Here is a 121,896-nt window from a genome sequence, read left to right on the forward strand (position 1 = left end):
GCCTCCCCTCTCACTAGTCTCACAGGAAAAGACAGAAAGTTTGAATGGACGGCTCAGTGTCAACAAGCTTTCGAAGCTCTCAAAATAGCCTTAACCTCTTCTCCTGTTCTTGCCTATCCTGACCATTCTAAAACTTTTCTTCTTACAACTGATGCATCTGGTGAAGCAATCAGTTATGTGCTTGGTCAACGTGATCATCACAACAGAGAACAAGTCATTGCTTATGGAGGACGTTCACTAAATCAACATGAACGTAAGTATACCGTCTCAGAACGAGAAGGCTTAGCTATTGTAGAAGGTATTAGGCATTACCATGTTTACTTAGCTGGTAAACATTTCAAAATCTATACTGACCATGTTTCTTTAAAATGGCTCAAAGATGTCAAACAAGAGTCAACAGGTAGACTAGCTCGTTGGTCTATACTTTTACAAGGATATGACTATGAAATCCTTTACAAGAAAGGTAAGCACAATGAAGTTGCAGATGCTCTGTCACGTCGTACCTATTCCAACTCTGACTCTGTTCCTATAGAAGATTCTATTCCTAGTGCTAATGTATTTTCTGTAGAAGAAAGGAACACCAACTCATCAGTAGAGCACAGTGAGTCCACACCTATCTTTCAGGTAACCTTTGAGTATTCTCCTGACTCATCTTCTAGAGAAGTTCCCCCAGCCACTGTCACAGAGATTACAGATCCTGTACCTTTGAATGATTTACCAAACCTGCAATCTCAATGTCCTGATTTTTCCTTTATCTATCAATATCTCCTATCAGGCATTCTTCCATCTGACAAAGTCAGTGCTGATAAGGTACTCTATCATTCTAATCAGTATGTCTTGCTTGACAATACTCTGTACCATCTCTACTATCCTCGCTCTACACATTGTAATCAACCTCCTATACGACAAGTAGCAATACCTCGTGTATTGAGAGATGACGTCTTAAAGTCATATCATGATAGTCTAGCAGGCGGAGCTCATCTTGGCCTTGATCGCACATACCATGCGATACAGCTGAAATATTTTTGGCCGCGAATGTACCAAAATGTCGCAGACTATATCAGAACATGCGACACATGTCAACGCATTAAGAAACCAACAAACCTGAAGCATGCTCCCTTAACACCTATGCCAACAGAGGATACATTTTCTCGCCTACACATGGATATCTTAGGTCCAATCACCACCAGTAAAGAAGGATACAAATACATTCTGTTAGTAGTAGATTCTTTCAGCAAATGGCCAGAAGCATTTCCACTAAAGACTCAAGATTCCAAGGAAATTGCCCGAGTGTTGTTCACAGAGATTTTCTGTAGATACGGAAGTCCCCGAGTGATTGTAAGTGATAGAGGACAAAATTTCCTCAGTAAGCTAGTCACAGCTGTCTGTGAACTCTTTCAGGTAACTAGACACTACACTAGTTCATACCACCCACAGACAAACTCTACTTGTGAGAGAATGAATAGTACTCTTGCACAATGTCTAAGAGCTTATGTTGATAAAAATCAACAAAACTGGCCCGAAATCTTGCCAAGCATAATGATGGCATTTCGCATGAGTCCATCTACTCAATCATCTGAACATTCTCCATATCAACTCTTGTATGGTAAGGAAATGAACATACCTTTCGATACATCTCTAATTCCTAAGGATGGTCTAAACAAAGATGCAAAGACACACGTTGATTATCTCATGTCTCATCTGAAATATGTAAAAGACATAGCCAAGGAGAACATCGCACAGGCCAAAGCAAAACAAAAGCAACGTCACGATCAAAAGTCAGCTGAGCCCCAGTTTGCTCTCAATGACCTTGTCATGCTGCATTCGACAAAGGTACCACAAGGTTTATCTCCCAAACTGCATGATCCTTGGGATGGTCCATTCTACATTACTGACAAAGGACCAAATCATACTTTCAAGTTACGACGGTGTTCAACACATAAAGAACTGAAATCACTTATTCATGCCAATCGCTTAAAGATCTATGTGAATCCAAATTCTAGACAGGATTTAAATCCAGCACCCCCACCAAACCAGGTGCCCCCCCTCCAAATCCAGCACCCCCACCAAATCAGGTGCCCCCTCCAAATCCAGCACCCCCATTAAATCAGGTGCCCCCTGCAAATCCAGCACCCCTACCAAATCAGGTGCCCCCTCCAAATCCAGCACCCCCACCAAATCAGGTGCCATCTCAGAGTCAAGCACTTCCTTTACATCCAAATCAATCTAATGTTCCTCAGCAACAGGACAAATCTCCTGCTTTTTCTCAATCATCTCAAGGAAGACAACAATTACAGGCTACTCCTGATACACAATCATCTACACAGGATGACAGAACCTATCCCATCGAAAAACTCATATGCTATAGAGTTCGCAATGGTATTAAAGAATTTCGTGTCAAATGGGTAGGTTATCCTAACAAAACATGGGAGCCTGTACATTATCTTCCTGATTGGCTCGTTCGGGAATTTCACATTGCAAAAACACAAAGTGGGAAAGCTCGTAAACGGAAACAGTCCAATTTGACTTGTTTTACATAGCTATAAAATACAACAGTATTAGGATATTACCATTTTCAACCTTACTTAACTTTATACTCTTCTTCTACTTTTAGTGTATGATGTGCTAAGACTTTAATAGTTTTCTAAACTGTTACTGTAGTGCTTCGAGGATTGATCACCCTCCACCAGCATACAATATGCTTATGCTCTTTTACTCTCCTCTTCCATAGGTCTGAATGGTACTAACCTGATCTGGTATTTTGCTGTGATGATGCTGTTCTTCTCCTGTGTGCAAAGTGAAACCCAAACTCCAATTCAGCGACTAAATTATGGCATTCTATTTGAACCTACAGCAAAGGTTTATTTGGGACAAGAGTACTGGTCCCATACCTTCAAGATGCCAATGCCCAAAAGGATGTATTTACCAGAGATCCCTCCATGTCGACGACAAACGTGCAAAATGGCCGACACTGTCATCAAATCTTTGAACAATTTACGCATGCAATGCATGTCGAGTATCAACGCAACAGTGATGCAAATTCATCATCTCGTTCCTCATTCATACTTCCAAAACACACTTGCATTAAGTTCTAGAAGATCCAAATGTGGTCTTTTCGACTTTATTGGACAAATTTCCAAGTCTTTGTTTGGTACTGCAACATCAAATGATGTTGAGAACCTTAAACGTCACATGCAAGTATTAAACAACAACAACGTCAAACTTGCCAAGGCAATGGCTCAAGAAGCTCATCAACTTACATCTTTCATGTCTACAGTGAATGATCGCCTGGATAATGTTGTGAAAGCTGTACAAATCAATCATGATCAGACAATTACTCTGTCAAATCAGTTTGCAGCTTCTCTTGATGGTATTGAACATGAATTTGTTTTATTAGAGAATATGATGCTTAGCCAAATTAATGTCACTACGGTACTAAACAAGCATTTAGAACATGCTCAATTAGCTATTCATGATCTTGTTAAAGGAAAGTTATCTCCCTTTCTCTTTTCTCCACATGACCTTAAGTCAGCCCTAAAACAAGTTCAAAGTATTATGACAAGAAAAATTCCAGGATTTCGTATTATTCACAATGATCCCATACACTATTACTCTTATGGTAACTTTGTATTTTCCAGACATGATTCATTTTTGTATGTCATGCTTAAGATACCAATTTCATCATTCACTCATCCACTACCTTTGTATAAAGTGTACTCAGTGCCTGTATCCATCAATTCTACATCAACACATGCTACTCAACTTTTGGATACACCAGACTATTTCTTACACACAAGTGATAATCAGCATTTTGCATATATGTCAGCTGATCAATTACAAAATTGTTTTGGTAGTGATATTATTTATTGTCCCTTCCACATTGCACTATCTTCAGTAGCAAAACACACATGTTTGTCATCAATTTTCTACAATCAAAAAGAAATTGTCAAGGATACTTGCGATTTCAGATTTATTCAGAACACATTATCTCCATCTATCAGAGAGTTAGCTCCTTCCACCTTACTCATGTATAAAATTTCTATGCTAGCTCTTGATTGCCCAACTGGTCAGAAAATTATCAAAGGTTGTGATTTTTGTGTGGTAAATGTACCTTGTAGATGTACTGTTACTTCAGATTTTTATTTGTACCAACAAGAATAGGACTATGTAAAAATTATAGTAATGATATTTCTGTCATACATCCAGTAAACCTTGCTTTGTTGCAAGAATTTTTTCCAACATCAGAATATTCGTCTATTTTTGGAGATACTGCTTATCCAGATTTTGTTAAAGTCAAAGTGCCAGATTTCAAAATTTATAATAATTCATTTTCTGAAACATTAGCGAAAGATCAACAACATCACCTAAGTCTTAAGAAAATGGTTAAGAAAGCTCGTAAAGGTGAAACAATTTTTACATCTTTATCGGAATCAATGTTAGAAGGTCAAATACCCTACACAACAGGAACCTGGCCTGACACAAGTGGTGTTATTGCATTAATTGGGACTGTTACATCAATTATAGCTATTATTTTAGTTGTGGTACTATATTCTAAATTAAGGAAACTGTCAGCTGCTTTGCTATTGATGCAAAAACTATCCTCAACTCGTGCACTCACACTTCCCCCTAACGTTCCCAGCTTTCACTTCCAACAGCTTGTTGAATCTCCCACCTCTCCCTCTCTTACTGACCATGTGTATAACTCACTAATGACTCCATGGCCCTATGTTACACTCTCATTCTTAACTACTGTTTTTATTCTTTTTGCTATATACTTCCTCTGGAGAAAGTTCCGCTCCGATAACAAAACTACTGTATGTCTTGAAATAACAACAGCTTCGGACTGCGAGTTAGTTCGGGTCACTTCTCTTCCCCTCTGTCCACAAAACTGGACCATACTACCACCTACTGACATCAGTAACATCCAGGTGCATGGTAACCTGTTACCTGTACTAACAGTATCCTGGGATAATTTCTCTTTCTCCAATAACTACACTCAATCCTGTATGTACATACCTAACACAATGCGTATTTCCCTTTTGCAAGCACGTGCCATTAGGAAACTACTTAAGCAGCCATATGCTGCTTATCTTGTTTTGACTCATCATGGATATTTCCAACTATTGCAATAATAGTTATCAAATGCAAGGACATTGTAATACGTACATTCTGACATGACTTCTTACAAAGCATTGTATTTCTGTGTTTTTCAAGTGTCACTTGATGTAAACAAGCCTTGTATAGGCAGTGTTATACCACATGTACATGTAATATTTTGAAACTTCGTCTGATATGCTTATCAGAATGTGGTATTGCCTTATTTTTTTTTATTGTACAGTACAACAGTTATCTCCCTTTCATGAGATGATTATTCTTTTGCAACTGTTGCTTACCATTTTTGTTTCCTTAACATGTTCAATCTTTGGGGACAAAGATTTTTTTCAACCAATAGGGATATTTCATAAGGAAAATCTGCGATTTTCTATAAAACTTATATTTAATTAAAAATCAAATTATATTCATTTAAAACTTTGTTTTTGAAATAAAACACAAAATGTTATTTAGCAAATCAATGTTACAAATTAGAATTCTATTTTTCTCTGTAATTTGCTAACGATTACATCGTATTAGTGTCAGCTTAAGGAATCCTGTGAAATTTCCATTTAGCTAAGTTCTCAAGTAAATAACTCAAATCTGTCTCTATAGACATAAGGATTTACCTGGTACCTGAGAACATCTCAAATAGGATGTGTAAGCTGGCTAATTGTATAGAGTAACCTTTTTCTTAATGTATCTTTTGTACGCGTCACTTTGTGGCTTTTAACCATGACAAACAAGTTATTGTTTACGGCCGTTGAGAACGGACTGTCCACGCTACGTATTATGTAATAAGCCAGTACGCTGGTCAATTAAGCTAAAGGTGTTAAACCCACGCGGTCTTATGATAACTGACCAATCAGATTCTCACCTGACGAAGATAGCAAGTTTGTATATACGCGTCCCTGGCCGAAATACTTCACTTCTTACCAGGACGCCAAATAAATTACATCAAACTTAAGAAGCTGTCTTGCTGTATTTTCAGGTGAGCATTTTATATTTTTTATATGTACATTCCTTATGATTTAAACTTTGGTACAATTTTCTATGTAATCTCTTTTATTATTATTTGATTGTTCTAGTTGTGTGTTACAGATACTGTATTTAATGTACTGTATATAAATCTTTCTTTATTTTTCTTGTCGAATAATTAATTTTACTATACTTGATTGTAAATCATAGCATTTGATATTGTTAAACAATTTCTCAGTTAGAAATTGTTCAAGATATAAATAATAGGCTTAGCATTAGTTTAAATTGATATTCAGTATTATTCAAAAATACATATTCCAAATTATTAATGTGCTTCAGTGAATTACTGTCGCGCGCCCTCAGAGTTATCTATTAGTACTAGTGGAATTGTCTCCCTTGCATTTCCGACTCGAAATTGAAACTGATCAACAATGTTGTATTGTGACCAAAAATCACCAATCAAACAATTTACAATGCATGTCACCTTCATCGACATGTTAATTATTATACAGGTAATGATTAATTTATTCCAAATTTGATCCTTATGCGCAAAGCTGTTCTGATTGCTATAAAATGTTATAAATTAACCTTTCGCACCTTGATTCGCATCAAGCATGTTTTTCATAATACAGATTTACTCTAGACCATTTTGATATTATAGTCTATAGGAAATAGTGCATTTCTATATTCCAAAGAGTAAGCATTTATTCTGATTCCTGTAAATACTTTTATTGTATTGAATGATAAATTTTTCATATCTTTTTATTATGATTTTATATGACGTTTCAACTCACTTTCCATTTATACTGTGACCGGAAGTGGTCCTTATTATGTCAACATTTGATCATGAGTGTGTAAACAAACATGGCTGCCCCCATGACAAACATGGTTGGCCCATGCAATATTATTTTGTTATTGTTGTGTATTTGTATTTCTATATGTGTCATTATTTGTCTGTTGTTTCCATATAATTTAATAGTCTAGTATTACCTTTCACATGCCAAGTACAGTTCTACCATTTAACTCTGTATCACTTAATTCTATGTGATAAAGCTAATTTTCCCCCCTGAGAATTTATTTGTATATTTACATATCTTAAAGTTCTGTCTTATAATGATTCAGCTAATTATTCCCCATTCTAATGTACATTTCTTTAATTGTGTAACCTCAATTCTTAACTTTAATTGTAAAGTTTCATACATTCTCTTTGTACATCATTGATCTCTATTGTAGTTCATTTCTCTGTAAATGGTACTCATTGTATTAGTAGGATATCTGCTATCCCAATACACTAATATGTTAGAGATCTTGTGTAAATGTGTATTGTGTCATTTATATTGTACTTGTGAATGTTGTGACTTCTTACCAGGACGCCAAATAAATTACATCAAACTTAAGAAGCTGTCTTGCTGTATTTTCAGATCAAAAAGCAACATAATATATGACTGAAATATTTCAGGTCAATAAATCACCTTACTAAATTGAAGTTATATTGTATATTTCATTAAAATTAATGAAATTCAGAGAGGAGGTTTTAATATAGATTTAACACCATCTAAGAATTGGAATACGATATGTACACGTTCTTGTTATGAATACATTGTACGAATTCTCACATACCTTGTACAGTAGCATAGTAAGTATGTCCATTTTGTAATTGTAGTCCATGAATCGTAACATGCTCGACGACACCAACATTCGTTAGCTGTATAATGTCTTGTCCGAACGGGTGGCTTCCTGTAAGTAACGATAGAAATAGTGCAATTGTATGACTCAAGAGGTAAAAAAAGTCAGATTTATATTGACTTTGTTTCATAGAAGGTATAAGTTATATATATAAGCTGGCAATTTCTCTTTTAATTTCTTTTTTTTCGTCTGTTTTTTTTCCTCGCTAAACCTATCTTTCATCTGTGAAACATCTGGTATTGAAAACATTTTGAGATTATACGTCAAAGTTAACTATATTTTTATAAATCTTTAAAAACTAACCTATCGACACCCAGTAGGACTTAATGCCAGTAAAATGAGGCGTGAACCCGAACTCCTCTACGTCAATGAATGGCTTCCAGTTTATTGACATATCATAAATTGATGTCTGAAAAATAAAAAATGATATGTTACAATTTAGGGGACGTCAAGACGTTTATGTTGTACTTTTACATATGAACTGTATTCAGTGGGCAATTATGCGAGATTGAATGCCAACTGGACAGCGGCAAATAATGAAGCATAATTATTTTGAATTCGCATTAGAACTCTCGCGAAATTTGTGAATTTCAAGTGGTGAACAGAAATCCGTATACTTACTTAGCAAAATAATTGTTCTTTATTTAATAAAACAGAATAAAAGGTAAAGGGTGTCTACCTGATAGTGAATGTGTATCTCCTGTCCAATCCAAACCTGCCCAGCCTGAGGTGGAGTTACATCAACAGTTACCCCATCGCTACAATCTGTTGTCTGGTTTAATGACAGCTCCCAGATTTCTTGGTCTTTTGTAGCAGACTCTGCATGTATACATATCATGTATCTTTTGCCGTGTTGAAGTTGTCCTTCTGAGAAAGGCACGTTGACGAATTTATTACCTGTAAATACAAACATTACGTATCTTGATATCATTTGAACTACCAAAAGGATTAAATAAACAAGTGAATGAATGCGCAGTATCTGCTTTCTAAATTGTTTTAATAGACTTATATACCCAAATATGACCACTTTTTAGGAGTGATTAGCACAGGAACATATGAACTTAAGGTTTGGTGCCCAAATGGGTTCTTCAGCGTCCTTTTTGAAATGTTATCCCTTATTTGAACCAAAAACATGAAATCCTTATCTATTAATGTATTTAATGATTTTTGTGTTATATATACATAGGATAAAATCATATTTAAATTAATCCTTATAAATCAATCTACTTTGATAATCTCTGCAAAATTCTAAGCTTTTTGATTGACGCTATGTACCAGTGGTCTGAATTTAATCCAATGAAAAGCAAGATTGAATGATTTTCGCAAAAACGTATCGTTAAAACCCACGTGTTGTATTGCACTTGATAGTGTTTGGATGAGAACAGAGGTCTGTGAGATGTTCTGTATAGGTATCCGTGAATCCTTTGATGTGTGCCATGTCTGTGACAATAAGAACCGCCCACGTGTACTCGTCATACATCAGACGAGGCCATACCGCCGACAGCAGGTTCGTGTATGGCGTATAATCGCGATCCTCCTCTGTCCATGCTGCGTTCTCAGATAGGTGTATTTCGCGGCCCGTGTCTTCAACTGGAGACCCGTCTGTATGAGAAAGGAGGTTAACGATGTGTATAAAATTTAGAGCCATTTAAAGTCATTTAAGGACGAACTGTGTAAGAGAAAGCTGCTAATACCGTAATTGATTTATTACGAGTTGTTGTGATAATGACGTCACAGTTATCTGTTACTTGAACCACTTAGCCAGTGCGTCTCCAAAATTATAGAAACTTATTAATGATGTTGAAGAATAGTATATGCAACGCTCTTGAAACATACAATGAAAACACTTTGTGATGAAGCTACAGAGGAAGGTTTTGGAAGTACTAGAAAAACATGTCTTTGAACAAATATCATTTAATACCTTCGTCATAAAATGGTAATCCAACGGCGTCTAATACGGTGGCTGATATGATATAATCAAATCGTGGTTCCGTACAACCAGAAACGTCAGCTGATACCGTTCCACTAATGTTGACCTTAGTGTACCCCATCACAATGACCCGGATGCAGGTTGTAGCCACGTAGACGTCAGTAGGTGGCAATGCGATTATAACCTATAAGGAAAGGGTAGATGTACCTTAATAATATTTGTTTTGCTCCGTCATAAATATCGTAGAATTGTAAGAAAGGTGTGCATGATAATATGATGGCTTCATAACTACATAGAATGTATCAGAATTGGTGACGACGGATATTGTCATTGTAGACTCTTATTTTCTCGAAAAAGAAATGACGTATTATGAAATTATTCTTGATTTGATAAGAGCGCATTACTAAAAAGGAAACTGTTTGAATGTATTCTTACTTTTTCTCATCTCATTTTTTATTGTTTAGATAAATGTCAGAATACAACAGATAACAGTTGGTTTCATATACTCACGTGCGTTGTGTTCATTTCAAATGTATCGTTCCACGATGACAACAATGAGTTATCATGTGACCCATCTGCCAACGCCCAGCTATATTTGTACACTATGTCACGTGCCTGAGTGTATTCCTCAATATCGGGGTCATAGAAACGCTCGAATGTTGCGACCTTTGCAAAACACAGACACACAATTTCTTTATATGCAACCTTTTGGACATTGATCCCTATAGATGCCATGCCAAAGGCATCGGGTTGTAATTCTAGTCCAATTATGAAAAAATCTAAAGAATTGTTTTTTGAGGTCTTCCCAAAACCGCGTCACTTTAAGATTTTATTAAAATTTGATTTAATTTGATAAGAATTATCCAAAATGAGTTATTTTTGCTCACTAAGACAATGTCTCGTAACTTACTACATTACATAATTATTAAAGTGTGTTTATACAAAGGTTTTAAGACATCATTAACGGTTCAGAATGTTTAATCAGGAAAACATTCTTGGAAATTCAGAAGCAGAAGCGCCCGTACTTAATAAGATGTATCCCTGTCAAAGTAAAATATAACAAATGCAATGAACACTTCGACGACATCTGAAACCTCGAGTGTAATGTGTAAGTTAATGATCATTCGACTATATTATACTTCTTACCGTGTTGTTGCCCTTGACGCCAACAGAGACAGGACTTGTGACAGGTGGACTTGGAATAACAGTGACACCGGAACTGTATCGGGACTGGTAACAGATTTCTCCTGCACAGAACCTGACGGCAGACCGGTATCTCCTGCCGGGCTGTAGTAACAAGGACCAAGCTCTGGTACTGAATAGTGTATCGGTGGGGACGAAGTCCAGGAACTGATACCATATATCTGGAAAGAGAATTGTATATGTTGCCTCATTGCAAGATCTTGAAGATCTTGAGAGACGACTTCATTTGGAATGTTTTCTTTTCTCAATTTCTGTCATAAATTGAGTGCTCTCCCGTGAGATATGTTCTGGATTCTGTCCCCTGGCCAGAACACACATTAGTCTATAAAAGTGGTAGTTTTTTTAATCATGTTTACCTCAAAAGGAGTAGGACGGACGGATTAGCCCATTGTTATTTTTAACTGGATAAAATGTGTGAGTTGATGGTGCAAGTTTGTTCTGTGTCTCGGTTAGGACATTTTATGAGAGATGATATTATAAAAAGGACAAGAGACCTACACAAACATGCTGAACAGTTTTTAGAACGTTAATACAACCAACCAACGTCGGCGATGTCTACGATACAACTACATGTGTGTATGTGAATGCTTATTTGATAATATATCATCCTGCTTGCATCGGGTAGTAAATATGTATGTTTTGTTAATAACTTTTGTCAATTCGTCGAACATTATTCTGACCTGGTTCTACCTTTACTTTTCTTTTTTTTTCTTTTTGCATTTCAATAAATTGTTAAAAGTAACTCTATTTTCTCTTAAATTCAACTGAAAAATTGATATTAAAGCTCAGGATTTACGATGGTATGTATTTGGGCATTGATGATTCAAAAACGATATCGCTAATAACATGTACAAATATTAAGGTATACATACCAAAGAAGGGCGAACGTTCCTCCACAGACCATGTCGCCCTTGTGATGAAGGCTGTCAGATTATCAGGAATGGTCCAGTGGGCGTCTATATTGAAAGTAGACGACTGGTAGTCCAGATCACACAGACGTCCATCCTATAAAAAGTATTATTAGTTTTGCATTAAAACGCGTTTATTTATGCATTGTTGTAACTATTTCGTTTTGAATTCATCGGGGTAGGAATGCAATTTTATTGTATAGATACTTTTTCTGACTACTTGATAAAATAAAATATGTTAAATGTACGATTCCAGTGATTTCGCAAGGGTTTATTTTTTCCAAATTAATACGCAACTTCGATGTCTCTATTGTGACATTCTCGGATTTTTACTTCATAGACGTATACAGAAAAGAGAATAGGCCAATCAGAAAGTCGGATTTAGTATAAAAAACAAGGAAAAAGTAATAATATAAAATTAAAGGTTTCGTATGTTTATATTCAAAGTTAATGTCACAGTCAAGTACCACTGAAGAATGAACAGCAAATGATTTTAAGCCAAATTACTGACCTTTACCCGGCTACTGTTCGACATTTGCTGGTGTTCACCTGTATAATATATGTTTGTTTATTTAAACATCCACATAACGTATTATTTCCTTTAAAAATGATAAATATTTGAAAAAAAATAGTTCCTTCCATACAAAACTCATGCTGACAGTAACTAATTGAGGACACTATTGAATTAATTCTAAAATTGTCAATGTTTGGTTAAGTAGATAATGAAGCTAACCTTCGTCCAGACAGCTTGAACCGTCCATGATTTGAATGTTAGGCTCAAATATTGATGACACTATAGTAACTCCATCTGACGCCATAGTGACACTTCCGGCGGATGAGTTGGCCTCGACCGTGACGTAGTAAGTCTACAATCAGAATCATACATTATATCATGTAACTTATCAATCAAACACTATACCGTTACGACCACAATTAAAGTTTAAAATGCATTCAATTTGGATTTGCATTTTCGAGGTCAAATCATTTTAAAACTATCAAAACACATTAAATGGTTATATTGATCAATTGCATTAAAATGTGTTTACATCAGATGAATTCAAAGCAAAAGATAAGGTCACTCGGTAAAATGTTTAATTCGTAATATGTAACGACATTTTCTTTACATCATGCTAAAAACAAAACAAAGAATAGACATTCATTGTAATAGGTATGCTTACACTACTACGTTTTTTTTTATAATGGAAGGATAATTATGATAGATTTTATCATCTCGGAATGGTAATGAATGAAACCGAGGTAACCAATCTCGAATTTTCATCGACACATAACTTCTCCACAGTCTAATTAAAATCATAATTGAAATTCCGCTCCACTTCGATGCTCCAATACAAGATCTAAAATTATCCAGTTCGGGGTCACCTCAGCATGATCCCTATGGTAAGCCAATCACTGTGTAGCCTACGAAATATTCGGTGTGATTCATTCGGAATTATAAACGTCTAGCAGTATGTCCCGAAATGTTCCAATTCAAAGCAAGGGGTCATGTTAAGCGGAATTACAAGAATAACTTTGATAACATTGAATTTCTACATTGATACCTCCAATTGTTCCATCTGTAATCCTTCTATTAGGTATGTGGTCTCGTATCCTACATACAGAGGTCCGAACATATCCGAGGAGTTCTTTGTGGTACCGGCAGATACTGTGTACGTAACGTTAAGGTGAGAGGGAGAAAAGCCCTTCCATTTCACACGCAGGTTAGATATGTCATTCTGGAAGTCAATGTCTTGAATGTCCTATGAAACGGAAACACTGTATCATTTATTTCAATTTAAAAAAATCAAAATGTCATATAAATAATCAGGAATATCTAAAAGAGATGTAAAAAGAAAAAAAAACCCAACAATCTCTCAATTTTGACGAAAATAAATAAACAGTGTATTCATCACGACTGATTTTATAAAATAGATGTGACAGAAGGAGTTGTAACTTTAAATTAATGACAAATTAGTAAGAATGTTACCTTCCACATTTCATTAGGTGAAGTGGCCTGAAATGGTCAATGATAAAATAAAAACATTACATAGATTGCAATGTATATGGGTTGAAAAAACAAAAACGTCTATTACATAATTGACAAAAGAAGAACATTGACGTATTTTATGCCAATAAATAGATGTACGTCATATATAGATTGTATCAAAATATTTGCAACTCACATGAATTAAGTATTATGGTAAAAGAAAGAGAATCGTCGATGTATCACCAAAGATGTCGATGAAACATATTGCGTTCAAGGGTCTCTGTGTGAATGAAAATTAAAAATCTGTGGCCGTACCCCAGCAATGAGTTTGTGTTGTTTGTATGGAATAGGGTCTTGAAAAAATGCGTTCGAGGGTCCTGTGCAAATGAAAATTATATCATGCCTTTCCTCGCTTTATATAATTTACTTTAAGTAACGATGAAACCTGCAATTTAGTTTCTTCATTTATGATATATGAGGCTAATCATTATTTGGAATTACCTCAACAGAAATTTCCAACACGCTGCCAGGTGTTGGTAACATGACGTCATGTGTGTACGGTTCCGACGAGGCAGTAGAATATAATCCAGCTGTATTCTGGACCTTTAACGTGACGTAATAAGTATGGTGACCATGGAGATCCCAGGCTAGTTTAGATATATCTACAGCAGTACAGGTAGGCGGATAATGATCAAAGAAGCAGGTAGACCCTTCTCGTATGTCCTCATATCCCTGTATATCGGTGGTGAAACTCGAGTGACCTTTCAATAAAAAACCAAAACATTATATTAGCAGACAGATAATGTATACGTCAAACGTGATTAAATACGTCTATGCTCGTTTTATCATTATTGTTTTAAAATATTATTTCTTAATTGATTTTTCATTCACGTGCGTATTATTTTCGAGCTACCTGGCACGTCAAAATAATAATATTTAATGCAAAGACATAAGTCTAAACAGAACTGCAATATTCCGTTTTTGTAGCGGATTCTAAACAAGTAGTTCTTTCTCTTTGTTTCAAGGACACAACAATGTATGGCTAAATAACACTTCATATCAAACTATCAAGTCTTTTGTACGTAGATTTTGAATGAAAGCGATATTCTACTTATTTTATGATATTTTAAATCGTTAATTCAAAACTATCATTACCTATGGCATATTGATAATTGAGGTTGTAAGGCTCCTCCGTGTCAGTTACAGCATCAGTAGCCCACCACGTGACCAGATAACCCGCGTTGTATTCCAGGGTAATCGGGCCTGTTATATCAGGTGGTGTTGTGTCGATTATCATTGGACCGATGCTCTAGAAATAATCAGAAAGACATATATTGTTTTCACATTTCGCGATCATTTCAATTGTAATCAAAACGAAAAATTGTAATTCCATTCAATACTTCAGTTAAATCATTTTTAAATATGGTCGCAGCACATATGAAATCATTTTAAGAATTAAAATATTTGTGTATATACTATTATTTGTATTAATTAAACGTTTACCTTGACCTACGTTATATATGGAAAATAAGTTACAAACAAATTAAAATTGTATAAACTTTTTATTTATGAATAATGCTCCTTTACGCACATATTCGTTATTACAACCTATATTCCAATTAACATTTTTTATTGACATCTAAAAAGTGAGTTCTCCTAACTTGATGAAGCAACATATACTTACTTGTAAGACATGAGCGTTCGCCTTGCTGGTAGTTCTGACTAGTACATAAAACATGACTCCTTCTACAAGATCCGGATGTCTGATACGGCTATGTGTATGATGATTGGTGGAGATAAAGGAGTATAAGTCTGGTACAGGGTTAGTTTGTATTGTGGAGAGACCAATCTCGTAATCAAACACAACACTATCATTAGACGAAATAGTCCAGGATATGTCAAGCTGTAATATAATAATTAATAAAATTGATTATAAATTGGAGTAAGTCGCCCCTGAAATGCAAAACAATAAAAATTAATATAACAGATAATGTATGAGTATAGTTATAAAAAATGACGATATTGAACATATAATTTTCTGTATTCTGTTTACCGTATGAAAACGTTACTAAGTGAGCATTTCAATATATGAAGACATTTTGATGGCAGATAAAAGTTGAGAAAGAGAGAAAACATTTTAGTTGTAGCATAACCTCCAATTGTAAATATTCATTCAGAGAAATAGTATAAAATAAAGTACACACATTGTTAGTCCGCCCTAGGACGGTAGTTGTTGAATTAGGCGCTGGAAGAGAGGCTAAGCAATCTCCATTGGAACTTAATACATTGGTACCATTCTGGTATCGGTTGATCGGTACCAACGATATGTCATCTATCAGTGTTGCCCTGTCCCTGAGAAAAAAACCAGTCATGATACAGCAAAATGATAATGATCAAAGTATTCTTTATTAAGAAAATATTATATAATGTTTCTATTCTTTTGTGCCCCTTTTTGCTTATATTGCATTGTCTAAAACTGTTTTAAAATGAATAAAAACAAAAGAAAAAAAAGTCTTGTCCATGCAAATAAAAAAGATTCCATAAAAAAATGGCCCTATAGTAATACTTCCATCGGAGTTTTTGTATTCATTATTCATGAGCAGGTTTCAGCTTTTCTATTTTATTTCAATGTGAGTCATTATTTCACCATTATTATGTAAACCCTACCTGCAGTCCGTTGTAGGATCCATGACCTGATTACGTGTCCTGTTCCTATTAAGAATCCACACCTGGTCTTCACTGTCCCTAACAACACCACCTTTGACCTTTCCTCCCTTGACAACAACCTCAACAACATTCGGCACTGTCGTTACTATGGTGATACCGTCAGAACAGACCGGTTCGGACTTTTCCATGGCTCGATTGTAGGCTACCACTGTCACATGATATGTTCCCTCTGTTGTTACATTGATCAACGCCGAGGTACCATAGGTCTCATGTATCTTAAATTTATGTAATAATTAATTAGTTAACAACGCAAATTCTGCATGTTTCTTCAAAATCCATAACATACAAGGTCATGTAATATTATTAGATCTATCGATTCATGATCAGTGGATAACTACGTAGATATATCACCTAGTTACTCGGAAGAGCAGACAACTTTTAGATAAAATTATTATAAATTATCAAAAAGGTTTGATCATAGATATAGTAAAACTACTATCATGTACTCTGTTACATCTACAAGGGTTAAACATTATTCAACGTTTGTTTTGGACATTCCTTTTCCTTTTAAGGATAATAATTTGTAAATGAAAGAAAAGGATTTTACTTTAATTGAAATATTAATAGTATGTAAATGTTTTTTCCATACCATTTCTCCTCGGCCGTTCGCCTGGAATTTGTTTCCCTGAATACACTCCTGATCTACGCCATATTGATACATCAAAACACCACTCTCTTTATCAAAGAATCCGTCCCAGTAAGTATGGAAGACCAGATCCTGTTGGAAATCCACTTCCGGTTGACCCCGCTGACCTTCCATAACATATCCAATATGTGGAGGTGTGGTATCAATAGTTATCTATAACAAATTAAAAAGTAGCCAATGATATTCGGTATTTTACAATCCGATAAAATTGAAATGGAAATACAATAGTTGAGTATACATAAGTTACCCATACGCTACCTAAATAGGAACGCAACCCAAAATTGAACATTTTTTGGCTATTTTCTTTCCTGTTGCTTAGTATCCCTATTTAAACATAAACTATATGAAATTGTGAAAGACCCCAGAAACGACGTCGTGTGACAACCCTTAAAACACCAAATATTAAAAAAAAAAAACCAAAACCAAGAAAATAATTTCTGAATGAAATATTTTGAAAGTTATGTGACTTAAATGAATGGAAAAGGTTTGAATTTTCTTTAAATGAATTCAAGCATGTTTTATCATGTGAAGACATTTATTAATCAAACCATATTTAGGTGGTATTTCATTTTCGGTACTCGTATATATGCACTTCTGACAAGTAAACGAATCATGAAATTAAAACAAAAGGCATTTATTTATGTTAAGAAAAAAATGGATTCAAGCACACGTAATATTTTTTATTTATTATCCTTATCATCAAAAAGTGTTCAAATTTGGGTAGGGTCACGTTACAATATCGGAAAGGTAACATCTTTCTGATGAATGTTTTTTCTTTATCTTTTTTGTAACCCATTTCTCAACTCAAATTGAGACGGATTTTATCTAGTGTTATTTGGAAGAGTTCTAAATCAGATAATGTGACGTTTTCCTTTCAGAAAATTTGGTAAATATGATGTATGGTACGTGTTTTTTATGTTTTGTGCTTATCAAATATAACAATTCAATATCAGTTTGCTTGTATTAAACAACTTTTTTTTATATAATATATAGTGACAGTATACGAACGCGTAACCTAATGAAATATTTACCTTAAAAGAGAGAGTACTATTGACTAATGCGTTGTTGGTTGCCGTCACTTCAAACACGTAGTCATGGTTATGGACTCCCCTCTCCTTGCCCGTGTAAACCCCACCTTTTGTAGGATCCCCCACCAGTTGTGGCTTGACATGGTAGTGTTGGTGGTAACATCCGGAGTAACGCGTACAGTAACAGTTAGCTCCCCTTGGGTAGGACGCATACTGACTCTCACAATCAGTCAGATTCTATATTCCAAATTAGATAATAATAATCAAAATGATATAATATGGAAAACATCTAGTAAATATTAATAATCTTTCAAATAATAACTTTATTAAATGATGAGCAAATTTTAGTGAAAGAATATGCATACCATTGTTTTAGGGCAATATCAAGTTAGCACCGTATTCGGGATTCGAATAACGAATCCGGTACCAGCACCTTATTCGGGATTCAAAAATGAACAAATAAATAACAATTTCGAGACAATAAAAAACAGATCGAAACATGATTTCACAACCACAAAAAAATTGTTTTGAGTTTGAATAACGAATCCGGTGCCAGCAAAGAAGACCAATATCCATTCTTCGAATGTCATATTTTCAACCATGTTATGAGATCGACAACAAGATGGTTTATCTCGAATATGCAATCATTCACGTGGACACGTTATCAATGCGAATTGTTTATAAAAACAATGAAAAGAAACAAAATTGACCACCTCTGAGTTTCCTTGTGCTATCAACCAGTCCATTCCATGTTGTACCTCCTCTCCTGTGAAGTTATCAAACAGCCGCCATTGTACCGAGTGCATCCCGCTGTGGTAGTCATACACCAGCCACTCTACACTGTTTAAAGGTAGGATTAAGTGATATAATTGACAATAAATGCTGAAAAGTGTATGGTAATATGATATACATATATGTAAATTATATATAACGAACGAAAAAAATGTATCAAGTATCAAAACCTGAGATATACGAATGATAAGACAGCCTAAAAGCAAGTAATGCTGTAACTAAATAATCAGCAGTTGATAAAAATAACACCAGAGTCCGTAAAAAGAATAATAAAAATAGATATACAATGTATATAATGATCGATTCAAAAGAAATGACTAGGTGATATAAACACTAAAATGTTACTTTATACAAGGATTTTCTTCAAATCTGTATATTTAAGTGGTAAGCGATAAGAATATGGTGTCATCTGTCTGATTCTGAACTTTTGTAACTTCCGTGGTATCCTTACGTCATTTCCGTCAGCTCCTCCAATGAGTGGACGCTGATGTTGAGACGGTTCCCTCGTGTTAGCCACAGATCCTCTATAAGAGGAGGAGACACGTCCTGTATGATGTAAATATCATCCTGCCAGTATGTCCCAATGACGTCATAGGCCCTGACCATAATGTTCAGCTTGTCGCCATCTTCCATCGAAATATTGACCTGCGCCCCTTCCTCGTACAATTCAGACGTATTGGTGAAGTTATTTAAGTTGACACCGGTGTACATTTCATGTTCAGTGGCGATTTCGAATCGCACGATACCTGAAAGGATAGCGAAACGATGTTCTATGTTTAATGTCATGGGCGTTTTCATTGCAATTTGCTTTCTATTCTTGGAAACAAATAGAAAGTATAACCACCATACATAATAATGTAGTGGATAAAACGCCAAACGTTGTAAAGATGATGAAAAAATATTCGATAGTGATATAAGCAAATATCAAGTAACAAAATGCAAAATATTGACCATACATATTTAAAAAAACAAACAAAACAACGTGCCTCTGACGTTATCGGTGAAATTAATATTCCTATGACCTTCATGGTCATCAAGGTCTTCCTCGACTCCAACATGTGGTTCCACAGAACGCAGCCAATGAGCGGCGTCATGGCGGGAATTTACAAATCGTCCGACCCACGTGACATTTATATTCTGTGTTTCTATAGTTAGCCATGTGTAGTTAGTTGTAACCGACGCTGTTGCTACATATGTGTCGGCCTGTGGCATGACATTGACTCTGGACTGGTCATCAAATAGCGACAGACGCCTCATACTGCGATGGTTACCTCCCTTGTCAAATGCAGAGAAGATAATCGAGAACATTCCCGGATGTGGATAAAGAAAGTGATCCTGTAAATAGAAAAGTGAAACTGGTTTGTAAAGAAAGAAATGAGAAAGTTGACGTTATACTAAATGGCTCAGTTATAAAATCAGTAAATTTGTGAGTAACGCGCCCAGAGATCCCCCATTACAAATTTATTCCAATACTGCTTTTTTCAAAATAAAACAAACCATTTCAGATTAATCGATACTGTTAATGTTCTTATAAAACAGTTATTGCATAGAAATAATGATAACATTAAAACACCCGAGGATTGGACTCAATGTCATGCTAATTACATTCTCCTTCGGTATAGTCTTTAATAGTGGGGAAATGTTAATTGTCATTGTCATCAAATTGCGAAATCACCTTCCCTCAAAGAGTGTATATTGCCAAAGGTAGTTAATAAAACCATGGAAATTATGTTTTGGTTTTTAACTTGAATATTAGTTCTAAACACTGATTCATTAAAGTTTTTAAAAGAAATATAGGTCTGATACCCACACTATATGTGTCTTGGGATAATATGCTACTGCTGTAGACAACAGCGCCCTCTGTAAGGTTTGTACCGTCCGACTGTAGAACAAACACCTCGTAATGATAGTGACCGATCCCTGCCAGCTCGTCATACCAGCCAAACCAGGAAAACGTTGCATTTATCTAACACAATAAATAGAAAAATGGGAAAATGTCTTAATTTAAATCATTATTTTCCTTCACAGATATTCCATCAGTGTCTATAAAGATAATGGTATTTATGACAACAAAGGGATAAATCATCAGTTTTGCTTGTTAAAGCATGTCTTCAATTGTGTTCTAGGTTGCATGATAGTTCAATATAAATCGCCATCGTCAAACGTATTCACTATCCTGTATATGATTTCAATTTTACCTCCTCCTGTTGACTAAATCTGTTAAGTGTTTTGGACTAATTTTTTTCTCTATGTGTCACCAGATATTCCTCACTTGATTTCAACATTTCAACAATGGTGAGACTACGAATCTTACGGCTTCGTGAAATAGAAATAAAAAAGTCAGCATAATGACATACTACTCACGTTTGACGTAATGTCTGGTACAGAAAGGGTGTCGAGGTCATCTTCATTGCAGAGGTTAGAGGGTAAGGGGTCAAGGTGGCAGTGTCGTGGAATAACAAAGTCAAACCGGACGGTATATGTATTACTAAAAGTTCTGCCCACAAGGTTATATCGTTTTGTGACATTATGGTCTCTATCAACATACTGTACGTATCCGCCATTTGTTGTAGAGAGGTCAAAGGTTACACTGAAATAAGGAAGAAAACACTTTATATTTACTAAACTTTAAACAGTCAGGTTTACATTTCATGATTGCTGCTACATTTGCTACTTTTTAGATGGTGTATCATAACAAAAACGGTTTCAGAAATATGCTTGGCTTGGATCTTTAATAAATATGGCAATCATCACTTAACTAAGAGTCAAAATTTGCCTTTAGAATGATATAATATCATAGTGGATGAACTTACGTATCATTGTGCTCAAACGGAAGTGGCCATTCTTCTAATGCCTGTTCATGCTCACAGTTATAATTAACTGGTATCGGGTCGTCCTGGGTTGCAGATGTACAAATTTTCTCTATGTCATATCTGTCAACAACTATCTCATAATAGGGGTCTGTTGGGAAATTGTAGGAAATATCGAACACACAAGTACAGTTGGAAACATCATCCATTGTAGTATTCAAGCACGAGCAGTTCACAAGGTCAGAGGTTAAATCTTGCGCATCAAGAATAGGACAGCTACAGTTGACATGTAAGCTATCGGGAAGGTAGGTCGAATTTTCAGACAGATCGCCAGGACAGTCACATGTCATATGGTACGTATCGTTGACACAGAAAAGTTCTGGTAAATCTGTCTCTGTAGTGGTGACGTTGTTTGTACTATTTCCGGAAGTGACGTTGCTCGGTTGTGGTTGATTTTCCATGGAGTTCGTGACATTAGCAATGGCGGACAGATTGGCGCAAGGATCCCAGGGGTAAATTGTAACGTTACGTTCTGTTATAGAATATAAATCAGAAGTAACATCAATATCAAATAAGATAAAACTTTATATCTAATAAATACCAGAAGGGTTTAGATAGACAGAATATTGTGTTTCTTTGTACCATGGAGGTTACAATCACATTCCTGAAACAAAATTAAAAGTTTAAAGACAATAATTTTATGAATATTGTCTAAGTTAAAGTTCTTAATAAAACTTTTTGGACACTTTAGACAATTCACTGCTTTACAGCGTGGCGTAGTGATAGTCAGCGACAGGATGGTAACAATGGTAACTACTCCGATAATGATCAATCAACCGGAGAATTACTGTAAACCAACTTTCTTTCTTTCGCGGATATTTAAGGTGAGGTTTCAAAATCTAACCACGCTCCAATTTCTTTCAAATTTTGCAGTGTTATAGGTCTAGGTACATTACTACTCAAAATGTGATTTTATCTACTTTGTTTCATTAAAAGGCCTAAAATGATGTTTTGTAACAATACTTTGCGTATGTATCAAGGGGACCCCTTGTGGTCACATTTTGAACAATTTTTATCATTTTTGTTAATGAAAAATACAATGTAATTCGTTCTTTTATTGTTTACCTATTTATAATATTTACTAATTATGTTGACTACAAATGGATTTTTCAAGCAAAAATATCATTTTTTTTGACAGAATAAAACTTAAGGGTATTGGGTTTGCACCAAATATTTGGCATGTTATCGATTTGTCCACACTTTTAAATAATTTCAAAAACATTCCATATGTATAATCTTATATCACATGCTTTAAAAAACATAAAAATCCGAAATTTAGCCAGAAAGAATTCTCTAGAAATATCGTCCTAGGTGACTCTAAGCTCAAAATTGACCATAGTTACCGTAATTTAACAACAATTAGTGATAGAATAATGAAATTAAGCATTAAAGTGTCCTCTTTGGGATTTATGGTCCTATAATTCTCCCAGGATTGAAGACAAATCGAATAACGTGCAATCCTGGGAAAATTATGGGACCATATATCCCACAAGAAGGCAATTAAATGCTTATATTTTTCGTGTTCTGTTATTTTTAAGCCAACTTGTAATGTACATGCACTGTAATCGCAATTACTAAATCAAATTCCCCGCTGCCCCCGTCAGTAGAGCCTCTTCTTGTGACGTCCTAAGGACTCCCGACGTCATTCGCGGTAAAAAAAAATAAGTGCACGGAAATAAATATAAAATCATCGGTACACTTCCAACAGTTTAATCCATATATTCCATCTTTAGAATATTCAACATTTAAAAATCATAACTACAAACATTGTTGCGAATAACATCGGAAATTTGTTGATTTTCATTCCTGTACACGCAAGCACGCACAAAAATGCGCATTGTGTCATTACTTCGTTCAGAACGATGTCACAATACATGCTCTACATATCACTTCACCAACGGGAGTTAAAGGAAAATTATGATTTCAGAAATTCCCTTTTTGGTTGGTAAGGTTATATAGTGTCAGTCCCGAGCAAATGGAAATATATTTTATTACCAAGGCAACCATTCTTTTTTTGAAAGTGAAACCATGATATTCAGCATACCTCTTAACTCCTTTGTACCAATTTTCACTTCAATCTAACATGGTCAAAATATCAGCCAATGATAGGCCTTCATTTTGTCACCATGGCAACCAATATGTTTGAAACTATTACTATTATATTTAGCGTCCAAAATTATTACTATACACTAATTTTAACTTAAATTGGACTCTGAAATCTCAAACTGGGAATGATTAGCTAGTATATTAACAAAACAGAGTTCTGTTGCTTCCTACACACGCAATATTTTAATCACCCAAAAACTGTTTTGCCGCATTTAAATTTTGAAACTAATTTACGCATAGACAAAGAATGTCCTGAGAGTAGTTTTAATGCAGGGCAAAATTGTGGACACCTCCTTTAATAGGGTGAAATGAGATGACAAAGAGCAATATTTCGTTTTCCATTTTTATGGAGGCGTGTGTAATATACGCCTGCCATTTCATTTCAACAAATTTTATCGACAAATTGATGGTACAGTCAATAGGATGGAACAACAGGCTAGGCCTATATAAGTTCTCTCCATTGGTGGATTGAGTGTTTATATATAAATCAGTTATATCTATATATAAATTGTTACATTAATATTTTTGAAATGAATAAAGTACAATAACATTCAGGGGAGATAACTCAGGTTTACCACAAACAGACACACCATAACACACACATTACACACAATTATAATCAAAACATGAGGATATAGTGATCATAATATCAATATATATATATATATACATAATGTATCATATTAAATATGTATATAATAGACGTAACATTATATGGGATAATATACAGTTAGGCATCCTCGATATTCCAGGGGTTCCGATCACTTACGATCTCTACACCCCTGGACTATCTCATAGTAAAACTGGAGGCAACAGAATAGAACAGGTAATTTAATCATTTAATGTACATCAAAAGAGCCGTATAACGGTACACTGTGGTTGACTGTGTGGCTTTGATGTTAGGCGTCGCTCTCTATGTAGTCTTCAAAGGAAATCTTTGCTAGCCTCTGATTGGTCAAATGTTTTCTGCTGACCTGCCTTCAGTTTTACTATGAGATAGTCCAGGGGTGAAGAGATCGTAAGTGATCGGAACCCGTGGAGTATCGAGGATGACAGTTAGGTGGATTGACCAAGAGTCCACGTGCATTATTGCACAGGTCATAACCATCCAAACTGTTATTGTTTGAATTATACATAATTAATTATTTAAAGGGCCACTACCTTTCCGGAATAATAATATGATAAGTTATTAACTGTTGTAAAGAATCACAAACCAAATGAATAAAAATCAGTTTATTAACACAGAAACACAGCAATATTGCCCAACTAGTTTCCAACTATTTCAAGGATGTTACAAGATAAGATTGATATGAAAAATATTCTATGAATAAGTCCTGCCATCATGCAATGACTATGGTTTTCAATGATCACCGGAACACTATACCTTGGTAATCCTATCGACAGTTTCCGGAACTATGGGAGATAACTTTACACTGTGTATTGCAACGTACGTTGTGTGTTGTTACTGTCAGATGTTCTCCGTTTATCACATGTTTCAGTCATATTTTCCCACTTAATTACTTCAGACTTATTTTCAATGTTACAATAAGGTGTAACGATAATATAGAAACTACAATAATGGTTTCTCCCCATAATAGACACTCCCTTGAAAATGGTACTTCCGGTTTATGATGCCATCAGTTTTTGTGTATACCATGTGCATGTTATGGATGTGAGAATGAATAGTCAAGCTTGATAAGTGTGTTGGGTTTATGTCGATCACAAACATCATAAATGACGCTGCATGGTGTCAGAAGTGTGTGGTAAGACTGGGAGATTCAAACGAAGTGACGAATGTCAAATAATGAACACAAAGTGCAAACGGTAAAACCTAACTCAATGTGCAAAACAACACTCCGTGTCCGTGAAAATGTCCTACTGGTACTACAAACACAACCTCTAGTACAATTCCCCATGACTTCTCAATCCCAAATATAATGCCGCCGTTCCATTGTTGTACAAGCTCCTGCATACCTAACCCGTTCCCACAGCGCTAGACTTACGAGGCAATTTATGTGCTAACTGGAAAAAATTCCGTCGTATTTGGGACAATTATGAGATCGGGAGTGGCTTAAAACACAAAACTAAAGAACTGAGAAATGCTACTCTGCTAACTTGTATAGGGCCAGATGCATTACAAATATATGATGGCCTCACGTTTGACAACGATGACGACAAAACAGATGTAGACAAAGTGTTGGACAAATTCGAAAAGTTCTGCATTGGACAGACTAATGAGACTTATGAACTTTACCTCTTTAATAACAGGAGTCAGGTCAGGAACAAGGGGAAACAATAGATGCGTATGTCGCAACATTAAGGTCATTGCAAAGACATGTAACTATAGTGCATTAGAGGAAAGTCTTATCAGAGATCGGATCGTTATGGGGGTTCGGGAAAATGCTACAAGAAAAAAACTCCTGCAGGATCAGTCACTGACATTGCATAGGTGTATTGACATTTGCTGTTCAGGCTTCGCTCTACGCGGCCTTCGGCCGCGCAGAGAGCTGCGCTCTTATAAACTTGTTTGTAAGTAAAAATAATCCAACTGACAATAAATGTCTTTTCAATTACGGATATTTAATCGAATATTGCTAGGTCTATCCACTAATAGTTTATAAAAATGAACTGGAATTCCCCCCAAACTGTCAACAAGAACAGTCCGTACAAAGGGAGACAACTGTTACAAACTCTGCCGACTCACTACAATGCACAGTGTTACTATATAAAACTCCGAATAAAAATTACCGAGAAATGCCCCGAAACTATAGCGTGACGGCACGTAAAACTCACTTTACCGAGAAAATCACATGTGTGTTCACTGCTTCACTCATGTTACCGGGGACGCCATCATGGCTTCTGTTGTTGATATTACGGCATATATTTGTAATGTGCCGTAACTGGCCGAAAATTTTGACATTTTATTTTTTCTTCAATTATCTATTTAAACCTATACGTTTTAATGAATAAAGCTGTGAAAATCATTCAAATGGACAGACAAACATATATGATGCCTTATAAACGTTAGTTAGAACACATAGGTTATGCACTGTTAAATTCTTGTTTTTTTTTAAAGCCTTATACATGTTTTGATGAAAACATACCTTCTGAAATTACTTTGCAATTACTAATAATACTGTACAAATGTGAAACGAAATTGTAAACAACAATATGGCATGGTCTGACCGTATGTACTCATTTCACTACACTGAAAATGTTATATAATGATTTTTGGCAGTACTGCCAAAAATCATTTTCAGCTCTTATTTGTACATGTAAATTAAAACCTATTGTAATTCTCAAAATATTAGTAACTGTTGGTGTTGAATAACATATTAAAAGCTCGTCTTGATTCGTGAGTATGAAAAATACGGCACATATAACTTTAAATAGCACAGGCCTAAAAGCATATAATCTGACAATGGTTTAGACGATGTTTTATTCAATTTGACCGAACGGAAATCTGACGGTCATGAAGAACGGCGAGGTCCCTTGCTATCGCCATTACCTGACGCCGTGTTGGAATGGCTGGCGAGTTTACAGTCTTGAGTGTTGATAATTTTTTTTTAAACTTGTCAAAACTTCAATAAACCTTTAATATGCTTCATTTAAAGTTGATAGATTATTTTCATGTATTTTTCAACTATCGCCATTACCTGACGCCGTGTTGGAATGGCTGGCGAGTTTACAGCCGTGAGTGTTGATAATTTTTTTTAAAAACTTGTTGTCAAAACTTCAATAAACCTTTAATATACTTCATTTAAAGTTGATAGATTATTTTCGTGTATTTTTCAAGGCAAATAATTTACTAACGTTCCACAAAAAAACACACTACTCGGAACGAAATAAAATATAATTGTGTTTCCTCAATGTTGTTTCACACCAAATATGGATAAAATTCATCCAAGGATGGAGGAGGAGTAGGATTTTAAAGCTAAAATTAAGAAAATTTCCCCATTTGGGGCCCCACCCCTCAGCCCCTAGGGGTCGGACCAGGCTCATTTATAATATGATTGTCCGTCCCCAATGATGTTTCACATCATATGGATGAAATCCATCCAATGATGAAGGAGGAGTTGGATTTTAAAACTAAAATTAAGAAAATTTGCCCTTTGGGGGCCCCACCCCTCAGCCCCTAGGGGTTGGACCACGCTCATTATATAAAAATATGATTGTCCGTCCCCAATGATGTTTCACACCAACTATGGATGAAGGAGGAGTAGGATTTTAAAGCTAAAATTAAGAAAATTTGCCCTTTGGGGGCCCCACCCCTCAGCCCCTAGGGGTTAGACCACGCTCATTTATATAAAATATGATTGTCCGTCCCAATGATGTTTCACACCAACTATGGATGAAATCTATCCAAGGATGAAGAAGGAGTAGGATTTTAAAGCTAAAATTAAGAAAATTTGCCTTTTTGGGGCCCCACCCCTCAGCCCCTAGGGGTCGGACCAGGCTCATTTATATAAAATATGATTGTCCGTCCCAAATGATGTTTCACACCAAATATGGATGAAATCCATCAAAGGATGAAGGAGGAGTAAGTTTTTTAAAGCTAAAATTAAGAAAATTTTGCCCTTTTGGGGCCCCATCCCTCAGCCCCTAGGGGTCGGACCAAGCTCATTATAAAAATATGATTGTCCTTCCCCAATAATGTTTCACACCAAATATGGTTGACATCCGCCTATCGGTTAAGGAGGAGTAGCGTTTTAAAGGAAAAAGTTTACGCACGACGGACGGCGCACGGCGGACAAATCACGATGACTATAGGTCATCCTGACCCTTCGGGTCAGATGACCTAAAAAATGTAAATATAATTAGGATTATAATCTCAGAATGAGATTAAAACTGTTTTAAACGATCATTGATTTATAGTAAATGATATTCTTCAACATTGTGTCTAGCTGTCGTCATATACAGATCAGAAAGAAATATTCAACTGGATTATTTCAATTTTTTCGATCTTGTTTTTTCTCCATGTCATGTATCAAAAATGCGCGGGAATATGTGGCGTCATCTTTAGCACCAAGCTTCCTGACGTCACGGCTGACGGTGCCGTGCGCTTGACAACACACAGACAGTATACCATTTTGACCAGTACATTTATCGTGTCGTTCTTGTCCTTGTGTAGTTATCTAAAACTACTTTAAGTAATTTTAAAGTATATCCTGGTGATACGTTTTGCCTACAGAGAAAATTTAAAATCTCGTCATGCTGATAACGAGAATTAAAACATGGCTGCCTACATGGAGGCGCGAGACTTTTCCCGCGGGACACAATTTCAAAGTCCAAGGGGTACTGGAATGTATTTGAATCTATATGTTCACACACGTGTTATGGTTAGTAGAGCTTCGCTCTACGCGGCCTTCGGCCGCGCAGAGAGCTGCGCTCTTATAAACTTGTTTGTAAGTAAAAATAATCCAACTGACAATAAATGTCTTTTCAATTACGGATATTTAATCGAATATTGCTAGGTCTATCCACTAATAGTTTATAAAAATGAACTGGAATTCCCCCCAAACTGTCAACAAGAACAGTCCGTACAAAGGGAGACAACTGTTACAAACTCTGCCGACTCACTACAATGCACAGTGTTACTATATAAAACTCCGAATAAAAATTACCGAGAAATGCCCCGAAACTATAGCGTGACGGCACGTAAAACTCACTTTACCGAGAAAATCACATGTGTGTTCACTGCTTCACTCATGTTACCGGGGACGCCATCATGGCTTCTGTTGTTGATATTACGGCATATATTTGTAATGTGCCGTAACTGGCCGAAAATTTTGACATTTTATTTTTTCTTCAATTATCTATTTAAACCTATACGTTTTAATGAATAAAGCTGTGAAAATCATTCAAATGGACAGACAAACATATATGATGCCTTATAAACGTTAGTTAGAACACATAGGTTATACACTGTTAAATTCTTGTTTTTTTTTTAAGCCTTATACATGTTTTGATGAAAACATACCTTCTGAAATTACTTTGCAATTACTAATAATACTGTACAAATGTGAAACGAAATTGTAAACAGCAATATGGCATGGTCTGACCGTATGTACTCATTTCACTACACTGAAAATGTTATATAATGATTTTTGGCAGTACTGCCAAAAATCATTTTCAGCTCTTATTTGTACATGTAAATTAAAACCTATTGTAATTCTCAAAATATTAGTAACTGTTGGTGTTGAATAACATATTAAAAGCTCGTCTTGATTCGTGAGTATGAAAAATACGGCACATATAACTTTAAATAGCACAGGCCTAAAAGCATATAATCTGACAATGGTTTAGACGATGTTTTATTCAATTTGACCGAACGGAAATCTGACGGTCATGAAGAACGGCGAGGTCCCTTGCTATCGCCATTACCTGACGCCGTGTTGGAATGGCTGGCGAGTTTACAGTCTTGAGGTTGATAATTTTTTTTTAAACTTGTCAAAACTTCAATAAACCTTTAATATGCTTCATTTAAAGTTGATAGATTATTTTCATGTATTTTTCAACTATCGCCATTACCTGACGCCGTGTTGGAATGGCTGGCGAGTTTACAGCCGTGAGTGTTGATAATTTTTTTTAAAAACTTGTTGTCAAAACTTCAATAAACCTTTAATATACTTCATTTAAAGTTGATAGATTATTTTCGTGTATTTTTCAAGGCAAATAATTTACTAACGTTCCACAAAAAACACACTACTCGGAACGATAGAAAGTGAAAGTAGCGGTGAACGGGCGGTGAACCGGCACGGACAAAGCGGAAATAACAGTGTTTTTCAGAGCAAATATATTGATGGAGCCATGATACAGATATTAATTAGTTTGTTAACGATATTTCAAGTAATTTGTGCATATTGTTTTTAAAGTTAAAAAAAATTGGCAATATTTCCGACAGAGAAAATCGCCCATTTTCTGACATCTAAACGTTTTTATTAATTTTTGAAGTCCTCATATCGAATAATATTTGGAAATGATAGCATTACTGTGTAGTTTGATTCATTCTGAAGCAACTTTAACATGAAAGTAGATAAATCTAACTTTAAAAACGTATTATAAATCAAGACTGAAAACTTCACAAAGTGCCATTGAGATGGTGCATACACTTGATGTTGCAACGATGTTCGCGTTGAACATTGGGTACTTTCCTCGTGGAAGCATGATGATGCAGTCTACTAGTTTGCATGCGGTAAAGGGTTATCTGCTGATGTGTTCACAAACGTTTCGCAACTTTCATTCAAAACATGTTCACGAAGATTACCATTCGCGGATTTAAAAATTGACTGGAATTTTCTATCACTATCAATCATTGATGAACTAGTATCGCGAAGTTCGGCAAAGTAACTGTCACGCGAAAGAAAATCGGTTTACAATAAACATTAATTAATACATTTTTATTTTTTAGGAAGTGATTATAAACGTATCAATGTTCTACTATATTTTTCATAATTTAAAGCTGTTTACATTTAGACGTGCACTTTTAAACGAAAACAAACCAAAGTAGATTAGATTGGCAGGTTTAAATACTACGCAATATTTTCAATGTTCGTGCAATAAATCTGTCACGACCCGTTACCATCTTGGCCGATAGCCAGTCACCTTTCGCTTGATACATAGGTATACTTTACATACCTACATTCAGACCTTTAAACCAATGACAGTGAGTTATGTAGACAACTTCCTGGTTCATAGCTATTGTACTGTTATCGATTGTGATATTGATTACTGGAATGGATTTCATTTCAAAAACATAATCTGTATAAGCATGTTTAACTTTGTAGACCGAAACATGTTTTAACTAAACATGGCATAGACATAATAGAAAAAAACCCACTGAGATGGAGCATACTATTTACTTTGTATTGTAATGAGGCAAACTTAAAAATCAATTAAGTCTATTTCTGTATGAAAAGTTTGAACGCGTACCACTCCCCTAAGACATTGTGATATTTATTATCCTTGTTATTTTAAAAAGTCTCCGTGAAAGTATCTGCCATTGTATTCAATTGCGAGTGTTGATCACGATTTTGTCGTAATGTCGGCCTATGTTTCTATTTCAAGTATTTTAACGAAAAAATATGAACATATTCCTTCAGGAAATAGCGACTAATCTATCATTATACATGTATACAAGCTTATTTTTGCGTATTTTGCGAAAAATCAGAACTTTCGAGAGAAAAAAATAGTCCCGAGCATGTGTCAATTACATTGCCTTGCAGGTAGGGCGTTAGAATTGTACCTGCTGCCCCTATTGCATGATCGTTAAAGGCGACTAAATTTAGGTTCTTATCTTTTCTCTTCTTCCTACCTGACTTTATCTTTCCTAATGCCTCCCTTGGCACCGCCTCAGTTTTGGCCTTGAGTTGAGCGTTCGCCCCTGTGAGGAAGGCTCTGGGTTCTGTCCCCTGGCCGAGACACACCAAAGTCTATAAAAGGGGTAGTTTCTGCTCCTGCTTAGCGCTCAGCATATCGGGAATGGAACGACTGGTTCGCCCGTTGTCAGTATAATGTGACCGGATGGGGTGTGTTGCTTGGTGTCCTCGGCGGCATGCTTCAGTGATATATCACTATAAAAAGGGCAACAGTTTCACTATACAAGAAGACACAACATGAATATACCGCAGTCTCCCAAAACACGCACCTCGCACAACATACATACAACACACTGCTTACATGGGAGGCCGTCCTTACATGACCATAGCTGTTAATAGGACGTTAATTAATCAAACAAACAAACAAAGTGTCAATTACAAGTCAAAACTAAACTGTTTAGTTACTAAATCAAATCGTCGTGAAATACAATATCGAGGAAAATATAATATAATATAACATAATAGAACGCCAACCATTACAAAAAGTCATGAGAACCAATTATTGTAACCAATCAAAGTGATAGAGCTATCCTACCTGTCTATAAAGACTAACACTGAAGTAAAGTGTTCGTTATGCAGGACCATAGAAAAGTAGTCTTAATAAGAAGGTGTAATATTGAGATGATCGCTAAGGAAGTTTTTATTGTGCTCGTAAATTAAAAAAAAATAGATTTTGAAAAATTATTTTTAATTATGACACTATATATAGACTTAATTAATTTGATATAAGAATATGGCTAGGGCCCTCATAAAATGATCCTTTAAACATTCCTGCCGAAGTAATTACGATTAATGTTTTGCTTTTTTAGTATATGAAATGAAACATGGAAATATTGATTAATATCTAATAAGAATAATTTACTTTACTAGTTTATATTTATATAGGAGAGGATCTAAGTCTTCAATCATATAGAATCTCTTTACTATTTGTGTATATCCAATTATATTTGGAACACGAGAGGCAACAACATATGAACTAGCAACGTCAGACAACTTCCTTGTCAAATGACAAGAGACCAATCAAATTCTGTTTACCATTCATGGCCGCCGAGTATTGAATAAATACCCTATATAGAGAGATAGAAAAGAGTGCATTTAGACGACGTAGATATTTGTATTCAACTCGATTGTTAGCATATTTGACGTAAATTTCCTGATTCATCAAGCCATAACTTCGTCAATACTTGGCCAATTTTGTTCATCCAAGCACCCAATGGAAAGATAAATTATTTCTCTTTAATGTAAGATATCCGTCAATGTTGTATAGAACCAATTAAACAAAATAATCACGGTTTTAAAAAAATAGGTCCGTTTTTTTCGACCGCCGAGTTCATACCCTTGATATTATAATATGTATATATGTATACTATTGGTTAAAACTTTTCGTGCCAGGTCCCTGTGGAAACCACTAATATCAAAACACAAAATTTGGTTTGTGTATTATTGTCACTCTGGCTCTATCAGCTAACCACTAATATATTAATTTCTGATATCAAAGCTCCAGACAACGAAAGAAAGTACACGGGTATTTGGTTTGATTAGGTTAACCTCCTATTAACAGCAAGGGTCATGTAAGAACGTGCCAGGTTTGTTGGTGGAGGAAAGCTTGAGTACCCGGAAAAATACCACCGACCAGCAGTTAGTACATGACAACTGCCCTACATGGGATTCGAACTTGCGACCCAGAGGCGGAGGGCCTGTAGTAATGTGTCGAGACATCTTAACCACTCGGCCCCGGAGAGGACACTCGAATATTTTATTCTATACAGTACATTTACATATAATGATTTATTTGGTATTTCAATAATAATGGGTCGCGATGGTCGTGACCTCTTAGTCGTGAGTTGGAATCCCATAGGACTTTTTCCGGGTACTCAGGTTTTACTTCACCATCACAACCGGCACGTCCTTACATGACCCTAACTGTGGATATGACGTAAAACTAAACAAACCAAAAATACCCTAATACTAATAGATCATCATAAAACATGCTTACCTCTAACAAGTTGTATGTCGATCGTCCCAGCAATGATGCCATACTTAAAATTCGTTATAAACGCGTATGGTGTAGGAACTGACCCCTGGATAACATTTTTCGCCGTGAAGTACGCATGCGTATGATTCAGTTCCTTAATGTTCGTCCACACAGTTTCTGGAGTATGGGTTAGATTAGGATCATCCGGGCACTTTTTGTTTTCGTTTTGGAAGGTCAAGATTAGCTGGTTTGACAAAACTGAAGGATCATCCATAACTACAAGCAAACAAAAAAATGTTAGTTTTTTTAAATGATGTGAAACAGTGAAAGTTACAATTTATAAAGAATTTCATAAAAAAATGACCTTCTCAAATCTTAAGATCCGTCCGCGGATTTATTTTTTTAATTTGTTACATTTAGAGAAAGACAAACAATTATTTTCTATAAACGACTATAGCCCCTATACCCTTACAATACCTGTTTCACAATGAGTGCCTATGAACCCTGGATGACATCGACAGTTCTCGACTACTTCTCCGTCACAGGTACCGGGGTAACAATGGCGACTGTTAGACCGCCAAGAACACGTCTCTGTAAGAATAAATGTTGTGTTTACTAAACATTTAAACAGCAAATACATGCCAACTAAATCATAAATTAAACCATTAACGTCTTAGACGAGGACACCCCCTAGTCTTATTACAGACATAATATAAATGAGAACAATGGTAGAAAAGTTTTTTACCGGTAAGGAAAGGCCAAGTTAAATATTCATATATATATATATATAGTAGAACGTTTTAACCGCTTCTTGATATCGTAATGGTTCGTAACCGTTCAGAAATATTTGTTTGCCTAACGTTACTGCAAACTATATCTTTTTTTATGCATCTGGTGATATCTAATTGACAGGAAAACATTCAGTATTTCAATAAGACACGTACGTTTACACGAGACCGTGTCATCTACATGTCTTGTATAGGCTCTCCATCCGGGTGTGTCTATAACCTCTCCATCACAGAACATGCATCTGACGTCACTGACCGTCGTGCACCGCTGGTGCTTGCAATTTGCTATTTTTGGACAAACTGCAAAGAAAGCAAACCGACATGAAATTTCATTCTACTGTGATGAATACCATTTGGAATACCATTTGTATACATATATTTACAAACTAATGTTTTATAAATAATGTTACGTTTTTATCACCTAAATAACCTATATTTTCAACTGATGTATATAAACCTACATCATAGATAAATTTTACTTTATGGTTAGATTACGTACTAGCACAATTTGGGCCGTTGCCATAGAATCCGTCATTGCAGTTTCCACACACTTCCGGTGATAAACAACTACCGCCACTGTTGTGTTCCCGAACACCAGTTCTGTACTCTACGTACTCTGTGTGGTATATGCTGCAGGCATTTGGATCAACCCTTCTAGCACATATAGCTAAATATAGAGAAATACTAATGACTGCATTTTTAAAGTGAGCAATTCAGAAGTTCTATAAGGCGCAACACGTAAGCAGAAACATTCATCTGATTGCATACTAGAATTTACTGTTAATATATTTCACCAATAATTTTTTCCAGCACATTTTACATTGAAATCTTTTTAGATGCAGGTTTAAAAATGATGTGATCAAAATTTGATGCTCATTTTATAAGTTTTCATAAATCATCATCTATTTATATAAACATCAAGTCTTACCATAATCACATGCAATGTTGTCTTTCGATAGATATCCATCGCAGCAGTAGGCCACAGAAACATAGTAGTACCTGATTAATTATAATACTTGTGGCATTAACAATAGGTCCACATAACAGGCTAATATCCCAGTTCATCGCCCAATGCTATAGCCCTAAGACCTATACAATGTGTGGAGAAATCTATGATCTATTTGGAGCTTTCCTCTCCTATTATTGAGTTTGTATGTCATTTTTCTCAATCAATTAACGAAGATGATAATGTAGATTAGAATGATATTATTGTCATATAAGTCATGTTAATACCATATATTTTTTTTGTAAGTTTCATAGTATTTCAGGATGATGATAGACCCGAATCTATTTACACGAGAGAAATGAAAAATCCATGATATTTACTGCTGACTAAAATGTTTAATATATCTTTTACCTGGTCTTTCTACATCGATCCCAATTAAACGTTCCACATTTTGTGTAATATCTTGTGCTCCTCCGTTCTTGTCTGACACATACATGGTTTCTTAAAAAACAATGATGAATAAAATCACTTGTTGAACTTCTGGTAACCTTTATTTCAATTTAGCCCCATTGTATCTTTGATAGCATCAACGAACGTTCTACAAACTTCACAACAATAATTCTTATGGATTTATCTTATTTTTGTTGAAATCTTCACACTTTGGACAAATATGCATGTTTCAATATATTTAAATACAACACTTTACTGTGATTGGCTAAAATATTCCATGTGTCTGAACATGTAATTGATTATTCACTGTTTTACAATATCAATCCATCTAACACAGATACTATTTTTCCAAAAAAATGTACTAATTAAGCAGATCAATGTACTCCATTATAACATATTTTCCGCATAAAATACAAAATAACGAAGTGTCAACAAGTATAGAATATACTTATATGGGTGGTCGGGTGGTGTAGTGGTTAAGCCGCTCGCCTTTCACCTAGCCGGGTTCGATCCCCGGCACAGACGTGAAAAGGTTAGGGGTCACCTGCCCGATAACGTGGGTTTTCTCCGGGCACTCCAGTTTCCTCCCACACCAAGACCCCTCGCCGGGGCCATCGAGATTGAATTACATAAGTTGTATAACTTGTTTCTCAATCGATGTAAAATAAATAAAGTTTATATTTTCTTTTATAGAATATAGCCCCTGAACACGGTGAGTGTACTATATACCAGGTACCTGTATTGTGTGCATTGTAGGTCGCGCGTAAAAATGTTTATTTACAATATACAGTGACATATACCAGTAATTAGTTGTTCGTGTATTACTCGATTTCCATTGTCATTAGGCAAATATAAGTTGATAAGTTAAAAAAAACATAAAAAAGTCGCGAAAATATCGTGTTATAAGTGGATATTGACAATTCTTTTATAATATTTGTTTTACATAAACGTTCAAGTACACTAAAAGAAACATTTGAACATGTCTGCCTTATCTATAGATACCAAAAATACTAATAGTGAATAGAATTTTAAAAAACTGAAAAGTTTTAATAAATTCAAATCTTAAAATAAAACAGCACGAAAACAAAATTATTTAGAACTATTTAGAATTGATTGACAGTTCTTTGTGTCAAAAAGAAGATAATATAAATGACGTTAAAATGGTATGTCTTACCTTCCGGCTATGACAGTCTCTGTTGGTTTAACATACGTTAAAAACAGCAGACATAAGTAAGCTGTCCCTACGTCGGTGAAATGCATTATTACAGTTTGGTTATACCTGTAAACGCTTAAGTAGAGAAATGTTGTTTTTTTTCTTCCTGGTTGTCCAGTTGATTGATTTAGGACTTACTGTGTAGGGAGACTCTTATTCGTATGTGCACGAATGAAATATCTCAATAATACGGACCAATAAACACGTTATGTACAAAGATGATTGAAACACCCTTTTGAATAAGTGTTTTAAATCACAAACATTTATGATATGAATCGGGATCCCTTACTCGTGGTAAAATATCAATATAAGTCTTTTAATATCAAATGCATATATAACATAAAGAAGTGCATTAACACATTGTAAATTATTTACATCCGAAAAAGGTGATTCATTTATAATTAAAACTCTAGCATCTGATAAAAGTTATTGAATAAAAGCAATGAATAGATAACCTATTGTTCATTGTATGACTTGCCATTTTATAGCACAAAAGAGTTTCAATAATACACAAAACTTCTCTAGCATTAATTACGGTAAATACCGTACTATTTGAATTCATTTAGTGTGGCGGTGGAGCAGAACTATGAGGATGTTATGGCGCGGTTCGTTTCCTAATAATTTAACATGAGGCGAGTGGCTTATCAAATTATTTAACGAGTTTGTTAAATTTCTTATGACATAGTCACGAGTGTAAGATTATAGTTATCACATAACTTTTATTAATAGAAATTAATAAATAATTATTCATTAAGTAATATAAGTCTTTATATAAAAATTCGGCTCGGATGGGACGTTTCCGTCTACTGAGAGAATCATGAGACGTCATATATAGATTATGACGTCAAAACTACATGTGACGTCATATTAGTGTTATTACACATGTGTCTTACGGTATTTATGACATGGCCGTATGACATATGTGATATGTGACAGTTATGTGATAAATTGCATTTAATAAAACACAAATAAGTTAAAGAATTTAGTATTAAAGCATCGATAGATTAATATCTGAGAGGAGTGGAGCTATGTACAGATGTAGCAAGATTAAGTTTTCACGCTGAACTTAAAACAGATTATGATTGTTTGAATTTTAATACATATTGCAATTAATTTAATGATCGCAACACATCTTATATTTCCGCAGATTTCCGGAAACTTCTCAGACGTGTTTTGATTGATGTACATGCATGACGTGAGGACCGGATTCTACCAATATTGATATGCCCTCTAACTTTATGACAATTATTTCCCAGAAGATTTCTTGCCCATGAGCTTCCGTACACCGACATAGCATGATTGTTTCTACCGCTGTATGGACATTTCACGGCGCAAACACAATGGAAAACTGAAAGTAAAGTGTCAATTTATCGCGTTTATCATCATAGGGCCATACTTCTGAAAACTGTACCAATTCATATGACGCTAAACCGCAAAATCCGGATGTTGTTTTGAATTCCAGAATGGTTTCCGATACGCTACGACATTCCACTTGGGTATTTTTCGATAGGTGAAAATTGTCTAGGTTTAAAATTGATTGTTTAAAATCATTAAATAAATCAAATAAAAGTAATTAAGTGAAAATTAGAAGATATCTCCGAGGTTTTTGCGGTCCCTGTCGTAAATGGGAATGGATTTTCAAACACCGTAGACTGGATTGCCTGCCATAGTTTTTCTACTCTCCGCTATGCTACGCTCCGAAAATACAAATAGTATATGAGCGCAGCCCAGCGGAGAGGATTGGTAATAAATAATAAGAGGTGACCTATCCGGACCGAAATTCCGGAATTCGCTTACGGATTTTCTTAAAACACAAAATGTGGAGAAAATCATAAAAATAAACAGACATCAACCAGAGAAAATCATAAAAATAAACAGACATCAACCAGATTGAATATCACAAAAAAAAAAAAAACATGAACTAATGTGGATTTTTTTTTTTTTTTTTTTTTTTTTTTGCGGCATGATTTTCAAAAATAGTCAAATATGATCCATCTTAGCACTGGATGAAATGGGGTTAGTGTCTTGAGTTTCAATGGTTTTACATGATATTTGAAAAATATATAACATTGGGCATATCAAATACAAATATTTCAGAATTGACATGGCTTTTCATTTTCTGTTTTGCCTATTCATTGATTTTTAGGGGCGAAAATATGGCAAAATATACCAAAAACCTAAATCACTTCTGACAAAATCAACAAGTAATTGTTCGCACCTTAATCATTTGACTTCTTGAAACTTTATAACGTATAACTTGTAAATTGTCCATCTTCCCATACAAAGCTATTATTATTCACCCTGTTACACATTATATTTGTTGGAGTGAAATACAATCTTGACTCTTGAAAGTGTCTCATAGTGCTTTTCCGTGCACTTCATAGTCGAATAATACCAATAATGTGTGGATCTGCAGAATGAATGAGTTAAAACAAGCAAACTTTGAAAAAATGTGATAGTTTATAATAAATAATTAATAATGCTTTGACAACCTTGTCTCCAGCTGTGAGTTTTCACACATGTGTTTCACTATCTTAATCCCTTACACTCGTCGACTCCCGCCGGGTGGCGGTCGGTGTAAACACCCGAGTTGAAACACTGGCTATACTAATCCCCTACACTCGTGTGGCACTCGTAACTCCGAGAGTGAATGAGAACAAATCCATCTGACGCGTACTGTATGTGTTACCTAACACTATGGAGGTATGATCAGTCGGTACCTGTCACAAATATAATGAGTAAATTGATTGTAGTTCAAACAATAGCGACATAATAACGAACTCGTACCACAAACTGTAAACAAAATACGGTTTTTGGAAGGTTCTATGAAATAACACAAAAAGTAGAGAATGGAATATTTTTTTTGTGTTTCTTTTTTCTTCAAAATTTTCAACACATTTCGCATGACAAACGGAGACATTTTCATTCTAACTATACCTTATACTATCACACATATACAGAGAGACGAACAGAGTAGAAATGAAGTCATCTATTATACCACTCTACGGAACCTTGGTGACACCAGTCAAGATTCGTTCTGTAGAGGTTGTCGTTAATGGGAATACAGATATGGAGGGAGCGCGATTCTGCTAATGATTTACAAGTGTATTTTGTATTTATATATCATTCAAACGAAGACACGTTTACGTGGGTATACCTTGCTAAAACGTTTACATGTTCGCCAAGTGAAAGTAAAAATATCATTTGGTAAATACCGATTTGTTGACATACATCTAACCCTATCAGTATTTTTTATGAAATATGCAATCTGTACTTCAGTAGTAATGTCACTAAACAATAACCTTGGTTTGAGGTAAGGTGGCCGACAGAGGACTCAATTGCACACCTTAGGTGGGAACGTTAGATATGCAGTTGACTTTTTAGAATCTGTAAGTCGTATCTAATGATTGAATGTCCATTTGGTTTAATGTTTTCTCTGACATTTTATCAACGCTAATGATCATTTAATGACGTGCTAAATTAAAAAAAAATAGAGTACCCAGTGATAATCCACCAACGTACAGTCAGTAATTGACATTTATTGAGGTATTATCGACCCCTTAATAATGTTTAATTTATAGGGGAAGAATGCAATCGGAAATTTCTATACTGTCATGCAAAATCGTCAATTATACTTTGTACTTGTGTTTTGGCGTTGTTTTGCTATGCAAAAAGGTCTTATTTTTGAGAAACAGGTTCATATATAGACCTTCTATCACACTGTATTATCGACCCCTTTGATATATAAATATTCAAAAGAAACATGTCTAATCAAATTGTCAGGCAAACCCCATTTGAAAATGATCCACCAGCTTTATAATTGTATTTTGCACAGAATATTGCAATAACTGAATCATGTATTATCCAGATGAGAAACATAATAATACATGTATGTTATATTTTAAATCTTGATCTACAATTATGAAACTTGGCATCCCGGGACTATATATATATGTACTATCGTTATTGGGAGACACATGGAATACAAACCTCGATAAAAAGATAATTTTGAAACTGAACATATCAACCAATCAAACACTTAGACTTGATTTACATTAAAGAAATGTTATATATAATTGTTCAAAACATATATTTGATTAGACGTATACAATGTACATATTCATACGGTTTATTTATAAATTGCTATTACTAGCGTATATTTACATGCAAAATACACAAATAAACTTCTACGTTTTCAATATGTCTGGCATAAGAGTCAGGTCACTTATGATATTTTCTTGTCTGCATGCAAAACCATGCATACAATATATTACCTAAGACTGCATACATACATAATGGAAACGATCTATCGCTTAATCGACAAAACCATGCATCCTATATATCGAATTTGAAATCCTGTCATTCTGTTTCAGATGTTGGGGTGTCGCTGCTTAATTCTCTTTCATATTTTGCTTAATTTTTTACACTTTCTCTCAGTTTCGGTTTGTTTCTAATTCTCCTTTTAATCTCTTTCTTTTTTCTTTCCGCCAATTCCTAATTTTATAGTTATGTTTCAGATCTCCCTCATTCTTTTGTTCGTTTTCTATATTAACTCTGCTATCTTCCTTTTCTTTTTTATCGTAAATTATTTAATCAAGTCGTTAACCCTACAGTGCCTCATTTTCTCAAAAGTATGAGCAATCATTACAGATGCAATTGCAATGTAATAGTTAGATTAATATAAACAAGAAAGACATAGCAAATAATTTATTTTCTTTTTACTAGGAGCAAAAGTAAATGCACTAATGTATTGATATCAGTACAGTGCAATTAGACAAAATTTCGTTAAAGTAATCGTGAGAATTGTTTATCATATTACATACTTTCGTTGACAGTGACTTGCTTCACGGTCTAAGAAAGAAAATTCTTTTAATAGGTATTCCGCACTCGTTTTCCTGATTATAAAGACATTCTTACTACCAGGATGTAGGGGGGTCCATACTTTATAAGTTTATCCGATTTATCAATCTTTTTTTATCGAACTCCTACCCACAATTTTTTTCGGAAGTTTCTGTTATTGCTTAAGACTATATAATAGTCAAAAGATGATCCGAATGCCTTAATCTTTGTTAACTTGGAGATAAATTGGTAAATACACCAGCATAAGATGAGTTATTTATGATATTAACTGTAGGAATCGTTATTTGTTAGGGGTCGATAATACCTTAAGTTGCTCATCTATATGGTTATTGGCTATGCAACCTATATGTGGAGGGGCAGTAGTGGTGTCATGTCAGATCGCCTTAATTATTCGACCCCTATTTTATGGATATATTATGTCAATCGTTATTTTCATTAAAACTAGCAATTAAGAAAACAAAAAAGAATAAGGACCTTTTAGGTTTCGGCTCGACCTTTTTAAAAATGATAACATAAAAATTAGTAATTACAACATAAATTTGCGCTGTGTGAAATATTTACTATATCTCCGATTCATCTATTATGCTTATTTCTGTTATTGCCTTGATAAAAAAAGAAAAGATGCATAAGCAATTTTCAACTTTTCGTCATTTACGGCTTACTTTTTAATTTTTGTTTTCTTTTGAAATAATAACGCAATCTCGAACAAACTTGATATTTGCTGAGAATATGACACTATTAATTAGACACTAAATATGCATATACGGTTACTTGATAAAAAAACGGGTGAAAAGATATAAATATTTACAACATTTTAACATTGGCATAATGTATTAAATAAAACTACCACATCAATACTATTATGTGTGTAATCAATATCTACAATATCACAATTCAATCACTAATAACAGGTTTTATGAGCCATAACGGACCACAGTCATACATATTCCTTTTAAATAATTAAACAAAAATAATACAGTCCATCTCATTCACGCCATAGTCAACCTCGATACTCCAGGGGTTCCGATCATTTACAATCTCTACGCCCCTGGACTATTTCGCAGTAAAATTGGAGACAACAGAACAGAACAGGAAATTTAGTCCTGTGATGCACATCAAAAGAGCCGTATAACGGTGCACTGTGGTTGATTGTGTGACTTTGAAGTTGGGCGTCGCTCTCTCTGTAGTTTTTCCTCATAGCTGCCTTTAGTTTTACCACGAGATAGTCCAGGAGTGTATAAATCGTAAATGATCGGAACCCCTGGAGTATCGAGGATGGTCATTTCTCATTAGTACGGCACTACAATGTAATAGAATAAATGATGCATATACACACACGTACCCTTATCAGAGTTTTTTGTAATGCCGACAATTTAGACGTTTTGTAAAGATGGGGCCGCGGTGGCCGAGTGGTTTAAATGTCTCGACATATGACCACAAGCCCCCACCTCTGGGTCGCTATTTCGAATCCCAAGTAGGGCAGTTGCCAGGTACTGCAATTAGCACAACAATTCATCTAAATGAAATATGACATCACATTAGCCTGTTATTGCATTCAAGCTCAAAATGCATTATCTGATTATATTATTGGTGGTTAAGAAGATATTTCCATTATCACATCTTGTTAAATATTTTTTGAAGATATTGTCGATACCTTCTATCCCATGAACGTGAGGTCAAAGTTTAAATAAGCAATAGAAAACAGTGACAATGCAGTGAAACGTTTTAATACTATCATCATATTGATGGGTAAGTGAAGCTTTGGTAGGATTCTACAAAATTAGTACCAGATAAGTTTTGCAAATCTAATATTAATGATTAATTACACATTGTGGAATAATGGTATGTATTAGATATCTTAGGCAATGTAGCAATCTTTGGAAAATGATATTAGACTGACAGAAAAAAGCAATGGTTGTATACCATCTAGCCACTGTTTATGTCATTATTTTCCCAAGTAACACATACAAAGCCACTGTCTGAATAACAAAAGAACGGATTAGGGATTGTGTTGACATTAGGTTGTTCGTCCTGACCAATGAACTGAGCTTTTAATTAAGTAAATAATGTTTTAGCTACATTATTTAAATGATATTTCAGATTGTACTTAACCTGGCGATGTATTAATCTCCAACATATATGCATATTTTGCTAAAGGATTTTCTCTGTTACGATTTATTGATTATTATAGATACGGTTTAATGTGTTACTCTTGCAAAATCGATTTCCATTGTCATTTTGTATATGAACAGTGAAGTTGGATCTGAAATCACGAAGTCTTATTAAACCGTAACACAGTTTCGAGTTTTCAGGATAGTTTAATTCCTCTGAAATACTGCAAGGAGTAGAACGTCTGTGAAGACGAGGTAGGTTTAAATATTATGTAATTGCATTACCGTTGATATATGTAAGTAATGAATTCCTTTTAATTGCATTTTTATAAAAGAATTTTATATGATTATATAACATATTTATGTACGAGCAAATCGCGCGTGCAAAAAAAAACACACAAAAAAAACCCCTTCTATTTTCCGTCGTACTTTTGCCTAGTTTCTTTTAGTATTTCTTTTTGTTAAACCAGGATTCCTAAAAAAAATGGGGAAAACAACATTCACAATGACGGTATTAGTAACATACCTTGTGATTTCCACGTCCGCACTGGCGACCGGCACACTAGAGGACATCAAAAATCTGAAAAGAAGGCTGTTTGAAAACTACAACAAACAGATGAGACCTGTATACAACCTTAGTGACGCAGTGGAAATCGATACACTATTTTCCCTTATATCTATTTTGGATTTTGATGAGTGGACCGGAACAATCAGGATATCCACCGGACTGATATTGACGTGGTATGACTTCCGGTTGAAATGGGACCCGAGTGAATTTGGCGGTATAACACAGCATGGATTTAGTTCCTCTCTCGTATGGAAACCAACCATTGTTACCCTTTCATCAGCGGACGAATACCAAGATTACGGGTCCACCAAATTTGACGTTAGAATATCAAGCAATGGGCAAATACGGTTCGGTCCTGGAAAGATTTTGAAGGTAATATGTACAGTGGACATGACGAGTTTTCCGTCAGATTCGCATTTGTGTTCAACAAAGATAATGCCACCATACTACCCGACTGAAGTCAAGCTCACACCAAACAGTTCAGACATTTTAATGGATTATTTTACTCCAAGTAAGGAATGGGAAGTTGTTAGGACATATGTTGAAGAAGAAATACAATACCGACCCTACGTAACAGTTATTGGACACAATATTTATCTTACTAGAAAACCAAGGTACTTCATGATATCATTGATAAGTCCAATTAGTTTGTTGTGTGTTTTGAATCCTTTTGTGTTTCTACTTCCGGATTCTTCTGGAGAAAGAATGTCCTTCGCCGTCACCATCTTTTTGTCTCTTGCTGTGTATGTATCCTACATCGGACAAGAACTCCTGCCCAAAGTGTCTGATCCAATGTCGGGCGTGTCCTACTTAATAGTGATAGCCATGACTTATAGTTGTTTACTGAACATCCTGACAATTCTACGACTACGATGTGTGGACATAAAAAAGATCAATGATTTTCCATGTTGGTTAAATGGCTTTGTAAAACTCTGGATGTTCACGAGGAAATGCAGTAAAAGAAACAGGATTAAAGCAAAGGAAAGTTGCAGTTCAAAAGATGATATTGCAAGCATCTCGATATTTATTGATAGGTCCTTATTTTGTATAACTGAAGCAGTTATTTTGATAACTGCCTTCACATTAATGCAAATATTTGAGATTGAGACTGGAGTGTAAATATTTTTTAAAAAAATTCTTAAGTTACAAAGGTTACTTACTTTACACCACCATTACCAACATTAAAAAGTTTGAGCTTCTGATTTTATTTAAAGTTAAAAATATAAAAATAATTAATTTCATCCCGAAAAAATTCCGCGGCACTATACACTATATGGCATGAAGTACTGATTGTCCATGCACCCAAGGCAAAATAAATTATTTTATATTATTTTTGTGTTTATTAGACATATATACATGATTAAACACCAGTTATTGTTCAATCGATGAATATCAGTTATGCTCAATCGGCGATGGAGTATCTTTAATTAGATGTTTTTATGATGACGAAAAAATAAGAAGTAAGATTTTGGTAGACTATATCACTTAAATTTCCTTTACTTCTTTAATGTTTCAGTAGTTCTGCTTTTAATACATATTAATAAAATTATGTCATGGTCATAATCTCTAATTCGGTTTTTCTATCTTCCATGACATAAATATGTTATCTTTGACGTGTGAAAGAACTGTTTGAAGTAGGCCTAGTTTTTCATCTATCAATATAATATTGAAGTTACATTGCACTTTTTCATTATCGTCACTCGTCCTCATCATGATAATCATGTAGTTGATGGTGTAATACATTAAGGAGCTTTAAATATTTATGAAATAAATCGTTTTGTACTTGAATCCCTGAGAGCGAGAATTAAAATAACAGAATAAATTAGAATTATACACATCTATCACATCCATATTCTCCAGATGTTACTATCACTGTCGTTATATCCACCCATTTCATGGTAAAGTTGAAAGCTCAATATGCGGCAAAAACTAGTTTATTCCTTTAATGGAGATCAACAAAATCAAATAATTATACACTGTATGCCTTTCAAGTTTGACAGCGCTCTCAATGTGATCTTCAAATGTACGCTCTGTAGGCATGTGATTGGTCGGTTTTTTCTCTTAACATTCCTTTAAAATTATGATAAATTCCAAGGGTTGGTATAATGACAGTGATGGTGATAGTGTTATGTATGACACTAAATATATGTAGTTAGTAGATAAGGGAGATAACTCCTATAGCTTTATTATCAATACATCCTATAAAGTTCATATCATTAAAGGGACAATTCAGTCTAAAAGAACATTAAAATTTGTACATATATGGCCAAAAAAAACCCAGTTCGTAAGGAAATTAGATCAGTCGGTTTTACTGTGGTATGCCAGAAAAGTATATGGTGGTGAAATGCGTGGGGAATGTTCAAACTCGCTCGCTGTCCGTCATTATACATTGTAGTCGAACACCTTGTATACCGAACCCTGTCCCTTGCTCGTAGAGTAATCCTATTTTTGTCTAGAACTGCTCGAATCGCTCTGACAGTAGTGTGTTTACCTTATTAGGTGAATTGTATTGTCTAAAAATCATTTTATCACCTCCACAGTGGTTATGTAGTTCATGTGTTTACCGTGCGTGACTTTGGCTCGGATATGGGTACAGCGTACATATTGTACCCGCTTAATGGTATTGATCAACGATTTGTAATTTCAACGGAATCAATTAAAATACTTAACATTGACGTGGAATTTGTCAATATCTTATGCTATATGTTTCATAAGAAATGTAGAACAAAACATTTATGCCATATTTTGCTTCTTGGTTATGTAAAATAATTAGCCTGAGTGAATTGTCTCTTTAATTTAGGTTATAGAACTTTCTAAAATATTATCATGCGTAAACATACATGTTTGTAAACATGTTGATTATAAGTAGGGATCTAAAATGATCTATTTCTAGAAAGTTTTGTGTGTATATTTGTTTACTGTGTCTAGTTAGATATTTCTAGACATATAAGGTTCTCCAATATTCTTGAAATAAGGGTTTAGCTATATATACTCCAGCTGCCCAAGGCTAATCAGAACTGTAATGAGACCTGTTATTAGCCATATCAAGAATTGTACAGCGCCATGTTAGATTCTATTGGGAGTGCTATTGTGACTTTATCTGTGGATTATTACAACACCTAGTTTGGATTTATTCATATTGCCTGGAACTTTACAAATTATCTGTGGACATTTAGCTGCTGCTGGTTTCTCATTTCTGTTATTCTTGATCATAACAATAGTAACCCTTGGAATACCTAGCATGCTTGTTTACAATTATATAAGGGAATATTTCATTCATTTCTTGGACGTTTCTGGGTTTTTTTTCTGAATTAATTTGAATGCGAAAGTTTGTTTTAAATGTGTAATAAATCGACATATATTTTTTAAACAGATTTGTATAACAACCATTGACATTGATGTTACTTAAAAATGATATATCTGCTACTCATTACATATGTTTTGTATTAAATTTTCTTCATGGAAAACATTGTGCTGTCGGTTTCCATTTTTTCATTTCAACAAATTTTATGCAAATAACATGCAAATGGATTTGGCAACAGGCAAAGCCTATATTATTTCCAAACAAATCCGGTATAGTACAATTATCAATAAAATATTTTAACATTTAACATTACATTATGAATGAATATTATTATTAGTGTATCTCCTCAACCTATCACAGTAGAAAAATCTAAAAAAAAATATTTTTGTTTCAGATATATATTCTATTATACTTTGCGATAAATATGTATTTTTTCATTCATCACAATTGTCACAGCCATGCAGTAGAGCTTTTGTGTTAAAATGCGAATGGGCGGGAGTATTGCTCTATTTCATCCATACGATCGTTCAAAGTTTCAATCTTTTTCAGCCTTCAGACTCTCAATGCTCTTTGATGCTTGTAAAGTCTGTTTCATTATCAATGAGTAAACCAACGACATGTTTGATTGTTTGGGGGTCCTTAAGTGCGCTCAATGTATCGACAACACTTTTAACCTTTTTAGATAATTCTGCTGCAATTTTTCAGTGGTAGAATTCAGTTTCAAAAGATAAATGTCAATCCAAAACAATCAACACAAGCAGATAATTTGAGTATTTATACACGTGTAAAGTCAATGTGTGTACGTACTGACGTCATGATATGTACGGGTATGCACGTGCTGTCGGTTTATACATCACCCAAGTAATGAAGAAGAAAAACAGATAAACACATAAAATAACTTAATTCCGGTAAAACATGTGAGCACATCTATTAGAAAACAGTTGACTAGGCAGTTCTCATTGATGCTAGCTTTTTATTTCTATATTATTACGATACTTATTACATTTATTACAGAAGAGCAAACACTTTGTCATCTATACACCTGAAGTTGTCTGGAATGCTGAAGGTAACTCAAAATAAATGTTAAAACATCGTTTAAATCTGAAAAATGTTTCCATCTTGTTAATTCCAATTAATTTAGATACCACTTGACAGTTGATTTGCTTTTAATAACTTTCAGACTTTAATCTACAATATACTCCCGTACTCACGTGCATCCACATAAGTTTCGTGTTCATTTTAGAATAGATTCTGTTTACTATTTTGCACACAATTTATAAGAAGCAAATTTTCTCTATACTGTTCCTAAAATATATCCCATGAGTATCTATACGTCCTAACAAATCCATCGATGTGCAATGAATTTCTTTTAAACGTTCGCGTTACTGCTTATGACATTTCATTGTTGGAAATCCAAATGTACAAGACACAATTTCTACTTATCCCATGGTCACGCGAAGGTCGATGTATAGCATATAAACTCGGATTATTTTTTAGAAACGTCCGTTTAATATTAGTGTTATGACGTCATAGTCACATCGATATTGAACATTTAAATTTCACTATCTAAAACATTGAGCTCATCATGGTAATGTCTTATGGCCATCCTTTTTCTTGATAACAAGCACCTCGAATAACCCTATTTACATCTTTCAGAGAAAATCTTATCTAATACAAATCAGAGGTGCTTGATTCGCTTAATGTGCATATAGGTGTAATTTTGCCCCGGTAAAATATAAAATGAAAACTTCCTATTATGTAAATCGCGTCGGTATAACATCATTAAAATATTAATTGTTTAAAAGTTTCGCGTGATAACGCCAAAAGTTCGCGTAATAACGCCAAAAGTTTCGCGTTAATAAAGCGAAAGTTTCGCGTTAATAAAGCGAAAGTTTCGCGAAATAAAGTTACCAGAATTTTCTACCAAAATGAGCCCAATAGGCTTCTGTATAAAACAAAACCGAACATTCCTAAAATGTGCAAACATAATATTAGAGTTCATTATATGTCGTGGTAAATAAGTGTCTTAAGAAATGTAGTAGGTTCTCGACTATTTCTCCTTTTGAAAATGATATTATAACAACTCCACATTAACAGATAAAACTATTGTTCTATACCATTTAGCCATTGTCTATTTCTATCTTTGTAGTCACGATTTTCCTCAGTTACATATAAAATACCTCATTTGAATGTTTGTTACCGTTACAAAGGAGCTGGTTATTATTTTATTAAAAATAGCGGAATATGTACGTCCTGACAACAGTTAAACAGTGCTTTAGGTAAATAGAGATTTAGTGATAGTATTTGCTTTCTACTTGTTAAATTTTAGATAACACTTATCCTATCAATGTGTGCATCTTGACCATATATGCACTAAAACGCTACAACCATTTTCTTTGTTACAATATATTGATTATTATAGATACCGTTGTATAGAGAATGTGTTACTCTTGTAGAATCGATTTCCATTGTTTTTTATATATGAACAGTAATGTTGGATCTGAAATCACGAGGTCTTATCTAACCCTAACACAGTTTCGAGTTTTCGGGATAGTTCATTTTCTCTGAAATACTGCAAGGAGTAGAACGTCTGTGTAGACGAGGTGGGTTTAAAATATTATATAACTTCATTACCGATAATATATGTTTGCAACAAATTACTTCAATATATTTTCTATAAAATTATATAACATGATATTATTATATGGTCTACTTATGAACGACCAAAGCGCGAAAAAAACTTCTATTTTCCGTCGTACTTTTGCCTAGTTTCCTTTAGTATTTCTTTTTGTTAAACCAGGATTCCTAAGAAAAGAATGGGGAAAATAACATTCACGCTGAAGGTATTACTAACATACCTCGTGATTTCCACGTCCGCACTGGCGACCGGCACAATGGAGGACATCAAAAATCTGAAGAGAAGGCTGTTTGAAAACTACAACAAACAGATGAGACCAGTTTACAACCTAAGCGACGCAGTGGAAATCGATACACTATTTTCCATTATGTCTATTTTGGATTTTGATGAGTGGACCGGAACGATCAGGATATCCACCGGAGTTATATTGACGTGGAATGACTTCCGGTTGAAATGGGATCCGAGTGAATTTGGCGGTATAACACAACATGGATTTAGCTCCAATCTCGTATGGAAACCAACCATTGTTACCCTTTCATCAGCGGACGAATACCAAGATTACGGGTCTACCAAATTTGACGTTAGAATATCAAGCAATGGGCAAATACGGTTCGGTCCTGGAAAGATTTTGAAGGTAATATGTACAGTAGACATGACTAGTTTTCCATCAGATTCGCATGTATGTTCAACAAAGATAATGCCACTTTACTATCCGACTGAAGTCCAGCTCAAACCAAATAGTTCAGACATTTTCATGGGACTTTTTACTCCAAGTAAGGAATGGGAAATTGTTAGGACATATGTTGAAGAAGAAATACAATACCGACCCTACGTAACAGTTATTGGACACAATATTTATCTTACGAGAAAACCAAGGTACTTCATGATATCATTAATAAGTCCAATTATATTGTTGTGTGTTTTGAATCCTTTTGTGTTTCTACTTCCGGTTTCTTCTGGCGAAAGAATATCCTTCGCCGTCACCATCGTTTTGTCTCTTGCTGTGTATGTATCCTACATTGGACAAGAACTCCTGCCCAAAGTGTCTGATCCAATGTCGGGCGCGTCCTACTTTATAGTGATAGCCATGACTTATAGTTGTTTACTGAACGTCCTGACAATTCTACGACTACGATGTGTGGACATAAAAAAGCTCAATGACTTTCCGTGTTGGTTAAATGTCTTTGTAAAACTCTGGATGTTCACGAGGAAATGCAGGAAAAGAAACAGGATTAGAGCAAAGGAAAGTTGCAGTTCAAAAGATGAAATTGCAAGGATCTTGAGATTTGTTGATAGATCCTTATTTTGCATAACTGAAGCCGTAATTTTGATAACTGCCTTTACATTCATACAAATGTTTGAGATTGAGACAGGAGTGTAAATAAAGAACCACCCCATGGTAGCATTTCTGTGATGAAAACGTTGGAATCTTGTGGATGTACGTGTATCTGGTTAGTACACATTATAAAGCTCTGACTGGTATGTTTTTTCTCTCCTTACGTTCCTTCAATAACATGTTCCAGGGTTAGTATAATGACAGTGATAATAACCCCTAGAATACGTTCAATGTTTTTATTGCAAACGTTTGCAGTTACATAGGGGAACATTTCCTTCATTTCTTGGACGTTTCGAGTTGTTTTTCCTGAATTCATATAAATGATAAATGTTATATCTGCTACTCATTATATTTGTTTTTATTAAACTTTCTTCATGGATAACATTTTGTCGTTGGTTCATACTGAAAACAGACACAAACCATCACCTGAGTTATGAAGAGGAAAAAGCATATACAAACACATACAATAATATAATTCTGATAAAACATGACATTGTGACCGAATATAAGTAGAAATAGTTCAACAGAAAGTTCTCACTGATGGTAGCTTTTCTTGTCTATACGATTACGATACAAATATCTGTGGATATTTTGAAGAAAGGACATGCGAGTGACAACGTCCAATTTTCTTTTTGCACTATTTTAAAAACGGATATCAGTTTCTTTTTAACTATATCAATAATTATGCCAATCCCAACATCTCTGAGTAATATTTTACACATAAGGTTACGTATACTAAAATAGAAGGATTGATTCAGCTGTTATATGGACATTTCATGACACAAACACAATGGAGATTTGAAAGTGTAGTGTCGATAAATCGCGTTTATCATCAGTTTGAAATAAGTAACAGCACCATATGCAAATCCAGCACATTTATTGATGTACCCTGCTTTGTTTGTTTTATTTTAAACATCGTAATATATGCTCAGTAACATTTAAACTTCATAATATCAGTAAGATATCAGAGATGGAAACAGCTATGTATTTGTCACCGAATCGCTATGTTCATAATAATACAGAATTCTACACTCACTGGTAGCTGCTGGAAGTCATACATTTAAGATAGGTCCATACTTTTGAAAACCGCGCTAATTCATATGACGCTAAACCGGAAAATGCAGATGTTGTTTTGAATTCCAGAATTTTTTCTGATACGCTACGACATCCAAATTGGATATTTTTCGTTTAATATGTGAAAATTTTCTAGTTTTGAAATTGATTGTTAAAAAGCATTAAATAAATCAAATAAAAGAGATGAAGTGAAAATTAGATGATATTTCTAAGGTTTTTACGGTCCCTGTCGTAAATGGGAAAGGATTTTCAAGCACTGAAAGCGATGTTCGTCGCAATAAATAATAAGAGGGGACCCATCCGGACCGAAATTTCGGAATTCTAAAAAAATCGCATACGGATTTCTTAAAACACAAAATTTGGAGAAAATCATAAAAATAAACAGATATAACCAGATGTAATATCACAAAAAAACATGTATGAACTGAAGTTGATAAATGGGCGTAGGTTTGTGAGTTACAAACTTAAACACTGTTTAACATGATATTTTAAAAATATATTACATTGAGCATATCATATACAAATATTGTAAAATTGAATGGGTTTTCATTTTCTTTTTTTGCCTATTTATTAATATTTTAGGGGCGGAGATATGGCAAATCATGACGAAATACCTAAATCACTCATGACAGAATTAACAAGTAATTGTTTGCACCATAGTCATTTGACTACTTGGAACTTTAGGAGTATGCTACTATATAACATGCAACTTGTAAATTGTCCATCTTTACATACAAAACTATTATCTTTCACCCTGTTACACATTATATCTGTTGAAGTGAAATACAATCTTGATTATTGAAAACGTTTTCATGGTCGAATAATACCAATAATGTGTGGATCTGCACAATGAATGAGTTAAAACAAACAAAATTTGAAAGATATCAGAGAGTATAACTGTGTAACTGAATTCATATGTGTTAAATTATAATAAATAATTACTAATGCTTTGACAACCATGTCTACAGCTGTGAGTCTTCACATCTTTTTTTTACTGTCTTAATTTATACTCGTCTGTGGATCTGCAGAATGAATGAGTTAAAACAAACAAAATTTGAAAGATATCAGAGAGTATAACTGTGTACCTGAATTCACAGACAAACATAATAGAAATGAAGTCATCCATCACTCCACTCTACGGAAACTTGGTGACACAAGTCAAGATTCGTTCTGTAGAGGTTGTCATTAAATAGAGTACAGATATGGAGGGAGCTCGGTTCTGCTTATGATTTATAAGTGTATTTCGTATTTATATATCATTCAAACGAAGACATGTTTACGTGGGTATACTTTGCTAAAACGTTTACATGTTCGCCAAGTGAAAGTAAAACCTATCAGTGTATTAATGAAAATCTGCAATCTGTAGTTATGTGACTGACTTATTAAACTTGGTTTGAGGTAAGGTGGCTGACAGGGGAATCTATTTCACATGTTAAGTGGGCACGTTATATATTCAGTTGACTTATGCATATGAACTTTCTAGAATCTGTAAGTCGTATCTAATAATTAAATGTCCGTTTGGTTTAATGTTTTTTTCTGACATTTTATTAACGGTAATGATCATTTAATGACGTGCTAAATTCAAAAACTAGAGTACCCAGTGACAATCCACCAACGTACAGTCAGTAATTGACAATTGCTATATATATGGTTATTGGATATGCAGTTGATATGTGGAGGTGCCATGTCAGAACGCCTAATTAGCAACACATTTTCGTTGTCTGAAATATGTATTGTATCTCTTATTTATCTATTATGCTTATTTTCTGTCATTGCCTTGGAAAAAATTCGAAATATGCATAAGCAACTTTCAACTTTTGGTCATTTATGGCATAATTTTAAAAGTTTTGTCATTCTTATTAAAATGTTTTATTTCATCTGCATTTACTTCCTATATAGGCCATGGGGCTAAGAGGGTCCCACATGCACCCCCCCCCCAAACCCCGAACCAATATTTTTCTGAACCCTTATGACCCACTGATTACAAATCATAGCGTAACAAATGTAACCTAAGCTAAGCTGTGTTTCCGTTAATATCATTAACAGTTTCCAAAACGTTTGTGTCTTTGAAAATGAGCAAATTCATTGTTTATTTTCTATGCATAGCATAAGCAAAATGTAGGATGGTTACTACAGTGTCACATATGTCTTTCACTGGTTCTCAATGATAACCATTATCATTGTGCGTGCTTTCTCGCCTCACTGCACTATCCACTGAAGAGACTCGGCATATCTGGTAGCTGGCAGCACATGCAGTCCGAATCATAGTAATCGAGATATCGGTATATCGGTAATTCGTTGAAAAATCAGAGCGTCGTCTTCGATGTCGATGAGCTGATGTGACGCTACAATGCCAGTGTTGTTCTAGCTTGTCTTCTTTTATGACCCATCCATGGCAAGAGTTCATATCAGGAACAACAGGTTCAGGGATGTGGGATCTCTTTCAGATTCTAACATATCGTACATATATGCTGTTTCAAACTTCTCCGGCATAATGGGAATTACACCAGATCCACATTCATGAGTTCTCCTTAGCGCATAGCTCCATAATTCGTATGAAGTACTATTCATCAATCGTGTGGACCCTCGTGCAACCATAAATGGCACAGGTGATATCATCGAGGTCATTAATGAGGCCATAAATGTTAAATGCTTTTCATTGGTCGGACTTTTCCCACTCCCTTGAAGGTGCTGGTTGTGTCACATCTGGTGTATGCGTAAAGAGAACATTGAAGACCTCTACAAGTACTACAGTGCTTTCCAGACTTGGCAAAGAGTGAAACTTCACTGCAGACCTCATCTATGACCTCAAAGAAATCCACCTGTGCCACCTATGGTTACTGAGGTTCACAAGAATGAGGAATTGTGCTTCATACGAATTAAGGAGAACCAACCCAATCCTCCGCAGAATGTGGATCTGGTGTCTTTTCCATAATGCCGGGGAAGTCTGGAACATCATATACGATATGTGAATATGTGAATCTAGGTGAAACTAGGTAGGAAAGAGGAAGAGATCCAACATCCCTGAATCCGATGTTTCTGATGTTATATCATGGACGATTGACAAGTTAGAACCACGATGGTAACCCGATAATGTAATGTCTGTCGAGAAAGCACGCACAACGAAAATGATTATCATTAAGAACTAGTGAAAGAAATATGTGACACTGTAGTAACCATCTTATATTTCCTAACGTTATACACAGGAAGTAAATAATGGATGTGCTCATTCTAAAAGACACAACACGTTTCGAAAAGTGTCATGGTATTTGCGGAATTTAATTTGATACCCTATAGCTATTAGTTGGCGGTTTGCTGTAATAATTCAGTTTGAGAGGCTACTAGTCTACAATATTTCGAACATGAAAATGAATTATTTTGAAGTCCAACTTAGATATTCATTCAAATTTGTTAAGATATATAAATCGTCAATAGCCAATGTTATATTCAGGAAATTCCGAGACACCAGGAAACTGTAGTGTCAGTGGTTTTGGAAAAAAATAACAATCCTATGCCGCATCCGGTGATGTTTTGTAAACCAAATGATGGTATAACAACAATTCTCTTTTGCATTTCTATATATTTTTTGTTGTTGTTGTTGTTGTTTTAACTGGCTGATAAGAGGTCAAAAAACTGATTACGAATAATAATTTGTTATTGGGAAACAATATTGCTGTGTCAAGCCAAATATGAAAAAATGCTGAAAAATTACCATTTTTGAGCTTAAAACTGTATTTTTTCATTTCCTGCGTTCAAATCACTACATATATTGGATTATTTGGTCCTGACATGTATTTGTTGTTCTATTGTGGGCATTTTGATATCTCATTTGTCTACTTCAGTCGAAAAATGTCAATGTTATGACTATTTTTTTCATTTTTCAGTGAATTTCGACTATTTATTAAACAAAATTACCACATTGATACTATTAAGTGTGTAATCAGTATCTACAATATCACATTCAATCACCAACAACAGGTTTTTTATGATCCATAACTGACCACTGACATATGTAGTCCTTTTAAGATCAGTAAACAGAAATAATACAGTCCATCTCATTCACGTCATAATCAACCTCGATACTCCAGGGGTTACGATCATTTACGACATCTACACTCCTGGACTAAAACGGTAGGCAACAGAACAGGTTCTTTGATATAAATCAAAAGAGCCGTATAACGGTGCCCTGTGGTTGACTGTGTGACTGAAATTGGGCGTCGCTCTCTCTGTAGTCTTCAAAAGATATTTTTACTGGCATGTGATTGGTTCAGAGTTTTTCCTCTGAGCTGCCTTCAGTTTTACCACGAGATAGTCAAGGAGTGTAGAGATCGTAATTGATCGGAACCCCTGGAGTATCGAGGATGGTCACTAGTACGCCACTACAATATAATAGAATAGATGAGGTCCGCGATGGCTAAGTGGTTTAGATGTCTCGTGATATTACCACAAGCCCTCCACCTCTAGCTTGCGAATTCGAATCCCATGTGGGGTAATTGCCGAGTATACCTCCGGTTTTCCTCCACCAACAAATCTGACACGTCCTTATATGACCTTGGCTAGTAATAGGACGTTTAAAACACAAAAATTAAATTATAAAAATCACAATCTGGCGGAATTCTACAAAATCAGTACCAGACAAATTTTTGCAAATCTGATATTAATGAATTTATTATTGTGGTATAATTGTATATATTAGATATCGTAGGCAATGTAGCATACTTTGGGGAACGATATCATAACAACAACAGACTGACAAAAAAAGCTATTGTTGTATACCATCTAGCCAATGTTTATGTCTATCTCATTATTGTCCCCAGTAACACATACAAAGCCATTGTCTGAATAACAAAAGAACGGATTAGGGATTGTGTTGACATTAGGTTGTTCGTCCTGACCGAGGAACTGAGCTTTTAATTAAGTGTTGACATTAGGTTGTTCGTCCTGACCAATGAACTGAGCTTTTAATTAAGTAAATAATGATTTAGCTACATTATTTGAATGATATTTCAGATTGTACTTAACCTGGCGATGTGTCCATCTTCAACATATTTGCTTATTATGCTAAAGCATTTTCTCTGTTACGATTTATTGATTATTATACATACGGTTTAATGTGTTACTCTTGCAAAATCGATTTCCATTGTCTTCATGTATATGAACAGTGAAGTTGGATCTGAAATCACGAAGTCTTTGTAAACCGTAACACAGTTTCGAGTTTTCAGGATAGTTAATTTCCTCTGAAATACTGCAAGGAGTAGAACGTCTCTGAAGACGAGATAGGTTTAAATATTATGTAATTCCATTACCTTTTTATATAACCAATGAATTCCTTTCTCTTGCATTTTCTACAAAACATATTATATATATATACCTTTGTCTAGTTTCCTTTAGTGTTTCATTTTGCTAAACCAGGATTCCTAAGAAAAGAATGGGGGAAACAACATTCACGCTAAAGGTATTACTAACATACCTCGTGATTTCTACGTCCGCACTGGCGACTTGCACAATGGAGGACATCAAAAATCTGAAGAGAAGGCTGTTTGAAAACTACAACAAACAGATGAGACCAGTATACAACCTAAGCGACACAGTGGAAATCGATACACTATTTTCCCATACGTCCATTTTGGATTTTTATGAGTGGACCGGAACGATCAGGATATCCACCCGACTGATATTGACGTGGTATGACTTCCGGTTGAAATGCGACCCGAGTGAATTTGGCGGTATAACATGGATTTAGCTCCTCTCTCGTATGGAAACCAACCCTTGTTACCCTCGGACGAATACCAAGATTACGGGTCTACCAAATTTGAGTTTAGAATATCATTCGACCCTGGAAAGATTTTGTTGAAGGTAATATGTACAGTGGACATGGCGAGTTTTCCGTCAGATTCGCATTTATTTTCAACAAAAATAATGCCACCATGCTGTCCTAGTGACGTCAAGCTCACACCAAACAGTTTAGACATATTCATTGACTATTTTACACCAAGTAAGGAATGGGAAGTTGTTAGGACATATGATGAAGAAGAAATACAATACCGACCCTACGTAACAGTTATTGGACATGATATTTATCTTACTAGAAAACCAAGGTACTTCATGATATCTTTGATAAGTCCTATTATATTGTTATGCGTTTTGAATTCTTTTGTGTTTCCACTTCCGGTTTCTTCAGGCGAAAGAATGTCCTTCGCCATCACCATCTCCTACATCGCACAAGAACTCCTGTCCAAAGTGTCTGATACAATGTCGGGCGCGTCCTACTTTATAGTGATAGCCATGACTTATAGTTGTTTACTCAACATCCTGACAATTCTAAGACTACGATGTGTGGACACACAAAAGGTCAAGGACTTTCCGTGTTGGTTAAATGGCTTTGTAAATCTCTGGATGTTCACAAGGAAATGAAGGAAAAGAAACAGGATTAGAGCAAAGGAAAGTTGCAGTTCAAAAGATAAAATTGCAAGTATCTCGAGATTTATTGAGAGGTGCTTTTTAGCATAACTAAAACAGTCCTTTTGATAACTGCCTTCACAGTCAATAAAGATTTAGTTGTCAAGATAGTGCGCGATAGAATTGTATTCAAATACTTAATGCTCTCTCAATTTATAAGATGATTTACGTCATTAATGTTTCAGCATTTCTGTTTTTAATACAAATCAATACGATTATTTCATGGTCATATCTCTAATTTGGTCTTGCTTTTTTTCCCAGGACATAACTGATTGGTCATTTATGTCTGAAAGAACTGTTTGAAGTATGCCTAGTGTTTAATTTATCAATTAAGGAGTTGCATTACACTTTTCATAATAGCATTCAATAATTTAGTGCAGTCATCATCATGATAATAATGTAATTGATGACGTTCATAAAGTAAATCTTGTTGGTCTTGAATCTATGAGATCTATCATATCCTTGATTCTCCAGAAGTTACTGTCACTGTCGTTATATCCACCCATTTCATAGTAGATGAAAGCTCAATATGCGGCAACAGATTGTTTAGTCCTTAAATGCACATAACAGAATCAAATAACGCGACACTGATTGTTTTTGAAGTTTGGGTGTAACGTAAGTGATAGTAAACCCTGGAATTGTTTTTTGGACTTTGCTGTTATATAAGGGAACGGTTCAGGCTTTTTTTTTTTTTTTTTTGTGAAGTTTCGAGTTTTCTTTTCTGAAATAATTTGAATGCGAAAGTCCATTTTGGTTTGTTTAAGATGTGAAAAAAGCATGCTAATTTTTAAAACGCATTTGTATAATCTTTGACAATGCTGTTGCTTTAAATGTGATGTTTGCTACGTATTACATATGCTTTGTTTAATTTTGTGTGTGTAGAAAACAATGTGTTGCTAGTTTATACTGAAAACAGCCAGCCATGGCATACGGCCATGTCAAAAATATCGTAAGACACAAGTGTAATAACGCGTCACCTGTAGTTTTGACGTCATAATATATATATGACGTCGCATGATTGTTTCATTAGACGGCAATCGTGCTGGATTTTGACTGTTTTATGAAGAGACGAAATTTAATGTTTTACTTTAAATATCTCTATTCATAAAAGTTATATGATAAATAGAATCTTACACTCGGGACTATGTGATATGAAATTTATCAAACTCGTTAATTAACTTGAAACGGTTTTGTGTTTCTTCTAATTTTTATTTCCTGAAATACAAACACAAGGATGGTTTTATACTTCTTTTACTAATTCTCACTGCCTTCTGAATCCCCTTTGAAATTATACTCGAATTAAAATGTAAATGGTATCTGTTGTAATAAAACCATACACACTTACTCTTCATGATTTTGATTAATTTCGAAAATCATCAAATTTTGCAAATTTGGATGAATTGGCGAATGCGACCCCGCTAATATTAGCATATACACTGTACTCCACTCTTGAGGCATTTTTATGTATTTATTTTGTGATTTGTTGTTGTTTTGAAGTTCAGTTGTAGTTGGTCTGTGTAGCTGTAGTTGGTTCTGTAATAATAGTCAAGCGACCCGATTAGTTTCAGAGGTTTATCGGTAATGATGTTTCATGATTTAAAACATACAACCGAAATCGATAAATCCTAATTTTCAATGTAGTAGTTCGAATACAAGTTATTTTCTAAATAGTGAACTGGTTACAATATTGAATAAACAATTCTTTTGTTTTGGGGAAATATTCATAAAAAGGGAGAAACTAATTATTTTATGGTAGAGTACATAATATATGTTTTGCGTGAAAGGAGCCGACGGGAAGATTAACAATAGTAAAATCTTAATTAAAAGTAATTAAATAAATTGACCAACTACAGATTGTAGCAAAACAAGATAATTTCTTAATATGAAATAATCAAAGCAACATGACATTACATTACATGACAAATGACATTACTTCCGAAGATGACAACATCACCGATGCTCTTGATTATAATAAAATACAGAAAGATTTATGAGTAAATATGCTAATTCTAAAGACAATAACCTAGTTATGGCTAACAATTCAATCACTACAACATGTTTTAATTTCATATTTACAACAAGTATTAAAGGCAAATAGTACACGATTGTTGTCTCAAAATACATCATGTCTGTTCAATAAGATTCATTATTTAAATCCTTATAATCTATATTCCCACAATAATCAACATATGCAGATATTATTATAATTACAAGCTAACCGATACTTACATTATATATATATCATTGGCTTCTTAGGTAAAATATGTGTTTTCGTTTAAATATCACATACAGTGTCTATAACTATAATGACAATAAAAAAAGCTAACCGAGTTTTATAACATATAGGTATAATTCTTTTTCACAAAAAATAATACGGGCAGCCACTTGAAACGTCATGATATACACGTGCATATCAAAAGGTCTCCAATACTTTTAAATGACATACATGTATGTATCAAATTACTAATAAACGTTTCTGTCATAATTTGCGTGCCCCTATGTTTTGGCTGAGATGACCAAGATTGCATTTTACGGTCTCGGAATAGCAGTTGAGACTGCTTGTTTTACACGTGTTCATAGATATTTAACTGTCGAAAACAGATATATCTAGATTTAATATCTCATGAAAAGTTACACAATATAAGACCACGATCGAGAGCATCGTGGGTAGCGATAGGCCAAGGACATCTCCTTGCAGGCGGTGTATGGGATTTGCAAATTATTTAGTCTAGATGAAATAAATGATTATTCTAATTACTGGTTTATGTAAATAATGAATGTACTTGCAATATTTCCAACGTTGGACATTTTATTTTGCTATAATTAATATCGATGCTGCTATCGTTTGTGCGATGAGGAGGTTTTGCCGAGTCATCTCGGTTTTCCCTGTCGACACCAAAATAAAACTTGTATTGTAAGATAGTGACCGTGTATTCTGTTTATCCTGCAACTTTTTCATTATACATACAGAAGATGGTATTCAAAACGAAAGCAAATTGCCTGATATTTACACGATTTCGCTTAAAGCGAAATGCTTCTTTGATGATCAAGAAAAGATGCTTTTACTAAATCGAATAAGTGTGTACTCCTTTTTACTAACGTGGGAAATATGTAAGCGACGTCATTCCGGTGATTGTGACGTAACTGTTTGGCGGGACTGACTGCCGTTTCATTCACTCCTACTAAAAGTGACGTCACTGGAATGTTCGGGATCAAGTCATCAAATTTAGAAATTGAATCAAACGAAAGAAATTAAACATCTATTTACTGACATCGTAATATTTTTCTATTTCAACTATTACAGGAAATTCTTATTATCTGGTATCTAGTTCTGTGCCCGACTAATGTCGATATTAGAGCTGAAAATGCACTGTTTCTTGATATTGTTCCGCTTCTTTTGTTGACTTTAAATTCGTAAAATGAACTTAACCCGCGAAGGGCGTCAGAACGTTTGTTTTCAACGGGAATAAACACCGTAGTGATAAAGACCTTCCAAGTATGGCAACAGTGAATATTTGCATCAGGAAAATTGGGACACAAAAAGTCGATTTTCTCCAAATGTAAGTAAGTTACACTACATTAATTTTGCTGGAACACTTAAAAAATCGTTCTGATTTCAGAACAATTAGAATTATGAAGATACCTCTTACAGTATTTTTATTATAGATAATGTAAGTTAATAATGGTTATATTTACAAAGATAAACCATTATAATTAACCTATAAAGTTAACGTTACACATGACAGGACTTAACTCAATAGGTTCAAACTCGATTTTGATAAGGTCCCGCAAAGCGGAGACCGCCATATTTTATTTGAAATACACTGTACAATCATAATACCTGATAAATCGCTTTGTGTTATTAACTACAAAAATGATAATTAAATCACTGAACAATTTACACAATTAATAAGTAATAATAATATTTAAAATAGGTTATATACAAATATATACAATAACATAGAATTCTTACCTATAAAAATAGTCAAGCCACGCGAATAGTTTCAGAGGTTTATTGGTAATGACCATTTAAACCTCTTGACTTATATATGCACTGGATGGCTACAGGTGATAATCATAGGCAAACCGGCTTTCTCAGCTAAATTTTTGACAGACGACACGAATACAATAGTTACACACGCCTTGACCGCCGTACGGTGCCAAAGGGTAAAAAATATATTCTAGGACAATATGATAGCTTCCGCTATCACTTAGTAATCTACCTATATAACGCGTATCTTCCTTTGATTAACAATTTCAAATTGACCGAAACATCCGGAGGTTAATCTCCCTTTTGAATTCATACGTGTCGGTCAGAACGATTTATTGACTTCAAATATATTGCAGACTAATTGATAAGCCGGCACATTTTTCTCATATTAATATCTAAATGAAATGTGTTACACTCTTTGATAAAAATATATATATACACAATATATCTTAGCTACTAAATTATACTTTTGAAAGTTCAATGTATTTACAAATAATCATTAGTTTCATAAGGGTAAAATATTCCTTATGATATATTTCAATCGTATATATGGAAACAAAGTTTTAAATTTTATTGTTTTTCACACAATTTCATCATTCCTATCATGTTTCTTTCCGTTCTCTCTGGGAACACACAATTTATCCACCACCATGGCACACGTGAGAACATGTAGGGCGTTACTCGCACCACGAATCCGATCTCTGGAAATATAATAAATCGATATTCCATGTTTAGAGTTATCTTCCCTTGTGTGTAAATATTGTAGTAATGACACAAGGGCAGATAATTCCATTATTTTCAAATATGGTAAACGTATTTTCATGAAAATACAAGAATAAAGGGTGCAGGTTATAAAGCTTTTCTCTGCAGCGTCACAGAAACTGGTTTAATCAAATTGTCATATAGTTTGATTAGAGCAATTTCTTCTTTAGTATCATTTTATTCTCAATAGAACTAAGCTATCATTTTATCAAGGTAAACCGCAGGAAGACGCCCAGATACAAAAATAATAACGGTCTGGACTACAACATATACTGAAGGAATTCTCCATTTTCACAAGAAAGTCAATCTTGTTGGGTTTCTTTTTACCGTTTAAAACATTCTCCATACGTTCTAATGATCCAACTTATCCGTAAACCGTCTTTCAAATTTATACAATACAGGAAGCGAATATTTGTTTCTGAGCCAGAAACGAATAGCAAATCTTACTCTTTATTAAAGCATTGATGTCACTATTTTTTACTTCATCGGAGTATGAAAGAAATTTTGTTTACAACTGTGTGAGTTCGCGTTTGTGACGCCATGAGAACGTCTGATTTTCGCGCCATTATCAGATTTTCTCTTCAGTGTAATTATTGTTGATGTGGAGTTGTCATATCAAACAAAATACAAGTAGACAGAAGTTTTAAAGCTGCCATGCCGTCCACATCTTTATTCAAAGAGAGGCTTGGTTACATATAAATTTAGGAATAGCGAATCATAGAAATTATATTCCGGATCTCGATATTTTACGGAACGAAATTAGATAATGTTCAACATCCCTTTTTCTTTAAGAAAAAGACTATCTAAGGTAGCACTGAACATATATAGCTTTAACTTGAAATATTTGGTTTACCATAAACACATCTATGATAATGTCTCTTGACTAGCAGATATATATGACTAGAAGTTAAGAAATAAAGGTATTACAGTAAACTTACTGAACTTGTGTTCTCCGACTTATTATTATTATTTTTAACAGTGTCCTTCACATAATTTCACCGGCAGTATAAAATGTCCTGTTCAAACAAGTCTTTAGGACCTTTTAAACACACTAACTACTTTAACTAACTATAACTACTAGAAACAAACTTTAAACTTTGATTGGAACTCATCCGAAATACTGGAGTTTCCGAGAACCACCTATTCTTTGAGGAGATTCACTTATAACGAACAAAGTCTTTCAAATGAGTAGGTTCTCTCCTTTCCCTTCCAGACCTTCTGGGTGGTACGTTAAGGCTTCCCTTTGTGGTTCCTTCCATGGTTTTAGATGGTGAAGTGTTAGGGGCACACTTTTCCTCATCGCGCTTAATCAGGCTTGCTCGATTGTCCAACTCATGGCTAACACATATGGGTTGATGTTATGGTACCGTAATATCACTCTTGTCCGGGGTGTCACTGTTGCTGTGGTAACGTGTACACGGTGACCTATCGCGGATAATTGCCTCAACCTTAGTTGGTCGAATGTGCATTCGATTTCTACGGTACACAGCACCATTCTGAGCCTGTATCATGTAGGTAGAGTCACTACACTGTTCCAAAACACGACCTAGTATCCATCGTTCATGTTCCTTGTATTGAAAATAGACATTCTGTCCTTCCTTCACATAAGGTAGATCACGAGCAGTCTTGTCATAGTAACGTTTGACACTTTTCTTCCGACTCTCGCCGTTTTCGTTTAACCACGTCATTTTCCTCGCGACCATGGTTCAAATCTGGGAGGAGCGTACGCGTTCGTCGACCGAATACCATCTCGTTAGGACTGAGTCCTGTATCCTGTCTAGGCACGTTCCTTAGTTCCATAAGGGCCTCGTATTGGTCCTCTCTGTTTCTGGTACATTTTATCATAAGATGTTTGATCACTTTTACAGCTGCTTCAGCCTTGCCGTTCGCTCGCTGATGCTGAGGAGATAACGTCACATGGTTAATACCCCATGTCTTGGTAAAGTGTTGGAATTCTCTAGAGGTAAATTGTGGTCCTCCATCTGACACAATTATTGTTGGAATTCCAAAATGAGCGAATTGTTTCTTCAGAACGTTCACGACAGCAGTTGAGGTTACCTTTGAGAGGTAATCAACCTCTATGTAGTTGCTGTAATAGTCTACAGTTATCAGGTATTGTCTCCCTTTTATCTCAAATAGATCCATACCTAACTTTTTCCATGGCTTGTCACCATCATTATGTTGTTTGAGTGGTAGTTTCGTAGATCGAGGTGCCATCTCTTGACATGCCTCACAGGTTTCCACCATCTGCTTTATTTCAGTTTTCATACCGGGCCAGTATACTGTACCTCTGGCTCTCCTCATAGTGGCGTCTAATCCAACATGTGATTTGTGAAGCTTAGATTTGATGTCAGCTCGTAGTGATTTGGGTACGATGACAGCTTCTCCTTTCACTATCAAACCATCTATAATCCCCAGAGTGTCTCTTACATCGAAGAAGGGCTTACAAGGATTTTGAGTAGTCTCCCTTGTTTCTGGCCATCCAGTTTCTATAGTGTGCATTAAGGTTTGAAGATCAGGGTCTGATGATGTGGCGTCACATATTTCTCTTAGCCATTTGTCTGAAATGTCCTCATTGACCTCTATGTTCATGATGCGAGGTCTAGCTTCGTCAAGATATGCTCTGCTCAGAGTATCAGCAATGACAAGTGATGTCCCTTTAAGGAAACGGAATTCTACATCATACCGGTAGAGTTTCATGATGATATCCTGAAGCCTCCTTGGGGCACTGCTAAGTGGTTTCTTCAGTATTGACTCCAACGGCTTGTGATCATTTTCAATTACTATTTTCCGGCCATATGTATACTGGTCAAACCGTTCTGCACCATATAGGGTAGCGAGTGCTTCCTTTTCGATTTGTGCCCACTTCCTTTCCGAGGAAGTAAGTGCTCGGGATGCATACTCCAATGGTTTTCCATCCTGCAACATAACAGCACCGATACCATCTTTGCTACTGTCAACCTGGATTACTAACTCCTTGTTGGGATCATAGTATGCTAAGACTGGTGTAGATGTGAGTGCCTGTTTTACAGTAGAGAAACATGCATCATGTGTCTTTGTCCACTTGAAATCTACATCTTTACGTGTAAGCTCACGTAGTGGTTCTATCATTGTCGAGAGAGAAGGTAAGAACCTGGCCATGTATTGAACCATACCACAAAATCTTCGCACTCCTGGAGCATCAGTAGGACTGGCCATTTTCAGAATGGCCTCAACTTTCAGAGGGTCTGCTTTAATACCATTGGCGGTAATGGTATGTCCATGAAAGAGTATTTCCTTGAGACCTGTAGCTTTCTTCTCTTCATTAAGGACTATGTTTCTTTCTTCACATCGCTGATAAAGAATCTCTAGTTTCTCTTTGTTGTCCTCCAGAGCGATTGCGTCTGACGCGCCTTTTCCTACAACAATGATATCGTCAGCTATGGCGAAAATACCATCTAGTCCTTCTAGGGCTTCGTTTAATTTCCTCTGGAAGATTTCACTAGATACCTTCAGTCCAAAAGGTAGTCGAGCCCATCTATATCGTCCGAATGGAGTAATCATGGTTGTATATTCACTGGATTCTTCTTCCAGGCGTATATGCCAAAAAGCCTCCTTTACGTCTAGTTTACTAAATACGCGGACATTGTTCAACTTTGGCAAAACATCGTCAATTGTCGGTAGTTTGAAGTGCTCTCTTTGAAGGGCTGTGTTAAGTACTTGGGGGTCCAAACAGATCCTAAGTTTTCCGTTTGCCTTATGGGCCACCGCCATTTGACTTACCCAAGGTGTAGGTTTGGTAATTGGTATCAAAATCTGTCTCTCCACCAGACTGTCTAATTCAGCCTTGACTTGATCTTGGAGTGAGATTGGTAGTTTTCTACAAGGTAGAACTTTAGGTTTTACCTCAGGGTCAAGAGTAAGAGTTGCCTCCCCTAGGTCACCCAGTTTGGTAACAGTTGATGATTCCACTTTTCCAATGAACCGTTCATTGTTTATAGTGACTAGATCCAATTCTTGTATGGATCTTAACCCAAGAATGTTCTGTAATCTATTATTGACTTCAACAAATTTCACAGACTGTCCCTCTCCTGTTTTAGGATTCGTGACCATGAGTTCCGTCTCTCCCAATGGTTTGAGTGTGCTCTCATTAAACATGTGTAGGGTGAGAGTTGTTGGCTGAACTTGTTCTCTCCGAACATATCTTTGGTTGATGGTATTTACATCAGCTCCACTGCCTAGCTGAAATTTCACAGAATTCTCATTTACAGTTATGGAGGCAGTAATTATGTTCTTACTCTGTTTAATCGCGACAGAGTGTAACCACTGGTCGTTTCCATCTTCGTCGAAATCAGAGTTTTCTCCCTCCACACCGACGATATGAAGATTTTTCTTTTTGCATTTAACTTTGAAGCGGTTTCGTCAATTACACTGGGTACATGTCTTTCCCCATGCTGGGCATGCCTCCTTTTTCATAGTGTGTGTCCGTCCACAAAATTTACACTCTCTGACAGTTACACTAGCATTTGATTTCCCTGTAATTAGGCCTACTGTTCATCGGTTGTTTTTGTTTTCCCTTAACATTGGGCTTGGTAGTGGCTTTCAGTTCGTGTACTTTAGAGTCTTTATAGGCAGGTTCTTTCATTTGACTCACCTGTCTATTTGCTTGTTCATAAGATTGACAATATTTTGATTGCTCTCTTGAGGGTAAGGTCGTCATCACGTAGTAGCAGTTGCTGTACTTTTCCAGTAGCGCTGAAAACTATTTTGTCCCTTATTATCCTATCTTCCTGTGTCCCGAAATTACAGGATGCTGCGCGTGATCTCAATTCAGTCAAAAATTGATCAAAAGGCTCAAAATACTGTACAGTCCAAAATTTGTGGGACTCGGCGACCTCGTTTTGTCTAGGATTACAGTAATCTCTAATTTTGTTGAAAACATCTACGGGGTTATTCTTATCCATCCCGTCTTCCCACGTAAAGTGATCGTATGCCTTCAATAGGGCCTCCCCTCCACAATTAATTATTGTTGCGGTTTGTATTTCGCCGCCCATCCGTGAGATTCCACTCGCGGTTAAGTATATTTCGATATGCCGTTTCCATGTTTTGAAATTCTCTGACACATTTCCTGAATGAATGTTTAATTCGGGGGGTAAACGTAAATTTGTGTTGATATGCTGGGTTGCCGGTACGGCCATTGCCTCGGCTGCGGGAAGGAAAACCTCTTGACCTTCTTCACCCATTATTTCATAGATTTAGTCATAGAACAGTTCAACACTTACGTTGTACGAAGTACAGTTCATAGCATACGACCGTCACCGCTGCCACCATGTTGATGTGGAGTTGTCATATCAAACAAAATACAAGTAGACAGAAGTTTTCTTAGCTGCCATGCCGTCCACATCTTTATTCAAAGAGAGGCTTGGTTACATATAAATTTAGGAATAGCGAATCATAGAAATGATATTCCGGATCTCGATATTTTACGGAACGAAATTAGATAATGTTCAACAATTATGAAGAAAAAGAATCGTCCGATTAGAAAGTCGGAGTTAATATAAAAAAAATAATTACATGAAATTGAATAAAGAATTTCTGAGAATATCCTCAATGAACCTCAATATTCTCATGATTTGTACTTACGTATACCACTCTAGAGCCATAAGGAGCCCAACAGCTGTCGTATCCACGTTGATAGACTCAAGAACAATGATGATGATAACAATAGCAGCACTCGGTATGGCTGGGATGGACAGTGAGCTCACAGTGGCCAATAATCTTTTGAAACAATAAATGGAAGTTAAGATAGTGCGCATTGGCAATTACAGACACACGTACACAATTCACACAATTAAACATATACTATATAGCTTAGACATTTAATGCGTCTTCTAGTGTTGTAAGGAGAATGAGAGATGTTTACAAAATTGTTATAATAAATTGACAAATGAGAATCTACAGGACAAGGGATCTTGACCCCCCCCCCTTTAGTCTCACATTTGATACAGCTAGTATATGCACGGTATATATCTTCGACGTGAAGTTCGTGATCGTCGGCTATACATTTTATGCGTCGAAGTCCCGATGGGTCGAACTTTTTTACAGTGGTCCCTCTAACTTCGATTCATCTCATTATACTGTATATATAGCATACCGTTAGACTTAGCACTTAAGGTGCCATATGGATTCATCCTCGTATAACTTTAACAAAAAACGAAGATTTTTACATGTGTGCTTCTTGAACTTAAGGTATTTTATATAGTTTAGAAAACATGATGTATATTTACAATGTTAGTTGAATATTATACATGTAATATGTATTTACCCAGTAAGTAGGACATCTGCGGCAGAGTGACCAGTCCCGGTCAAGTTGGTGATGAAAAGGCTAGACATTACAATGAAGTAGACACTTCCTGGTCGAGACAATGCGACCCCTAGCGGTACGACAAACCGGCATACTTTAGAGTCACAATTATTCATATTTTCACAGGTGTTGATCATCTCAGGCATAGCTAAAGCTCTGAAATAAATCAAGTGGTGCCATGTAATTTCATGATGGAACATTCACACCTGAATCTTTGTAATAAACTATCTCAGTCTTTGAATCAGAAGAGTTCATTTCTGACTACATGGGCAGATGAGTTGAATAAATCTAATAACGCTGATTCTAGTTACATCTTGTATAAGGAATTATGCTTTCAACGTTAAGCATCGCACTATTGTCAGCAATTGTGTACCTCGTAGAACTACAGAACCAGATCGCTGGAAAAACAATTAATTTGTATAGGATGGGAGCAAGGGAAACCTGGACAGTTATTCGACATTATTTTAAATTCGTCGCCTAAATAAGTTGGTTGGCATACTTGGAATTAAAATGAAATTATATAGACGTTTAATAAAACTTGCATTATACTTACATGCAGTATTTCGAAATGAATCTTTTAAGAATTAAAATAAATGTTTGCTTACGAACTTGCAGTTCCAAAAGTGGCCATCCATGGTCTGACCGCAGTCAGAAGGAACTTGAGTGGATTTTTGCGGACAATGATAAAGTAAACAATGGGAATGATGACGAAATATTGTACCAGTATACCAATCGTATAATAGAGTATGAACAATCCCAGACTCCGGAAGGTGGCCTCTATACTCTCGACACGGACAATTGACACACTTATCAAACTAGCTACACCTACTGGAGTAAACCTACAATAGCATAAACATCATAAACAATTATTGGCCTACAAAAGTATAAACATCATAATCTTCATTGGCTTACAAAAGTATAAACATCATAATCATTTATTAACCTACTATAGTATAAACATCATAATCATTTATTGACCTACAATAGTATAAACATCATAATCATTTATTGGCCTACAAAAGTATAAACATCATAATCATTTATTGGCCTACAATAGTATAAACATCATAAACATTTATTGGCCTACAATAGTATAAACATAATAAACAATTATTGACCTACAATAGTATAAACATCATAATCATTTATTGGCCTACAATAGTATAAAAATCATAATCATTTATTGGCCTACAATAAGTATAAAACATCATAAACATTTATTGGCCTATAATAGTATAAACATAATAAACATTTATTGACCTACAATAGTATAAACATCATAAACATTTATTGGCCTACAATAGTATAAACATCATAAACATTTATTGGCCTACAATAGTATAAACATCATAAACATTTATTGGCCTACAATAGTATAAACATCATAAACATTTATTGACCTACAATAGTATAAACATCATAAACATTTATTGGCCTACAATAGTATAAACATCATAAACATTTATTGGCCTACAATAGTATAAACATCATAAACATTTATTGGCCTACAATAGTATAAACATCATAAACATTTATTGGCCTACAATAGTATAAACATCATAAACATTTATTGACCTACAATAGTATAAACATCATAAACATTTATTGGCCTACAATAGTATAAACATCATAAACATTTATTGGCCTACAATAGTATAAACATCATAAACATTTATTGGCCTACAATAGTATAAAAATCATAAACATTTATTGGCCTACAATAGTATAAACATCATAAACATTTATTGGCCTACAATAGTATAAACATCATAAACATTTATTGGCCTACAATACTATAAACATCATAAACATTTATTGACCTACCATAGTATAAACATCATAAACATTTATTGGCCTACAATAGTATAAACATCATAAACATTTATTGACCTACAATAGTATAAACATCATAAACATTTATTGACCTACAATAGTATAAAAATCATAAACATTTATTGGCCTACAAAAGTATAAAAATCATAAACATTTATTGACCTACAATAGTATAAAGTATCGACATCATAAACATTTATTGACCTACAATAGTATCAACATCATAAACATTTATTGACCTACAATAGTATAAAAATCATAAACATTTATTGGCCTACAAAAGTATAAAAATCATAAACATTTATTGACCTACAATAGTATATAGTATCAACATCATAATCATTTATTGGCCTACAATAGTATAAACATCATACTCATTTATTGACCAACAAAAGTATAAACATCATAATCTTCATTGGCCTACAATAGTAAAAACATTATAAACATTTATTGACCTACAATAGTATAAAAATCATAAACATTTATTGGCCTACAAAAGTATAAAAATCATAAACATTTATTGACCTACAATAGTATATAGTATCAACATCATAATCATTTATTGGCCTACAATAGTATAAACATTATAATCATTTATTGACCTACAATAGTAATAAACATCATAAACATTTATTGACCTACAATAGTTATAAAAAATCATAAACATTTATTGGCCTACAAAAGTATAAAAATCATAAACATTTATTGACCTACAATAGTATATAGTATCAACATCATAATCATGGTAATTGGCCTACAATAGTATAAACATCATACTCATTTATTGACCAACAAAAGTATATAAACATCATAATCATTTATTGACCTACAATAGTATCAACATCATAAACATTTATTGACCTACAATAGTATAAAAATCATAAACATTTATTGGCCTACAAAAGTATAAAAATCATAAACATTTATTGACCTACACTAGTATATAGCATCAACATCATATATATTATTTATTGGCCTACAATAGTATAAACATTATAAACATTTATTGACCTGCAATAGTATAAACATCATAAAATATTTATTGACCTACAATAGTATTAACATTATAAACATTTATTGACCTGCAATAGTATAAACATTATAAATATTTATTGACCTACAATAGTATTTAAACATTATAAACATTTATTGACTTATAATAGTATAAACATCATGAACGCAAAGAAACATTAAGAGTAAAAGTTGCCCGAGAGCGACTACCTCTGTATAGACCTAAAGACCGTCGTCTGAATAAGACAACTTTCTAAGAGTTCCAAATGGTAATTTTTGTACAATTTGACCTGTGTATACAACCACTTGGGTATTTTTCTTGGTCTCTCGGGTGGTCTTTATACACAGGTTTGACAGTACTGTAAAACAACTTTCTTTCTTCTTCGGCTTCTACATTTCGCGATTTTAGTTTCACATCAAGAACGCGGAGAATAGCTTTCGCGGATTCAAAAGCTGAATTGAAATACCTTACAATATAATCAACGAAAGAAAAACATTTTCAAAGTAAATTTAAAGACCATAATAAGTTAAAAGCATATATTTCAGATTAAAAAATACATAACATATCCCATGTTATTTTGATATTCTGGGCGTATTTCTCTGAAATCTACTTTATCATATTACGATAAAATTTAAAGTCACCACAAAAACTATTAAGTGATTTGATCAATACAATATTAATAGTGATACTAATTTTTACCATATTAAGCATTGCATAAAACTATCTTTACCATGGAATTTAAAACTGTATTTAGAATGTTAATAATAAATAGACATAAAATTGTCTTTCCATACCAAATAAACCATTGCATGATCTTGATGAAAATATCGGAGGTAGCCCTGAAGAATGGGACAAAACTAACGCTGGATTCCTTCACTGTACTCGCGGCTAGTCCAACAACAGCCGATATCAGAATCACACCTGGAATGTATGTGTACAAAAGTTCTATATGCATTCTACGGCACTTCATTTTGATGAAAATGGAATATTTCCTTTAATTTTGTGGTTTATACCAAGTATTAAGTATTTACCTAAAACGTTGATGTTGTTCACAATGCCGACCTCTCGGGTATAGCGTGGTAGAGTTGAGTTGGTGCTGTTCGTCAATACTGGATTAACAACGTACCGCGTCTGGGTCTACAATTTATTAGATCAACATTATGTTATACCGTGACTGATCATACAATTTATTAGATCAACATTATGTTATACCGCGTCTGGGTCTACAATTTATTAGATCAACATTATGTTATACCGTGACTGGGTCTACAATTTATTAGATCAACATTATGTTATACCGGGTTTGGGTCTACAATTTATTAGATCAACATTATGTCTACAATTTATTAGATCAACATTATGTTATACCGTGACTGGGTCTACAATTTATTAGATCAACATTATGTTATACCGTGTTTGGGTCTACAATTTATTAGATCAACATTATGTTATACCGTGACTGGGTCTACAATTTATTAGATCAACATTATGTTATACCGTGACTGGGTCTACAATTTATTAGATCAACATTATGTTATTACCGTGACTGGGTCTACAATTATTATCAACATTATGTTATACCGTGACTGGGTCTACAATTTATTAGATCAACATTATGTTATACCGCGTCTGGGTCTACAATTTATTAGATCAACATTATGTTAATTCCATTAGAAATGTTATGCTACTGCTTTTTGCTATCTAGCAAGATTTGATTTGCATACAGGGGTGAATATTAACATTATGATTATATTTAAAGATAGTTTCATTGATAAAGCCTTTTCCTAAAAAAATAAGCCTTTTCAAAAAAAAAAGTGGACTTTTAGATATAGTATATTAATTAGATAATGATACCAAGCTTATGGTATGTTTGATAGCAATTTAAAACGGAACACTATAAAGAAAACGTCAACCTCACCTTCTGAAAGCAGGCGCTAACTATGTTGTCCGGTATCATGTTACTAAAATAAAAATATAGAAATTAAAACATTTTTTATATAAACCATTGGATATGTAATAGTCGTTTACACTCAGATCAATAAAGTTTCTTGGATTAAACATTAAAAGGACTATATTCCGATATGAGAAGCCTGATACTTTTGCTGAATTATTAGTTAATATGTTTAGATTTTATCAGCATCGCGTTGTCCTAGTGAGAGATGAATGTGTAACAGTTCCGAGTACTTGTCAAAACTATATTGCTCTAAACAAAGCCTTCCTTTCTCCTCTGAAAGGATCAGTTATGTCATGCTATTTAGAGTTGTCTCCCCTTACTTGACATATTTGATGGCAATATTAACTATCTGTATATATACACAATGTACATTAATTATTTGAAATTACAAATATCAATTTATTTTGAATGAATATGAATGATTGAGAGTTAATGATGAATAAATGATGAATATATCTGTAAATAATGTGAAAGCGGTGAAAGTTTGTGTTCAAGATTAGAATAATCTATTGAAATATGGAAATTTGTGTGCAAATCCTTCTGTGAAAGGAACATAATGTTATTTATATGTCTATTGAATAAAAAAAATTGAAGAAAAAATGTTAATGTGACACAAAGCACAGGTAAGTTCAGTATAATTAGATTAACCGCGACATAAATGGCGGAGATACCCCTGGGCCAAAATGGTAAAACAGTTTTCTTTCAAATAATTGATAGAAAAGTAACCAGAACTACTAACTGTGAGGCTGTTGAATTTATCAAGGAGAATATGTCGCGATATCCCCATTAATGCTAGTTTGTGGGAGATATGCTGAGTCATTTATCGATTTCTAACAGTAATACCAAAAAGGTTATCTTACTTGTGATTGTTCCTGTTTCATCCCCGTGTTTTAAGAAATTAACTTGATCGCGAATATCGCAACAATTTTTCTCCACAAATAAAATATACCACACAGTAGTTAAAGAAGGGAATCCACATCATTGGTATGCATTTTGTATGACACCTTCGAACATTTTTTGCTACTGAAAAAGCATTTCTCACCGTAATAGATCAGCAACCATGTCCTGTGTCTGGAGATGTGAGGAATCTGGAGTTGGCTTACTATTTGAGGAAACATACAGAGTATCGCTACCTTGACGGGGAAACAAAACATATAGACTTCATAATAACATAAAGCATTACAAAAGCCATACTGTAGTAATTTTATTGGAGAAAAAAAATTGCTGCGGAATTATGTGATCTGCTTCCATTACGATACGAGACATACAATTCTTAGCCTAGATTTTCGACTTTGTAGAAGAAGAGAGAAAAGCAGGAGGTTAAGAGTGATAAATGCAGGTGGTAACTAATAGAAGCGTTTGTCTGATTTCGGAAATGACGACAAAATAAAAATTAATTTGATCATGAGAATAAATTAAAACAGGATTTTGACCTACCTGGCGTAAATATAAAGTAAATAATAATTCCAAGTATGGCTCCAAGGAAATTCGCTAGGACCAGAAACCCTAACGACAGTGCGCCGACTCGACCACTAGACTTCCGGTCAGCATTGACTGTTCCTGGTGGTATATATATATATCGAATCAAAAAATCTTTATCATACGTTTATATATCTAGAAAGATGGTAATGTCATTATTAAATAAGACATAAAACACAATATGCCATATTAATAACTTTTTATTGATATTGTCGATTGCGGTCATTGCCATTTTCCAAATGCATTGCAACATCCATTCATGTATCATGTTCTTTAACATGTTACATTTGCAGCAATAGAACGCCAATAATTTTTTGTTACACTGAAACATCTGTTTCCTACCTATGATTATACTGCTGGAAATAAGCGGTATTATCGTCAACAGCAACATCCTCATGAACATCTTGCCTGGAAGTTCTGCACAAATAAACAAATAACTTTACAAACCTTTGAACAGCATTCAAAGAAATATTATTTTTCCAGAGTGTAATCAAGACAAAATCTTTCGATTGAATGATATATATATATATTCTTACCTAGCCACATGATAGCGTCATCTGACATGTCTGCGGACCGGAGTCCAAATCCAAGGCCAAACCCCGTCACTACGCCCAGTCCTACCAGAACCAACAAAAGGTTTCGCCTCAAGCATGAACAACGACCATTTCGTTTTGCCTTGCGTTGTTCTGAAACTCTAAATCAGTTTAATTACTTATCACAAAGGAAATCGGTAAATATTGACCATCGATGTAAATAGCATCGTATGTTACTTCATTTTTATATAAGCTTAAAAATCACATTTCACTTGTGTTTTCACACAACCAATATCAGATTATCTTTGAGTCAATTTGACCAGAAATTCACCAGACCCTAAGACCTAAATTGAAGTCAACTCTGTCAAATCCTTTGTAGGTCAATTTCGGGTCACATATACACCCTAAACTGACTTTTTAATCTTTTTAGGCTTTGACTTTAAAAGTTTCACCTGTGTAGTCTTGTAGGTCTTGTATTGTTGGCATCAGATGTCTTTGTAAATGGGACGAATTTAATAAGCCGCAGGCAAGAAATGCATCCACTAAGTGACCCAAGCAATTTTACTTATAACAATGATTTCTATAGCTAAAACGTTAAAACGCGAGGACAGGAACTATACAATACATAAAGGTAAAGAGGTGTTTAAATCACCTCCGTTTAAACTAATACTGTTTTGCATGTCCATATAAGTAATCAATTTGTACATAACAAATTTGATAAAAGGTGTGCCTGGATAATTACTTATGTTAGGTACTACTGTTGACCAATAATTAGTTGTGTCCATCAGGTTCGGAACATAGGTATGTTACCAAATAGCCACGTCGTTATGTTTACTAGTGTCTGTAATAGCCACAGCAACGTTTGTTTGACCTAGTTTGATTTAACAAACGGATAAGCATTGAGTCTTTTTATACGTTGGCATGCATATGGCGGTTCTGAAATAAATCACGTCAACATGATTGTGTTTCAACTGATACTAATACACATATTCAATGCAATGATAGCATCTGAGCATAGTGAGAAGACGTTTTAAGAAAAAGTACATTATTTGTTTTTTAATTATCATTTTGAGGCGTTTTCAACAAATCTACATATTTTGCGCAAAGTGCAACGGATGAACAAGTTTTGTTCTCAAAACAGTCGTCTCATAGTCAGGGTTTCTAAAATATATTATAAATAGAAGTATTTTTCTCAATTGAAATGCCCCTTCATTTATGCTATTTTTATGTCAAAAAGGACTTAATGTGAATATTTTGAGTCGAATTCGGTCAATCATTCGCTGGTCGCACCTGCTATAGACACTAATATAAATAATGTCATGGTTATTTGGTGTTAAAATATGTTACAAACTAGTGGGACGTACATTTTGTCGAGTTTTACAAACTTCAGAAAGGTCAACAGTAATATCTTATTTTAGCCGTGATACATACACATTTGTTTTGTTTAACTTTACCATATAAGTGATTAATAGCATGGAATTTTAAACGGAGGGGCCAATAATTTAGTAACATGATGAAATGGTGCAAGTTTTAAGTGAGTTGGCGCTATGATATATGAGAAATTAGGGCCAAATCAAGCCCGTGGTCGGAGAGAGAAATAATGTATTTCCCGGCGAGGTATTAAAATCAGTCTATAACTGCTGTAGCCAATTGCCTTTTACCTAGGCGATCGGAGGTCGATTCGCTGCACTGACACAATAAAAACTAAGGGTAATATCCTACACTTACACCTCCCCCGCGCTTACATCCTGGTCATCGGAAGAGATTTGCATATAATTTGCATAACTTGATTCACAATCGACTCATATATAAAACATAGACTTCTTATTTGAAAAACTAGTGTAGCGTTTTGTAAAATGATCAATTTGATGCTAATGTAATTGTATTTACTTACATAGATACTGGCATACCATCCACTTCCATGATGAAGAGAGGAGGAACTTGCACGCGGTGTAATCACATGTGCGTATGCACGTTCAGTAGACATAGTGTTGTAACAGTATAGCATGTAATGAATGTCGTACAGTAGGGCACTACTGTCAATGTGCGTTAACTTCAAACTGACAACATCATTTACATGACCCAAAAAAAGACTATTAAATTGCTTTTTGATGTTTTATGGTTTTGTATACAGCTAAGGTAGAATCCAGTTACAATATGTGTTATTCAATAAAGATTAACATTTCTTGAAACATATGCATATTCATGATTGTGTATTCATATATTATGTTTCAAAGACGAACAGCTTAATTCGACTTGAGTTATATTGTAATGTCGGGGTTGCACACATGACCCTCCATACCTGACTGGCTTATACAGCTTAATCTAATATTTATTATTTCAATGTATGTGCATATCGCAAGGATTACCTTTTGGATATCCTATTGAGTTAGGATACTAATTTGTACTCCTCTTATGGACTACTTAAATGAATATTTTGTGCACTCCATTTGCTGGTCCGTACCAGTTGTACCAGTAAGAATCTACCGTATTTGTAACGTAACACACCATGCCTTTCAAATCGAACCGGTACAAGTGCTTCGTTTCTTGAAGCGTACCACTTAGATCCAAGATGGCGGAAGATTTAATTTTTGTCATCGAAATTTGCTTTTTGAAACACTAGCCATAAGAAATCAATTTTCATTGAAAAATGCTTTACAACTGTAATATATGTCCACCATATTAACACGTTCCATTAGGCGGTGTCAAATTAGTACAACCAGCACGAATCTAAAAAGGGATTACACGGATAATGTCCCTATTTCGTCCGACGCCATATTTCGGGTGTCCTTCAAATGCGAGATTGATTGATCGATTTGTAATAGAGGTGGGCAGTTGACCTAACAAGCCCAATTCTGACTTTTTTTTTTTTTTTTTGTAGCGTTAAAATATATGTGCGTGCATGTCTTATGTCATACTTTGTAACTTTATACACTTAATTATGCTGAACATTTTGTCTCATACATGGTACAAATAAATAAAGAAGAATATATATGTACATATGAATATTAAATAGGACACTCAGTCTAACACAAAATAGTCATTCGCTTCCTTCTTAAAATATAAAAGGACTGCACAATTTTTGATCTGATTAAAATTTCCACAACATTCCAATCGTAGTTTCGGTTTTGTTCAGCATTGGAACACGTTTATTTACATAACAACATAATAATGTTAACTACACATCTTCATTAAGGTTTATTTTCATCAAAACATTTCACTGTAGTATCATCTGCATTCATATACACGTCACGTTAGGTGATACATAAGGGGAGATATTTTACAAATAAAATGAAAAACAATGGTCCAGATATAAACCCATGATAAACCTCGTTGTTAGATGTAGATATTTATATATAATATATATATACTTTAATTCAAAACTTGAAATCTCCCGCTCAAATAAAATCTTAAACTGTCCTTATGAACATTTATACAATTTTCGTTAGTATTTGGTGATCGAAGGTTTATCTAATGCATCAAACTATGATGTTGTAAGTGTAGAGCGGCATGAATGTTTTTGTCGAGTCGATTAGAAAATGGAAAGTGGTTTCAATATCCTCACCACAATTACATACAGGACTTGCAATGAAATTTCTGATGAAGAGATGGTCTTTAAGTGCACTACAGTTCATTCGCAAACGAGAGTGAGAGAGTGATGGATTTGACCTAACCTTTGACCATAGAAGAATAGTGGTTAAATTTTGATTTCAAAGTTATATGTGAGATGAAGAAAGCTACAACATATAGGATGGTTTATTTAACAGCAGTAACAATACAGACAACGCATTTTATTATACCGCATGCTTATAACAGTGTCTGAAACACATCACATGACAGGGAAATAAAACGTCGTATTTCCCTCGGGGGAATAAAACATCGTATTTCCCTGAGGCGCGTGCCCCTATGGTGACCGCCCGTCTTTCACACATAGTTATATCCCCTTCCGATTGTACAACAAAGACGGACGAAGCGTAAAACGTCATTTTTCACTTATCGCAAATTTAAGTAATATCTAACCCAGAAGAGCGAATCGTGAAATTTCGGTATGATAAACAATTCATGTCCCCGATGGCAGTGTGATATGAAGGTTTATTTACCGTCAGATGTAATAATATCACACCTTCGGGTAAATAAACCTTCATATCACACTGCCACCGGGACCATAAAATAAAAACCCCTGCTTCTGATGTTCTACGTTTAAATGGAAACATGTCAGTAGTAATAGAAATATGACTTATTATGAGAGGTAATGTTGTCACCAAGTCAGCACACTGTCGTGTGGTCGTGTTTTGTTAATTTACTTATTTATTTTATTTATTTATTTATCTTATTTATTTATTTCATTTATTTATTTATTTATTTTATTTATTTATTTATTCATTTATTATTTTGCGTGGATTTATTATTTTGCGTGGTGATAAATATTTGTTGTAAGCTTTTGTAACCATGAGTTTTGTATGGAATGAACTTAATTGTTTTTATATTTGTGGTGTCATAGCAACAGCGTAATCGAAGTTTTTTAACACGGAACATTTTATCTGATACATTATTTGATATAGACATTTCTATTTAGTGGTGTGACACCATTGAATAAAATAAAAACAAATCATATATGCGTTGTTTCCTTAGACTTTAAAGTTTATTTGACGACAGCCTAATTATAGATAAAAAAAGAGATATATTAAATGAAATGTATGAGGATTAAGCTATGATGTGGCGAGTCAAGTCGTCATTTATTCACGGAGCAATGTTGATTTAGTCATCAACCAAATTTATCTAGTTATCAACATGAATGGTATCCGACCTTCCCCTAGTCCTCCGGGCGGGGTCTATTAAGTAGCCATTCACCAGGAACTACACCGGTATAAAAATAGTACTATGTAATATCGCATGATACGACATGACAGGTTCTATCATCCGACAGGAAAGTAGGCATGGTTACGATACCATCTAGTACGGAGTGCTTCAGATGCCTTTAGCGACCTTAAACAACATAGAAATGTACCAACGTGTTATCCGTCCTGGGTATTGGCGGAGGGATAAAGAGGTCATTTACCGCCTGGGTTATTGGCACAGGGAATAAAGATCAATAGGATTATCATCAAAGTATATATGCAGTCAGTGTCAACAGGTGAATTCAAAGGTTACTCCCCAAGGTAACATGGCCAATATTAAAAACTGCAGTGGACAGATCATCAACGGTAAAACAAGAACACATTATCATAAATGTGTACATAGACACAAAAAATGTCAATGCCTTCAAAGTTAAGACTTTATTTTTACGACACGTCAGTGGTACTACTACAACAAGTAGTGTTGGCCTCAGGTACTAAAACCCCCACAAGCACCGGTACACCAAGGTTAAAGAACAAAATACACATAGTATAGTGTCTTCTACATCCAGATTTAAGTACACAAAAGCAAAATGAAAATAGTAAAAATAAAGAAATTGTTTGCTTGATATCTATTGAAAAACCTACTAACACGGGTTTTTTAAATTTTTAAATTTTTAAGTAAAATTGGAAATTTGGTATATTCCAAAGATGATACGGTCAACAAAAAATATTTCTTCGTTCAATTGAATTTCGCATATCTCGCGGAAAATTATCGAAAACTAATCCCCACTCATCCGAAAAAAAATCTCTGTGAAGGAAAAAGAGTTGCGGTGAAAACACGTTGTTATTATATACCAGTATATGTATTAAGATGACACTGGACAGTGTCTCTGTGTGTGGTAGGACGTTAAACTACCCAACCAAACTCTGATTACATTACAATATTGTAAATATACCTTGAATCTATATAAACAATGTATTGTAGTTGTTCTATTGTAGGAATATCAGTATGATACTACAAGTTTGAAAGAAATCGAGCGTATTGTATTTCAAATTGCTTAAACTTTTTCAAGAAAAATCATAGCAATTAAAATATTTTTATTGGTTAAACATTCTACAATTTAATATACAATGCACATGTGTACTTATAAATAGGTTTGACAAATAATAAACTTAGAAAAGAAAGAAAGTTCATTGGTAGAATAAAATATTCTTTCGCATTCTCATATTAATAATTTTACATCAGGAATAGATTATAAAAAAGTTTGATATATGAAAGTTAATAGCTCGTTCGTTATGTATGTACTACTTCGCTCTCCTTCTTTATATGAAGTCCTCGAAGCTGTTTGGCACAGAGTTTATCGACTACAACCGTACATAATATTATATGTAAGGTATTACTCCCCGTCCGCATCCGATCACTGTTAAACAAAGCCAACAAGATGTTAGTAATGAAACAAATGTTACTTTTTGCAGCTCGAATTCCCGTTTAAGTAGCAGAGTAGAAGCATCGCAAAATCACTGCTTTTAAGAAATCACCATTGAATTGGGTTTTTTCCGAATATAAATAAAATATGCAAAAAATACCGATTAGCGAATCATTTTGTCTAATGCAAAATCGTTGTTTTCAAAATATCAAAAAGGAAACATTGAATGAGGAACTTTATAAGACATTAGAAGAATATGTTGTTAAATGGTTGAAGTATAATGACTTATACATTTTTGTGCTAAGACCTTATAAAGATATTATATCTACTTACGTGTACAATTCTAGTGCCATCAGTACCCCTACTGTTGACGTATCTATACTTACGTGAACCATTCTCGTGCCATCAATACCCCTACTGATCACGTATCTATACTTACGTGTACCATTCTAGTGCCGGCAGTACCCCTATTGATGACGTATCTATACTTACGTGTACCATTCTAGTGCCATCAGTACCCCTACTGATCACGTATCTATACTTACGTGTACCATTCTAGGCCATCAGTAACCCTACTGTTGACGTATCTATACTTACGTGTACCATTCTAGTGCCATCAGTACCCCTACTGTTGACGTATCTATACTTACGTGTACCATTCTAGTGCCATCAGTACCCCTACTGTTGACGTATCTATACTTACGTGTACCATTCTAGTGCCATCAGTACCCCTACTGTTGACGTATCTATACTTACGTGTACCATTCTAGTGCCATCAGTACCCCTACTGTTGAGTATCTATACTTACGTGTACCATTCTCGTGCCATCAGTACCCCTACTGTTGACGTATCTATACTTACGTGTACCATTCTAGTGCCATCAGTACCCCTACTGTTGACGTATATATACTTACGTGTACCATTCTAGTGCCATCAGTACCCCTACTGTTGACGTATCTATACTTACGTGTACCATTCTCGTGCCATCAGTAACCCTACTGTTGACGTATCTATACTTACGTGTACCATTCTAGTGCCATCAGTACCCTACTGTTGACGTATCTATACTTACGTGTACCATTCTAGTGCCATCAGTAACCCTACTGTTGACGTATCTATACTTACGTGTACCATTCTAGTGCCATCAGTAACCCTACTGTTGACGTATCTATACTTACGTGTACCATTCTAGTGCCATCAGTACCCCTACTGTTGACGTATCTATACTTACGTGAACCATTCTAGTGCCATCAGTTCCCCTACTGATCACGTATCTATACTTACGTGTACCATTCCAGTGCCATCAGTACCCCTACTGTTGACGTATCTATACTTACGTGTACCATTCTAGTGCCGGCAGTACCCCTATTGATGACGTATCTATACTTACGTGTACCATTCTAGTGCCGTCAGTACCCCTACTGTTGACGTATCTATACTTACGTGTACCATTCTAGTGCCATCAGTACCCCTACTGTTGACGTATCTATACTTACGTGTACCATTCTAGTGCCATCAGTACCCCTACTGTTGACGTATCTATACTTACGTGTACCATTCTCGTGCCATCAGTACCCCTACTGTTGACGTATCTATACTTACGTGTACCATTCTAGTGCCATCAGTACCCCTACTGTTGACGTATCTATACTTACGTGTACCATTCTCGTGCCATCAATACCCCTACTGATTACGTATCTATATTAACGTGTTCCATTCTCGTGCCATCAATACCCCTACTGATGACGTATCTATACTAACGTGTACCATTCTTGTGCCGTTAGTACTCCTGCTGATTACGTATCTATATTAACGTGTACCATTCTCGTGCCATCAATACCCCTACTGATGACGTATCTATACTTACCTGTACCATTCTAGTGCCATCAGTTCCCCTACTGATCACGTATCTATACTTACGTGTACCATTCCAGTGCCGGCAGTACCCCTACTGTTGACGTATCTATACTTACGTGTACCATTCTAGTGCCGTCAGTACCCCTACTGATAACGTATCTATATTAACGTGTACCATTCTCGTGCCATCAATACCCCTACTGATGACGTATCTATACTAACGTGTACCATTCTTGTGCCGTCAGTACTCCTGCTGATTACGTATCTATATTAACGTGTACCATTCTCGTGCCATCAATACCCCTACTGATGACGTATCTATACTTACGTGTACCATTCTTGTGCCATCAATACCCCTACTAATGCATATCTATACTTACGTGTACCATTCTAGTGCCATCAGTTCCCCTACTGATCACGTATCTATACTTACGTGTACCATTCCAGTGCCGGCAGTACCCCTATTGATGACGTATCTATACTTACGTGTATCATTCTAGTGCCGGCAGTACCCCTATTGATGACGTATCTATACTTACGTGTACCATTCTAGTGCCATCAGTACCCCTACTGAAGTAGTGTCTATATTGAGAGAGGACAGGACGATGATGATTGTCACTATAGAACCACTTGGTATGGACGGCAGTGCCAAAGATCCTAGTGTTGTAAGGATCCTATGTGAAAAAATGAACATACTGAACTTACTGAATTATTTCGCAATATTGATGATTTAACATCACGATATCTTTTAACTGAAATCAAATATATTCAGTTTTTGTTTTTGTGTTGCGAATATGTTTAATAATAAGTATCTATAATAAATATTAATTGAATTTTACTTCGTTCAAGAGACAAGTAGATCCCTGGCAAGCTAGAACTTTTATAACTATATTTTGCTTTCTAGAACATATATCTTTGATCTTGACCATATATAGATGACTTTTGTTTATTATCCCTTCATACTATACTTTAATATACATAATGTGGTAATCTCGTTACATGACGAAATCCTGATCAAGACTTATATACAGTTATTGACTGGGCATCAGGGAAATATCACTTTTGTTGTTCCCCGAGTCATAAACTATTTCCCGAGGCGAAGGTTTATGTCTCTTCAATGTTATTTAATGTCTCTCTTACGTTTTCTCGGCCCCTATTACAAAAATAATAATGATACTCGAACAGTGTCTTTTTCTGTAATCCCTCCGCAGTATTGGTAGGAAAAACGTCACTCTGATACAACTTCTTCATATCTTTCGAATCAATTTGGTTTTTGTGTTTTGTATCGCCCAATTCTGCCTTTTTTAACTGCACGAAGACTGACAAAACATTTCGTTGGCTTTCTTAAATTGCTTGCCGTTTATTATGTTCTCATCGCGTTTCTTCATAAAATGATTCTGTAAACCGTATCAGATGGTAATCATCGAAATCTTGGTATACTGAGAAAGAAACATCAGCTTGTTTCAACTCAGCATAAAACTTACTCAATAACCCGTTGATATTTTCACTTGTTCCACACACCATATCATCGATAGTGGGTAGTCTTTTAAAATATTTACTGAGGTTTCAACAACTTGCTGTGTATTCGCACTGTCCTGCATTAGCTCATTTTCAGGTAAATAGTTCGTTTAAAACAACCAGATTTTAATAGCATTTCTATTCTCTACTCTTTAGAAAGTAAAAAGGAAGCATGGTTATAATAAAACATGTTATTATACAGTACCCAATTAACACAACTTCGGAAATATCCGGATTCCGTCCGGTCATGGAAACCACAAAAAGTGCTGAGAGACTGATGAAATAACAACTTCCGGCTCGACCAAGGGTCACGCCAAATGGGATAGCAAAGCTGGACACACGCGAGTCGACATGATGTGTTTCTTCGCAGACCGTGATCATATCAGGCATACCCACGACCCTACAGGTGTAAAATAGTCACAATCAAATTCAATGAACCAATGGGATATGGGTGAAACAGGTAAAAACATATAGCGATACTAAGTCAACTTCTACATCGCAGACTTCTACATCGCAGAGAAAATTACCGAGAAACATCGGAGCGAATACAGTAGAAAACTTGCGCGCTTATATCAGGGTAATAGAAAATTATTTATGTAAGTTGCATAAATCATTTTACATTCGGCGTAAAATAAAAACATTTAGATCTACAATTTATTCTTTTATCACTCTGTGAAAAATGAAGAGTGCAAGTCTTGGGCACTATATATAAGCCTTTTGACCGATATCAGTAGCTTAGCTATTAAGGAATAAAGCTTTTGATTATTTATTGATTGTCTTCATAAAATGTTAGTAGCCAGACTTACGAACTTGGAGGACCAAACACTGTCATCCAGGGCCGAGCTGTACTCAGGAGGAAGGAGAAAGGGTTCTTCCTTATCACCAGGAAGTAGACAACAGGGACCAATACAAGCTGTTGTAGAAGATTTCCAATCGTAAAAGTGACGAGAAACATTCCGAGATTTCTAAACGTTTCCTCGAGATTTTCTACCCGTAACAGTGACACACAAATCATACTCGCTACACCCACAGGTGTCGACCTACAATACAATGTAAAAGCACTGCAGTCAAGAAAACATCTATTCTCAACCCTATCCTCAGTAGTGGTCCAGTTTCAGTAAAATCTTAGTTTCAACAATTAAAGTTTATTAGTTACACGTCCCAGGGAATATTATGATGGATATGCAAATTTAGCGCATAACTGATTTTGAACTAGTTATCGGAAAAAAAGACTCGCACATTTGCAATTTGTAATTTGAAAAACACAGTAGAAAATTAGATGAACATGTCAAATTTTAAAACAAAATTTCTAGCACATCATTAGCATATGATCACCACCACAATATGTCAGTTGATCGACAACATAGAATGATATATGTTTCTTACGGCACAGGGACAATCCAGAAAAATACATCATTCACCAAAGTAATATATTCTTTGGAGATGACACCATTTGTTACAAAGTTCTTTGAAATATGGCAAATCAGTTAGACAACTTTGACAAATATACTAATAAGTTTTAGTCCTACTACTTACCAAACAAACCATTTCATTATTTTGATGAAAATATTGGACGTAGCTGCGAAAAATGGAACAAAACTAGTTGAAGATTCCTTTACAGAATTGGCGGCCAACCCAACGATCGCTGATATCAGAATTACACCTGAGGACCGAAAAAGCTATATCGTTACGCAATAATCACATTGAAAGGTTTATGGAAGGCAAAGCAGTAAGTATGTGATTCATTAAAACATAGTTGCTGTTTTTAAATTAAAAACGACATAATAACAATTTAATCTAATGTATATTAAAATAACAAATATGTAATGTCAAGATATCTAGAAAAAATAAGGAGAGGAAAATGTTATGAAGGGTTCCAAAAGAGGAAGCGTTCTCTACGACAATACAAACGTAGGTTCAATGACACAATCTCATTTTGTCGATTCTATATACTGATACATTGAATCTAAATTTACGTATGCCTTCGCAAATGTCACGCTACCCAAAATGTAATATTTGATACAGAATTTGTATTTGTATTTCTTTTTTTTCTTTCGTAACCTTACCTAATACATTTGTGCTGTTAGCCACGCCCACATGACGTACGAAAACTTGTATTGTGACGTTTGTCCCGTTATTTTCCACAACTGACAGCGTAGTAGTTATAACGGGTCTGGGCCTGTATATGTACTTATTTTTTTAAATGTGTATTTAAAACATAGACATAACAAAAGCAGTTTTGTATACTCTTTAATGTAATAGATGTCTGAAATACTTTGTTAAATTAATTTTAATTCAAATCTGAATATTTTATTGACAAAATGTGTTACAAATAGGATATAGGACTTTCATATTAACAATCATTTCTCGTTGTGGTAATTATTAATTGAGAATATTGATAAGACTCAATTAAAACAAATGAATTAATTACTTATATGCGTACGATATACAATTATCCAAAGCATTTTAACGTAGTCAGCAAAAATTCAACTTTTTCAAAAAGTTCATGTATTTAACATTATTTCACTTACTTTTTGAAAGGCTGTTGTTATGATATTGTCTGGAAAAATATTTCTGTAAATAAATGAATAAAAATACACACACAAAATAAACCTTTTAATCATGTATTAGTGTTGCAATATGTTAAATACGCATGTAACATTTTTAATTTTCTCTACCATAAAATTATTTTACCAATATTTATGTCAGTCTTTCGCTGATACCGACTCGAAAAGTGGTAAGCATAAAAAATAATTATTATCTTTTAGATTCTTGTCACAGCTCAAATCTAGTAAAAAGACATACAGTATATACAAAAATGCAATGTATTATTATAAAAATTAGTCAATATTCTCTGTATTAATTTACAGTAATAAAACTGATAAATAGTCTAGTTTATCAAGAGATGTTTCTTTACCGTAATAAATCTGCAAACATGTCCTGTGTCTGAATGTGATGGGAGTCTGGACTGGAACTGCTGTCAACTTGAGTGCTTGTGATGTCACTTCCTTGGATACATAAACAAAATTGTATCATTTAAGTTTTCAAACATCCGACTGATCGTGAACGTTTTTTCAGTATAAAAAATATGTTAATGACATGATACTGATGGCATATTGGTTTTATTGTAAAATTTACAGACGATACTAGTGCTACTTTTAACACAACTTTGACTTTTTTATGTTTTTGGCAGATGGGAATATCTATGTTTTTGGAAAAAATATGTTACACAAACAAAAGGTTGATGTTTAATTTTCATTTAAGTTCGTATGATTATTCCAAATTTAATAATCATTAAAATTTCTAATGAGACATTTTTAGTTATGTAGTGTTCATTTGTTTCCATAAAAATTTGACACGTGAAACCATTTTCCTGTCCCGTTTTGTGGTGCAAATGCCGATTGCATTCAGATTATTAGGACAACATTTATAATGTGGATATACATTTATTTACTAATATGTATATGTTTATATGGCACAATAGTTAAATTGTTATTGTATTTTATGCTTTGCAACTCAAAAACAATTAAACGTTAGATACAAACGAAACTATTTCAGGATAAACCTTTTTTCACTTGAAACACATTTTTATAAGTTTTTTCACAGTATACAAAGACAAATACAAAAAACATCACAATTTATCACTTATAGTATTTATTATATTTTGATTGCCTTAATTTCATTCACCAGTAGATATTTTAAGTTATTTAATTACATTATGTTATGGAGATATAACGCAAAAAATCAGAGCGTACTCTATATAAATCGCGAAGGAGTCTATGACGAGATATCATTTTTATCAAATCACTGCGTTGTTTCAGCCAATCAGAAATTACATTACAGACGGCGACGTCATATGTTTTACGTTACGAGATGATAACCTATTAAGCCAATGAAAATGCTTGTTTCAAGCAAGAATGAATTATACACTTATAAAAAAACCAATGACAATCGACCATGAAGATTCTACTTGAGTTTATATCTACGTACCCGCACTGAGCACAAAATAGGCCAATATACCCATAATGGCTCCAAACATATTGGTGGTAACGATGAAACCTATGGACAGCATACTGATTCTCCCGTTGGATTTAGGGTCGGTGGTGGCTGTGCCTATATACGAAGGGAAACATGTAAATGTAAATATATTTACTTGTCACTTCTGCTGTATAAACTAACCACGCCAAAGTAAAATCTATGTAAATACAAATGGCAACCAAAACGTGAGCATCTATATAGATTCTAGTTTAGAAAAAGGTAGTTTAAGATTAAATATTTACATTGCCACTGCGCAGTACCTATACGTTGCTACTAAGCCCAATGTATGTATTTTCCAATATTAATGTCTGTTAGGCTTTTGCGTACCAATACCACAATCATTGTCATAGAGGTCACCAAAACATTGAGTTTAAGTCAGTGTGATAATTCACTGAAAAAACGTTGAAATATTCTTAAATTGTTCGATTTGAAAATATATTATAATTTTAATCAGTGAAATGGATTAAAGTGTTGTATATATGATACTGAGGTGTTTATGTAATGTTTCACACATTAAATTCGAATTCGGCTCGGGAATTTGCCAGATATATCCTTTAATGGTCTGTTACGTTATTAGTTATTTCTATTACCAGTCCTTTTACACTATTTCCTCTGTCGGTGGTATTATCGACTATTTCATATTTTGACATGTATAGATACATACGGTAGCTGGTTACTTTACCTGCTATGATACTACCAGCTATGAGAGGTAGTATAGTCAATTTCAACATATTCATGAACATTTCTCCAGGTAAACCTGAAATAGAAGGTTGAGATTAGACTTTTTGTCAGCCATCTGATATGAATACAATGTAAACTTGAATTTCACATGCTGCTTTCGAGTTTCTCAAATTTAAAATTAAAAATTATTATCTAGTTACCAAAACGGAATACAATGTGCAATTCCATTTTTCATTTATTTTATTGTTGCTGAAATAGATTTACGTCTCAGAAATTTCCTCGTATTAACAGATGTGGCACAGTATTTTTCTCAAATCGTCAATGGTCATGGACAAATGATCACTTGAAACTTACAAAACATAACACATATACCTAGCCACATGATAGCGTCGTCTGAGAGGTTAGAGGACCGGAGTCCGAATCCGAGGCCGAATCCAGCAGCCACGCCTATTAGTACCAACACCAGTAACGCGTTCCTCCGAAGGAAGGATGGCCGGCTACCAGGACCGTCTTCATTGTCTTCGTCACAAATAGACATCGTATCAATGCCGACATCAATGGAGGACACTCTTTAATTAAAAACCAAAATCTAAAACGTAAATAAACTTTGGTTAAGATATGGTACACCAACATGGAGCCTGTGTTCTACATACAATTGAGCATTGTCTTACATGCTATTAAAACTAGATACCATGTCATTCTTTCTGTAACATTCTTTTCTTACATATATTTCTAGTCTTTTAAATTATGATGTCTGCTTCGTCATTTTCCGTCGAGACACGACGAGAAATAACGAAGATATTATTTTTTTAAGTTGAACATTTCAGTAATAAATATATTTTTACCTTAAATAAATGCAATAGTGCTCTTTTTTCCAGTTTTTTTTTCCCATTTCAAATTTTCAATAAAATGTGACTGTAGTGCTGAGACACAGAGTTTAAAAAATCGGATAAGAGAATATTAGGTCTGGAATTTCTGAAATCATTTTAAGAGTTGTAATGAAGGAGCATGTCTGTTCGTGATGGTGATAACTGCATCTACAAGTGTAAAGTTGTATTGGCCAGTCTTTTTCCACTATCCTGGAACTTCTAGATCAGCAATTTGAATTTTGAAGTTATATATTCCACTTAGGGCGAATGTTTGACTGCATAAATCACATTAATGCACTAGATATTGTTTCTGTTTATTTTCCCTGACACACGTCCCCATGCCTGACGACATAATGTTGTATAACAAACCAAACAACTATTTAACCTGCTGTAATATAATCATTTAGGAAGTCCACGTGCTCTTGACTAAATTTACTGTTCATGAGATTTTAATGTTCATGTATTCTAATCGCTAAGGACAATAAACGGGTTTATATTATCTAACAATGTCGTTCGGTATAAATATGCACCAATACACAGGAACTCTCAGGACATTGAATAAACACTGCAGCTGTTGATTAACACTTTGTTTATACAACACGTGGTATAAATATTATGTACGCATTTTGATTGGTTGACACGGTGAACTTTGACCGAACTACTTATTTCTCAGTGTCAGGTCAGCATTGTCAACGTCATCAATAATCAAATGACGTCATTCTATGTTGTAAACGCCGCTTGACGTCCAAAACTGCTGCTGTAAAGCGTACTGTATGCGTTATTGTCGTTGTGTCAAAATACGTGTTTTCATGCATGTTAAATTGACCTTTAGTACTAATAAAACATCTTGACGGACAAGAAGTTTATTGATGAGTTTTGTAGATTAAACGTGTATGAAACGAAGTTGATCTTGATGGGAATCTTGATGATTATCTGGCGGGAAATAGACGATGTCGTGTCGTGCGAATACTTTTACATGTATACATGTAATCCGCCATTGAGTTTTATTTTCTGGAAGCACTATGCAGATTTGAAATCAATAAGACGTTAAATGAGTATTATTTAACCCTAAAGATGTTCCCAGTTAGAAGAATTTGATATCGATGGATTCTTTATCAAACGATGACGTTTGAATACTAATTAGTGTCGTTTTGCTGATGAAAATATTACTACACCTTATCTGCATTTTTCGGTAAGTACACGTTACCGTATCCCTGTCGTATTTCTATCGGCTAAAAAAACGAATATGAATGTGGTAGAAACAGGTGATACAACTCGTGGTTGATAAATATTGAATTTCTTCCACACTCGTAAGTCATTTCTTAAAAATTACAAAGCTCGTGTCTTTTGTAACTTTTAAAAAATAACTCACTCGTGTGGAATAAATTCAATATTCATCAACCACTCATTGTGTAACCTCTATTTAATACATCGGACAACAACTGATTATGAATAAATCTTAGACATATTTTATATATGCATTGCCATCCATTGGTGAAATCAACGAAAGGAGATCCGGATTTTAGTTTCAGAGTGCGTTATGGTACATATTGAAACAGAACTAGATGATGCTAACTCATGTTCGTTTGTGTACTGCAAACCAACTTTCCCTCGTGGTTAAAACAAGTTCTCGAAGACTGACATCTTTGAAAAATGAACGGAAAATCCTATGGTGTAGATATCAATTTGCAGAGATAAACTTTCTGAATTTGGTCGCGAAATTTGCAAAAGTAAATATAGCACGCGAAAGAGATTTGGTTTACATTACTTATTTTTCACTCTGATTTGCTTTCAACTTCTAAAGTCGTTTGACCCCATTTCTATAAGTACTTAATATATCACTGAATCCCATGCTTTATTCTGGCGAGCAAAGTGCGTGACATTACAAACATTTAAATATTTTTAAAACGAATACGGTTAAGAAGTAGAGACCGTTGAATACAAATCTTCGACATCCTTGATACTCAATGGGTTAATCTTATTGTCGTTATATCTGCCCCTGGACTGTCTCAAAGTAAAACTGAAGGCAGTCCAGGAGAAAAATTGACCTATCTTAGAACAGCAGCAACTTCTTTTGAAGATTACAGGGGGCGACGTCAAACTTCAAAGCCACAAATTAACTGCCTCTGCATTATACTACAAAATTACTTAATTAACATACCTACTTCAGTAAATCATGTTTATAACAAATTAGTGGTTATAACATAGTGATTTTCATTACCTGCCAGATTTTTATAAGATGTCTACGTGTATAACGAAATTGTGCTTAGAACGAGGTGATTTCGTTATAATCGTATACTGTACTATTATTACATGTAGTGGACGATGTGCGAAAATTTTCCTTGATAAACTATAGAAACCTATTACCATCATGCATCGCGTAGCTTTCTGAACGAAAATTATGTTACAGAAACGAGAAGGTTCCATGAAAGCGCTCTAATATGGATACAGACTAGGATCAACTTGGATGACTTTCTGTGATTTAAGGCTTTTGTCCATGCTAAAATGTCATCTTTTTTATCAAACTACGAATAACCCAAACATACAGACAAACATTATAATACGATATGCAAGTATCCCTTTTATGCAATTAAACAGAGTTCAGCACATTGAATACCTCATTTCCTTCGTATAACACGTCATTTATCAGATTTGTTATAAATGTATTATTAGGAATTACAATATTTACCTTGCAGTACTTTCAGTTAAGCTGGCAAGAACATAAAAGAGTGAGTTTTTATGTTAAACTATTAATAGCCAATAAAGCACACATTATGTTACTTTCCGTATATTAACACAAACAGAATTACTTACGCTTGAATATAATCCTGGTCGGGATGTTTGTCTGTTTTAAAGGACGGCATTCCTGTTTGCTCCACTGTCAGTAGGTTGGGTAAACAATAGGGGCGTACCTACCGTTCACCGACTCAGATCGAGGTCATACGAAGTGATAGGCCAACTACTTTCCCCTGAATCTATAGTCTATAATACGGAACATCAAGTCATCATCCGCAGGTAACAGAAAACTTACATGGAAGTTAGAATCAAACGACCCAAACGGTTTGATGTTACGGACCATTTCTGTGTGCGTCTAGTAGTCATGTCCACGATAACGACCTAACATTCCTTTGTTGACATCAAGTAGTGACTTCAAACTAGATGTGTAACATTTTCAAATATTTAAGAATATGACGTAAAAATATTTAGTAGAATAATCTGCAACCTAACGTAACCCATCGTAGCACTGAAACATTGTTTACAATGTTTGTATCTAACCCTCGACTACATTATGCAAAACTGACGATCAGTGTGCAACAACAAATGAAACAGATAATTTGGTTTTTTGATGTACACTGTATATCCTTGAAATATGGCGTCGCTCCCTGTAAATTTTCAAAGGAAGACTCAATAGGCCTGTGATAAGTCAGTTTTTTCTCCTCTTGAAATCTCTTATGACAGTTATAGTAACCCCTGAAATACTGGGTTAAATATGGGAGCCAGAGTGACCATAGATAAGTTTCGCAAATTTGAAAATATTGTCTATTTTTTGGTTGCTTGATATTTTATCTAAGAAACAGGAAACAAAAAAGACTTAGTAAACTATATACAGTCGTACTTATTGGTTATTTCCTTTGGTAAAACCTATTTTCACCTAATACTATCATAACATTATCCACCGTTAGACTATGTCATGATTGTAAAACTGAAGGCATTTCAGGAGAAAACAAATCCAATCATCTGTAGAGAGCAACATCCAAATTCTTAGTCATAGAGTCAACCACGGTGTACCATTTTTCAATTCTTTTGATGTTCTTCAAAAAACCAAATTACCTGTCTTATCCGCAGTTACACATAGAGCCTTCAGTTTCCCTATGAAAAACTCTCGATGTGGATATAGGAAATTAATTGGTAAATGGAATAGCGAGGATGCACCTATGGTAAATACAAAATTTTTACTATACATTGTATTACTATGACCAATATCATGTGATTCTAGTTTCATTGTTATACGTAAATGTTAAAGAAATATACACGTGTAAATGTTCGCAATCCGAAGGGTGTGTACATGTTATATATATATATACATTTACACTGTATGCTTACCAAACAATTGCTTATATTTTACGATGTATTCGTTGCCTAAGATTGTTACTTCAATTGTAGCAAATTCAAATAGCATAAACGCAATAAATTTGACATCACTAATATACAATTGTAGGCTAAAATAGATCCATATTCTATATATCTATCTTATTTTATACACATGTTAAGTAAAGCAGACATTTGCATTACATAATGATTCCATATTTTATCATATTTAGACTAATCTACATAGATAGCATGCTTAGTTAAAGATGACAAATGGTATTTTTCTCTATCAAAAACAGGAGCATACGATTAAGTATTTTTTTTAGTTAAAAAAGTTACTTATTTTCCACCATTACCACCATTGAAAAGTTTAAGCTTGTAATTTTACTTCAAGACAAAAATATTAAAAATAATTGCATCCCGAAAAAAAATCCGTGGCACTATGTCCAATATGGAATGAAGTTTTGATTGCGTGTGCACCAAAAGCAAAATAAATTATTTCATTTAATTTTGTGTTAATTAGACTAGATGTATATACACACCATTTAAACACCAATTATTGTTAAATTGATGAATATTGTTTATGCTCTGTCGGCGGTGGAGCATCTTTAACTAGGCATCTGCATGTTGTTTCCATATCTTATTGTATACATAAGTTTGTTATATATCTAAATTTGTTTAGCTTGACCTATATTCACTCACTCGTTCAATCATGCTATGCAATCCTTGATATTCCAGGGATTATAATCACTGTTGATATATCCACCCCTGCACTATATCATAGCATAGCTGAAGGTTACCCCTGCACTATATCATAGCTTCAGATGAATGCTGTGTGCGATAGCAAATGAGACAAGCAGTTTGGATTCTTTGATATACAAATGTATCGAATGCCAAAACGCAAGAATACTAGTTGTACACTGTATGGCACATAGCTGCTTTGAAGTGTTGCTCTCTGTAATCTTCATGTGGACCCTGTGTAGGCCTGTGATTGGTCAAGTTTTTTCTTCTTCTGAAATGCCTTCAATTTCACTACGAAATATGCTAAGGTTGATACGAGAGGTGTTCCAAAATTATTGTTACTTTGGTTATTTCTCTTTGATAGAAGCAATTCTGATCATTTTACTTTGCCCTGTCTCTCGAAGTACTCCCCATCTGCATTTATGCATCGTTTCAACCGATCAATCCACTTTTGGAAACAGTTTTCGTACTCTTGAATTGGTATACTCATAAGATACTGATAAATGGCAGAGCCAAGGGCATTTCTTGATTTATATTTTGTTCCAGACAGGTGAAATTTTAGTTTTGGGAACAAGAAAAATTCACAGGGGGGGGGGGCAAGTCTGGTGAATATGCAGGGTGGGGGAGGACAGTGACCTTTTCTGCCTTCAAAAACTCCGTTACAATGCGCGCCTTGTGTGCTGGCGCATTATCATGTAAGAGCCTGAGGTACTTCAAACCTGTCTGTGGGCGGCGGTGTTTGTAGACTTTCTTAAGTTTTCGAAGTACAACGTCTCTATAATACTTCGCTGTGACAGTTTTGCCTTTTGGAACAGGGATTTGAATGATTGGACCCTTGTTATCAAAGAATATGGCATAGAAATCCTTCCTCACGATGCAGGGGCGTAGGAAGCGGGGGGGGCAACTGCCCCCCCCCCCCCCCCCCCCGCAGGACGGGGGGGCAAACATGTCTTTTTCCCCCCCCCCCCCCCCCCATTTTCGCCGACTGAAATTTTCTAAAAATGCTTATTTGAAAGAAAAAAGGGTCCTCCTGCACATTTTTCGTACTTCATTCTAGAAAATTTTCCGCTGCGCGGCGCATTTCCTAAAACGTTCAAGCACATAATGTCAATTCAATACACACAAACTAGACTAAAAATGTCCATCAAGGGATTCTATGTACTATTTAAAAAAATGTCTCTTAAAACATCAATTTGTTTATGTCTTAGCGAGACAATTAATTTTTTTTTATGTTACACAACAATGTGCCGATGGTGTGAAGCCGGTATATTCAGATCGAGTAGGGTTGCATAATGTTATGACGACACAATTATCATTTCTAAATGCAGGTAGCTTTAAATCGAAAAATTACCATGTTAAGAACGCTTTATAATCATTAAACTTTATCGTAAAACTCATCTCAGCCATTCTAAATCGTAATTTTTTTCCCGGGGGAGACCCCCGGACCCCCCTAACACCAAATTCTCGCGCCTTTGGGCGCTCGCAAATTCATCATATGCATCGTAAAACTCATCTAAGCCATTCTAAATCGTAATTTTTTCCCGGGGGAGACCCCCGGACCCCCCAAACACCAAAATCTCGCGCTTTCGGGCGATTGCAAAATCATCAAAATACATAAAACTCATCCCGGGGGTCACCCTCAGACACCTTATAAAACACCAAAATCTCGCGCCTTCGACGCTCACACGCTAATTTGGCCAATTTGCGTATTCGTTAATTTCCTTTTACCGACCCCACTGTCTATAAATGTGTACAAGGATTAAATTTAGTGATATATGAAAAATGTACATTAAGCATGTATACATTATATGGTTGGGAGTTGAATTAATCTCCTCCTGTAGGTGTGGCGGGGGGGGGGGGGGGGGTGGTTGGGTTTACAAAATATTGAAGACCTTTGCCCCCCCCCCCCCCCCCATGACGTTTCATCTTCCTACGCCACTGCGATGCGTATTCTTTTAGCAATGCTAGGGCGCCTGGCGTTTTTGCTTGCCCAGATTCGATTAGAGCATTTTCTTTTGGGTTCAAAAACATACACCCATGTTTCATCACCTGTGACCTAATTATCAAAAAGCCTTTTTGCTGTATTTTGGGTATTTCTTCAATAAGGATATGGCCTTGTCGACCCGGGACCTCTTTTGGTTGTCAGTTAGTAAATGGGGTATCCACCTGGCATTGATCTTGCCCAGCTTAAGATGTTTCTTTAAAATGCAAGGAATACGTGCTACAGACAAGCCTGTCATTTTAGCTAACTGCCGGACAGTGTACCTTGCATCTTTTTAAAGGATTTGCCGAATTAGTTCAATGTTATGCTTTGTTGTTGTTGTTGCAGGGCGACCTGTGTGGGCAGCATCTTTAAGCTGCTGGTGTCCCGACTTAAATCGAGCAACCCACCTACAAATAGTCATATATGACATTTGACCCTTCCCATATATATCACACACCTCACGATGAATATCCACCGGCTTTAAGCCAAGTAGAGAACTACCTTTGATATATATAGGCCCTAATTTCAATTACGTTTTCAACTCTCTTGCCAACCATATTTGTATAGAGTGTAACGAGTGCGCTACAAAACAATGTACACAGCACCAAGGCCAGTGTAATTGTGAGCGATATATTTACCTATATCACGCTTCAGATATCACGTTATCGCCACGAGGTAGTTTTAAGCCCATTTAGCACGATTTCCACGAGATATTGCGCAAGTAACATTAGTCTCGGAACATCCTTGGTATAACGACAGTGATCGTAACCCCTGGAATATCGAGGATGTTGTGTAGCTAATATCCTAACAAAGTTATTTTATTTGTTAAGAAGAGGAAGTAAAGTACTGTCGTTGCGATCTCTAGATCTCTACAGTACGTTGTCATAAGTACGGAAACAACGTCATTCTCCCATTGGATTAAGAATTTTTTCACATTTATTTTTAAATTGTGATTTTATTGAAGTTTTGCCACTTCATAAAAAAATAAGTTTGACTGGTAAACGAATACATTCTGAATGGTTTTTAACTGATAGCTATATCAAATGTAAAACTAAAGTGCTATGTACATCAATACTATTGAATATGGACTCCCTCCATATGGTTGAACAGAAAGTTCCCACATCGATCACCACTTAATCGGTGGATGGAAGGAAGATGCATGTCATGGATGTACTAGCCTTGAGAATACACGTATGTAGGGCCTTCCATACGCTTTCATCTCTCGTCTGCGTGTGAAAGAACAAATAAAATCATCCACGATTCTGAAAGGTATTTGAAAATTTGGAACAATCTTACCGAGTTGGTAATTAAACCATAGAATCGTATGTGGTGTCGTTTTTAACTTAAGATGTCTACATGGGATGTTTCTTGATATTAAAGCAAAAGCTATCCTATTTGTACGACAGATAGAGTGTCTAATGAGAGCTGTGCGTATGTCGATTCTTTGGTTTCCTGCAACCACGATACTCCAAGGGTTACTAATACCACAGGCGTCTGCATTTGGTTTTGGAAAAATACGATGTCCTAACCCTACTATATTCATATAGCAGGGGTAGGTTATTATATTTTTTATCAAACCAGAAGCAGACGCCTGTGCTAATACTGACGTTATATCCATCCCAGGACTATCTCCAAATAAAACTGGGAGCAGTTCAGGAGACACTGGTAACTGATTATTGTACATCAACTGAATTAAGTAACGGTACATTTTGTTTGATTGTGTTGCTTTGAAGTTAGGCGCCACTCTCTCTGTAATCTTCAAAGAAAGTCTCCAAAAGCCTGTGATTGGTCAGCTTTTTCTCTTGAACTGCATACATTTATACTATGAGGTAGCCCAGGGGTGTATATAACGTCGTCAGTAATAGTACCCTGGAGTATCAAGGGTTTTCTGTTGCCAGCAGTCTCTTCAATGTTGAAGATAACGACTGTGATGAAGACCGACGCCCGACCTTTGTCTTGGAGTTTGGATGGATTATGTCACAAAGCAGCGGTTGATATTGTTATAAGAATTTTTTGGATAGTGCACTTTGTTTTAGCCGATTCCATTTAGGTGCAACACTCCAAAGAGAGGCTTTAACTGTGAAATGTTGTTTGGTTTGCAATCCAGGCCTAAAGAAGCTAAAATGGTCTTCGAACACCTGTAACGAGGCTCCCATCACCAAGACGATAATTGGTGACTTCAGCGATAGTGGGATTTGATGTATTCGAACACCTGTAACGAGGCTCCCATCACCAAGACGATAATTGGTGACTTCAGCGATAGTGGGATTTGATGTATTCTTCTTCTCTTCTATCCTCTCAGCATTTGCCAAGGAAGTGACTTGGGGATATTACTCTGATTATCTATATCTTTTCCATGTATGGTATTTAAGAGGGACGAGTAATCATCTAACTATTGGTAAACTTTTGTCAGTTGTGATGCACACTCAGCAATGTATGCAGATAAAACAGGTGCTTTCTCATTTGGAGAATGACGCATGTTGCTTCTATATAACACTTAAATCCAAGAACTTTATGAGTTTTACGGTACCATAGATTTCGGTGCCTCGACAGACTCTACTAGTATTTCATCCATTATCCTTTTCAGCAATGTTGGATGTAACGTTTCGGTTTTCTTTGTTGGAACTCTTATGGTTGGGAAAGTAATGGTTTGTTTAATTGTGACAAGTTTACAGATTCACCTTCACGATTTTTGCTCCTAATCAAACCAAAATGAGTGAATTTTAACTCCATTATCTATGCCACCACCAAATTTTAGCTAAAAGTCCATTGTCACCTTTTTCCAGTGTCAAATAATCTGGGCATGAACAAAATAGTGTACTCTTGATAACTTGTCTCTAAACATTAAGTTTAGACACCCACTACGCTGCCTATGGAATCTATAGGTTTGGTATCTCCAGCCGATTGGTAATTAAGGGCATCCCTTGCCTATACAGACCAAAGCTTGTTATGAAAAGCACCATCGCCAAATATCGTGTGATCTTCAAACCCATTCTACTTTTAGCCGCCATCCCAAATTAATCACAAGATTTTAGCCTGCATTTCTCATAGAGACCTACCTAAAGTACAGTTTCCAGTAAGTCCGATTTCATAAGATAGCATTGAATCTATATGTGGAAGAAGTAAAGCTTGCACCGTTACAGAATCGGACCTTTCAGAAAATGCTGACTTCTGTTAATTTGGCATCTGAAAGATCAGAGGTCAGATTATTTTGGGCAGGGGACCTGTATTACGGCCTCAATGACCTAGTCTATTATCCTCTGTCAGTAAGCGAAAATATCATATTTTTGTAGAGAATTCATTTTCAATTATTTCACATATAACCTTTTCCATGATTTCATAAATAAAATGATTGGTCAAAAACAAGATATCATTGTTTTATCTATGAATTTTTATATTTTAACATTGGTAACGTCATATCACTATTGACATCTTATTTTCAATAACCAAAAAAACAACAATAAGACTATGTATGTAGCACATTATATTTCATTTTAATAGCATTTGATGCACCTAAATTGTAAGTATATCGCTTGTTACATTATTGGTCTGTTAGAACAAGCTAAATGTCGTTGCCCGACTGATTTCTATGCATTCAACATTGAAACTGTTGATCCATGTCAGGAAACACAATTTGGCAAATGATTGGTCCAACTCTGGTCTACAAGTTTGAATCTATAAATGCAGTCATGAACACAACCTTGCACAAACAGTATCAGAATACTGTGAACACAAGAACAAGCACTTCTTCAACAGATGTCTCTTTTAATGTCTTAACGATATAGAAACCTAGGCCATTCCTTGATGCTGGTAATGTACGTTTATGAATACATTGACCAGACTTTCCCTTCTGTCCATATCACATTGATGTATTCCGTAACAAAGAACCTCTCAGAATAGCTGAGATTCCTGAAATCTGTACCCAATATTTCTGCACTATCTTCTCTATTTGATTGGAGCCTGTGGTATCTGTGAAGCGTCCACTGTGTCCAGAGATTTCAACAGTCGAAACAAACCAGCTGCTTCCCGTATTCTACTGAACTCTATACAAAATGCCTGCACTTCAATGAATATATCCTGGAAAATCAAACAAAAAATCAACCAAAGCTATTCTTTTATACAGTTGAATACAAAAATAATTGAAAAACATATTCAAATAATGACTGGTATTTCAGAAGGAATTTCATTCACACCAAGAAATGTTGTTTTACCTACACATATGACATATGCAGATGATATATACACAAACCAATAGATATTTACTTACCTTGACATCGATGATTTTGTTCCTGATGAGAGACTGAAGGAAAACACAGACGAGACGGACAAGTCTGTTTTGTAGGTACCGATCTCGTATCGTCTCGCATGTTGATATACAGTTAGAGATGTACAGGTGTATAAACTCGGAGGGTAGCTCTACCGCCTAAACAATATTCAAACACAGATGTTGTATTATTATTTTGAAGATACGTTTATAAATATTTTCCAAATAATTTCAGTGCTAGACTTTCATAAAGATGTGATCATCGATATATTATTTTCCAATTTAAGTGACCAAAGCATGAGAACAATGTACTAATGTATCATGTTTTCATAACGGCATGCAAGTCAATATTATGTTTTGTTATATTTAGATTATATACGTGTATGTTTTTGTATGTAAATCAAACAATGAAATTAAGCTATATCAAAGGGCAGAGATTTATACAGATATCAAACTTAACATGCATGAAGTCAAAAGAGCACAACAACTATATATGTCTGATGCATCATCAACACTGATAATGACTTTTGAATGATTTGTCTTTAACATTAATATTTTTGGAAGAGAAGCATTGACTCAGTTTGTAAGGATTGAGTTGTTCACAACAGGTATCCCTTTCCCTCTCTACAAAATCTGTTGGTAATCTGTTCGTTTTCAATAACATCAAGAAAATTGTTTACATTTTAATAATCAAACATTCAATGGGAATAATTCATGTACCATGTGATACTGGATAACGTTTGTGCAAGACTATTGTTTCTATTGGTGATGGAATGATGTCAAAAGATGCTATCATGCGCTAACATTATTTCAACGGGACGATTACAAATAGATATGTTCCATCACCCCTGGATATACTAGTCCCACACAAATGTTCTCGAGTATCACGTGTTACATGATTTAGTCCCATTGACAATTAATCAAACTTACTGTAGTGAGTCTGTTGACTACCTCCATTGAATGTAGAGACATCTCCATATTGACAAGCACTGAGAAATATCTGTAAAATACAAGTCAGAAATATCTTTATCAGTCAATAAATAGAGGATCTTAAATAAGTGCTCATTTCATATGAGATGTACATTTTTAAGTTCTTATTGCTAATCCAAAGGTAGTCTTGTTCTTATCAATATGAATCCTGAAATAATGTGGTGACTTACTCTGTGATTTGATTTGACTGCATGAGTCGGAGTAAAACTTCTATAGCTACTAGAGGGTTCTTCTCCACCAGGTCTGGCAGCTGTAACACACATGGCACAGGTGGTATAGTATAACATTCAAGTAAAGGTCAAATTATATAACTGCTGTTAATATTGTGCATCTATTGTAAAGCACAACTCGCCAAACACAACCACCTATATACAGAATTTCAGTTAAAATCCTTTTTCAGAATTAGCATTTAAATTATTAAAGTTTTTCAGAAGGTTGTATATCACACACAATGAAGATATACAAAATAAAAGATTCAATTTGACAGATTGCTTCTTTAGAAATATCAGGACTTGATAAACGAACAGGAGAAAAGGGACAGTTTAGTTTAGTAGGTTAAAAGTCCTATTAACAGCCGGAGTTATTTAAAAATCGCCTCCCATGTGTGCTGTATGTTGTAATGTGTTGTGATGTTTAAATATATGTATGTTTTGGGAGGTTCATGGTGTATTTGCGTTGTATCTCCTTGCACTAATGGAATGAAGAGGGACAGAGAACTTGTACAGAGAACTTGTACTGTCTTCCAAATGACTATGGTGGCCTACCGACAGACTTTTTTTTTTTTTTTTTTTTTTCTATACCATAGTAGTAAAACCTACCTTTGTTGGTGTGAGACCTATGTGGTAGACAAGTTTAGGGTCCTTCTCCAGTTCCCCCAAGAGCTGCTGTTGTTGTGACAGAATAAGTGGGCCCTTGAAAGCCTTGGACATGAGTCTCTTCACCTCAAAGCCAGCAGAACTGCTCACACACATGGTGGTGTCCCAAGCAATGTTGTAGTCCCCCTCTACTGGATTCAGCCAACACAACTAACAATAAAGGTGTACTTGCTTAACTTATTCATCCCTAAAGATGATTTAGACTCGCCTTAATCAAAGACTACAGCAGCCCATTATGAAATTTCAGGGATGAATGAGTAAATATTAAAAATACATAATAAAAATACATAATCACATTACATTCAAGATGTGTAACCAGTTACATGTTAACAGTCATTATATAACTTGCTATTATTAGTGCCAAACCACTATGATGTGTACCTAACTTATCATGTTTAAGTAAAACTACATGCATTTCAACACAGATTTTATATGCATTGTAACTAAATGTCTTTATGTTTCTGGATTATGGACATGAAGAAGTAATATTGACAAACAAAATCAAGATGTCGTGTTATCATACTACTTGTTGACTTTTTAAAAGGTGAATTTTTCAATCCAGAATGTATTATTTGTTATCTTTTTTTAGGTGTTCCTGTTCTTAATGCTTTGGGTACTAATTGCAATTATATATAGGATCAGGAGTAAACTACCAAAGACAATATTGAGACTCAAACCTTCATCATGCCCATTACATACAACACAGTAAGTTGTCTACAGACTAACCTCATCCTCAGCTACATGTAGTGGTGGTGCTAGTCTAATAAACTCGGGCATCATACAGTTCTCTACTGGTGGTCGTAAACCAGTCAGCAGGGCCTCGATTGTCTGTCTCTGTACATCAGGATTGATTACACCTGGCTTACCAAACTGGTCAAAACTGTAACCAAAATAAACTCCATTTAACTTTTATCCTTGTTTCAGGTTAAACTAATTATCATTTTGTGTTTTGATGATTAATTGTACATTTTGATAAAATCCTCAAGAAATGCAGGCTGCAGCCTCTAAGATCTGTTCTATTTTTACTTACACTGACTGATCTATTTAAAACAATTTTATTGAAATAAAAAAGGGATGAGATATCACATATGTCCTATATATATTTTACTTCATTTTTGACCGAACAGTTTTAATTACTATGTATGAGATTTTGTGACAATGTTCATGTATGTAGCCTTTATATACATGTATAATAATAAGTAATATTGACACCATTTAGTTAAGGATTGTAGCCTTTAGATAAAGTGACCAAGTTTTTGATTGCACAAGGTTGGAAGATGATCTCATACCAACACTGGTTTATTTGATCAAGTGGTTTTAAGACAATGTGTTAAAAAATGCTTGTTCCATGGTGACAAGATTTCTGTAATCATACATATAAATTGGCGCAACGTGGTGGTTTAATATCGGAAATATCATTTTATTAAGTTTAGCACTGTACATGAATTAACAGTTCAGATAATGCGAAAAGCACTAAAATAAAACTTTGGCTGCAATGAGTATGTCTGCAGAAGTTTATATCAGTGACACAGTTTTTGACTACACAACCCGGATTAATTTGAACTAGAAGAGGTTTTTATGATCATGAGACAGAAATTTGTGACAACTGGTTCAGAAATCAGCACAAATACTGGTATTCGAACATTTCCTTAAAAAGTTGATTGCCAGAGGGATCTTGGCGCCCACCAAAGAATGATCTATGTCTGACAACAGAAAGAGGGATCTTTTCCCTGCTTTTCAAACTTTTACTACATACTATATATGAACCTTGAGAAAGATCTTTTCAGTACTTTCTGAGATATGTAGCAGTAACAAACTTCAATTATCAAAATTCAAGATGGCTACCTGTCGATCATCTTGCTGACCGATCTGTCCCAAAATGCAATATGCATAACTAGGGTCGTAGGGGAACCTACATATAAAATTTGAGAAAGATTCCTTCAGTACTTTCTGGGAAATAGTGTTAACAAACTTTAACTATCAAAATCCAAGATGGCCGCCAGTCGGCTATCTTGTTGACCGATCACTCCCAAAATGCAATATGCACAACTAGGGTTCAAGGGGAATATGCATATGAAATTTGAGAGAGATCCCTTCAGTACTTTCTGAGAAATAGCGGTAACAAACTTTAACTATCAAAATCCAAGATGGCCGTCAGTCGGTCGGCCATCTTGTTGACTGATTGGTCCCAAAATGCAATATGCACAACTAGGGCCCTAGGGGAACCTATATATGAAATTTGAGAAAGATCCCTTCAGTACTTTCTGGGAAATAGCGGTAACAAACTTTAACTATCAAAATCCAAGATGGCCGCCGGTCGGCCATCATTGTTGACCGATTGGTCCCAAAATGCAATATGCACAACTAGGGCCCTAGGAGAACCAACATATGATATTTGAGAAAGATCCCTTAAGTACTTTCTGAGAAATAGCGGTAACAAACTTTAACTATCAAAATCCAAGATGGCCGCCAGTCGGCCATCTTGTTGAAGACCGATCTGTCCCAAAATGCAATGTGCACAACTAGGGCCCTAGGAGAACCAACATATGAAATTTGAGAAAGATCCCTTCAAAACTTTCTGAGAAATAGCGGTAACAAACTTTAACTATCAAAATCCAAGATGGCCGCCAGTCGACCATTTTTGTTGACCGATCTGTCCCAAAATGCAATATGCACAACTAGGGCCCTAGGAGAACCAACATATGAAATTTGAGAAAGATCCCTTCAAAACTTTCTGAGAAATAGCGGTAACAAACTTTAACTATCAAAATCCAAGATGGCCGCCAGTCGGCCATCTTGTTGACCGATTGGTCCCAAAATGCAATATGCACAACTAGGGCCCTAGGGGAACCTACATGTGAAATTTGAGAAAGATCCCTTCAAAACTTTCTGAGAAATAGCGGTAACAAACTTTAACTATCAAAATCCAAGATGGCCGCCAGTCGGCCATCTTGTTGACCGATTGGTCCCAAAATGCAATATGCACAACTAGGGCCCTAGGGGAACCTACATGTGAAATTTGAGAAAGATCCCTTCAAAACTTTCTGAGAAATAGCGGTAACAAGAATTGTTAACGGACGGACGGACGGACGGACGGAACGGACGGACGGACGGACGGACGGACGGAAGGACGGACGGACGACGGACCACGGACGAAAGGCGATTTGAATAGCCCACCATCTGATGATGGTGGGCTAAAAAGTTGATTGCCATGGCATAAAATGGCCATGAAAATCACACATTGTAGAATTGACAAAGAATTTAGGACAGGATCTTGGTGTTAGGTGAGACAGAGCCATGCTGTTGTGACTTGTTGTTTAATCTTACGAAGAGAAGATTGACCTCGTTGGTTTATTGTCAGGATCAGGGACAACACAAGGCATTGCAGATTTACTCTGGGCAGGCATCTCAGACTGTCGCTCTGCTAATGCCAACTGTAGCCCACTCACATCAAAATTCTGAAATAGAAAGAACATCAACTGTAACCCACTCACATCAAAATGCAACGGTGGAAAAAATTCTAGCTTAAATTTTGTTACACTACAAAAAAAGCAATAATTCCATGGAAGTGGATGTGTCGCCTGCACAGAACCACAAAAAATAGTTATTTACAGTTGAAAATATTGTCAATAGTTAGGTGATGTGATCAAGTCCCGCACTTTTGCAAATATTGATGGATTTTGACCAGAATCAAACCACTCTGAGATCTCAATGATCTCATTAATATAAAGCAATATAGCAAATTTGGTTGAAATTGGACAATAAATACTATTATATATAAAAGTTATTGAGCGGAAACCATTTATTTATCTGTTTTGATGATTTTAAAGTTCCGTAACTCTTGCAAATATTGATGGATTTTGACCATTATCGAACTCATACGAGATCTCCTTGATATTAAAACAAAGTTTGGTTGGAATTGGACAATAAATATCTAAGTTATCGAGCAGAAACCATGGATTTATTGGTTTTGACAAATTTAAAGTCTCGTAACTCTTGAAAAAATTGACCTATTTTGACCATTATCAAACTTCTCTGAGATCACATTGATACAAAGAAATATCCCAAATTTGGTTGAACACAAAAATAACAACAACGTTTTAGCTGTAGATTGTAACATAACTTAATCAAGAACATGTATAGCCATCCACAATTATACAAACAGAATTTGTTAATTGTAAAAATTATAAGTAATATCGTAGACTTATTCATCCCATAATGTTGTTATCCATCACAATTTAACATAAAGATCCATCCAATTTTACAGCAAAACAAGCACATGATTGGCACCACCATACATATCTATACATACCATGAATATGAAATCATATCAATAATGGAATAAATCTGTACCTGCATATTCAACACATCCATTTGAATGATATTTGTAGGTGTTTTCTTGAACATCTGAAATAAAAAAAAAGGTGTTATGTATCAAAACATAGTATATATTCTAAGCTTACTCTTACATGATCCTATTAGAGTAACTGATTTACGAAGCTGTCGTTTGTCCCATTTTTGTTAACAAAACAATTCAAAAAAATAACAATGGGACTAATTCACGAACCACATGATACCTGTTAACGTTTGTGCGGGACTAGTATCTCCAGTGGGGATGGAACGTAACTATTTGTAATGTTCACGCTGAAATGACAATAGCGCGGGATACATTCATTTAACGTCATTCCATCACCAATAGAAACAATAGTCCTGCATAAACGTTATTGGGTATCACATGGAACGTGAATTATTCCCATTCTTGGCAAATAGGAAATAGAGCCTGAACAATATTTTCATTTGATAACATCATCAAAGTACAGGTTACAGTAACCCTCTTTTTGTGTATGAAACTAAGTTACCTCATTAAAATATACTTAAAATGATTAGAGAATGGCAGAAAATGGCCAACTTTTCACATGCAAGATAATGTCTAGCCCATGTGAAGTGACATTGACTGGGACAAGATATTGTGCGGAAGGATATACAATGTCAAACTTTAAATATGAATTGTTCCTGAACACATACTTCTTTAGTGGGACTGGAGATGAGTTGTGAGAGGAAGTAACGCTCTGATGGAGAAATGGCTGGAATAGCCCAGTGAAGATCAAATTGCCCTGCTTCCTGGTTCTCTGTGGGAGGATTCTAAAACATACAAAACATTATCAGGGCTGTTATTCTCAGTGATTCATTCACAAAGTTTATCCCAATGAAGAGAGCCATATACTACTAAGTAAATTGGTTAATACTGTAAATACAAATGTACTAATGTATATCTTATATTTACCTTGAACAGGTGTGAGACAAACTGTTCTGCTCAGCATGTAATCAAGTATAAATAAAGTCAATTGTTGCTATTATTGTTAATAAATAATAAAGAAGCATACATTTTGTTCTTAATGTTTTGAATTTCTCAGTTCATGCAGTGCTAACAATTTATCTTGTTACGGTAATTAACTTAATTATAACTAACACAAGATTTCCATAGAAAGAAAATGACAGTCTCCTCCAAAATTATTTGTATTACTTGTATTTGTAATGGCTCATACCAATAAGTGCACAAAGACAGTAGCAAATGGATTGACAGCTATCGGTTCAGTCCTGTACATCTCGTAGAGTAGAAAGATTGCAGCCAACTTCTGTGTTGGATGGGGCAGCAAGTCTCTGTTTTGGAGTAGCAGTACCTAAAATCAACATTACATCATAACCTGAAATACATATTTATTACAATGCCCATATTTATATAAATGTTTTGTGGAATCAGTAGTTACAATATTGATAAAGCATACCAAAATGTCACTGCTCATATATATGTATACCCGTTATCATTCATAATTTTTAACAATAGCATAAAGACCATTCCTTCTTAGAATTACAATTAACAGGGTAATAACTTTTAGTTCACCTTTTTATTTTGCTTATACCTACTTGGACACTTTGATTCAGTGAATATGATTTAGAGCACTATATTTATATTCATTGTTTTTCATACCATGTAATAACTAGTGCTATGTATCGCGAGGTATGTGACGATACAATACGTATCACGATACAGGGTTCACGATATGATGCCTATCACGATATTTTAATAGACACTTCAAATGTCATGGTGTCGTTGTAAATGTGTTGTTAGATTAGTTGTATTTTCGGAATATTTTAGCTTTTGCATACACTTATTACAAAAGACGCGACTTTTATTCATTTCCCATGTTCCCTTTCTAGATTTAGTAGACAGATTCAAAACCCAAAATAAGACCAGAAAGTTTAGTGTTTTCTTTGTGGGATTCCACCAAAAGGACCAAAGGAGATAATCCAATGTACAGTTTTCATTTTCAGGTATCGCAATGCAAAGAAACTGCACACGATGCACCACCAAGCGATGCAATACATTGATGCATCGGTGAATCGTTACACCTCTAGCATTAACTATTTTCATAGATCTAACTGAATCTAATTTTGATTGTTTTAGGGTAGTTTATAAGGGCGCAGCCCTTCCTGCCCAAAGGGGACGAAGTGTGAAGCACTTCTAAGGTTACAGATACACGAAAATATATACATGTATAAGAAAAAACACAATCTTCAAAATTCAATCCTACACACTGACAACTTCAGTTTGCGGCCGTCACTTTTTCATACATATGGGGAGTGGTGCATTGTTCCGGTACTGCTCTCCCCAGTAAATATATATTTAACTAATGCAAATGCATAACGGGAGTAATTATAAATATATTTTATTATTTCTTAAATAATAATAATAACACTTTGAAAATTAAAAGCTATAGAGTGCAGTCAAAATATCCACCAAGGCAAAGATGAGCACAAGGAGTCATGACGTCACATAACATCAACAAATGGCGCGAAATCATAGGATTCGCATACGCGGCACTACAGGCCTTGAATGGACATGCACTCAGAGAAATCTGAATCTCTGAGTTCATTTCTTTGATCTGGCTGCGCTCTTTAAGGCCTTGCCTTCAGTCATATTACATTGACATTTTTTACCAATGCTGATCCAACTTTAAAATGATCCTGCTTGGTGAAGTAATGATGGAAGCTTGCTGCCAAAGATTCAAATGACTGTGTCTGAGTAGCATCTTCAGACAGCACACTGCAAAACAAATGACATCTGTTATAGCATTAAGTACTTAATTACAAGCAGCGGAATCTGTCAAGGCTAGTAAGGAGTTTAATGAATTATCTTGCCTCAACATGTGAAGATGCATGTTAATAAACAATGTTTGGTTAGCTTCAAAATTGGCGCAACCATGGACATGCAGTGATAGTAGGCCTAAATTATAATCCCTGGAATATCGGGAATGACGTTAGTGTAGATGGTGTGTCAGGAATCGTCAGCAAAAACGAAGCCTGCTGATCTTAAGTTTCGAGATCCCCGGGTATGTTTTTCTTCTATGTACATCCATTATATTATTAAGATAGTCAGCTGATAGTCATATCGGCCTCAATCATATTGCAAGGTTTTACAAGTTGAAGTTATATATTACGAATTGATTTCAAAGTAACTGCAACAATATGTACTTTCATTTTGAAAAAAAAAGAAATATTTGAGTGTTGATCTTCCTGTTTAATATATCAGGTTGATTAACAGCTCAGTTCTTTAACAAGCATCATTGGCCGAAATGTCCATCGACCAAAAACTTACATTTGGAACTAGGGTTTCAAACATAACATCATGCAAAATATTCTTGTAATTTTATAGCGGTACACTGATCAGGAGGGCTAAATGTGACAAAATGATATGTTATCGATTTTCAACAAATTTCGTAAACATGGAAAACGATCAAAAACCTTAGCAAAGAAGCAAGTTCCTTCAAGGTAAGCGCCATCTTGAATTTGATATCTCGTTAAATCTCGTTGCTGAAGTTTGTTTTTGTTTTTCTTTTCGTACGATTTATCTCTAAAAGCAATTAAGTTATACAAATATTGTTCAAATTAGAACTGTTTGTGCCTTTCATACTTTAATGGCCATTAATATTTTCATTTAAATCATCAAGACACTTCCTAGAAAATGAAATCTCGTTCTAAACGAGAATTGGCTCTGTTGACATTTCTGACAAGAGAAGTTGCTGCTGCATGAAGATGATTTCCGACGGTCCCACAGGCGGAACGCCAAATGTTCGGCTTATCATATCTGTAGTTATCATTGTTGGTTGTTTCACAGTGATATATCCGAGATTTTTTCATCCGTTAGTTCTGAAAGCTTTTGGAATGGCACCAGAGCCTCCCGTCAAACGTCAGCCAGGTAGGCTACTGTAGAACAGTAAGAAAGCTAATTAACGAATTGATCTAACTACCGCTCTCAATCTGAGAAAATTGAAAGTTTTTTTGTCAAAGCATACTTTGAACATAACATTTCGTTTGTGAGTAAATCCCAAAGGCTGAATACCTCCGAATAAGATTGTTCTGTGACCAAGGCCAAGGGAGGAAACTCGCAAGGGAAAATTGATTAGGCCTAGCCTATCATTATCCCCTTAGGGGCCATACCTGTATGATGCTATCCTCAATAGTCCATGGGTTTGTTACAATCACTTACGTCCAGTCCTGGAGATGCAGTTCAGGGGAAAATAACTGGCCAGATTTAGAATAAAATTACAGGCCTATCAGGGACTGCATTTGGAGAGAGAATGGGGAACTTCAAAGCAACACAGTCAACCAGAGTATACGCACATAGTTATTCGACTCTTTTGATATACATTAAAGAATCATATCACTTGTGTCTTCTGTTGCCTTCAGTTTTACAATGAGAACCAGATTGCCCAGGGGTTGATATGACATTGATAGCAACCCCTAGAATATTGAGGATGCATACAGAATACCTGGGGTTGTTTTGGACCTGGGTTAGATAGTTTTTAAACCATTTTAAAATCAAAATCATGAAATGGAAAAATTATGATAATAACTATTATTCAAAATTATTTGAATGAAAATAGCTGCACAATTCCATAATGAAGGCCGCTTTTGTTATAATTGTTATGTATTTGTAATTGTATAGTATTCCGGATTTGTGGTCCTTTCTGCAGCTTAATTGTAACTGTCTTATTGTGAAGGTAATAAAATCAGTTCTGCTTTGAAAAAAAGTCACTCATGGTTGTCTCTGTCTGGCCGGTACACAACAATAATTATATAGTTTGACTGGTTGGGCCTATAGTTGTACGTTTATTAATTAAAGACAGATCTGGTGATTTGATATTGTTTTCAGACAAGCCTTGGTCATCTTAGACCTGTCTCAAAAACTGCTGGTCCGTCAGGATTTATACTGAAATGAAGGGGAATGATTAGGAAGAAGGGTCTTGATGTAATCTCCAATCTCTAAGACATTAAAACACTGTTTTTAATTAGGCACCTTACTTTTTGGAATTGTTTAATTGTTAATACCACATCATTGTCAATACTCCAGGGGTTACTATAACTGACATTACATCCACCCCTTAATTGTTTTCTAGTAAAACTGAAGCCAACACACTCCAAGAAATAATCTGAACCAATCACAGGCTAGTGTGTAAAGATTTCTTTTGAGGGAGTGCGACGCCCAACTTCATAGCCATACAGCCAACCACAGTCTACCACTCTAACGGCCCTTTTGATGTACATCAAATTACCTGTGTCAACTCTGCTGCCTCCAGTTTTAGTATGAGATAACAAGTCAAGGGGTGAAAATAATGACAATAAATAGTAATTCCTGGATCAGATTATTGAGGTAGATAACATGATTGATCCAATAATGCTAAGGACTTAAGAAGAAAATCAATGTTCTGGTCTTGCATATTACAGAGTTATCTTCCCCTGCTCCAAATGATACACTCGGTAATTATATGTGAGCAAAATTTTCATTTTCTATAAAAATGTGACATTGAACTCACAAAAAACAAAACATAGCAATCATTTATTAACTTCCTACAACTCTTGTAAAATGCAAATGCAGGATTATAAACCAATAAATCTGTTATTGGAAGTTTTCAATGATAAGTATCAGTTCAATATTTATTTGTTATTCAGATTTTCCACCTCACCGGGGTGCTGGTGGACATGGTCCCCCAAGAGGCCATCCAGATGACATCAAACAACACATGAGAGTAAGTTATTTCACTTGAGAATACTCGTCTTGTTTCTGTTACAAAATTTGAAAGCTTCAAAATAAGAACAAAGATGTTTTCGGATATTTTATATAGCAAGCAACATTACTAGGAACTTTTCAGTTTTAGCTGAATTAAAATGATAAACAATTCTCTGAAAGAAAGGTGAAAATGTAGAATAAAGAAAAAAAAATGCTATAGCATTAAAACCAAGGATTCAAGTTTAATTGCCTGGAAATCCTCTTTAAATAGTCACTAGAAATCTGAATTGACCTCCAAAGACAAATATTTCTAATTACTCTTTATTAGGTATATTTTGTACTTATCTTGTTTTTGAATAGCCGGGTCCTCATCCAGGTATGCGAGCATCAGCAGAGATGAATAAGCAGAAGCAAGCAAGTGGAGGTCGCGGGGGAATCATGGGGATGGTCCTGCCAATGTACGCAGTGGGCATTGTGGTTTATCTAATCTACACTCTCTTCAAGGTTTGTTATTATATAATATGTTTCAAAATAGTTATCTGCTGCATTAAGTAGATCATGCTTTAAAAAAGTCTGTCATAACTGCTGTATTGGTCAACTGGAAGATGAAAGACATTCATGTGACAGGTCAGAGAGGCCTATTAAATCTAACTGACCCTGAGGACAGGTATCTGAAGCACCTACCTTGCATTTACATCATAGGTCTCACTCAGGTATAGTTAATGTTTTCAACATATTTAGAATATTGAGGAAAATGATGTGTTTTAGTAGCCTATTAATCAGTTTGACTCCGATCTTTTGTGGCATCTTGCTATTTGACATTGATTTACACTAATGATTTTGAATTTCTATGTTAAATATGGGCTGCGTTTGTTTGCTGACAGGTCTTTAATAAACAAGGGAAGGGAGATATCCGTCGCCGACAGCAGGAGGACCAACAGAGACGGGGCTTGGCATACAGGGGAGGTCTTGGGGGACAGTATAAAGAGGGACCCATAAACTTCCCTGGAGGTGAACCTGCACCTCTGGCTGATATGTATGGAGAGTCTCCAGAGGAAAAACTGGCCAATATTGAGGATGTGTTGAGTAAAGCTGAGGACAAAAACATCAGTGAGTCACAGATGCAGGATTTGCAGCGTCGTCTACAGGAGACTGAAGCACAGATGGCTAAGATACTCAAGGCTATGAATTCTGTGTCAACCAAGGTTGTAGAGGCAGCTGCTGAAGATGATAATGAGGAGCACTTACTGAAAGTTAAGGTCAGACATTACTGGATGCACATACACATAGATTTTATTATGAATTAAATGATATTATAATGTCAGGAATTATGTTACATTATTAGATTTATTTTAAATCCTACACCCTGTTACATTGGCGCCCATGTAGGGACTCGGGAATGATACTTCACGATACCTGCAAAGGAATCGTAGTGACCCCTAGATACTTGAGGACGAGTTGTTTACTTGAGGGGGAGTATGTAACCCTGTTTAATACTAGCCGTAATATGCCACTCGGCTAGATCCTTGACAGAGGCAGGTATTAAAGGATTTATTGTAAATCCTGCACCCTGTTACGTTTAGATAGCCCAATATCTATTGCACACCAATGCATGTGAAAAATATTGACAACCAATACTTGTATTTACAATTTAGCGAATAAAAAAAAACCCAAAAGTGTTTTACATATGAATATACATCATGTTATTTAGCGTAAGTATAAATATAGAAAGAGAATGGTCTTTACTAGGTAAATGGAAGATCATTTATTGAAAGAATTTTCACATGATATGATGTGATAGGTAAAACCACAAATTTTGAACAATTCTCTGACTTTTTAAATTTCGCAAGTTAGGGTTAATTTGCAAATTTAATGAAATTTAAACTCATGTAAAATTACAAATATTAGTAACTATTCAGTATCAGAATTTTGCTTACATACTTTATAAGAGCAATTAGAATAAAAAATGAAACATCATATGTCTAAATTGTAGGAAAAGGACAGCAAATCCAATGACTCCAGTCCCGACATTAGCAGTTATGAGGTGATTGACAAATCAAAGGGAGATAAGTCAAAGAGCTCTTCACCAGAGGTGGAAACACTAACTGCGGAAGGGCTAGTCAAGGATGAGAAAGGAGAGAAAGTAAATACAGACAAAAAGGAGGAGGAAGGAAAGAGTGAAGAAAAGGAAAAAGAGGATGATGATGCAGAAATTGAGGATGTGTTGCTGGAGGATAAGAAGGAGGAAGAAGAGGATGACGGAGAATCAAGTGTGAGGAAAAGGAAGACTCACCCTGTATCTGACTGAAACATCAGTCAATACACATAAGTTTGGTCTCATGTTTTTGTTATTAAAGTCATGTACGAAAGAATTTGGCTGTGAGAATGATATGATATGTTGTTACATCAGATTCATATTATAAATCCAATAATTTACCATGTTAAAAAGAAAGAATATTTTATTTATTTACTTACAGAATTGAAAATATTACAGATTCAGTCCTATTATGATGAGTTTTTTAAGGCAAAGTCTGAAATGGATTGCAATTTCAAAACTTTGATTCATCTAATTCATACCAAGTGTATGTTCTAAAACTTAAAAAAGTCTTTTTCGGAAATGATATCTTTGTAAGAAATTTTTTTGATTTTTTTAATTTTTTTTTCTGAAAAATTATCTGATTTAGAATTAAAAGCATGTGCAGATGTATTATTTTAAGTTTTAAGTCACGTAAAATGTCAGACTAGTTACGAAACTTTGTCCAGAAATCAAAGAAAAGTGAAGAAAAAATCCAATAAATTCCTTTACGTGAAAAATGTGCAAAAGTTGGAATCAAAATGTTTGATAGAATAATTAGAGATCTAGTCAAGAGTAAAGTATAGCACAGTATAGACATTCCCATAACATGTGTTTGCTGGTCCTTAAATTATATTGTCAACGAACCCAGAATTATTAAAATTCTATCACTATGCCAGTCAATGGCAGTAGCATTAATTGTACGGTTGGAAACAACTGTGTCCATTAATAGGTTGTTATTTTAGATTAACTTTGGTTGAAGTTGATATGTTCTTTAAGATTAAGTCTTAACACTTTCTGATAGATCAGGTCGGTATTCATTCAAAACGATTTAAAATTTGAATGATCAATGGTAAAAATACTGTACTTTACATGTACTTTATTTTGAGAAAGTAAGTGAAGTCTCTGAAGAGGTTATTACGTAGGTTATACCTGGTTAATTATAACGGGTATATTAACCGAAATGAACGACCTTGATTTTTGTTTGTTAGATATGGTTGTGTTTTAAAAAGACGTTTTACTGGCCAGAGGTCACCTTATTGTGGAAATATAATATATATAACTATTGAACCATTGTGACGTCAGAAGCATAATATTAACATAACTGGTAATATTGTGGTGAAGTTTCAACTTGCTCTGATATTAGATAAGGAAAAACAGCATCACTATATAATGAAAAATATCACATCCACATGATCACACTTAAGCTCATGAGAATAGTGTAAAATCAGAGCATATTTGAGTTTCCCATAAATTGAAAGAAAAATGTGTATATTATGATGAGTAATTAATAGAACACAGAAATTTTGTATTTCAAATATATGATTGAATTTTTAAGTCCCAAAAGAGAACTATAATGCTGGTGTTATATTTTTCCCAGCACCTTTATGCAATGTCTTGTGTTTTCTTTACTGATATACCTGTGATATTTTCTGTTATGGATGATATTTTAACTTTGTCACGTCCCCATTGTCATCAGTGGTAAACTGCAATATTTTATATGTTCAGATATTAAAATAAATTCTATTCACTTTATGAGATTATTCATTTTCAAGTTATGAGATCTGTTACTGAATTACGTCATTTTATGAACAAAATCGTCATAGATTCCATGTCTGTCCTCAAATACAACTAACTGGTACACTCTTCATGATAAAGTTTGAGGAAGACTGACTCTCTGTTTATGAAATGATTTTAGAATTGATGTTGCTGCTCTAGCAAAAGACTCCCAAATATATTGAAAACATATGTATTTAGCATGATTGATATTTTAAAAGAAAAAGTTAACAAAGTCCTGAAATCATGTAAAATTTATGCCAAATTCTCTGTCTTATGACATCTTGTTATATGTTAGATGTGTAACTGTGGTATATATTTGTTTATTTATTGTTTTTAACAATCATTGTGTCTTGTTTAGATGCAAGTTGTAGTGTCGAGAATTGAGAAATTTTTGGTATGTCTCTGTTAAAACAGGGTAGTAACTGGTTTAAATTTGATGTGTCGAAATGTTTTGTAACTAACCCTTTACAGTAAAACACTGTAATAACGAATCTCTGGAGACCAACAAAAGCAATTTGTTAAAAGGACAGTTTATTATACACATATTACAGACATGTTATAGGAACCTTTGCAAGAAATTAAAATAACTACGTTGTAACCACAAATTTGTTGTGAGCATATGCGTTATTAAAACATTTTACTGTACCAATATTTTGCGCATGTTGTATTCCTAACAAGCAATTCCCATAATAAGTCAAAAGCTTTTGGAAATCTGTAGGTGCCTGTTCACAAGTTTATCATCAATCACTTAGATGTAATATCATAGAAAAAGATACAGAAAAAACAACAGTGCATTAGAAAATTTGAGCATGGCAATATTGACAATGTTATTATTTAGGGTTCTATTTTGGCATATTCAATCTTTTCACAAAGTATACCTTGAATCAAAATGTCACGATTTACAGTTTGTGTTCCTTCTCAGATAAGGTTGTTGGTTGTGTCCACAGGGACCTGGTACAAAAAATTTTAACCAACAGTATACATATATATATTATAGTATGATACTATAATATATATATATTATGTGTACTGTTAGTTAAAAAAAATCGTGCCAGGTCCCTGTGGTTGTGTTGTTGTCTATTTTAATATAACCCCAATTATTATGCCATACTTGTACATAGAAAATAAATACACTTGTAATATTAGACGATCTCGAGCTCCGTACATGAAAAAGGAAAATTATGTCTTATTGTAACTTTTGGTATTGTCATAAACTCAATTTGAGTGAACTAGTAGAAATTTGATAGTTGCATTTCATCATGAACTTCAGTGCTAAATTTGATGTATAATTAAAATAGTTAAACGACTTACCTCTGGGGCAAATACAAAGGATGAAATAACAAGCATTTTTGTCATACCTGTTTCATTCTTTGACAAATACCTGTTTCATTCTTTGACAAATAAAACTAGTGACAAAGCAAAATCTGCAATCATATTAAATTAAGAACATTAATTTGTATTACAATCACTCTAGTTTTGATATTTGTAGTCCCCATGTATGCAAACAATTTTTTACCCAAATAGATTTTAACAATTGTGTTTTCATGGCTTTACCTAAATGACTTAATATTTCTTTATCGTTTAGATTTTGTAATTGAATTTCTGAAAGCCTTGTCATAGCACTGTATACATAGTCCAATATATGTACTGGTAGTCCTTCAGACCGGTTGTAGTTAAATATCTGTATGAACATTTCTACATGATCTGTGTAAAGTGTTTTTGTGTAAAAAACAATTTGAACACATAAGTGACAGCAGTTAGTTGTATAAGGTGATATTGTATTGCACTTGTAAAGTGTCCTCATTTTAGTATCATATGTAGTATACATATTCAGTGCTGTGTTCTTC

The 121,896-nt window shown here is 34.9% G+C and overlaps 5 protein-coding genes and 1 pseudogene across 7 annotated transcripts in view; 2 read left to right on the forward strand and 4 right to left on the reverse strand.

Annotated features, from left to right (window-relative positions):
• Positions 1-4,305, forward strand: part of LOC138329367 (uncharacterized) — a 9,309-nt gene extending 5,004 nt beyond the window's left edge. Inside the window, exon 3 of the mRNA XM_069276309.1 lies at positions 2,732-4,305. Coding sequence (XP_069132410.1) covers positions 2,732-4,161 — 1,430 coding nt within the window. The 3' untranslated portion in view covers positions 4,162-4,305. The remainder of the gene's footprint in view (positions 1-2,731) is intronic.
• The window catches only part of LOC138329366 (uncharacterized), a 61,924-nt gene extending 24,106 nt beyond the window's left edge, over positions 1-37,818 (reverse strand). The window contains exons 1-32 of one of the 2 annotated variants that reach the window (XM_069276306.1): positions 37,661-37,818; positions 36,448-36,537; positions 36,019-36,089; positions 35,590-35,757; positions 35,247-35,390; positions 34,780-34,893; positions 34,324-34,578; positions 21,787-22,315; positions 21,338-21,563; positions 20,784-20,939; positions 19,960-20,308; positions 19,425-19,719; positions 18,895-19,021; positions 18,185-18,418; positions 17,097-17,306; positions 16,448-16,722; positions 15,985-16,132; positions 15,465-15,683; positions 14,936-15,089; positions 14,282-14,541; positions 13,781-13,807; positions 13,356-13,553; positions 12,530-12,662; positions 12,308-12,345; positions 11,761-11,893; positions 10,832-11,049; positions 10,196-10,351; positions 9,677-9,869; positions 9,103-9,357; positions 8,435-8,652; positions 8,059-8,164; positions 7,690-7,806 (exon numbers count right to left, since the gene is read on the reverse strand). In XM_069276306.1, coding sequence (XP_069132407.1) covers positions 7,690-7,806; positions 8,059-8,164; positions 8,435-8,652; positions 9,103-9,357; positions 9,677-9,869; positions 10,196-10,351; positions 10,832-11,049; positions 11,761-11,893; positions 12,308-12,345; positions 12,530-12,662; positions 13,356-13,553; positions 13,781-13,807; positions 14,282-14,541; positions 14,936-15,089; positions 15,465-15,683; positions 15,985-16,132; positions 16,448-16,722; positions 17,097-17,306; positions 18,185-18,418; positions 18,895-19,021; positions 19,425-19,719; positions 19,960-20,308; positions 20,784-20,939; positions 21,338-21,563; positions 21,787-22,315; positions 34,324-34,578; positions 34,780-34,893; positions 35,247-35,390; positions 35,590-35,757; positions 36,019-36,089; positions 36,448-36,537; positions 37,661-37,746 — 5,902 coding nt within the window. In that variant the 5' untranslated portion in view covers positions 37,747-37,818. The remainder of the gene's footprint in view (positions 1-7,689; positions 7,807-8,058; positions 8,165-8,434; positions 8,653-9,102; positions 9,358-9,676; positions 9,870-10,195; positions 10,352-10,831; positions 11,050-11,760; positions 11,894-12,307; positions 12,346-12,529; positions 12,663-13,355; positions 13,554-13,780; positions 13,808-14,281; positions 14,542-14,935; positions 15,090-15,464; positions 15,684-15,984; positions 16,133-16,447; positions 16,723-17,096; positions 17,307-18,184; positions 18,419-18,894; positions 19,022-19,424; positions 19,720-19,959; positions 20,309-20,783; positions 20,940-21,337; positions 21,564-21,786; positions 22,316-34,323; positions 34,579-34,779; positions 34,894-35,246; positions 35,391-35,589; positions 35,758-36,018; positions 36,090-36,447; positions 36,538-37,660) is intronic. The other variant, XM_069276307.1, reaches the window with a different exon arrangement.
• Positions 37,819-61,171: 23,353 nt separating this feature from the next.
• On the reverse strand, positions 61,172-80,034 carry LOC138329370 (excitatory amino acid transporter-like). The gene is made up of 12 exons (XM_069276312.1): positions 79,851-80,034; positions 77,960-78,117; positions 77,766-77,840; positions 77,378-77,504; positions 76,987-77,073; positions 75,909-75,951; positions 75,022-75,127; positions 74,785-74,911; positions 71,751-71,984; positions 71,107-71,301; positions 70,425-70,559; positions 61,172-64,741 (listed from the first exon to the last, which is right to left on the reverse strand). Exons 1-12 carry the CDS (start codon positions 79,877-79,879, stop codon positions 64,621-64,623), a joined length of 1,437 nt encoding a protein of 478 aa, XP_069132413.1. The 5' UTR covers positions 79,880-80,034; the 3' UTR covers positions 61,172-64,620.
• Positions 80,035-82,356: 2,322 nt separating this feature from the next.
• LOC138329371 (excitatory amino acid transporter-like) lies at positions 82,357-96,183 on the reverse strand (annotated as a pseudogene).
• A 7,286-nt stretch (positions 96,184-103,469) lies between these two features.
• LOC138329372 (CCR4-NOT transcription complex subunit 11-like) lies at positions 103,470-114,070 on the reverse strand. 2 transcript variants are annotated; one of them, XM_069276314.1, is made up of 12 exons: positions 113,931-114,070; positions 113,127-113,232; positions 111,674-111,808; positions 111,153-111,269; positions 110,481-110,534; positions 109,470-109,585; positions 106,854-107,007; positions 106,071-106,277; positions 105,423-105,502; positions 105,193-105,262; positions 104,266-104,421; positions 103,470-104,075 (listed from the first exon to the last, which is right to left on the reverse strand). In XM_069276314.1, the coding sequence occupies exons 1-12, from the start codon at positions 113,966-113,968 to the stop codon at positions 103,944-103,946; spliced, it is 1,365 nt and encodes a 454-aa protein (XP_069132415.1). In that variant the 5' UTR covers positions 113,969-114,070; the 3' UTR covers positions 103,470-103,943. The 2 variants fall into 2 exon arrangements, with proteins under 2 accessions (XP_069132415.1, XP_069132414.1); XM_069276313.1 differs by having other exon boundaries at positions 109,455-109,585.
• Positions 114,071-114,110: 40 nt separating this feature from the next.
• Positions 114,111-120,694, forward strand: LOC138329374 (resistance to inhibitors of cholinesterase protein 3-like). Its single transcript, XM_069276315.1, has 5 exons — positions 114,111-114,384; positions 116,139-116,215; positions 116,557-116,700; positions 117,081-117,455; positions 118,190-120,694. Exons 1-5 carry the CDS (start codon positions 114,216-114,218, stop codon positions 118,502-118,504), a joined length of 1,080 nt encoding a protein of 359 aa, XP_069132416.1. The 5' UTR covers positions 114,111-114,215; the 3' UTR covers positions 118,505-120,694.
• The last annotated feature ends 1,202 nt before the right edge of the window (positions 120,695-121,896 follow it).

This window comes from Argopecten irradians, chromosome 8 (assembly GCF_041381155.1).
Source record: "Argopecten irradians isolate NY chromosome 8, Ai_NY, whole genome shotgun sequence".
Taxonomy (NCBI): Eukaryota; Metazoa; Mollusca; class Bivalvia; order Pectinida; family Pectinidae; genus Argopecten; species Argopecten irradians.

Bases quoted from the DNA above. Each gene is read 5' to 3' on its own strand.
- LOC138329370 (XM_069276312.1), bottom strand. From the start codon at position 79,879: ATGGAAGTGGATGGTATGCCAGTATCTAT. The intron at 75,952-76,986 runs GTGAGAAATGCT...TTTTTATTTTAG, and splicing joins ATGGTTGCTGATCTATTACG to TAACATGATACCGGACAACA. The intron at 71,302-71,750 runs GTAAGCAAACAT...GATTTATTTCAG, and splicing joins ACTTTTGGAACTGCAAGTTC to AGCTTTAGCTATGCCTGAGA.
- LOC138329372 (XM_069276313.1), bottom strand. From the start codon at position 113,968: ATGGCGCTTACCTTGAAGGAACTTGCTTCTTTGCTAAG. The intron at 106,278-106,853 runs GTTAGTCTGTAG...CTTTATTGTTAG, and splicing joins TACATGTAGCTGAGGATGAG to TTGTGTTGGCTGAATCCAGT. The intron at 104,076-104,265 runs GTAAGTAAATAT...TTGATTTTCCAG, and splicing joins ACAAAATCATCGATGTCAAG to GATATATTCATTGAAGTGCA.
- LOC138329374 (XM_069276315.1), top strand. From the start codon at position 114,216: ATGAAGATGATTTCCGACGGTCCCACAGGCGGAACGCCAAATGTTCGG. The intron at 116,216-116,556 runs GTAAGTTATTTC...GTTTTTGAATAG, and splicing joins ACATCAAACAACACATGAGA to CCGGGTCCTCATCCAGGTAT. The intron at 116,701-117,080 runs GTTTGTTATTAT...GTTTGCTGACAG, and splicing joins TAATCTACACTCTCTTCAAG to GTCTTTAATAAACAAGGGAA.